Consider the following 118,690-nt stretch of genomic DNA (forward strand, 5'->3'; position numbering starts at 1 on the left):
GCCTGATATACCTGTTAATCACCTTCATCTCGTTACTACTTCTGCTGTTGTTTTGGATCCGGGGTGGTTAATCTCTTTCTAGATGGAAGATGTCCTATGCAACTGGGAGAGTATATTGCTAATGCTTCTCTTACACCACTTGTCAAGCCCGGTGGTGGTATTCGTCCTATTGTTGTGGGTACTATTTGACGGCGTCTGGTTTCGAAGGTGGGTGTCGTTATTTGGTGTTGGGGTTTCTTCGGGCGGCGAGGCAATTCTTCATGCAGTGAATCAGTTGATTGAGGACTGTGGTTCTGATATTGGTCTTTCTATGTTTTGGTTGATTTTCAAAATGCCTTCAATTTAGTTGATCGTTCGGTCATGTTACGTGAGGTTCGTCGTCGTTGTCCGGGCATTTCGCAATGGGTTGAATTCTGTTACTCTAATCCAGCCAGATTGTATTATGGGGACCAAACCTTATGGTCGTCTCAGGGGGTACAACAGGGTGATCCCCTTGGTCCTTTACTTTTTTCTTTGGTTTTACAACCCCTGGTGTGTAAAATCAGAGACACTTTTGATGTATGTCTTTAGGCTTGGTATTTTGATGACAACATTGTTATTAGGGACACGTTGGTGGTGGGGAAGGTTCTGCAGTTGATTATGGAAGAAGGGCCTCGTTCTGGGTTACATCTTAACGTGGAAAAAACTGAGTTTTCTGGCCTAAGGAAGACCCTCGAAGCAGGCTTGTAGGTGTCCTTCCACCTAATATTGCTCGACCTTTGCGTGGTGTTAAGTTGCTTGGTGGTCCCGCTAGTTCCGATTCTGGTTTTAGTGGTGAGCTGGTGATGCAAAGTGTGACCAAGACAATTGCGCTTATGGATAAGGTTGCTATGCTAAATGATCCTGAGTGTGAGCCGTTGTTACTTAGGGCATGTACCGGAGTTTCTAAACTATACTTTGCATTGCGTACTTGTCCTCCAAGTACTTTTGAGGCGGCTTAGCGTACATTCGACGGGGCTCTTCGATCTTCCTTGGAGCGTATTGTTACTGCTTCGGGGCCTGGGTTTGGTGATTGGCAGTGGCGGCTTGCCAACTTACCATTTGCTTTTGGAGGGCTTGGTGTTTATGCCGCAGGTGATGTTCGTCATTATGCTTTTCTTGCTTCTCGGTTACAGTCTGCTGGGTTGCAGACACAGCTTCTACGGCATGCTGGTATTGTTGGTCTTGGACGAGCCTTTGAGGATGTGTTGCGTTTATTTAATGGAACAGTGGAGTCTGACATCTTGAGTAATCCTAGTGAGGTCGCTGCCCCTAAACTCATGAAGAAATTGGCAGATATATATTTCACAAAGGTTACCGCTTTTGCAGAATCCGCCTATTCTTTAACTCCTCGACAATCAGCATTGTGGAAATCATAGCAGGGAGACCACACCTTTGCTTGACTTCGGGCGGTCCCTATTTCGGGGTTGGGTCAGACGATGAACGCCAAGACTTACCAATGTGTGTTGTGCTACCGGTTGGGTGTTCCATTGTTCTCTATCATGACGCCATGCTCTGCTTGTTCAAGGGTTTTTACTGGGGATATTTTCGGTGATCATACGGTGTCTTGTGTTGGTATTGTGGGCATTAAACATCGGCATAATATTGTTCGGGATACCTTTGTTGATGTTTGCTATCGATCAGGGATTTCGGCTAGAAAGGAGGTGGACATTGGGTTGTCTGGAGGGAACGACGGGGCCCTTAGACCTGCAGATGTGTTACTTTATTCTTGAAATCGTGGTCACGATATTTGTGTTGACTTGACAGGGTCTTCTCCTTTAACACAGTCTGGGCTATCTGACTTTGTTCTTGGACGAGTTGTGGCTGATGCGGCCCATCGAAAGCGAGTCAAGTACGAATCCAGTTGTCGAGCAATTGGATATGACTTCCTTTCTTTCTCTTTCTCTTCACTTGGGAAATTAGGAAGGGAGGTTGTTGCATTGCTGAAGCTAATCAAGAAGTTCTCGAAGACTCAAAACATTGGGGCACGTGCTGCTGCTCATATCTTCAGTAGGATAGATTTTGCTATAACTAGAGGAATAGGGGCCCAGATTGTATCTCGGCTTCCCACTAATTTTTTGTAGGTTGTATGACTTTGTCTATTTTTGAGATATAATAATAATAATAATAATAATAATAATAATAATAATAATAATAATAATAATAATAATAATAATAACAATAACAATAAAAGATATGGAAAATATGTGAATCACAAATATATATATTTTTATTAGGAAAGTGAATCACAATCAAATGATTTGATGAATATATATAAAGTATATTAAAAAAAAAAGGAGAAAACAGTTTCGGAGGGAAAATACAGCACCAGGAAGTGACATGTGTCATTCCTGGTGTGTGTTTTAGTATTATGTTATTATTGATTGATTGGAGAAATGATTACAAAAGGTAAACGATTGCATTAAATTACAAAACATAAAACCTTAGCAACTTATTCTGTAACACTTTCTTCTTATCAATGATAAAATTATTTCAATTATTTTGTCTATTTACCTAGTTTATTACCTTCCTTAATGCACGTGTGACAAAAATGGAGTGTTATAAATAAATAAAAATGAGGAAAGTATTTCATTTGTTTTGTATTTTGCTACGGTATTTTAAGTTGTAATGGCGGGTTTTAAAGTAGTCAACTTTTAGCTAAAGTACAGAGTATAAATTATTATTTTTAATAAGCTATATGTATAAATGCTAAACAATTAAGCCTCAATTTTCATTTTAGAGGGGCTCAAGCCTTATGATTATCAACGAAGATCTTCCTCTACTAATTTGGTTCGTTACCTTTCTTATCAACATTATATACGATCCCTTTCTCATTTTTTTTTACTCAAAAAAATATTTGTATGTGTTTATCAATTTCTATCTCTCACGATTCCTCATCACATGAACCATATAATTTGTGTGTCGCCAATCCCGTCCCTCATGCATAGATAAATTTAATTAGAACGGATGAATGGCATACTAAAATACTTTGCAAGTATCAAATTACCGCATACTATTTATTGAGTAAGGAGTTGCCAACTCAATTAACCTGATTTTTCTTGCACCAATCTCTTAAATACTTTGCCAACCCAACTCCTCGAGTGCTCCATATCACAAAACCAAAACCTTACCATTGGCATTGGATAGTTGGTCTACAAATTACAATTAGTCAACTAGTCATAAATTTTTAGAAGTATTTTACTTTTTGTCAACTCACAAAAATGTACTTTAATTTCACCGGCCTTAAATTGTTTAATTACAATATGGGTTGTTCCCAAAATATGAAATGCACATGTGACATGTGTTAACATTTTCTTTCGTACTATAATTTAGCTAAAAATAGGGTTTTTGTAGTTTTGTAGGCACGGTTAGATAATGACTTTTTTCTTGGCTAAGACCTATTGTTAGTACATGAAGTCATGAAGAGTATGTCATTACATATTCGTACTTCATAATTTGCGTTGTTTTTGTCCCTAATTTGAACCAAGTATAATCAAGCTAAGTAATAAGGCTTAATCTAATGAAAAGATTTATATCTCAAATCTCATAATCATAGGACATTGTAGGTTCAAGTCAATATTAAGAGGTTTTTTGGGATGAGAATTGAGAATTCCCTCATTAATCTCCCAATTCCTAAATGGCCGTGAACATGTCCATTAAACCTAAACGAATTGACTTGTGCAAGGTCAAAACTCGATAGGATCTTCTGATCGCTAAATTTGTAGAGAATCATAGAGTACAAATTATTTTTTTTCCCACATCATATTATTACTTAAGTAATCATTGACAATTCTTCTTTAGAATTGAAGTTTAATAAGAACTAAAACATGTAAAGATATGAAATACAGTAAAATAAATACTTGTGCTTGTGTAATACTCCCTCCGTCCCATAATATAGTTCCTACTTGTGTTTTTTCACGGTATTTAAGAAATAGGAGGAGAAAGTAAATGAAGTACATTAATAAAAGTGAAAAGTACAATTATAGACAAAAGTTAGAGAGAGAGAGTGGAAAAAAGTACAAGGCATATGCAAAATTCAAGGGTAATTTAGAAAGTACAATGAATAAAGTTAAAAAAGTGAGGGTATAATGGTCTTTACGTACTATCCAAAAATGGAAATAAAAACAACATTTTGAATCTCTTAAATAGGGAAACATAAACTATATTCTAGGACAGAGAGTGATGAGAATCGATCTCATGATTCATGCATTAAAATTAGGAGGGAAGATTTAATCAACTAATTAAGCTATATCCCTCACTCTCATAGTACGGACAAATTTTAAAAGCTACAGATTAGTAGAGAAAAATATTAAATACATATTTAGGTATGTTGACAGTTGACCTGCACAACCTTAGACTAATTTTTTAAATAAAGTAACTTTCATATTAATGTTGTACTTGTTGGTGTTGAACCTCCTTAACACCAAAATGGTAGAAGAAAGTTTTTCAAACTCTTAGAGTACGTCCTAGTGCATAGTACCTAAACTAAAGGAAACTACTTTGAAGAGTCATGCTTATTAGCATTCAAAATCAACAATGAAATTATTCATTGGAAAACTCTATGTGTTCAGATTAGATTATTATTATTTTTGTTTGGTTTTACACAATATTTAAGGTTATTTTTTCCCCCTAATTTCTACTGAGACCAAATATAATATTTCTACTGATGAAAATTATATTATCCTTATTTCAATCAATTTCTACTAATTAGACTACTTTCAATTGTGAAAATTAACAATCAGTTCACAGACACACACACACATACGTAGAATTAAGGAGTACTAATTTTACTGCAGTAATTGAAAATTTAAAAAATTGGTATTTAATAAATAAAAGTTATATTTACTGATCAGACTTATCAACCTTTATTCGAAATATCTAATATTTAAATACTGGGTAAATAAAAATAGGAAAATGCTATACATAGCCCTTAGGGCTACATAAAAACATTAAATACACACTAGAAAATTGTATAAATTTAGAAAATCATAAAACATAAACACTAATTATACTGATTTACGCGTGTTTTTGTCATAAATTCTTAATTTTATACAATTTTAAGAGTGTATTTAATGCTTATATATAGCCCTAAGGCGAACATAATACTATGAGCCTAAAAAAGTGAAACACATCATACTCAATAAATATATACTCCCTCCATTATATTAAGGGTCTATTCCGATTTACTGAAAACAACTGAACTGAACTGATTGGGGCTGAGTTGAACTGAACTGAACTGAATAGAGCTGAAATGAATTGATTATGAGAGAAGGAAATTAGGAACTGAACTAAACTGATTGGAGCTGAACAGAACTAAAATTAAACTGAACAGAACAGGCGCTTAAGTGTCTCATAGTGACATGACACGCATGTCGATGCAAAATTTTGACTAATAATATCTTTAATTATCATTAACTATAAATTATAACAATTGAATATTAATTATCTACTCATTGAGACGATTATAACAAGTACCCACAAAATTATATTTTTTCTTATGTATAATTCACAAACATTGGTCAAAGTATGTTGAGTGAATAATGCCAAAATCCCCAATGAAACACTAAAAAATAAAAAATATAAAAAATAAAAAAGGAGGGGGGGGGGGGGGGGAAGGGGGGGGGGGGTGGGAGGGGAGTACCGAGTAGATGATTTTTTTTATTGAAAATGACTTATGTAACCCAGGTATCACAGAATTGCATGGCTGTGATAAAATCTACATGCTAGTACTCCCTAGTAAAAACATATTGGATTCTTTAACAAATGGTTAACGGATGTACTCAAAAAGAATTGACAGAATGTAGTAAAAGTACAGGCGATAATTTAATTTCTCTATAATTTTAACCCTAAAGTTGGCTATCATACAACATTTATTTGTTGCAGTTAAAGTTTTGAAGGCAACGGTTCTTAGTTAAGTCAGATACATTTTAAGATTATTAACATGGGAAAGGAAATGAAAGCTAGCTTGTATTGTTAGCAAATTTAGCAATCGAATATTTTGACCACTCACACTTTTGGTCTTTCCTTGATTTTATATTGAAACTTCTCCTAAGGATAGGGATGCTCCTATATATTGCATATATAGGCTAATTTTGTCTTTTTTGGAAATGATTTTACCTTATTTAGAGTGTTTCCATGAGTGCATAACTATGTTTATACCTTAATAATGTTGAATGTAAATTATTTGTAGTGATTTAAATTGATTCTTTTCATTTTATACTCTACACGGAGTGTTATTTATTCAATGAAGTTGATTTTACACGGATTAAAATTAATATCTAATAGTATTATTGTAATTTAAACTGAATTTTACTAAATAATTTGTGAAGGTGAAGTGAACATAGCCTAAGCACTAACTACCTTAAAACATAATTCCTACCTATGTTTGGATAGAGAGAAATGGAAGGAAAAGAAGAGAAGAGAAATGCAGGGATACATCCTCCCTTGTTTGGATATCTAATGCGAGGAAAGGGGAGAGAATTGGAAGGATCAATTTTCCTTCCACTTTTAATAAATCAAATTCCTCCATTGTTGGACAGATTTGGAAGGAAAATGGAATGTCTCCTTCTCCCTCGGCTCCCCTCACCTCTCTTTCCCTTCCTTCTTTTTCCTTCCCCTTTCTCTCCCTTCACTATTATTATCCAAACATAGTGTAAGGGGATTATCAAATATGTATTTAAAACAATAGTCTTGTGCCCTTAGTTGAATTACCAAATACAACCCACATCTTAATCTTATAATAAATGCTATAAATCAACATCAAATTTAGACAATGCTATAGAAAGTGTCCACCAATTGCAGAGATTAGGGACAAAGATTTAGCCCTATATAGAAGAATGACAGGTCATATGATAAAAAGACCAACTGACCCCTCCACATTTTGGCAACACTGAAATTACTCATTAATGAGAAGGAAATTTTGAAAAGGACTTGGCTATGCAAAAAGATTATTAAAATTTGCATTTTCATTGAAAAAATGTTCAGAATAAGGACAAAAAGGGAATTTAATGTTAGTGGAATATGTTAAAGCAAAATGGCTTTAAACATGATGACAAAATGGAAAGTGATGAGCATCAAAATTTTAAAAAAGCTCAGTCATATGTAAAGAGTTTTATTCTCATATAAACCATATCCTTCTATATTGCACTCTATCGATGACAAAACAGTTAGAGCTCTATAAAGGGCACTTTGAATTGATGGATCGTTGGTAAAAACAAAATTTATTTATTTTATTTTATGTATATTTACGTTGAAGAAAAAGACTGATCAAAATACGGAGAACATTACAATTTCTTAGGCTATCATGCATATTGGGTTTGATATTTCGGAGTATTGATTAAAGATAGAGGGATTCTCACCTATAAGTCACTTTAATTTGACAAGATTCGAACTCCATACTGTGAAATTTGAGGTGGAAATTCTATCTAATGAGTTAACTTTTGTTTGGTACAGAGTATCAATTTTATTAGTATTGTGCATAAGATAACTAGGAGTATATATTAAAGAAGAAAACTAAACAAAAGTATGAATAAATATACTACGTATATAAAATCCTCAATTTTGCCATGTTTGTTTTTCAGGGTAGAGATTAATGGAAAAGTAAAATTGTGTAAAGTGTGGAAATTCTTATACTGTAGTTAAATTGTGTCATTCGATAGTTTTGTTTTCAAAATCAATTGGGAAAATTGTAGAAAATTGAGTATTACACTATTACCTCTATTAATTTTAATAATTTTGTTTCTCATTAAACTAACCAATTGTTGGAAAAATAAGTATAATAATTTACTTTTCAATATATTTGCTCATTAAACAATGAAACGCCGTGAAAACTAATTATTTCTACTTCGTATATTTTTATTTTTCTGCAGATTTTATGATAGATTTACTTCTCCATATAATTTCACACTATATTGTTTAAGCATATATAAAAAATAAAAAATAAATAAAAAGAATTTCCAAGCACAATGTTAATTTAGTTAAATATTGTCTATACTACCTCATTCTTAAAGTATTTGTACTGTACCATTTTTAATTCAAAACTTATGAAGTTTATTATTTGATTCCGTATACAAATTATACAATTTTTTTTGAGGTCCATGTCCATTCCTTAAGAGTGTTGATAATTGTCTTAATTGATAGATGAGTTGGAAGATATAGATGATCTAGCAACCTAGCCCTTTGTTGGACCACTTCTTAGAGTCTTGATTATGCATATAGTCATTTATCAAAAACCATTATATTAGTAGAAAAGTTGCTTATTTTGCTTAGATTATGATAATGATGTTCATCATACTTCTAATTATTATTTTTGTCTCGTTGTTTTCAATAAATTAATTCAATTTAAGCATGCATTCCTCAAAAACTAGATTAAACACCCTTTATTTTGATGTAAGCTCTCCCTTTTTAATAAGAGTTACATGCACAACAATATACATTAAACATATCACATATGCTAATTTTGCGTACAAGATGAAGAAGGTATAACCTATTACCTCATTATCATAGTTTGAAAGTAAGGGAGTATGTGATTGATACGAGTATTATAACTGAAGACGATACCAATAGCAACTGGTGATTTATGTTGACTCAAAGCTCAGCATAAATTGATCTACCACTAGTTCATTAAAATGCACCATTTAGCTACCTAACACTTCTTAATATATCACACGGATAAAAAAAAAATTAAAAAAAAAATACTAATGTTTAAATTCAAAGAAATTTACTCCGAAATTCAACTAAAACTTTTACAAAGTAAATTAAATCGCAAATTAGATCCTACATGCGCGTAAAACTTGTACTCATAAGAGACTTCTGTTCCAATTTACTAAAAACAATTAAACTGAATTAATTGGGGCTGAATTGAACTGAACTGAACTGAATAGAGCTGAAATAAATTGTTTATGAGAAAAGGAAATTAGGAACTGAACTGAAATTAAGCTAAATAGAATATGCCCTTTAACTTTGTGTCCTCGTGTTACAACCATGTTGAAAGTGATACGACATAAAAGAAGGCAAAGGGGCTCTCTCTGCCTACTGTATTATCATCCACCTTCTCCATCTCTCTCTCTTAAGTCTCTACTCTCTCTCTCTCTCAAAACATGGAATTTGAGCGTCCCAATGCAGCCAATACACAGTTACTACTTATGTTAATCCCTCTAAAGTAACAGAATTTTGCAAACCTTTCTTTGGATTTCCCGAAAAAAAAAAAAAAAAAAAAAAAAAAAAAACCCTTTTCTGTTAAAGTTTTACCGATAGAAAGTTTTATAAAGGAGTAAGAGAAGATGGAGAAATTGATTATGTATATTGCTCCGGTAACATGGCTTATATAGCCAAGAGTTTTACATATAATGCCACACAAGTTCACAAGTCTTTGGACTTATGTGAACATTGTGAAATCAAATCAAATAATTATAGGCATTCATATTTATCTTCTAACACTCCCCCTTGAATGCCCATACTTATTATACAGAAAGGTATTTGTTGCCTCATTAAAAACCTTGCTAGGTAAAACCCTTATGGGGTAAATACCATAGCTAGGGAAAAAGAGTACAACGATATAGTATTATATGCTTTGGTATACTGTCTCGTTAAAAACCTTGTCAGGAAAAACTCGGTGGGATAAAAACCTGATCGAAGGGAAAAAGAGTGCAGTACATATAATACTCCCCCTGATCTCAGCATAGTTCACGAAGATGTCGCATTCCGATTTTGTGAACTAACTGTTCAAATTTCTTCGAAGGAAGTGATTTGGTGAAAAGGTCGGCAAGATTTTCACAAGACTGAATTTGCTGGATATTTATTTCCTCGTCCTTTTGCAGATCATGTGTGAAGAATAGTTTTGGGGCAATATGTTTCGTTTTATCTCCCTTAATATATCCTTCAGTTACTTGAGCGATACATGTTGTATTGTCTTCAAAGATGATGGTTGGGTCTTCTGTTATTGCGTTCATTCCACACTCCTTTTGGATATTACTGATCATCGACCTCAGCCACACACATTCCCGTCCTGCTTCATAGAGGGCTATCAACTCTGCATGATTTGATGATGTCGCGGTCAATGGATGCTTTGTTGATTTCCATGATATTGCAGTGCCGCCATAAGTGAATACATATCCATTTTGTGACTTGGCATTTTGAGGATCTGATAAGTATCCAGCGTCTGCATACCCAATGAGAGCAGCATCTTGTTTTGGTTGGTAATATAAACCAAGGTCTTGTGTCCCTCGTAGGTACCGGAGTAAGTGTCGAACTCCCTTCCAATGCCTATATGTTGGTGCATTGTTGTGCCTGGCTAACAAATTCACAGAGAAAGCTATGTCGGGTCTAGTATTGTTAGCTAAGTACATTAAGGCTCCAATTGCACTTAAGTATGGTACTTCTGGACCCAGAATCTCTTCATTTTCTTCTCGGGGTCTGAATGGATCATTTTTCATATTCAAAGAACGAACAACCATTGGGAAGTTGGTTGGGGTTGCTTTTTCCATGAAGAAACGTTTCAAAACTCTTTCTGTATTGTTTGATTGATGGACAAAAATGCCATGACTCAAGTGCTCAATTTGTAGTCCAAGGCAAAATTTAGTTTTCCCAAGGTCTTTCATCTCAAATTCTTTCATCAAGTATTTTGCAGTTTTCTCGAGTTCATTTGGGGTTCCGATGATATTTAAATCATCAACATAAACTACAATGATAGCGAATCCTGATTGTGATCACTTTATGAAAACACAGGGACTAACTTGGTTGTTTTTGAATCCTTCTCTCATAAGGTATTCACTCAGACGGTTGTACATCCTTCCAGATTGTTTCAATCCATAAAGTGACCTTTTTAGTTTTATGGAAAGCAGTTGTCTAGGCTTGTGGTTTTCTGGTAGTTTTAGTCCTTCGAAGACTTTCATGTAAATGTCTGTATCGAGTGACCCATACAAATACGCAGTCACTACATCCATTAATCGCATTTGCAGTCCTTTTGTGACTGTCAAACTTACCAGAAATCTTAATGTAGTTGCATCAACCACTGGAGAATATGTTTCTTCATAATCAATCCCTGGAATTTGAGAAAATCCTTAGGCTACAAGTCTTGCCTTGTATCTAACTATTTCATTTTTCTCATTACGTTTTCTTACAAATACCCATTTGTATCCAACGGGTTTTACACCTGCTGGTGTAAGGGTTATTTTCCCAAAAACTTCTCGTTTTTCAAGTAACTTTAACTCAACCAGCATTGCCTCCTTCCACTTTGGCCAATCACTCCTACGTCAACATTCTTCTACAGTTCTTGGTTCAACATCATTTTCATCAGACACGATGTCGATTGCGATGGAATTTGCAAATGTTTCATTAACGATAACATCTTTCCTATTCCATTGAGTCTTTGTAGAGACGTAATTCATTGAAATTTCATTGTTATCGATGTTTTGAACATCTTGTCCATTCCCCGTAGGGTTGTCTTCTTGTTCGTCCCCTTTTGAATTATCATCATTTTCTTTACTTTCATCCACATTTGGTTTTTCTTGACCTTCTGACGGGGGAACATCATTAGTCTCATTTTCTATTCCATCCAATCTTTTCAATTTTCTTGGCTTAGAATCTTTTGAACCAAGTGGTCTTCCACGCTTTCTGCGTGCCTGAGATTTATTTTCTATGGCCTTATTACCAGTTGGGATTTCAATACGTGCAGGGGCATTTTCTGCTGGTATATGTGATTTTGTCACCTTCTTTGTGTCTACAAATGCATCAGGCAATTGATTTGCAACACTTTGTAAATGAACAATTTTCTTAACTTCTTGTTCACACATATTTGTTCGTGGGTCTAACATCAACAGTTGTGTTGCATTCCAAATGAGTTCAATTTCTTTCTTATGTGGGTCCACTTTCTTTCCCCCTAAGGCTAGGAATACTGTTTCATTAAAGTGACAGTCCGCAAATCTAGCCGTAAATAAGTCACCAGTCAATGGTTCAAGGTATTTAATTATAGAGGGGGATTCAAACCCGACATAAATTCCCAGCCTTCTTTGTGGACCCATTTTTGTTCGTTGGGGTGGAGCAATGGGAACATATACAGCACAACCAAAGATTTTTAGATGTGAGATACTTGGTTCTCGACCACAAACAAGTTGTAGTGGTGAGAATTTATAATAAGCTGTAGGTCTCAATCTAATTAGCGCTGCTGCATGTATTATAGCATGTCCCCAAGCAGATGATGGCAATCTTGACCTCATTAATAATGGTCTTGCAATCAATTGTAATCTCTTAATTAGTGATTCAGCTAGACCATTTTGTGTATGAACATGAGCTACTGGGTGTTCAACATCAATTCCAATTGACATACAATAATCATTAAATGTTTGGGATGTAAATTCCCCAGCATTGTCAAGTCTTATTTTCTTTATTGTATGATCTGGGAATTGTGCTCTTAATTTGATGATTTGGGCAAGTAATTTTGCTAAGGCAACATTTCTACTTGAAAATAGACTAACATGTGACCATCGTGTAGAGGCATCAATTAAAACCATGAAATATCGAAATGGTCCACATGCTGGATTAATTGGCCCACATATGTCTCCCTGAATTCTTTCCAAGAATTTTAGAGATTCAGTAGCAATTTTGTTCATAGATGGCCTTATTATTAATTTGCCAAGTGAACATGCAGAGCATGTTAATTCATCTGATCGGGGAATTTTGACATTTCTTATTGAATGTCCAACTGAATGTGCTATTATTCTTTGCATCATCCCAGTTGTTGGATGTCCCAAACGATCATGCCATAAAATAATCAAATGTTTGTCATCTAACTTCTGGTTAGATACCATATTGATTTCCACGGGTCGTATGTTTATACAATATAACCCCGAAGAGTATGCTGGCAATTTCTCATATATATGTTTCTTGCCATGTTTTTCTGCCGTGAGGCATATATACTCTTTTTGATATGTTGCCATTGTTTCTAAATGATAGCCATTTTGGCGTACATCTTTAAAACTTATGAGATTTCTTCGAGATTTACTTGAATATAAAGCATTATTGATTATTAATTTTGCCCATTTGGAAGCATTATACAAGCCTTTCCAGATCCTTCAATTAATTTAGCTGACCCGGAAATGGTGTTTACATTTGCTTGAAACAACTTTAGTTGTGAAAAATATTTTCTATCTTTTAAGATAGTATGTGTTGTTCCACTGTCCAAAAGACATTGATATTCGGAACTAACTTCAGGTAGATCTATATCTTCATAAAATAAATTTGAGATTAGTTTAGAATAATATCATACAAACTTTTATTGATGATAGAGATTTAAAGTACATGACTAGAAATTTAAAATACAGGGAACTAAGAAAATACATTAAAACATAGCATATGTTACATTAGTAGATGAGAAACCTAAGTATTGTTGTTTTCTCCAAGAATGAAATCATTTCCAATTTCAGCATTATCCATGAAATAATCAGACACATCAAGGCTGGGACAAGGAGCATTTTCCTCATTAACATAATTTGCTTCTGCATTTTTCTCTTTGCCTTTTACAGAAGCCTGGTAAAGGTCTACCAAATGTTTGGTCGTTCGACAAGTACGTCCCCAATGTCCTGTCATGCCACATCTGTAATATGTGTCTTTTCCTTTCGAAGGAGTTTGTTTGTGGCTTCCAGATGACTGCCCCTTCTGTTTTTCAAAATTTTTGAAATTACTGTTTCTTTGAAAATTATTTCTACCACGACCACGGCCGCGTCCGCGATAATTTCCACGGCCTCTTCCACGGCCATTGTAATTTCCACGTCCACCTCTTCTTGTAGCATTTGACTCGGGTGGATATGAATTTGTTGCATTTGCCTCATGATGAGTGGCCAAAGACCCAGTTGGTCTCAGGTTATGATTTTTCAACAAAAGTTCACTATTTTGTTCCGCAACAAGCAATATACTCATTAATTCATTGAACTTTTAAAAACCTCTTTCACGATACTGTTCTTGCAACAATATGTTACTTGCATGAAAGGTAGTGAGTGTTTTTTCAATCATCTGTTCATCTGTAACCGGATGATCACAGTATCTCAATATAGACACTATCTCATGTATGGTTGAATTATAAGCAATTACAGATTTGAAATCATGGAACCGTAAATTTGTCCAATCAAATAATGCCTTAGGCAGGAGCACCCTTTTGTGGTGTCCAAATCTTTCATTAAGGCAATCCCATAATTCTTTGGGATCTTCAACCATCATGTACTCAGTTTTAAGGCCTTCATGTAAATGATGCCTTAGTAACACTAAGGCTTTTGCCTTATCTTGTTCAGTGATAGGTTTTTCAACCGTCATTGCAGAAGAGGTAGCATCAGTTGTTTGACCAGAAGGACTTTTATTTTCTTTAACAGTGTGCTCCAAACCTTGAGCTTTCAAATTCATCATTGCATCCACTTTCCATTCCAGAAATTTCTTTCCAGATAAATCTAAGATGTTGAACTGTCTTTTCATAAGGTCTCCCATTTTAGCTACAACAAATTTCGTGATAATTAGATTATAATAACAAATTATATGTACAACTCACATGTTTAGTTCTTCCATATTTATAATTAAGTTAATAAGACACGTGATAATTAAATTTAATAATAATAAACCATAAATAATATAGTCTTTTCTCCCCCTTGGTTTATTATTGTGAGTAATTATATGATTAGACAAAAATCAATCATGTTAGTTGCAAAAAAAACAGCAAAACGACAACAATGACAGTAGTAACAATAATTATAATGATAACGGTAATATTATACAATGATGATTAATAACAACAAACAACATAATAAAACAAAAACAAGCTTTTAATATACTAAAACGACAAAATAAGTGAGTTTTACTTATACATAATGACAAAAATTAATATTGCTACTAATAGAACTACAAGTGCCGTAATTAGAAGGAAATATTGTTTTAACTTCCTTAAATCTTCTTCAAAAGTGAAGTTGTGGGTGTTTTGGTTGCCGTCGTCGGGGAACATATCGGAGAAGAAGGGGGTGAAAAAAAAAATTTAGGTGATTTTTGGATAAAAAGTGGGAAGAGATAAAGGATTTGTGGTGAAATTGGGGGAAAAATCCGTCTTTTATAGAGGTATGTTTATCCGTTACTATTTTGTACAACTGTAAAAATATCATATAATAGTCTAACGTATTGGCATAAAATTATGGTCCATATATATATATATTTATAATTGTAAAAGGTTATCACACTGGGAATGCAAACCACAGTGGTCCGAGAGCCCTAATATCTATAAAAGATCATGGGTTCGAAAACGGAAAGAAACACAAAAAAATATGTAAAAGTAAGAAAAATAATAAGTATAAAAAGACTGCATCTTTTTGTTAATCTAGTTAATAATAATATGCATGCAAAGCTACTACTTAGCAATTATAATAACTAAGATAAAAATTTACGTAAAATGAGTATGTAATATCAACATGGATCAAACAAAGAAACATCAACATGAATAAACAAAAGATGATAGTAGTAAATTCACAAGTAAGAGAACTTTCACCGTTGTTTTTTTGAGGTATATATAGTAAATGTTTGAGTTTCTGTTATAGAGGATCCCAAATATGGGCAACTATAGAGCATACTCCTCGAAACAGTTGGAAGTAGATAGTATTACTTTGTTATAAATTTTTATAAGTAGGTATAAATATACTTGACTGAAAACTGGTGCTGATAACGTGTTGAAGTTTTACCAATAGAAAGTTTTATAAAGGAGTAAGAGAAAATGGAGAAATTGATTATGTATATTGCTCCGGTAACATGGCTTATATAGCCAAGAGTTTTACATATAATGCCACACAAGTTCACAACTCTTTAGACTTATGTGAACATTGTGAAATCAAATCAAATAATTATAGGCATTCATATTTATCTTCTAACATTTTCCATAATTTATTCCCTTTTTATTTATAACTCCCCTTCTTCAACTTCGTCCTTCATTTCCCTCATAAACATAAAGGTCAAAAAACCTCCTTTTTTATCAACTCTAAAGAACACAAATTCCCTTCATTTTTCTTGCTTAATTCGAAGTGGGTAATCCCCAAAATTGAATATTTCTTACGAATTACCCATCAAATCATCAAATTTGTCCGAAATTATTTATGGGTTTTGCTAGAAATTTTCTATAAGATCAAACTCCCTTCAATATTCTTACTTAAATTGAAGTGGGTACTCCTAAAAATTGAATCTTTCTTACATTTAACCCATCAAATCATCAAGTTTAATCGAAATTAATGATGGGTTTTGCCAGAAGTTTTGGGTGGATTAACAGAAATTGTTGTAAAAAGCAATGCAGAAGCTTATTCTGGAGAGTAAGAGCAGCAGTTAAGAAGAGTGTTATGAGTAATAATCAAAAGAACAAGAAAAAACAGGTCACATTTCATTATGATCCTTCAAGTTATGCTCTTAATTTCGACGATGGCGTCGACAATGGCAACAGCAACAACTCCTCCATTGATGGAGTATTCAGGAGCAGAGGAGGAGCAGTGAGTATTGTTGGAGAAGAAAATGGAATTGGATATTATTACAAGCTTCAATTTTTCTTCTTTTTAGCTGCTAATTCTACTTTAGTTTATGTTTTCTTGATCAGACTTTGATAAATCAGGGTTTGTTGAATGTAGTACTAGTCTAGTACTTAGTGAATTGACTAATGTTTTCCCTGAAGTTTGCAAAAATTTGCATATAAGTTAGCAAAAATTGGCTTTTATGCTTAAATTAATCCAATTGGGGTTTCTGTCTTTGGGTTATTGGTATATTTTTCTGGATCATCTACTATTTTTATATTTTACTGTATTTTCTTATTTCCTAGATGACCCACCAAAATAAATTGGCAAATAAGAAGACACAGAAAATGTCATATGGAGTATTATTCTATCCACAAAAACAAAGTGTCATTGTACTAGTTGGTGAGGGACTAATTTAGGGGTGAGCAGAACCGGATATCGGGTTTGGTTCTATGATTCGGATCAAATATTTGAAATATGGGATAATTAAATTGGATTTCGGATCAGATAATCGGATTTGCTTGTCCTTCCTGTCCTAGTAAAAGGGCTTGGATGTGGATTTATCCTTCCTCAGTGCTGTGTTGCTGTTTCATTTGAGACTTGAGAGTGGAATTTCTACTTATTTGCAGAAAAGTGTCTACTACAGTAATTTTGTTTTACTGTTTAATTTTTACCTCATTTGGGTAAAAGTGTTGATGAAGTGACCGACTGGTAGTCTGCAACAAACACAGGTAAGTAGCTGTGAAGAAGCAGAGAAATCAGTTGGGTAGTGGGGCCCTCTATATATTCTCTTATTGAGAATTCAGTGGTTTGTTTTGTGGTGGTTTTAAGTTACTTTCAACCTTGTGCTAAAAAAGTAAAAAGCATTCATTGGGTTTTTTTTTTTGCCATTTTTTTTACCGCATAAAATCGGGTAATAATTGGACAAGTAGTACTAGAACAGCAACAGTCTCTAGTTTCTACTGTAGTAAGTATGTCTTATGATCTCATCCATCAACTAATCTACAAGGAATCCATGTTTTCTTGCTCGAATGACAGGTTTCATCATTATTTTTATGGGAACCTGGAAGTTTATCATTGCTGAATAATCATTCATCATCAACAGTGATCATTAATTCTTGGTAAAAGATACTCTCTCTCTCTTTGTCTCTAACACTCTGTAATTCTTAATTCTAATTTGAACGATGATAATCTAAAAAAAAAATTGTTAAATCTAAGAGACGGATGGAGTTATGTCAAAACATCGACAATAGGTTCCTCCTCTGGTCCAAAAAGCAAACAATAATTCTTAATAAAAGATACTCTCTCCGTCTCTAATACTCTATAGTTCTTAATTCTTATTTGAACGATGATTATCTTAAAAAAAAATGTTAAAACTAAGAGACGGATGGAGTTATTTCAAAACATCGACAATAGGTTCCTCCTTTGGTCTAATAATCTACTTTAAGGATACAACCGTACAAGTATACACCGTATTTTGTAACTACAATTCTAACAAAATTGAACGAGTGTTCCATGCCCTTGTGGCTCAGATCGTGCCCTTGGGTGCGACTTTTTGATTGGCTCAACCCAACTCATTGCCATCTACGGCATGATATTCAATGCATCACTTGATGTTGGATTTAATTGCGAGAGGTTTTTAATCTTTCCTTGTCACATAGAAAAACTCAGCCTTATTGAATAACTCAAGTTGGCAATCCAATTTGCAACTCATGATAAACTCAAAACGTCTTCAAAGTGTGAAAGCATGGGATGTATGTCGTAACAGTAATTTCCAGAAGCATGGGATGAATGTCATCAACCAGAAAGGTGATTTTACTATGGACATCAATAAGCTCCTATTTAGAAATGATAGTTGATTTAGGGAGTTATTAGAAACAAAATACATTATAAGTCCCCAAAGAAAGCCAGTATATTTCCCCAGAAGAGCAACAAAAAACTTAAAAAGCACTGACATTAATGAATTATCATCTGTGCAATGGGCAATGGCTCAAAAGTCACTGAAAAGCTTTAAAGAGAGATGGGAAAAATGGTCCTAACTATTAACAATATATCCAAGAGGAAAGACTAACTAAGTCTTTTCAGATTACAAGCTTGAATCCAAGGTACGATAAGCTTGACTTTGAGATACAAGCTAGAGGGGGATAGAGCATCAACTTGCACACCTGTTAAATGGCAGGGTCTTCTAGCTTGGCAGATGACAAATCGTTTATTCGAGGATAAGAAGCTTTTTCATCGAGTTGATTTTGAGCCCATATAAGCATTTTCAATAAGCTTGGTAGCTTGGGATCTGGTAGTGAAGACCATTGTTTGTAACAGGTATATCAAACAAACACAATGAATCAGAAATTGAAAAGAAATAACACAATGGCAGTCAAGTATCGAATTTGTAAAAACAGAGAGAGAGATAGATGAGCAAACTTGAGCATACCTTTTTCGTGACTCTGACTTGTGAGAATGGCAGCATTTACCTCACTGGCTGTCTTCAAACGTTGTGAGATGTCCAGAAGCTCCCCAACTGGGCAGTTAGAGACATCTTCAAAGGCAAGGAGTGCAACAGTTCTCTCCAACTCTTCTAGGAAGCTTTGCTGTGATACATTTCATAATTTAATTAGCACCATTAATAATGACAACACTATATATAAAGAGAAAGGATGCAGTTCTGAAATCTATAATGGATAAAAAAAAAAGACTATTTGACATATGTACAGATGACAATTTTGCTTTAAGGAGACAAAGTATTACATTTTCTTCCCCCCTCGGAGCAAGCTCTTCCTGAGCAAACTCCAAAGCCTCTTCTATCTTCCCATTCCTGATCAGTTCTATCAATCTTTGTTGTTGAAGATGGAAAAACAGTTGTGGGTTTGTATCAAGTATCTGCACAAGATATTATCAAGCAGAGAAGTCAGATCAACATACAGAATAAGGAAATGACTGAAAGTAAAGCTTGTGAGTTATGATCATATACAAATTTCAACAATTAGTCGTTTCTAACTATCATCAAACAAACAATATGGATTACTTGGAATTGGGTGTGTACAAGTCTACTACCAAACACCAACTCCGGGTTTTCTTTATGTTCGTCAGTGATCAACACCACAGTGAGGCTCCTTTGAAAGCAGAGTTCTTTGGGAAATATAACATATAGCCAAACTATCTACTGCAGCAGAGGTACTCATGATGACAACCTTGGCCAGTATGGAGTACTTTATACATGCTGAGTAATACTTAGTATATGGCATAAAACTATGTGATCTCCATTAGTCCAATATAAGCAGGCAGCGACATGCTATCTAAAACAGAAAAGTCATGGCCCAGTGACCCTAACCAAACACGTGGAGTAAACACCTAAAGCATGTCCTCCATCTACCTCTACTTTCAAGTAAAACAAGTAAAATCTTTTGAAAGCGAAGCAGCTATGAAGAAACAGAATAATAATGATAAGCTGCCCATTCCTAGAAATGTCCTGCTACTGGTATAATGGTAGTGACTTGTTAGTTATTTAGTTGAATGGATTAAGTGCTTTGGTAACGCTTACTGCTATCGAGCACTTACAGGTAAGTTTCATGGAGCAAAAGCAGTTGAATACTGATGATAAAGCTAGACTAAGATACTTGGGAGTTGGGGACAGACCTGATTAAACTTAAAACTCAAGCAAAGCTACCAACTTGGTTAAATTTCGACTCAAATCAAGCTTGACTCAAGCTCACACTCCTCCACAAGATGATTCAAGCTACCCTACCATCTACCTAATATGATCACTGATGCATGCTAAAAAGATTGTAAGTCTGGACATTTTTCATTAACTGTACGTCTGGGAACTCAAACACTGATACCTGTGGGGATTAGTCATTAGTAAAAGATTATTAGATTATTTCAAGCAAAGCAGAATATTAAGAAACATGTGCCAATCCAATGTGCCAGCCAGAACATGTGAGAGACTCCACCTAAATTCTATTATTTCTTCTATCTAAAAGACCAAATGGGCCCAGGCTCACAGTTGAAAAGGAGAATGAAGTTCTAATTTTTCTCTCTTTGATAAGCAGAAGTAATAGCTTAAATTTCATTTTAGAAAGACAACAGCAATAGACTGGAAAGTAATCATATATCCTTTTCATTTCTTCTCTTTGACCTTAAGAGGCAGTAGTATTTGAGAGTTGAAAAGCAACATCTCCACAATTTAGCCTTTAATTATCATATTTATCAACAACTCCATATATTAAAAAGGCGCTTCGCATAATGTTGCACCAAATTATACATATTGAAAACCTATCAAGATATCCAAACTGAAACTGAGGGTTCCCAAACAAAAACAAAAACAAAGGCTCATTTGGTATGCAAGGGGGGAAAAACTTTATAATAAAATCTTGCTTTGGAATGCTTACTAAGATTAGTCTTTTCTAAAACATTTGGATTCAGGCAATCCATCCAAGTTAAAGAGTCTGAAATAAGTATATAACCGATTTTATTAATAATAGACATAGTGTGGCAATCTCATTAATATATTTTTAAGCTAAAGAATTTATGGATCAAAACTTCAAGAAGGTAATACGACATTTGATGCCTGGCTCCAAAGCATCAGGAAAAAATGGCATTCTCGTGGCTAAATAGCTAGGATTTAAAAAAAAAAAAAAAATGTAATTGAAGAGGATTACATCAGTGTCATCAAATAAAACAAGGTGAGATGCTTAATACAATTTCTGACACAAAACCTAATGGAAATGAATCGCTACACGTTTGGCTATCCCCAATCACTTGCGAGGCCAACAAAGTAGTTGATTAATGGCTTATTATGGGCATCAAATGTTCCTCCCTCACTGTTTGGTTTGATACGACTGATGTAATTCTTGCTTCCATCACTTGTAAGAGTTTTTTCAATTAACACTTACATTCAGGTCTAACCTAGTTTTCTCTCCTTAAAAAAAAATATAATTATGATGTTGATGACAGCGACAAAGAAAATGAAAGCAGCAATGAACAATAATACATTTACATATAGCGGAGAGGAAGGAAAGGTCTGCCATATGAGAGAGAAGACAAACTACAAGCACATAAAATTTGGATTGGTCTTGGACCATTGAGAAGCCATTAGGGCTTAAAGTCTAACTAAGTGAGCATGCCTAGTGAAATATGTTACTCGACTATTCATTTAACCTCAACTTTAAAAGCATGGGATGTATATGCCACAACTGTATTTTTCTGAAGTATGGGATGAATATCATCAACCAAAAAGGTGATTTTTCTACGGATATCAATAAGCTCCTATGTAGAAATAATAATGGCCACCTTTATCACTAAAAATCACTTAGTATTTAGCTACTTTGTATACTACTAATAGTTTATTTAGGAAGTTATTAGAAACAAAATACATTATAGTCTCCAAAGAAAGCCAGTAAATTTCCACAGAACAGCACCAAAAAACTTAAAAGCACTGACATTAATGAATTATCATCTGTGCAATGGCTCAAAAGCCTCACTGAAAAGCTTTAAAGAGAGATTGGAAAAAATGGTCCTAACTATTAACAATATATCCAAGAGATAAGCAATAAGATTGACTCTGAGATACAAGCTAGAGGAGGATAGAACATCAACTAGCACACCTGTTAAATGGCAGGATCTTCTAGCTTGGCAGATGAAAAATCGTTTATTCAAGGATAAGCGGATTTTTCATCTAGTTGATTTTGAGCCCATATCTGACACGGTTTCGTGTTCAATTACCGACTCGGATATATTACGATAAAGTTTCATGATTTACTCTCTTTCCTACCATTTCTTACACAAACGTCACATGCTTTCATCCCTCTCCTACCATCCTTGGTTTTTTGTTGCTATGTTAACAAACAAAAAGTAAAAATGCATACAAACTAGAACTATGTTGTGCCTAATTTCCAAAATTTGAAATTAGAGCTCTAATCCCAACCATTTTCCTGATAATATTTTAACAGTAAAAAAGTTTCTCAAAGATTAAAGACAAAATTAAGTACTACATATCAGATAAGGGTTGCAGACCTGATTAATCCAAATTTTTAGATGCTGGAAATATGATTATAAGAATCATTTCATAGCAGACTCATGCTGCATATTCTGGTCTAGTGTTCACTCATAGAAAAACTTATCCCTGTCTTGATGATCACACTTTTTTATTAATAAGAACTAACATAGAGCAGCCAAACTATTGACAGGCTTTAAGCAAAATAAGTGCTAAATGATAAGGTACATGATTGCTAGGTTGCCTAGGTATTGAGCACCCAGAAATTCTTTACTCGATATTCCAGGGTCAATCTAAAGTCATTAGAGATGAGAAAAGGCTATTTCTATATTTCTATGATTATTTCTCCAGTTTCATGCTACATACTTGGTCAAAATGGCCCCAAGGGTATGAGCAAGAACTCAAACGCTTTGATAATCGCAATTTAAAAGCTGCATGAAAAATGAATTGAAAAAAGGGAAATTTTGAACAATTGAACCAAAGACACATAGCCAGTGCCTCAACTCATCCATTAATACAAGGAAAAATTTACAGAAATAATCCCACCTTTTATGGTTCTTCTCAAACTAATCCTAACTTTCGATTAACTCAATATAATTCCACCTTTGGACTTATCTTCTCATTTTAGTCCATATTTACCTGCTACCTGTTGAACAGGTTCAATTAAAGAGTTTAATATTTATCTTTTCTAAAATTTAATTTCAATCCTAAATTTAATTCTCTCTCCTCTCTCCACCCCAAATCCACTCTAAAACCACCTACCCTGCTACTCACCGCCATTAACCCACCACCACACAATCACCACCGTCGCTGCCACCACCAAGCATCATAACCACCCTCATTAGACCACCGCAGCTAACCCGACCGCTTCCACTTTCCTTCTCGCCTGTCCTCGGCTCCAATTGGGTGCTTCATTAAAATTTAAAATTAAAGATACTGCAAGTATCCACCGCCGATGTTATGTGGGTTGTTGGGGATTTTGTGGATTGTAGTGGGCGTGTCTTTATATGGAGATAGGTGTTGTGGGTTGAGGGTTGTATCGTTGGTTTGGGCTTTGGTTGTGGGCGGCTTTGTTGATGGTGGGGGTGTTTATGGTGGACTTCGATTGATGGTGGTTGTGGTGGGATGGGCTTCAGTTGGTTGTGGTGGTGAGTTTGAGGGTGGGTCTTGAGCTTGTGTGTTACACGGTGGGGATGGGTGGGTGCAATTAGGAATTTTTAAAGTAATTTTTATTTTTTATCAAGGTATAATTTATTAGTTTATTATGTGTAATAAAATACTTTGTACGTCATTTGGTTTAATAATGTAGAAAATACTTGGATTTACCTATAATTGTAGGTCACTAACAAGTAATGGACCAAAATGGGAAGATAGCCAATGAAGGTTGGATTATCTTGAGTTAATCAAAAGTTAGGATTATTTTGAGAAGAACCATAAAAGGTGGGATTATTTTTGTAAATTTTTCCTTAATACAAGTGTTCAAAGGAATTCTTTTCCATTGCAAGCCTAAGCGACAATATCAAGACCATGCTTGCCATAATGCCCTAGAACCCTCAAGAGAGTGCAAGAAGAGGAAGAAACATGTTCAAATGGCCTATGGAAGTCAGTGGGAACAACTTATATAACAGGATGATAGAAGGGCATGTTACAATAAGTAAAGACTACAAGTTAGACTTCAACAAACTAATTATATTTGCAACAACAGTGTGCTTTTACGAATACACTGATAAGACAGTACAAGACCAAATAGGTGTACCATTTACAAAAATAGTGGCAAATATGTGCAAGAAGTTCAATTTGAACTTGGTGACACACATTATAGAATAGGTGAAAACATCAAACAAAGTTGATAGAGAGCAGAGAGACCAATGAAAGGCTAGTTGATGACTTGGTGCAGCCATGCAGGTGCAAAATAGCAACAATATGTACCAGCGCGTGAGCTCATTACCCGTAGCTGACCAAGTTCTATTTTAGAGTGATACACACGTATGGGCAACAGGCCGGTGGTAGCTCACAGCTATCACACCACTCTCATAATCACTTACTTAAGACTATCAATTTTATCAATATTTAAGCTATATGAAACCACTAGGCACAAAAAATTTTAACTTAACCACATTCAGTCTCAAGGATCTCATCAAGCACGCCATCCCGAAGTAAAAACCTTGTGTAAGTCCAGAAGATGAAGGTACAGACGAACGAACAGATTTTGATAACAATATATTAAATGGACATGGGGGAAGCATCACCGCCAACTATCAAGCAAATTGACACACTGAATTGAAAAGGCAGGGTTTAAACTAAAGACATCCTTCTATTGATGAACAAAGAAATAAACAGAAATCTAAAATGATGAGCTATAACCACTATTTAGGTGCACTAACCTCCGGATTCAAATCATTAACTTTCTCAATCGCGTCCTCTACATTTCCACACTGTACAGCCTTCTTAACCGCCATTCGATCTGTGATCGTTGCAAGATCAATATCCGCTACGCATCATTAAGGATATGCAAACTAAAAAATATCATGATACAAAAAAGGAAAAAATAAATAAATAAATAAATAAACAGAACCGATACAACAACATAATGTATAAATTACAACACAAAGAAAGGATACGCTCGGTTCCAGACTCCGAACGAAACTTTTCCGCAGCATCAACATAACCCTCAGTAACAAGAAAATTCATCACTAGTTTGTTCATATCCTCCTTTCTAATCTTTACATCATTAAGTTTTCTCTCCCATTCTTCCTTTGTTATCACTTTTTTCGATGTCGCCTACACACAACATAATTTTATCAATCAAAATCAATTGACTCGATAAACCGAAAACAACAACAAAATCTTATCAATCGACATGATAGCCCGAAAACAACAACAAAATCTTATCATAATACAATTCAGACTACAATACTGGAAAAGGAGGTGAGCAGATAATTACCATGGATTCCTGGATATATGCAAGCTGACGAACAACCCAAAATATTGACATCAGTTATAATACCTTCAAATTCATCTGAAAATCAAAGAACTAATCCTACAAATTACCCTATATCATATCCAGAAAAACACTAGTATCATTGATTTTGACTCAATTGTGAGAATTAAACATGAACAATTAGGATGAACAATGATTTTGCAGAGTTTTCTAGTGTAATTAGCAGATGCATTGCGAAAAAATAATCGAGTAAAACTGAAAAACGAAACCCTAGTTCAAAGTTAAAAGATGCAAGAAGAGAGAGATACCTAAAGTGATTGATTCTAAATTTGATTTTCGGGAGATTCGGCGATTTTCTGAACGATTTCGTCGGCAAAGTTTGATAACCGGAATCGTTGATATCCTTTTCCTCTAAGGGGGGTGTTTTGTACAGGAATAGAGGGTGGGAATGGGAATTTTAGGACATGTTATTTTCAACTTACTTCATGCACTTATTATTCTTATTATTAGTTAGGGGCTGTTTGGTTCGCACAGGGAAATCGGAAATGGAATGTAGAAAGAGAATGCAAGAGAAAGGAAAGGAATTCCCCTGATTTGAGCTAGTCGTTTGGTTGTGTCCAGGAAACGGAATGAACTATTCATTGATTCCTTTTGTGGTTGCTTGGTTCAAACTAGGGAATCAAACCATGATTTTTAAATTTTCTTTTTTTTTCTTTTTCATATAATAACCTCCTTTTATATAATAAGCAAAAAAAAATAAGGAAAAAACTTATTTTTCTGTAATATGGAAAAATAGACCTGTAAAATGAAAAAATATTTTCATATTTTCCATAGTTTCCTGTAACATGAAAAAATATACTTTTATACTTTCCATACTTTCCTGTAATATTCCAAGAGAGACCTGTTTCATATCATGTTTTGTGAAAATAATACCAAAATATTGTTCATAGACCACGACAGTTTTGATCATACCAAAATACTGTTCCATAACAACAAAATTTTTAATCATACCAAAGCTAATAACACCTAATTCAAAACAAACTAGGTAACCACGACAAAAGTTATAAGCATCACCGTTTTCCCTATAAGACTCTTAACATAACTACTTTTCAAAGCGTCTGGACACTTTGAAAATATCATAAGCTTGTGTGGTTTCGAAGCTAGATCTTCAGCAACTTCAAACACTTGTTTAGGAGTGACACCCTCTAAATTGAGAGAGAGTAGTTCCTCTAGCACTTGTTCACTCTGCTGCACTAATTTTTTCTCTCTTTCATGTGTATCTTTTTCACGTTCATTAGTGTGTGCCATTACATTAGCCATAGTGGAAAGATGAACATTCATATCTTTCATGAATGTTTATAAGCTGGCCAACTCGTTTGAACTACAAGCACCATACCATTATTAGTAAATATTATATATTTGTAATCATTATTTTAATATATCTCTCACTAGAAAGTGAGCCCTTCTCACCACAGGTGAGTCCTTCCTTAGCTGAGCTAGGGTTTATGCTAAGTAACAGTGCTGGCTTTTGTTTCTTAATATCTTACTGTGAATCTCCTTCTGAGCTCGTGGATTGGTGTTTTCCTAAAGCTCCTTCTAGGTGGGATAGGGTTTTCTTTAGTTTGCTTCTGTTTGTGGTATTATCCTCCTTTCCATCTTCCAAGATTATCCCTCTTCTAAGATTTATGCTGTTACTGGGAATACTCTTCGCCTTCTATAAAAGCTACAAACCTTTCACCTCTCCTTGGTTGCAACAATTCAACTGGGCTAATATTTGGGCGGCTCAAGCAACCAATCCCCATTTAGCATTAAATGCTCCAAGCTCATAATTAGCTGTCAGTACCTATTATTAGGCTATTGTTGAGTGTTATTAGCATTGTTAATTACAATGTTCTTCCTCCCTATGCTTAAACTGGTGCGTCTACCAATACCTCTTGCTTTGCTATAAATGCAAAGTGTTCTTCATCAAAATATCTCAAACACATTTCTCTTCTCTTCTTAGTATTCCTTTCTTTATTCTGTTTTCTTCTGTCTTATTCTACTCTTTCCTCTTTCCTTTCTACCTTCTTTTCTGTCTTTTTGTAAAGTATGAGTAATCATAATCAATCTCACAACAATCATAATGAGCATAACAACCCGTATCTAAGAGGGGGACCACTCATCCCTCCTCCACCAGATTTTAATTTGACTTCTAACCATATTAACTTCAATGCTTGTGTCATTGGGTCTTTTGTTGGACCACACCCTCCATCAGAGTCGTTTGTGCAACACATTATTAACTCTCGGTGGATAAGAAGGGGTGCAATTAGGGTCCACAGGTCTGGGCCTTACTATCTATTCGAATGTTCGAATAGGGAAGATCAGGAGGGTCTTGTCCGCATCAACTCTACAATCATTGAAGGCAGAATCATCAATTTTAGAAGGCACCAATCTGACTTTGTTCCCCACCAAATGAGTTTTCACCATGACTAGGTTGTGGGTAAGAGTCTATGGACTTCCATTGGCTTACTTAACCATTGGATGGGCTCGTCAAATCTTTCGAAATTTGGGATATATAGAGGAGCTTGATCATGACGGAGAGAACCTACCTCTCCAAGCAGAATTAAGGGCTAGAATGCTCGTTGATATTCCACTCCCCCTCATACCGGGCTGCTTCATTCCCCTTGAAGGTGACCGAGTTATATGGGTTTACCTAAGGTATGAAGGGGTCTTCAAATTTTGCAAGCTATGTGGGTGTGCTGGCCACTCTACGGCTAGATGCTTGCTGCATCCTGCGACAGCTAGAAGGAGGGTCAGAAGCAGACTTGATGAAGTTGAGGCAGACGGTATAAGGGTCTTGAGGTCTTGTATGGCTCGTCTGAATATCCTTTTTATACTGATTATATTTATGGTTTGCCGGACATATACAGATTCCGCAATACTAGCGCGGATCTAAGGCGGCTAGAGGAACCGGAAGATAATACAATCTATCAAAGAGTTCCGAGTGAAAATATGGAATTTGATGATGATACATTTCACGAGAATCCACCTTACTCCCCGGACAGTGACAAGAGTGAACACTTTCACATCGGGGAGGAGGACTTTTCTGAGGATTTGGAATTAGCAGAAATGGAGAGTGCACCGGTTCAAATGGATCTCACACTCTCACCTGGGAGAAGACTTGGGCTGGGGAACGATCCATATGCAGAATTTACTTCAAATAGGGTGTCAAACCTTAATCACAGTCGGCCACAATCTCAAATGGGAGGGGCTTCTCTTCCACCCCCTACCCGTCCTAACTTCAAGGGATCCACTTATGAGGTGGGGGAATCCTCTGCTGCTCAACAGAGGCCCATGCTCGAAGGATCCACCTTTGAAATAGGCGAGGCTTGAGCAGGCCAACAAAGACAGCAACAAAGTAGAGGCCTAGGAACTCTCTTTCACACCCTAGGCATCTCTGAATGGGCTGCTTCACCTGTTGCTTTCGGCATCAACAACTCCAACTTTTTGGGTAATAGAATTCAAGCCCCACCCCCGACCTCTTTGTTGCAAGTTGGGATGTTTAATTCCTCAATAATGGCGACAAACAGGGTGGAATCTGAGCATCTTTATGACGAGGAATATGCGTGTGTGATTGAAGCAAGTACTATTCTTTATCTGGGAATCAGGAATGCAAGAAACAATGATCCACGAAGGATTGCACATGGGCCGAGAGCCTCTACTCCACCATTCCTAAGGCTCACTAATTCTGAACTTGCGTGGTTGTCGAACCTCCCTCTCACGGAGTTCGACCCCCCTAATACCCCGGTATCTCCTTTTACTTCTTTTAACTTTACCGATTTATTTAACTATGATGATAGTGCTAACGCAAGGCAGAGAATAATAGAGGCAACAAAGCACAACCTGCATTCTTGTGACGGTGACTCGGTTAGGCAAAGTGAAACGGACTATACTTGGGTGGAAAGGAGGAGACTTAGGAGGCTGCACAGATGGTCGGAGAAGGGAGGGTTCAACATTTGGTTAAGGGATAAAAATGGTAACAACAGGTTTGCTTCGAAGGCCATTTCCGACCCTAATATGGCGAGGGAATTTGAAATTGAAATTGATGAGGATCTAGCTCGGTGGGCTAAACTAAAGAGGCCACAAGAACTGTCATCTTCTTCTTCCGAATCTTGCAAGAGACAAAAGAGTGAAGAGGTTACTTCAATGCTTAGGGTAATTCAGGATGACATGGATATTGACTTACAAGTGACTATCTTTAGAATCGGTGGAAATTTCGACAAAGGGTGAGGTGGCTGCACCAGAACAGCCCCCAAGGGGTTTATGAATATCGTTGCATGGAATTGCAGGGGCTTGAATGATCCACACTCCCTTGCAACCCCATAGCTGGTGTGGATCTACCGATCGAAAGTGCCTATGTTTATGTTTGTTTCGGAAACTAAAATGGCTTATAGTAATGTCGCTTATAAATTAGATTTTCTAAGGCCAACTTCAGTTTTTGGGTATGATTCGGATGGTAGTAGTGGGGGTCTTTTAGTGTTAAGTTGGTGTAATGATGTAGTTAAATGCTTGTACTCGTCTAAAAACTTCATCCTTTGTAAAATCTCTGAGATTAATGGAAATTTTAAGTATGTGCTTTTCCTTTACGGTGAGCCTCAGGTGGAGAATAGAAGAGTAGTATAGGAATTTCTACAACTTCTATTGGACGAATAAAAAAATGTCCTTATTATTGGTGATTTCAACCAAATTGAAAGTAGGAATGATAAACTTCGAGGTAAAGGAAGTGATGCTTTTCTTGATTGGAGACTAAGTAGTGATGTCGCCGAGGTCTCGTTCTCAGGACTCGGTTTACTTGGAGTAACAAGAGAAAACATCGGGAGCTCATTCTAGAAAGACTTGACCGAGCCTATATTACCGGGGAATGGTTCAATCACACCCCGGATGGAAGAGTTGTTCATGAGTCGATCATATGCTCCGATCATGTTGCAATCACTTACTACTCCAATCCTACTTCTAAAGGTCAAACAGGCCTTACCAAATTGAAAATTGGTACCTCCGGTTTCCGGAGGTAAAAGCAATTGTTCATGATTCTTGGAAGCTAGAAGTGCAAGGTTCTTGTATGTTTCAGCTTACTAAAAAGTTAAGTATGTTGAGAACTACTCTTCAAAGTTGGTGTTTAAAAAACAAGAAGATGTGGGGAATTAACTGGAGAAATATTTCTAAGGACTTGAGTATGGTGGGTAGGGGTGTACATAAACAGGACCGGACCTGAAAACCGACCTGATCCGGACCTGTTGGGACCGGACCTGACCCGGACCTGTAGATTCAGGTCCGGTCCCGGTCCTTAAAATTCAAGGTTTCCGGTCCCGGTCCGGATCAGGTCCAAACCCGGGGTTTTCAGGTCTGGACCTGAAACCCGGTAAAAATGTATTTTAAAAAAAAAAAACTTTTTTTTTCCCAAATATCAAAACAAGAAGTCAGTTCATTTCTAACCCTAACTTAATCACTCACTCCCTAACCCACTCAGCCAACACAAGTCACACAACACACTTACAAACCCACTCCCTCACGCTGCACACTCCTCTAGCGACCACTGGATCGCGCGACTCTAGCAACCCCAGCCACTTGCGACTCTAGCAACCGCAACCACCACATGGCGCGACTCCAGCAACCACAGCCACCAAAACACGCGACTCTAGCGACCGCAACCACCAGATCGCGCGACTCCAGCGACTGCAACCACCAAAACGCGCGACACTAGAGGCCGCAACCACCAGATCGCGCGATTCCAGCGAACGCAGCCACCAGAACGCGCGATTCCAGCGAACGCAGCCACCAAAACGCGCGACTCCGGCGACCGCATCCACCAGATCGCGCGACTCCAGCGACTGCAGCCACCCAATCATACACCAATCGCCCTCTTACTCGCTTCACGATCTACCCCGACCTTCCTTTGCGACCATCTACTTTGAAGGTGGTAGATCTGGTGGTTACTGTTGTCTAGTATTTTTGGTGTTTGGGAATTGGGACTCTAGCGACCGCAGCCACCAGATCGCGCGACTCCAGCGACTGCAGCCACCAGAACGCGCGACACTAGAGGCCGCAACCACCAGATTGCGCTATTCCAGCGAACGCAGCCACCAGAACGCGCGATTCCAGCGAACGCAGCCACCAGAACGCGCGACTCCGGCGACCGCATCCACCAGATCGCGCGACTCCAGCGACTGCAGCCACCCAATCATACACCAATCGCCCTCTTACTCGCTTCACGATCTACCCCGACCTTCCTTTGCGACCATCTACTTTCAAGGTGGTAGATCTGGTGGTTACTGTTGTCTAGTATTTTTGGTGTTTGGGAATTGGGACTCTAGCGACCGCAGCCACCAGATCGCGCGACTCCAGCTACTGCAGCCACCAGAACGCGCGACACTAGAGGCCGCAACCACCAGATTGCGCTATTCCAGCGAACGCAGCCACCAGAACGCGCGATTCCAGCGAACGCAGCCACCAGAACGCGCGACTCCGGCGACCGCATCCACCAGATCGCGCGACTCCAGCGACTGCAGCCACCCAATCATACACCAATCGCCCTCTTACTCGCTTCACGATCTACCCCGACCTTCCTTTGCGACCATCTACTTTCAAGGTGGTAGATCTGGTGGTTACTGTTGTCTAGTATTTTTGGTGTTTGGGAATTGGGACTTTAGTCAATTTATACAATTTATGTAGTATTCATGATTGATAATATCAGATTTTATGTTATTATTATTTTATTTTTTAAATAAAAAATTAAAAAATAAATAAAAAAAACAGGTCTATTCAGGTCCGAACCCGGACCGGACCTGATTTTTCAGGTCTAACCCGGAACCGGACCTGTTGAATCAGGTCCGGTCTCCGGTCCTCAAATTTCCCTGATTCAGGTCCCGGTCCCAACAGGTCCGGTCCAGGTCCGGTTCGGTTTTGGACCGGTGTACAGCCCTAATGGTGGGGGATAGCATTGACTCAATACAGGAAGGGGAGTACTACATCAATCAAATTAATTCTCTTATTCCAGAGTGCAAGCTCAACTTTGAGTACTGGAAACAAAGAATGAAATCCAAGTGGATCGAGTTCAGTGATTGTCCCACTCATTTAATGTATAGGAGGGCAAAACAAAAACAACTGCACAAGGAAATCCTGACTTTAAGAAAAGATGAAGAGGTATGGGTCAAAGGGCAAGATGAAGTGGAGGAAGTGGTTCTAAATTCGGTCAAAGAAACTTTCAATCCAACCGTTGGGATCAATCATGAGGTGGACATTGATTTACTACTTCGACAATTGCATATTCAAGCAATAAGTAGGGAGGATCGTGAATGGTTAGATAGACCCTTCACTACTCAAGAAATTAGGAAAGCTATGTTTGATATGCATGGTTCGAAATCGCCGGGACCGGATGGGTTCATTGAGGACTTTTTCCATCTTTATTGGAAGGAAGTTGGCCAACTTGTCGTCGATAGTGTCCAACAGTTCCTCGGTTCTGGTAATATGCTGAAAGAGTGGAACCAATCGCTTCTTGTTCTCATCCCGAAAGTTAAGGTGCCAGAAATTGCAAATCACTTCAGACCTATAAGCCTCTGCAACACAGTCTACAAATGTATCTCATGTATCTCTAAGTGCCTGGTAAACCGTTTGAAAATGGTGCTCCCCATCATTTCTGATTACTAGCATAACTTCATCCCGGGTAGATTTGTGGAAGACAATATTCTTATGAGCCACGAGCTCATGCATCTCATAAACTTTAAAAAGAGTTCGAACTTCATAGTGGTCAAGATAGACATGTCTAAAGCCTATGACAGGGTAAAATGGGTTTTTCTTACAAAGGTTCTTCAGATGTACGGGTTCTCCAACCATTGGATAAGGTTGATCTCACAATGTGTCTCAACAGTGAGTTACAAAATAGTCATCAACAGGCACACCTCGAATCTGTTTCCCCCAAGTATGGGCTAAGACAAGGGGACCCCCTCTCCCCTTATCTTTTTCTCTTTTGTATGGATATTTTATCCAGAACGCTAACCCTGGCTGAAGATATAAACTAGATAAAGGGCTTGAAGGTTTCTAGGAGATCCCTGGCCATCTCCCAACTTTTCTTTGCTGATGATGCTATGCTTTTCTTTCAAGGCTACCGAGGAGTCTTGTTTGTGTGTGAGTGACATTCTTCACAGGTTTGGTAACGCCTCGGGGCAAAGGTTAAACCTTCAAAAATCCTTTGTTAAGTTCTCTTTGGGGGTGCTGGAGGAGGTAAGATGCTCTCTAAAAAGGATCTTGTCTATGTCTGAGAAGTCAAACGTGGGACTGCACCTGGGTGCTCCGATAGATATCCAGGGTAAGAAAAAGCTATCTTCCCAATACCTTGTTGATAAAGTGACAGGAAAAATAGTCTCTTGGGCCTCATTGCATTTATCCCAAGAGGCAAAACTGGTTCTCATCAACACAGTCTTGGTTAGTATCTCGGCTCATGTCATGAAATGCCTTAAGCTTCCCCAAAGTATAGCAAATAAAATTGATTCACTCATCACTAAAATCTGGTGGGCGAATAATGGTAATAAGGGAATGCATTGGGTTAAAAAGGAGGTAATCCAACTCCCCAAGAGTATGGGGGGGGGGGCTAGGCATTCGATGTACCTCAAAACTCAACGAAGCGTTACTCTTCAAACAAGCATCACGAATGCATCTTAACCCACAACTCCTCATCTCAAGAGTGCATACTAGCTTTCAACCATGTGGAATTTGCAACATCTCAAGGCCTATTAAGAGGGTGGGAAACCCCTCTATGGGAAGGTTAGGATTACAAAAAGTGGTTGCTTCTTTCAAGGAGGGGTTTGCTTGGAAGGTTGGCAATGGGGAAAACATAAGGGCCATTAGCATGCCTTGGGTGAGAGAGCTAACCCCAATTACAAACTCGAACCAAACACTTGGGGCATCTATGAGATGGATGGTGAGCGACTTCATATATAGGGATAATGTCTCTTGGGATCCTGGTAAGGTTAGACAATGTTTCGATTGGAATAGTTCCAAAAACATCCTCTCTATGGAACTACCGTCGGAATCGAAGGAAGATTATTCATATTGGAATTACCACCCGTCCGGGAGATACAGTGTAAAAACTGGATATTACTTTCTCTCTAAAGACCAAATGATAAACAAATATTCCTTTTCCACAAAAGATGAAGACTTTGCAAAACTCATTTGGAGATTAAACATCAAGCCAAAATGGAAGATCTTCCTGTGGAAACTCCTTTATGATGGCATAGCGGTAAAGGTAAACCTGGCTAACAGAGGCATAACAATCAATGCAACCTGTGATTTTTGTTGTTTGGATTTAGAAGATAGCCAACATTTGTTCTGTTTCTGTTCTCTAGCAAAGGCAGGGATAATAGTCTCATGACCATTTGTTGTGATATTAATGGACTCGCTTCTCTACGAAGTTGGATCCAGCACTTTATCCTACTCTTCTATAGCGAGGATGGTAGACATAGTACACGTATCACCAAGTTTATTGCAACACTGTGGGGTTTGTGGACAACACGGAATGCAAGAGTTTTTAAGGGAGTTGATGTAACCATGGCAACGGCTACAGAATTGGTTAACATAGCACTTAAGGAACACGAGGTGTTCATTGAAGGGGTAGGGGGTCTGGGCCCGAGTATGATAGAAGAAAGTACTGAGCCCACCATGCCGCGTGGCTTCAACCATGTACACTTAGGGGTACAGAAAACTAGCTTTGCTAACTTTATTTTGCAGGTTGATGGCTCTTGGGATAAGGCGTCTACGAGGGCGGGTATCGGCTGGGCTATCACTAGGCTTGACCAATCTTACACCTTCGATGGTGGAGGCAAATATGGGACGGCATCCTCGGCTTTACAGTGTGAGGTTTGGGCATGCCTAAAAGCGTTAAAATGGGTTGGAACACAAGGAAAGGAGGAAGTACTCATTCTTTCCGACTCTGCTTTATTGCTAGAAAATCTAAAAAGTGCCAGAGGAAATGAAATTTCGATTGCTTGGAAGCTTGAGGAGATTAAGACTGTGGCCATTTCAGGAAATGTTCTGCTATTAAGGTCAAGAGGGAATAGGTGCAACGGACCAATGACACTCTCTCTAATTTAGTGCATTAGTTGGGTTCTTATTAATTTGCTATTGTCAAAAAAAAAAAAAAAAGTCTCACAGTTGAGATCAAATTCCATCGGAAACTCCTTACAGCTAGAACTTTTCTTACTCTTCTCCCCATTTTATACGAATCTTGCCCACTAATCGAACTAGGTTGATCCATGATCCATATTAACTCATCCAACATTAAAATTTGATAACAATCCTATAACCAATCAGTTTCCACTTTCCGCCATATAAACACACACTTCTAAAAAAGAAAGTAGTACTATTAAAAAAATCACGTGAAAACACACTTTGACCAAAGAAAAAACCTATCATATTGGCCACACCCACGCCAGCCAATATGAACTCAACCAAACAAAAAAGACCGACTTCTCGTATATTTCGATCATTTTATCTCCCTTAATTTCCGCCTCTTTTCTTCTTTTTTTATTTTTTCCAAAATCAAAAATCAAAAATCAACGCCTAAACTTCCTTTTTTTAATTTTTCCCCACTAACCCCTAAAAATAAAAATAAAAACAAAAATAATAAAGTGTGTATATCTCTTCAAATTACCCGAAACCCCTAAGAAATTTCCCACCCAAATTCTCACACTCCGCGTTAAAATTCTTCGTCTTATTCTTATGGAAATACAATTTTGATTTCGATTAATCAATTTTGTTCATGATCATCAATTTTTGTTACTTTTTTTTGGGGATTTTTCATTGATTAATTGATCGGATTTGAGTCGGAGAATTTTGTTGTATGATTTTCCGATGATGATGGCGGCAGCAGGGCAGCAAGAGGGTTTTAATTTTGGGTTGATGAATAACAGTTTCAATGATTTCTCTCATGGCGGCGCCGGTGGTGTTGTCGGTGGTGGTGGGAATGATGATGATGATTTTGCTATTGATGCTGATGCTTTCTTTAGTATTCTTGATGAAGATGATAATTCCGATCATCTTCCTTTTCCGGTACGTTTTTTTTTTCTTTTTTCTTTTTCGAGTTTTCGGGTTTTTTGTTTGTTTGATTTGATTAATTTTGTGGGATTTGGACTCTAGAGAACTTAATTTTAGAGAATTATAGTTGTGTTTGGTTGTAATTAGAAGAAATTATGTTTTTGTTGTGTTTTTTTGCTATTAGTGTTTGATGTTGCTTGGTTTTGAGTATGAATCGAAAAAGTTTGTTTTTTTTGGAGGGTTTGATGTAGTGGGAGAATTTGTAAGAGATATAGGTATGAGAATTTTGGTGGGTGTGTTAGATTATTTGGAATGCGGTTAAGGTGAGGGTAAATGGATTTGTGGACTTTTCGTGGAACGACTAAGTATTCGTGTGGAGCATTCGCCCTGTGATATGTGATTCGGGTGAGAATACTTTATGATCTGTCATATGAGCTTCTAAAAAGGTGATATTGAGTTGATTGAATGAGAGAGCTGCTGAAGACTGGTTTGTGATCAGTGTCCATGTAAAAGTTGTGTGAATATGATTAGTGGAGGTGCAAATCGTGCAATAATCTTGGGTGATTTCAATTTGAAGTGATTGGGGGCACAAGGATCATGCCTGTTATAAAGCTTAAGCCATTTTAAGTTTCCTCTTCATCATCAGAGAAGGCGAGTGTTTCGTGGCATGATGGTTTAGAGAGGAGAAGACTTTTACTTAAGGATGTAGTAAGTGCTATGGCCTTACTGAATTTAGTAGAATAACTGGAAGATTAAGTGGGCTTATAAAAAATATCTGATGATATGCAGTAATCGATCAGTAGACTTTTACAAACTTATGATCTTTGCTGCAATCTCGATTGTACAATGTAGTGTTGTTAATTTTAGGAGAATTTAAAATCTTCTTTCTTCTCCTTTCTTCTTTAGGGGAGGGAAATAATTGTTATTCAGAAACTTTCCTTATCCAGCGAACAAGTCCTCGTCTATTCCCACAGCTAATTAAGATTACTTTCTAATTTTATTCAAGAGAAGCAATGATCATATTTTTGGTGTCGCCACATTACTTGTTTCAATAGTGATGCGAATCCAAGTGTCAAAAAGTAATTTTCATATTTCCCTGTTTCAAAATATATGTATCAGATGTTTTCAATATTATAATCACAAACATTTAGTACGGAGTAGTTTAATTTTTACATAAAAGATTGCAGGATCTTTTCTTGGTGATCCCCTTCTAGTAAATTTCTGAACAATGGCACACGCATGTCATTTTCCTGGCTACTGCCTTTCACCATTCTGCTCTCGAATATCCTTCAGATTTCTCAACTCTAGAAACAGGCTTGTTGTCACCTTCAGCATTGTGGAAGCCCCTTATGTTTGACAAGACTCTTTTATTGCCTATTTTAGCCAGTGTTTTAGCTTAAGCTGAGGAGATTATTGTAGGTACAGGGATTGATTTTACATGGCACTTTTTGGTGATATGAAAACCATGTCTTCATTTGTTGCTGGATAAATATTGTATTAATTGCAGCTACGTTATATCAATTATTATTTCTTGGGGTGACCCTTTTTGGGTATTCAATGATATATTCTTTTCCTCTTCTCATCTTTTAACTTTCATCTTCTTTGTACTCCCCTAAAGCATCATGGTCTCCACTTTTTCTCATCTCTATGTTGAAAAGTAATAACGAATATTGACTACCAATTTTAATCGATTACCAATTTTAATTGACTTATACTTAACATAGTACCACCATCAACACTCTCCTAAAACTACGGGCTTAAGTATAATGTGAAGTTATTTGTGGGGGCAATAATTCATATTGGAAGAAATTTATGCTTTCTGTGTGTGTTGGAAACCGTGTAAAACTTTAATCATTTTTTAACAAAAAGAAACAGAGAGTACGTTTTTATTTAATTTTTTTTTTTTAATAAGAAGTGAGCAAACTTTGGCAATCGAAGCAAAGTGACAACTATTTTAAAATGAAGGGAATACAAATTATTATATTTAGTGCTTCTTTAAGGATTCAACCTAGGGCTGTGTTGGAGAGTAGATAGGGAACCTTGGCCCTTTAATTATGCCTCTATGGTGTGATGTACCCTGATTGATAAGGCTTTAATATATGACCCTTTTCCTTTCAATTTGTAAAAATTTCTTAGAAAATTTCTTAGAAAATTAGATATAGATAAGCTCTAATATGTTTAAATGAATTATTAGAATTGCAGATAAGGTTACCCAAATTCAACTCACAGTATCAATAAGATTTGATACGTTCCAATTAATTTAGAATATAAGCAGATTTCTAGTTAAAGTAGAACAATGCTATTATTTCCTACCATCTGACAACAATCTATAACATGAAGTTCAACAATACTCGATGCAAATAAGTTAAGTTCAATAATAATAATTTAAGTTAAGTAAATTAAGTTAATTTTAGCCAAAATAAGTTAAGTTGAATGAACAAATATTATACTAATAACTTGACACACTTGCCAAGATTGACCATTATATAGATAATTAAGTATTAATTAAAACTATTTAAAAGTTAATAACAAAACTTTAATATAATACATATACTTGATAATATATATAGAATTTTATTTTTTATTTTTTAATTTTAATTTTAATTTTTATAAATACACTAGTTAAAAACTATAGACAAAGTTAATACATGAATAGTACAAATAATCAAATCGTGTCAATCAATTTAGAATTGAAGTAGTAATGAATCAGTGAAAATAAGTATTATGTTGTTAAAATTATTTAAGTTCGTTAGAAATGAAGTACAACAAAACAAAAATAATTGAAGTTCAACAAGTGAAGGGGGCCTTAGATGTGTTAGGCTTTTTGTCATTACATGAGATTGATTTATGCATTTGTTATGAGGTCGTAATGTGAATCAATTTGTAATTATTTAAGCATTTAGATCAGCCAAGCAGGAGGTTGAATTGACATTATTGTGGTCAGATCTAGCCACGGTGGTGATCAACTTGTCCACGAATGGCCTAAACACACAGTATAACATTTAGGCCTGGTATAGATTTTAGTCATTGATAGCAGTGCAGTCTTGTGGTGAAGGATATTAGGATATTGCATACTAGTGCTGCTGGGGAGTGTAGGATTGAGACATCGAGACAGGGAAATTAAGGTCACTCTGGAATATATTTTTTGCACTGAGGGGATTTGCTGATGGGGATTATTATTGTTTGGAATCTGATATTTTAACTTATACACTAATCAAGGAGCTGAAGAAAAAGATTTGATAGCCCTTGTTTAAAACATTATCAGATAGGTGAGTAATGATATACTTAACCTTTTTCAATCATCACTTTTGCTGATGCATAGCTTTAACCATTATAATTAGTAATTCCCAATGAATAAAGTACTGTATATGAAAGTCTGGTGTTTTGGTAGTACTTTTTGAGACCAATTTTACATTTCTTCATGATCCCTGGAGAGGAGAGTATGTGAATAATGCTGGATCAATTTTAAAAACATCAGAGGAAGTTTATGACAGGCAATTTATTACAATAAAGTACATAATAGAATTTGACATTAGTAGATTGGTATTGATATCTAATGGCTAATTTATCTGTTTATAATCAATTTCGATGTGCTACTCTAGGCTCACTTTTACCTAATGATTGTATGAAATTACTAACTAATAAACGAATAATTACTAAAGAGGAATTTTTTTTTTTGTAAAAAGTCAATTGAAACTAACTAATAAACGTATAATGCTGTCACAAGTTGCTCCGAGTTGTACTTGCAACTAATTACTTTATCCAGATTTGAATGTAACCTTTAATTTTTTTGTGGCTAATAAAGCCACACTTTGACAGTTTGGGTGGTTTGCTTTTATAGTTTAGTATTTAAAATTAGTACTATAGCTCTCTTGAAATATTGTTTCTAAAGGAACTCATAGTATATTTGCATGTTTTGCATCAATATACCATTTTTATTATTTAGTGTCAAATATAGCGAACTTTGAATTTTGGTTTGGGAGAAAATGTGTCTTAATTTTGGGCAACAGCAGTTTAAAATTTGGTGTTTTTTTTTTGGAGAATTCTAATGTTAAAAGTGTACACCTGCTTTTTCAAAACCAAAGTAGTTTCTGTTAAAGATCCCTTCATTACTCTCTCCAATTTATGTTGTTTGATATGCTATCTAGGTTAATGACAATTTTTTTTCAAGTTATTTATTTATTTATTTTTTAAATTTCTTTGGAGCAACCACCTCCTTCTGATAGACATTTAATTAAACCGCGAGCTACTATGCAGGTGGATCCATTTTACCCATCAACTGATAATACCCAGGAAAGTGGTTCAGCTATTCTTGCCAATGATCGTATGGATGTATTAACAGGTCAGTTATTCGACTTGTATGCAAATTTCTCATTTGTTTCTTTCTTTTCAAGCATGTTGTGATTAATAATCTCCACCATTTCAAAGAAGTAATGCAATGGCCCCTTTAAATGGTCAACATCTATTCTGACCAGCAGTTTTCGCAATTTTGACCCGGTGAATACTCAGATTGGATCTGGACAAATGTTCTACTTTGATTTGTCATGGCATGGATGCTTTCTTTGTTTGAAATGTTTATCTATTAAATTTATATTTCGAAAATTTCTTAGAGTATCCTTATTCAGAATCCATTTTGGATCAACCTTTTCTTTCCCTTGAACAAAAGAAATAATTTCACCAGAAGAGGCAAATAACTCCCTCCCTTCTCATTCATTTCTATGTTCCCATGACCTTTTTTTTTCCCTGTTCAAAGGAGGACATGATCAATGATTACGGGGTTACATGGTCTTTTGTATTAGGGGTGATGACTGTTAATACAAGTTTGTAAACTCTCTACTTCTCTAGTGCTGTGTAAATTGTAATCTTGTTGAAGTTGATACATTATTGCTTTACCTTTATCTTGACGTCTTTTGGTCAGACTAAGTGTGATTTAGGTTGCTATTGTGTGGTTGTTGATTATATGGCAAATGCCACAGTATTTTTAGGGATATATTTGGAAAATCTTTCTAATCAATTAATGTATTTTGACATGCATACACGCACACACACACACACACACACAAACAAATCAGCTTTCCTGTTTCTTATCTTAGGAACATCTTTCCTGTTTCTTATCTTAGGAACATACTTGTTTTTACTGTAAAAAGTTTACATGCCTAGAATTTCTCATGAAGTTCTATAATTTGTTCATTTCAAGTTATTTTACTGGAATCATGGTTTGATAGACTTTATATGCTCTAAATGCTTAGTTGTCCAGTGGAACTACTTCTTCCATCTTGCAATAGATAAAAGTACCCAGGAGATAACAGGAAATCTTAAATTGAGGAGAGTGAAAAGGGTTGTTGTGATTGGAGGTTGTGCCATTGTGGATAATCTCTATCAGGAGAGTGAAAAAATAGATGTGTTTGGAGTTGATGGATCCATATTTTAAGATTTTTTTGCAATGTATGTTGGGACAACCAAAATTGGGAAGGGTGTTATCTATTGCAGGGCATGGGTATAATTTGTGTCTCTAAATCATGGTTTGGACAGAACCACACAAAGGGTATTTATTTTTGTTCACGTCATAATTCTACCAGACAAATCGCTAAAGTAAAGTATAAGGTGGTTTGAGAATGATAATAACATTAGGTGCCTTTTACAAAATGCTAAATATATTAAGTGGTCCCCTGCAAATTTCTCTGTGTGTTTTTTGTTGTTGTTTTTGTTTTTAAGAACTGCTGGAGGATGGTAGATATTTCAAATTAAGGTTTTGACTGGTTTTATTTTGTTTTTATGTTTAATAGTGATGTAATTTCAATTAACCAATCATACTAATGAAGTTTGATTGTGTAGATTATGGTGCCGCAAGTGAAAATAGTGCTGATACAGTGGAGGCTTTGGAGCAACTTCCATATTCGTCTCCTCCTGAGATGGTACTAAGTGAAGCTAATGACACTTCATTCAGAAAAGATATTACAGTAGCTAATACTAGTCAATTGCCCACCTTTGTTGAGACAGAGAGCTTTCCTATTGCTGCACAGGATTGGTACAGCATATATAAAATGTCTTCGGGCTTCCCTGATCAGAATTCCCTTGGTGGTGTAAACTATGACATGATGTCAACAAACTTAGCAACGAGGGCTAACGTGAAGAGTGATTTAGGTGATTCTCGGTCATCACATCCATGGTCGGATACTAAAATAGCCTTAGAAGCTCAAGTTGGAGCTGGGGATGTCACCGTTTCAGAAGTCCGTATGTATGATTTTTTTGACGGCAAGGAGCCTGAATCAGTCTTCTATAGTAATCGCCCTGTTCAGCATGTTGACACCGTGAATACTTTTGATAATAGTAGTAGTAGCACGACTACTGATGAGACTTCAGCTGAGCCTTTTTATTGGAGGCAGATGGACAAGTCATGTCTGAATCAAACAGCTGTTACGAAGGATGAAGTGAACGACAAAATACTTACAAGCAATGGCTTTGAGTGCAAGCCTTCTGAAGCAAGCAAAGGTCCATCAAGTGGTTTTTCGTTTGGTTCTGGTTCTGGGAAGCTCCTCAGCTCTGCTGAAGCTCAGTACTCTGGTTTTGTAGCTGGTGATCCCGCTGTTAAATGTCACAACCTCTCTAGTGTTGGAGATATAAGGAAGCCTAGGAAGGTGCATCCTTTTGATGATCCAATGTATCATGCAGATCTATTTGCCAAAATTAACAGTTCTTATTACAACACTGGAGGAGAGGTTGCTAAGGTTTGGCCTGTCACTTTAAAGCCTAATCTATTGGAAGGCACTCTGGAGGCAAGCCAAACTTGTTTGTCAGAAGGACGAAGTGACATTGATGATGGCAATGATTTGTGCATAATTGAAAATATGAGTGAGCCAGCACGGATACACCCTTATTCTGTACATGGAAAGTCTGTCATCCCACATCCCACATCATTTACTTCACAGTGTTCAACATCCATCACACCTTTTCATCAAATAGTTCCTAGTGGAACAAAGTCGAGGGCAAGTGATGAACGGTTAATTTTTCAATCATTAGTGCAGGTAATTTCTGCCTTTTTCTGACTCTCTCCTGTTTGCTATGAGACTGATGTAATCTTCAATATGGATAGAAATTAGTGCCCCATATTGTTTACCTCAGGATGCTGATTGTTTCTTGGGTTATTGTCTGCTTTGGATTACCTCAAGATGATTATCTGTTTGGATGGATTGACGAAATCCGCATTGTTTAATTGCTTTGGTTTATTTAAGTCATGAAATCCCCAATTACATGAATTTCTAATTTGAAATCATCAATTTATTTCTTGTTGTATTAGTCTCTGTTTTTTTTTTTTTTTTTTTTTTTTAATTTTATTATTTACTTGTTTATTTATTTTGTTTTCAGTAGCCGTCGTCTGTGGATATATGTGTAAATATGGTTATTTGTTCTGTGCATAACTTTGATAGGATTTGTTAGCCTGGGCACACTTTTGCAGCAAATGAAAAGCCTGACTAAAAACAAAATTTAGATTATTGTTTCTCCCCCCCTAATGTCCACAATTGAATGCTGTTAATATACTTTGTTTGCATGCTGCTTTTCATTAATTTTGCACATCCTTGCTAAAATAGCAGGATTTGATTTTTTTTTTTTTTTTTTATTGTCTACCTTTCCCAACTTATGCCACAGGATCTCTCACAACCAAAGTCAGAGGCATCCGCTCCAGAAGGCTCTTTAGCAGTACCTCTTCTGAGACACCAGGTTAGAGTTTTCATTATGTCTTTATCGAAACTTTGAAATATGTTTAATTGTTTACATGAGTTTCAAAGGACCATCTCCTCAGCAGTTAATATATGAAAGTTTGGAAAAATTTACCATAGAGCTCTGCATGATACCTAACGACCTGAGAGATGTGTTATCTTCCCTCATTTCACTTTTGGGCTTCCTAATTCCCCTGGGTTGCAATGTTTTTCTTTTTTTTTTTTTTTTTTTTTTTTGAAAAAAAAAAACTGTCTGCACTTATTTTATTAGATTTTGTAAACTCTACATCTAACATGTGTTACATCAGCCGGGAAGGTTAAGATGTGATTGAGGTGGAATATATTTTATATTTGTTGATATGCAATAGCTTATAGATTGTGTATCTTAGCTAAAGCCTTTTTTGACTATCTGATAATACTCCCTCGGTTTTTCTTTTATCCTATCTGTTTTTTTTACACACTTTTCAATGCAATGTTGTAAAAATTATATATTTGGAAACTAAAAATTGAGACAAATCTAACACGATCCCATATGACTATTTTATAATTTTCAATTTTTTATCTCTTTTTTTTCCCTTTCAATTTTTAAAAACTAATTCAAAACAGAAACATATACAAAACAACGTATATACAAAGTATACTTCGATAAGAATGACAAAACTAATTGCAATAATATTCACTCGGCTACTATCTTGCTCTTTATCATGTTAACTTATGGTTAAGATTAGTTTTAAAAGATTTATCTGCTGCTTACGGCTTAGTTGTTTCCTACTTTAGTGGTTATCTTTCTCTTGTTTTCCCCCCTCCTTTTTTTTTTTTCCTTTTTATTTTATAATTGTTTGTAATATGGTTAATTGGTTATAATGGTGTGTTCCCCTGCAGCGAATTGCTTTGTCATGGATGGTGCAAAAAGAAACAAATAGCTTGCATTGCTCTGGAGGAATTTTGGCAGATGATCAGGTACTATTCCTTGGTTTCTATGGATGGCAGTTGAAGATAATATATGCGCCAGTTTTTTGGCAGTTATGAGCCATTTTTTTGAAAATTTATCTATATGTTAACCAGGGGCTGGGGAAAACAGTATCGACTATCGCTTTAATTCTTACAGAAAGACCTGTATCTGCTGGGACATTGAAAGTAAAGGAACAAGGTGAGCCTGAAACATTGGATTTGGATGAGGACGATGACAAGAAAAAGGGGAATAGTATAATGTCTTCTTCAGTTAAGGGGAGACCTGCTGCTGGAACCCTTGTAGTGTGTCCTACTAGTGTCCTCAGGCAGTGGGCTGAGGAGCTTGCCAATAAGGTAACTAGTAAGGCCAATCTTTCTGTGTATGTTTACCATGGGAGTAACCGGACAAAGGATCCCTATGAACTGGCCAAATATGATGTAGTTCTTACAACTTATTCAATCGTAAGCATGGAGGTCCCAAAGCAGCCTGTGGTCCTTAAGAATGGTAGTGATGGACGAAAATCAGAGGTGGAAGATGCATCCTCTCAATTTAATAGGAAGAGAAAGCAATCTTCAACATCTGATAAAAAACGCTCCAAGAGAGGAACAGACAATTCATTGGTTGAATCTGTTGTTCATCCTCTTGCAAGGGTTGGATGGTTTAGAGTTGTTCTTGACGAGGCACAGAGCATCAAGAATCACCGGACTAGAGTAGCCCAGGCCTGCTGGGGTCTTCGTGCAAAACGTCGGTGGTGCTTGTCTGGGACACCTATACAAAATGCAGTAGATGATCTCTACAGTTATTTCAGATTTCTCAAATATGATCCTTATTCTGTGTATAATTCGTTCTGCTCCATGGTTAAGTTCCAAATCAGTAAAAATCCGACAAGAGGGTACCAGAAGCTGCAGGCTGTCTTAAAGAATATAATGTTGCGCCGCACAAAAGGTTAGCCTTCATGTATATTGATTATGTTAAAAAATTTATCTTTAATTTCACTTCTGTCTTTTTTTTAATTAGAATGGAATAGGTAGTAGCTCTTTTGAATGACGGACTTCTGCCGTTTCTTTATTTGCAACATACCATTTTGGCACGAAATGTTAGAAAGAAATAAGATAAAGTAAACAGACAAATTAATTAAATTATTTTTACCACTGGTTAGAAATAAGTGTTAAGTCGTTACGTTAAAAATTTTAGATTAATTTGTCCATTTTATCTTTTTTAATCACTTCCTCAAATCATGTGCCAATAAGGTGTGTTGCTATTATTTAAAAAATGGAGGAAGTATTATTTAGTCTTTCTTCACATAGCTGCTGCCTGGTTTAGAAAGAAAGTTTGGCGTTTATGTACTCTGTATACTTTTTTATTCTACTTTCTCTTGAATATTTGTTCCTGATGCAACATTCAGTCAGTTATCTAAAGTCTGTATATGCATATTTAATAGAAATAGAATATGTGGCAATTCGGATTAATTTTATTTATGTTGAACTTGCATGTAAGAATATCGTGAAGTTATTGATTAACCACAATTTTGGGTGTGGGTGGCGGCGGGGTAATCCGTCACTCAAATGTATGACCTCTAACCTTAGATTAGAGGTGCATGTGCTGGCTGTTATCTGCCACAATAAAAAATAAGTTCTTAAGCCCAATGGGATACCGAAAGAAGAGAGAGGGGAGGGGTGGGGGGGTCAGACTGTCAATTTGTAGCAGGAGAGCTTGAGTAAATAAGTGTAATGGCTCGAAAATGCTCATCAGTCAATTTTTTCTCACTGATGTTACAATTTCCTTCATGGGAAATTTTTTCAAACTACTTGCTGCTATGTTTCTGTTTCATGATTTGTGCTGCACCTCTTTATTACCCCTCAGTTGGGCCCACCATTACCCTCTTTTGTCATCATCCACCCCAAATATTTTCTCTTTTGCTCATCACTTCCTCTCTCTTGCTTTTGTCAATTGTCATGGTCTAAGCGAAAAGAGAAATGTAACTAAAGAGGGATTATCTAATGCTGCATATCTTTTTCCTCCCCTATCTTGGCTTTTCTTTTCTTTTTTTTTTTTTTTCAAATTCTTTAAGCTACTACTTTCTTATTTCCCATGTCCTCCCTTTGTTTTCCGCTGTTGTACACTTGTACTTAGTAATCCAAAGACCAATGCAATTTAGAATAAACCAAAAATGGCAGGGTCCGTCGGTATGGTGGGGGAGTGATGGATAAAAATATAAAAGTACTTAAGATTGAGGAAAATGGTTAGTGGGTTTATGTGATCCCTCGGTGTGACGTTGGAGGGTAGAAGGAGGTTTTTTACCAAACTGTGAATTAAGTAAAAGTGAGTAGATTTTAAAAAAGGAATTACATGGAAAGTGCATAGAGTTAAAAAAAAAAGGAAATAGAAAGTGAAGATTTTTTTTTTTAAAAATGTAGCAAGAATTGAGTTAAACATTACAGGGTACTGCATTAGAAAGGATAGAGAGTATACTTCACAGCTCTGTGTGTGTGTTGAGTAATATTAATTGCGAGTATATTTCACAATTAACATGAATTTGTATCAAGGGACTAGCAAGATTCTGAATAATTACTTCCTGTACAGTTCTGATTGTACGGTTTCTATATCTTTATGACGATTCATGTTAGCCGACCCCAAATCATTTTGGGACTAAGGCTTTGTTGTTGTTACAGTTTTGATTGTAATCCTCGCTTGTGTATAGCTGAGCATCTTGTATTGTCCATTATATTCTCTAGGTACACTTCTTGATGGGAAACCAATTATAAACTTGCCACCTAAATCTGTAAAGCTGAAGAAAGTGGAATTTTCAGAAGAGGAAAGGGAATTTTATAGCAAGCTGGAGGCTGATTCTCGGGCCCAATTTCAAGTAAGCTTAATCTCAGAGCTCTACTTATGCTAATTTTTTTGTCTACTGTCTAACATATAAAAACACAAGTTTGTTGCTTTTTACCAGTTTGCTTTTGCTTAGGAAACTCTTCTTTCGCATATATAGCTTCATATGATACACCATTTCGTGTTTTTCAGTGTTACGCAAAATATAAAACTATTAAGGTATCACCTAATATTGAATTGTTCGTTTTAAGAAAACTGATTGATTTTAAAACTAAGTTGTTTTTAACCATGGAGAAATGCAGGCATGTTGGCAATCGTAGAATTATAGTAATTGTCTTTATTGTCTTGGTAAATCAGTCTAAGCTGTGAAAAATTTGGGAAAAACAGCCTTTTAAAATCTGCATTTCATAATTACCACCTTATATATATTTATTTATTTTTGGTCTAAGACCACCATATTATAAGTCTAAACTATGTTGTAATGGACTGCTTTTAAGTTTCCGTCAGATAGCTCCTTTTGTTTTCTTCCCCTGAGTTTTATTCTTGTTTCACTTTGAATTGTGATTCTACAACAAAAAAGCCTATATTGATTGAGTAGTGTGCAGCAATTTATTTAATACCAATCATATGTCGATGACAAATTTGATGTTAAATAATATTAATAAGAGGTCATGCCCTAATCTCATTCTCTCGAGATATTGAAATCCTTGGAATACCAAATAAAAAAAATTTGCTCATTAATTATTGATGAAGGACAAAGTTCAATTTTAGTTTTTGACCATTGCTCTGAGAAGAATCTAAGAGAGAGTGATAGACTATATTACTACGTAGTATTTTTGACATAAAAGTTAGATGGATTCTTTTACCAGATGATGTTAACTTTAGAAAAATATTTTACAAGGTGGTTGATTTCAAGATGTGGATTTTAAAATTTTATAAGGTGGTTAATTTTAAGAGAAAAAGGCTATGCCTTAAACTCTTAAAGGCCCTTAATTTCATTAACACTAGAATCTTTAAATGGAGCCTTGCCTCGGTCTTTTGAAGTTTGAACTTTAAACTTTATTTGTAAAGTTAATTTGACTTGGCATGGTCACAGGAATCAAGATTCTTTCCAGTTGTTGCTAGTTTCATTAGTCATAATTATGGGCATTGTGACTACTGTCCTTAAGTTTTTAGTGGTTGAATATCAGCATTGATGGTTAATAAACATCAAATAAACTCTTTAGGCTAACCTTGAGCTCTTCTTTAATATGCTGGCAAGTTTGTTATATACGAAGCAAGTTATTTTATGAATGAGAGATGTGCATTCCTAGTTTGAGCAGTGCTCTTTTGCATAGTCTTTTTGAAGCATTGCTCTTCTGAGTGTTTTCATGCTTCAAGCACTCTCTTGGATTATTATTCATCGTGTGAGCAGCACACCTTTTTGTAGTCTTGATAGAGGGAGGGCTTTTGGTTCTGATATGTTGTGGGATTATTTCTTCATGCAATGAGATAATTTTTGGACTATCTGAAAACCATTTATCTGCTCTGATTGTGTTAATTGTATTTATAGCCTTTTGCAAGCGAAGAAGTAGGGGAGGGGGGGGGGGGGAGCATACCTTCATCAAGCATTTTCCTAGAAGTAGCATAGGGCCTATTATTTTTTCTATTGCAAGTATAAAAGTGTCTTTTTTGCCTACTCGTAGTAATAGAAAATTGAAGATGTTAGTGTTATTATCAAAAAATTGTTGCTGCATATGCTTTAGCCTTTTTATCTTTGTATGTTTCAGTATTCTGCGTTGCTGTTATCCATTTTTGTAATAATGAATTTTGATTTCAGGCTTATGCTGACTCTGGAACTGTTAAACAAAATTATGTTAACATATTGTTAATGCTCTTACGGCTTCGACAAGCATGTGATCATCCCTTTCTTGTTAAGGGTTATGATTCTAGCTCCGTTTTGAAGTCTTCCATTCATACAGCAAAGAAGCTTCCTCGAGATCGACAGATGTCTCTTTTGAGTTGTTTGGAAGCGTCACAAGCAATTTGTGGCATATGCAGGGTATTTATTAACTTTTGTTGTCTATCTTTTTCTACTTGTGTAGTATGACAATTGTCAGATGATAATAGTTTGAGCGGTATTGTGAAGTCCTCAAATATCTGAGAGCACAAGCATTGGTTAGATTGCTAATTGTTCGCCTCCATTGCTTGTGTTTTCAAATTTACCGTAGCTTACCCTCCATACTGCACCCTTACTTAGATGCCTGCCCGAACCCAATTATGTGTGTGTGTGAGAGAAAGAGAGGAAGTGAGAGAGGGATTTTTACTATGCATGCCATACTTAGTGAACTTCCTCAAGTTATGTAACCCATTTTATCAGATATGAGATTGATGAGTAAGTTTTTTGCAAGGTAACAAAGAATAAACTTAAGACTGGAAATGGAAACGGGATAGGGGAGAAAGATACTAAAAGCTAAGCACATATTGGATGTATGCCTTTTTACAGACAGAAATTGATGTGCTATTTGCTCTTTATGGGCTTAGATTGATTAATACTTATTGTGTTCTTAGAGTCAAAGCTCTTTGTTGATATAAAATTTCTGTGATATGTCGTGTTATATCTTGATTTATATGGTCAATGATCAAGTTTTTTGGCATAGAAATTCGCCTATTACATATAATTTTTTAGGTGTATCTTCATTCCCAATCCTGAATACCTTTTTTAAAAAAAAACCATTTTCAATTTCAACGGTTATTTTCCAATGTAGCTGACAGATCCACTATTCTGTTTACTATTGGTTATATTAGACTAATTTAAAATGGTTTATGTAGATTTTCTGCATTTTGAATTTGTTGCGCAGTAGTTTTTCATGTTTAAATCAAGTGCTTGACAAAATTTTAGTTGTTGATGACGCCAATTATTGAAAAATCTGCAGGATCCACCTGAGGATGCTGTTGTCAGTATCTGTGGCCATGTATTCTGCAATCAGTGTATTTCTGAGCGTTTTACAGCTGATGACAACGTGTGTCCCTCTGCAAGTTGCAAATCAGAGCTCAGTGCCTCCAATGTCTTCTCTAAAGGCACACTGAACAGCTGCCTGTCTGATCAGGATTGTCAGGAAGGCTCTCATATTTGTCCTGGTGCTGAATCCTCAGAACAAAAAGAGTTGATTCAACCTGGACCACCTGGCCGATTTGAATCATCCAAAATTAAGGCAGCTTTGGAAGTTTTAAATTCACTTTCAAAACCCCATGTTTCTGTTCCTAGTGATGTTCCAAGCCAACCTGTTACTGATACCAGTCTCTTGGACAAATCCAATTCTGCACCCTTTGCCACTTATAATGAAATCTCTAGTGCTACCAATGGTTTGGGTAATTGCAATTCTGTCATAAAGGAGAAAGCAATTGTTTTCTCTCAGTGGACTAGGATGTTGGATCTGCTTGAAGATTGTCTGAAGGAATCTTCTATACAGTACAGGAGGTTAGATGGAACTATGTCTGTTGCTGCCCGTGATAAAGCTGTGCGAGATTTTAACACTCTTCCAGAGGTTTGCAACTATCTGGATCTCCTATTTTTTAAATGCTCTCTCAATTCTGTCTTTTTTGTCCATTTCAAAAATTGCAGACTTTTTAGCTTCAAATTGAAAATAAATTTCTTATAAAGTAACCGACCCAAAATTGAATTGGTTTTATGCTCTTTTAGTGCAATTGTAAGAACTTTTCCTTTTCGTCATTTGTGGAAATGAATCGTATAATCACATGTATAGTCAGTAACTCTTAATCATCAACAGTCAGCGGGACGCCGGAATCTCTCTCTACTAGATTCTGAATTATTGGGGTTGAGTTATTTCTGGGTTCAATCTGTAATATATTATTTTGTCAATATTTGCAGGTATCTGTTATGATAATGTCATTAAAGGCAGCAAGTCTTGGGCTAAATATGGTGGCAGCTTGTCATGTTATTCTTCTGGATCTTTGGTGGAATCCTACTACTGAGGACCAAGCAATTGACAGAGCGCATCGTATTGGGCAAACTCGTCCTGTTACTGTCGTGAGGCTGACTGTGAAGGATACAGTTGAAGATCGGATATTAGCCCTTCAGGTATTTTATTTTGTGTTCCAAAAGGAATCTGCACTGACATAATCGGAATGTTCAGTTTTTTTTGTTTTTAAAAAATTCTTTTACCAATTTACGGTGGATGCATTCTAAAAAGCAACTCTATTTTACTATTATAATTCATTCCTTGAAATTTTTCTGGCTGTATTTTTCTTTGTTACCTGCCCTGTCTTCTCTGTTGTCTTTTCTGGCTGTATGGTGTTTTTTCTTTGGGCAAAAGCATTTTCCTACAGTATATTTTGCTCATATGGGAACTCAATGTTACCAACAAATGTACATGTGCTAAATGATTAGATCACACATCTTCTTTCATGTGCTTTAGAAGATGAATATTGGCTTGGTGGTAAGTTTTCTTGTTTTCAGTACCTCAAGATACTTCTGGAAATGTATCTGACATAAAAAAACAAAAAATTGGTGGGTGCCATGCAATCTGGATTTGCACACTTAGCCATCTCATTCTCATTTGGAGCCTTTACATTGCCAGCCATTTGTAATTGCAAAGCAATGATCTCTTAAGAATTTTTTATTCTATCCACATTCCCTTGCTTCTCTGTGAGCAAAGGCTTGGTCACGGTGACGGTGAGTTCACTTGCATGCCATCGTCTAGTTGAAAGACTAATATTTATATGAGGTTGATTAGTTGGAGACATGCTGATTATTTGTTTATAAAATGCATCAGTGCCGTACTTAGGCTGCTAAAAGCTACGTTGCCTCCAAAATCTCTTGTGCGGGGCTGAGGATTTTTTTGCCTTTATGATTGTTACATTCTCTGCATCTATGACATGCCCGATTTTATCTAATTATAAAATTCATTAACATAGTTCTGGTAGGCGTTACAAATCTGTGGTTGACCTTCTAGTTTCAGCATTGATATTGGATTATTTGGAACAATTGATTATCTAGGCTAACATATGGATTTGATACTTGGGGGTTGGCTTCAATGTAGGGTATCTTTTTTCATCTGATCTTTATTGGGAGAAGATTTCAGTTCTATTCACTTTATTTTGCAAGATGAGTCATTGGACATGTTGAGTAAAATGCTTAAATGTTATTCCTTTATTAATGCCATAATCTTTTTTGTACAGCAAAAGAAGAGAGAGTTGGTTGCTTCTGCTTTCGGAGAAGATGAAAAGGGTAGTCGCCAAAGTCGTCTTACGGTGGAGGACTTGACATACCTTTTTATGGCATGACTTCAGTAGAGTTGTTTGGGTATTTTGTACATGTCGATCAGCTAACACCAGCGCATTCGTTTTTAGTTTCAAGAACCCCTGACAATAGATGACATCAATGAACAGAGTAGAAAGTTGGCTCCTTGAAGAATATAGGGTATAGTACAGGATAGAAATGATTCTTTTTTCAGTTGATTGGTCAAATGACCATGCTTTCGTGAGCATGCGATAGACTTGCCTTGTATAGCAGCATAGTTTAGCATGTTTAGTTTCGGACCACAGGGATAGTTTGGAGTTACATTTAATGAAATCTATTTTTTGTCTATTACTACATTATATTCCTCTTTGTTAGAAGTTGCATTCTTTCATTGCCATGGACCCATGGTTATTTCAGGATTCCGGTTTCGTGCTATTGTTTATATAGAGTTGTTGCTGTTTCAAGACTGAAGGTTGTGGTTCGTTGGGAGTATTGGATTACCTGTCCTTTGTTACAAATCAATAAAAGCTTCCTAGTTTCTTGGTTTTGTGGATTTATAGTATGTTGGCATCTTGATTTCTACTAATTGCAACAATGATGCGGTTCATGATATTATTTCAAATTTATACTCCGTTTATAATTATTATGATAAGAGCCGGGGCATGTGCTCCTGTGGTAATGGCTGAACTAGGGTTGTAAACGATCCGAGTCAAGCCGAGTTTCAGTCTGTTCGAGCTAAACTTGATAAGAATTATTCGTGTTCGAACTATCTCGAGCTTGAACGAACTTTTAAAAATCTTGTTCGAGTTGGGCTCGTTAAGAATTTGGCTTGATCAAGCTTTGTTCACGAACGTACTCGTTTGCATTTCGAGTTTAAGTTCGAGCTTGAACGGGATTAAATCGGGCTTGACTTAATAAACGAGCCCTATTTGTTATTAAAAAAAAGTTTTCTTTCAAATTTTAACACAACAGAGTTTTCATACAAAGTCTAGAATAAACCGGGTACACAATATCTTATTGTGCACCCAATCATTTAGTGTATCATTTGAAATGTGATTATATCATACGAAATGTGATTATATCATTTGAAAAGTGATTACATCATCCGGATACTGATTATGTAAATGTATCATTCAAAAAGTAAACTTATCATTAAAAAACAAAGTATCAAACAGTAATTATATCATTCGAAAGATAATTATATCATCGGACTAAATTGTTTAAAATACGACTATATCATTCAAAATATGACTCACAACAAGATAATTACATCATCTAAAAAAGTGATTAAATTATCCAGAATATGACTATATTATTTGAGAGTGTCAAATTATTGGGTCTACAATAATTTATTGTAGACCCGGTCCATACAAAACTTGCTGGAGTTTTCATGCCTTTACATGATGAAATAATTAGTACTTTTTATAAATATGTATGAATAAAAGATATATAAATTGTCCGAGTTTTAATCGGACATTAAAAAAACTTATAAATGGATTTAAACGAGTTGTTCATAAACATTACTGAGTCGAACATGATGTTGTTCGAGCTTAAGATTTTTGTTCCAGCTTGTTTGTTAGCTTAACAAACGAGTTTTGATCAAGCTTTAACCGAGTTTGTTCGCGAGTAGTTTACGAACGTATCAGCTCATTTACACCCCTAGGCAGAAGCATTGGCAGCAAGGTTGGGGTCTCTTCTTGCCCAACGATTTGGTTATCAGTGTGTCGAGCTTGAGTGCATGCTCTAGAGCTAGTGTGGGGGGGGGGGGGGAGGGGAGGGGGTTTGAGTCTTTTTCTTGTAATCACGTTAAGAGGTACGGTGGCACACTTAGTGGCTAGACTAGTTCCTATCTATACATGGGGTAGAAGTGTAGAACCAGTGTTCTTGAACTCTTTTCCGCAAGGTGTTTAGAGAGTCACAAGAGTGGGGTGAGAATCGATCCTAGAATTTCCTAAAATCGGGAGGAAAGCTCTAACCACTTTAGCTATTCCTCTCTCTTTTTTGCAAGGTGTTTCTATGACCACGATGTTTAATTTCCTTGCAAAGTTATTAATTTCCCCTTTCTCTAGAATATAAAAAAAGGAAAATGCTATATATAGCCCTTAAGGCTACATATAAGAATTAAATACGCAGTGGAAAATCGTAAAAATTTAGGAAATCGTTAAAATATAAACACTAATTGCACTGATTTACACGTGTTTTTGTCATGAATTGCTAATTTTATACAATTTTCAAAGAGTGTATTTAATGCTTATATGTAGCCCTACCCTAAAAAAAAGGGTAATGTTATATATAGTCCGAAGGGTTATATACAAGCATTAAATATACTCTTGAAAATTGTATAAAATTAGAAATTCATGATAAAAACACGTGTAAATTAGTGCAATTATTGTTTATATTTTAATGATTTCCTAAATTTTTATGAGACAATAAGCTTACATAACTAAACTTACATTTTTTTGACGAGACAATAAGCTTACATAACTAAACCATTTTTATCCTAATTAAAGTTGAAATAAGATATCATTTTACATTGAATTTCAGATTGGATCCAATTCGGATAGGATTCGAGAAAATTCAAACCGGATTTGACTCAACAACTCAAAACTGAATTTAAAGTCAAATTGTATTTAGCTTGACTCAAATTCAAATTAAACGCCAAATAGACACCCGCCGAATATTCTAGAATGTCGTGAAACAAAATACGTTTTCTCCATTTTGCCCTTTGTATGTTCCCAGATGATTCACATTTATAAATTACTGTCAGGCCGAAATCTTCTTTTCTCTATATAAACAAACCAAACCTCCTCTCCTTGAGTGTGTTTTCTTTTCTCTCTCTGAGAATTGAGATGGCTCTCCAAATTCAACCTGAACCTCTCAGGTATAATTGGATCTCACTTACTACAATAATTTAATCCAAATTATTGATCTTAATTTTGATTCTTTATTGATACAATAATTCCATGTTCTTGATTTCGGAAACCCTAATTCTGTCCCCTTCTTATGTTTTTTTTTTTTTTCTTGATCATATTTTTGAATTTTTATATTTCAATAATGTATTTCAATTGGAACTGATATAAGTAGAAATTGAACCTGTAAAGCTTGATTTTTGATGCAATTAAACCATTGTGATGAAGAAACATATTTCCCTAATTTGATTTCAGAGAAAGATGGAATGAAAATGGAAAGATTGAATGTAGCTTTTTTTGTGCTTGGATTTTCAAGAACTAAACTTATAAAATTATAAGGTTTTGGAAAATGATCTTCAAATGTATGCATTGATGAATAAGTTTCTTGTTTATGGTGTTTGGAATCTTAGAATGACCACCTTTTCAAGCGAAAAAAAGATCAACGAGTATGAATTGTGTAAAGACTCGTTTTTCATGCAACAATTTTTAGCATAATTAGTGTACATATAACCCATTAAAATCGAATTGTGACGTTTTTGTATAAATGTCGTAATGTAGTACACTTATGTACTTACACTTTGCATATGTACAATTATGGAGTATTAACATTGAATTTTCTCTGTGATGTCAAATGATAATAGTCTGGTATTAGCAAATGTACCATGATTTATGGAGTAATGCCACAAAAAAAGGTCATTTACCTTTTTTCTTTTTTGGTAGTAACATCATTACTTTATGGAGAATAGTATGTACGAAGTATATACACAATGTTATAGGCATTGACATAAGTGCTTTTGTTGGAAGGATCAAGCAATGTAAGGTGGCCGAGGAGCCAAGTTCGTGTGCACATCCTGGTTTTTTTAAGGATATGTGCATAGAATGTGGGAAATTGGTTGGTGATGGAGATGGAGATAGTATTCCGTTTAGATATATTCATAAGGTATGTGTAGGTTCTCGTCTTTTATGTAGTTATCATGTGCTAATTTCGGCTTGTAATATGTTCAGTATGCTTTATGTCATTAATTAAACTCAATTGTGCTCAAACTCTTCTTGTTTAGCTCAATAAAAGATAGAACTAGACTGAAGCTTATTAGTTATCGAGTTGTCAACCTCGAGGATTTTACAACTATTTGCTGCATAACTGGCTAGCTTGTTTCTTCAAATCACCCGTGGTTGATTGAGACTTGAGAGTGGGCTGAAGGGGTCTGCATCTTGTGATAGTTTTTAACTGTCACTGTTGTTGTGTTATTCAATTGATAATTTGCTATATCTTCATTGTGATGTTAGTGCAGTTGCAAAGCTTGTTCAGTCAAATTCTCTTTTCGAAGGACTGATAAGATTTTGGTATAATTTCCAATTGCAATTTACAGGATTTGAGGCTTGGCAGCAGAGAAATTTCTCGATTACGTAATGCTGAAGCAGGAAATGTCCTACGTCAGAAAAAATTGTTCCTGGTTCTCGATTTGGACCAGACATTGCTGCATACAGCTAATCTCGATTCTCTCAGTCCGGAAGAGGCATATCTAATGAATCAAACATGTTCCATTAAAGGTTGCTCTATTCAAATTCCTACATGATTAATTACCTGCTTTGCTGCTTCTGATTAATTTTTCAAACTTAATTTTGTGAACAATTTTCATTGTATATCACTCTATCATTTAGACTATATTGGTTGTGGAATAAAATGATACAGTACAACTTGACTTTGTGTTTCTATTTCATTTGAACTTAAAGTTCTACGGTTTACAATGTCGTTAAAATTATTTATGGTAGAAACTCGAATTTGTGTTCCTTGTTTTGTGAATTTGTGACGTCATTCTTGTTTTAACGATGAATTAATTGATCTTGGGTTTTGCTTGATACCACTCATCAAATTGCTGTTTCTCTAATTTTTTTTGTTTGTTTGTCTCATCTATAGCAAGTATATTTTAATTCTTCTATACTTTATGAATTATGATTGAATTTGTCATCTGGTGTTTAAGCCAAAGGTGTAAAATTAGTGGAGTCCAGATTTATTCTAGTTTGTATTGCTTTATGTTTTAAGTATGTACTAAGCTCTCCCGACTCTTAACCATCAGGGTTTGTATACTTTCTATTCTTCCTTGCACTAATATTTAGCAATAACAGATACTTCAAATGGAAGCTTATTTCAATTTGATACGAGGCCTATGATAACCAAGTTGAGGCCTTTTGTCCGTGAATTTCTGCAAGAAGCAAGCAAGATGTTTGAGATGTACATTTACACCATGGGAGAGCCAGCTTACGGTCGCGAAATGGCAAAGCTTCTTGATCCCAGAAATCTCTATTTTGATTCAAAAGTTATCTCCAGAGCTGATTGCACAAACAGAAACCAGAAAGGACTAGACATGGTACTGGGGTTTGAGAGTGCTGTTCTGTTACTTGATGACACAGAATCTGTAAGTAAACTCTCTGGTGATTAGAATTTATTCTGAGATTTCTTTACTCAATTGGTAACTGATACTGCATATATTTTGTCTAATCCTTTTTAAGTTTCTAAATTGTAACAGTATATAAGTATATACTCCGTATTAGATGTTCATACAAGTGTTTTTCTCGAACACTTTTTTTAAAATATATTTTTTTTTATATTCATGTGTTTCTCGTACATTTGACCATTTAGGTGGTTCTTATTCAATGTAAAGGAAGGATCATAATTATATACAATTAGAGATCTCATTTTTGTTTAAACATGGAAGCAATTGTACTGCCTATTTTTTTTCTTATCAGGACTGAAGTAGTAAATAATTTTTGAAATTGGAAAAGTTCAGCCATATTTATGGGAAATGAACACATTGGTTATTCTTGCCTGTAATGTCTACTTTTTAGTCTAAATTGTGCCAAGGCACATAAAAAACCATCATCTTATTTACAATCATGTATGCTCGCACTTGATCATTAGAAAGTTGTTGTGTCTGCCTTTTTCATTTGTGCTCAATCCATCCACTTTCTGAGGTTGTGGACCTTGTTTTGAGAGTTGGAATTCTTGGAAATCATAAATTAATGGAAAAGGCAATTTCTCTTCAGGTTGATCATAATGTCAAAAAGGTCACAAATGGTATTCCATGTTGATGGACAGATGAGTAATGATGACAGTCTTTCCTCACTGTATAACTTCTGTATTGAGATAGCACTAAGATTTCGTGACAATGGAGTTTTTCCTGATATTATATTTACATCTACTAAATCCTTCCATTTCATTGCGAGAATGTACTACTAAATTCTGAAGTTGGATATGTCTGCATTTTTGTATCATTCTAGGTCTGGGAGAGGCACAAGGACAATTTGATATTGATGGAAAGATACCACTTCTTTTCATATACTTGTCGTCAATTAGGCAACAATTACAAGTCTCTTGCTGAGTTAAAGCTTGACGAGAACAAGTCTGATGGAGCACTTGCAGCAATTCTGAGAGTCCTTAAGAGTATACACTACAAGTTCTTTGATCCTGTTAGTTAATTTCCAATCTTTGCTTCAGAAAATGTATAAAATACTTAATAATGGTATTGCTGTCGTTTCAAATGCTGTTATTCACCTCAATCTTAGATATCTAGCCTGACTCTTTATTTCATGGCTATAATACTAGTGCCTTGTTTGTTCTGCTTTCGTATTGACTCGTGCTCCCCTGATAGGAGCATGGAGATGACTATGCTTCCAGAGATGTGAGGGAGGTTAGGTCCTGCTATCTTTGCATTTGTGTGTTTGATATCTGTTTTAATCAGACAAATAGACAAACATACTAATTGTATCAAATTGGTCATGCAGTTACTGAGAATAATTCGGAAGGAAGTCCTCAAAGATTGCAAGATAGTGTTCAGCTGGGTGCTTGAGAAAAAAACGCAAGCTGCTGACCAGCCATTATGGAGGATGGCAGAACAGTTGGGAGCTACCTGCTCAACTGAACTGGACTCCAGCATAACACATGTGTGTCAAAAGATGCCACAACAGAGAAGTCTCGTAGGGCAGTCAAAGAGGGCAAGTTTCTAGTTAATCCTTGGTGGATTGAAGCTGCCAACTTTTTGTGGAAAAGGCAATCAGAAGACCAGTTCCCAGTAGTAGCATCAACAGCAGCTTGATATGAAGCTCGTTGAGGTGGGATTTGGGGAGGTTCAAAAATACGCAACCTTATTTTGAAATCAGTTAAAAAACTAGTTTGTGTGATTCTAGCCAATGCTATGGGAATTGATATATTAATGATTCTTTGTATCAGCTAATTGGTGCCTATATTGTGAAGATTTATTTGAGAGAATAAAGGACTTTTCTCATATATTTTCTCCCCACCTAGTTATTTACAAATGTATACTTTTTTTCAATAGTTTTAAATTTCTTTTATTTAAAAAATATAAAAACGATAATATTGTGAATTAGCTTCCTATCATACAGTTACAAAGATACTTGTAATATAAAGTTGTACATTCAGAGAAGCAAGTTTTCAATATTTTAAATCAATAATAATATTCTGGTCCTATGGTCTAGTGGTCAGGACATTGGACTCTGAATCCAGTAACCCGAGTCCAAATCTCGGTAGTACCTTTTTTTTCGTTATTTGGTTTTTTCGTTTGGCCTTGATGTAAAGCGTCTAATGCTTCTTCGGCTACATCCTGCAGAATTGTTGAGCTAACATCCAATTATTTAATAGAGGAATCTGGTTTCAAAAAATTTAATAGAGGAATCTGGAATCTCGTGACCAACAATTTGTAATTTTTTATTAGTAATAACAAGTTCGCATTAGATTAGCTAAGTTCAAATCAAGTTTAGATGTGTTAAGGATTTGTTTTTTGACATAGAGATGTGTTAAGTTTAGGGTAATAAAAGCAATTCGAATTCAATGAAATACATGAAATTTAGATGAGTATAATTTAGGGCCAATAAGGATGAGTTGGTTTAAGTATGAAGGCAATGCCACAATGCGTTTGAAGAAGTTAAATTAAAGGACAAAGGTTATAAACTTATGATAAATTAATATAATATTACATTCTAATAAGTTTAATTCAAATTAATTGCGAATCATCAAAACTATATCCATAAGAGATACTATAAGCTATATGCCATAAGCTAGCTAGGCATACTTTGTATATCATTACAATCATTTAAGATGAATAATCATGTGCAAATATAAGTCCATATCAAATAAGATAACACATCAACCTAAGTACCTAACTATACATAGTTGCATACTTTCTGTACAGCTAACATACTCGTCTTTGATAATTTTTATATCATTATTATTTATTATTGCACATGTAAGGAAAAACATGTGAGATGTTAAATTCATAATCAATGTACTTTGTTCTAAATCTAATTTTAAGGTTATACAAGTACATACTAAAAATGTCATGCTAAAGTATCAAGGGACATGGGTGATTGAATATATATAATAGGGAAAAGGCATATGTTAGTTGACGAAATGAATAAATTATTTTCTTTGTTAATAATTAGCAATTCGGTCCTATGGTCTAGCGGTTAGGACATTGGACTCTGAATCCAGTAACCCGAGTTCAAATCTCGGTAGGACCTATTTTTCGCTCTTTTACTTTTTAAATTTATATGTTATAAACAATTTGGAACTTTAATACTTTATATTAATAAGTTGGTCCTATGGTCTAGCGGTTAGGACATTGGACTCTGAATCCAGTAACCCGAGTTCAAATCTCGGTAGGACCTTTTTTTTGTTATAAAAAAAAAGAATTTTTTATATTTTTATTTGACAACAGTATATTATATATATATAAAAAAAAAAAAAAAGAATTGTTTTACATACTGCAGAATAAAAAAAATTAATGCCCAGCTCTAGTAATATACAAGAAACCAATACTGTTTGTCATAGCCTATAATGCCCAGCAGACAAAAATAATCAGGAAACATGTTAACATGAGATTCAGAAAATTTCACAAATCATTCCAAATTCTTTCTTTAATCCATCATCAAACTTAACACATTACACATATCACATTGTACCTCAATTTTAATGTAACTACAGTTCAATTTTGCTACATTCACAAACCAATTACTTTTAAAAAACAATGTTCTAATAACGTCAACGGTTCAACCTCATCAATCTTCCCTTTTGCATCTATCATTCAACCAACACAAAATATCATTCCTAACAATCTCCACATTTTCATCAGTCTCCCCAAACAACATAGAATGCACCATCCCTTCATAAATCTTGATGGTCTTATCCTCACTCGCGGCCGCCTCGTAAAGAGCCCGGCTCACATCCGGATCAGTCACAACATCAGCCTGTCCATGTAGAACAATAAAAGGTATTGTAACATCTTTCAGTTTTCGACTCAAGTAATCTGTAACCCTTAATAATTCAATGACAGTCCCTAATCTCGGCTTCCCGTTATACCTTAAAGGGTTCATCATTGCAATTTCTTTCTTCTCAGGAACTTTGACAGACTTATGTAACAAATCAGGTGAAGGTACAATTGCCAAAGTTGGTACAAATTTACCAATAAATGTCAGAATTTCAGGAATTGGCCATCTGGGTCTGACATTATTAGAGATTTTACACATGGGTGCGATCAAAACAGCGCCACTGAAACCCATGTTAGGGTACATGATACTGATCAACAAGCATATCGCCCCGCCCATCGATTCTCCAAAGAGAAAAGCGGGCAGATTACGCATCGAACGGGTTTCCAACACAGACTCAAAAAAAGAGGTACAACAACTTATGACCAAATTGATGTCAGGAACATAGGCTTTAAGGCCATCAGATTTACCATGACCAGGTAAATCAAGGGCAAAACAGGAAAACCCATTTTGAGCAAGGAAAATAGGGGAGGATTGGAAGGTCCAGCTGATGTCATTGCCATAGCCATGGACCATACATATGATTCCACGTGGAGGAGAGAGAGAAAGTGGGTGCCATGATCTGGTGAAGAGGGTTAGACCAGAAGGTGTGGTGAAGTAAGATTGGGTTGATTTGATGCCTTGTTGAGTGTAGTAGTCTTCTTCTGGGGTTGTGCCCCAGAAATGGGGGAGTGGGTTTTTGGGTTGGATCTGCTCTTCTTCTTTCATTGCTATTGATGGAAATGGAAAGATATGAAAGAAAGATTCAAGGGTTTTTTTTTGCAACTCTTTTTTTTTCTTTCTTTCTTTTTTTTTTTTTTCTTTTTTTTTGCTTCTTTTTTTTTTTTTTTGTGGGTGGAATTGGAGGTTTGGATGGTTGGTTGAATTTTAGTTTTGGTTTATTGATGATGATGTTGGTATAATGGTATTGTTAAGGAGTATTCGAGAATGTGGACCAAAGTTTTGTTGACAATTTTATGAATAATATATATTTTACTCCATGTTTGGCACACCCTTTGTAGATTAGTGCATCAATTGCTTAATTTGTTTGTTTTCTGAGTATATTATATAGATCCGTTTTTAAATGACGCGAAGTACTATATTCGTTAAGATTAATTGACATGTTCTCTTCGATGTTTTCTAAAAAATGTTGAATGAGAATTGTAAGGTGACTTGTATAATATAAAGTTAATAAATTTATTATATGTTGTGAGCCAATGGGACATATTACTGATATGAAATAGAAAAGTAAGTGGGTCGTGAGACAAAAATGATTCTTCCAGAGTTCCAATAATGCCTATTAATTTGAAGTTGTTGAAAAAAGAAGGGATTTGTTAAACATCGCCCGCGTTTTTCTACATAAAGCCCACATTTTTTAAAAATGTTGACATTATTGCCCTTGTTTTAATTTTTACCGAAAATAAAATTTTTCACTCATAAAAAATGTGGAGCAGGACTGGATCGCCGAGTGAAACCGAAGAGCCCTCAACGTCGGGTAGATGCACCGGAGAGACGCCGTTGACGCCGGAAAAGGAGGTACGAAGCCATCTAAAACCACGAATTGGCGGCTGGCGTCCTGCCGGGACGCCGTGACCGTAGTGGTGGCGCCTAGCCAGGACGCCGCCACCGTAACTCTGGCGCCTGGCCAGGACGCCGCCACCGTGGCCGTGGCGTCTGGCCAAGACGCCGCCGCCACGGTGGCGGCGTCCTGGCCAGGCGCCACCGCCACGGTGGCGGCGTCCTGGCTAGACGCCACCGCCACGGTGGCGGCGTCCTGGCTAGGCGCCACCACTATTTTTTTTTTTTTTTTAATTTAATTTAAAATTTGTTTATTTTTTTTTTTTTGTGTTACAATTTTTTTCTTTTTTTTTTGTTTTTTTTTTTGTTTTGTTTTTAATTGTTTTAATTTGTTTTTGTTTTTAATTTATTTATTTTTTATTTTTTTTGTACAATTTTTTTCGTTTTATGTTTTTTTTTGTTTTTTTTTTTTGGTTTATTTTTATTTATTTAATCTAAAGTTTTGTTTATGTTTTTTATTTTTGTGTTTTGTTTTTTTTTTTTTTTTGAATACTTTTTGTTTATTTCTTTGTTTGTTGTTTATAATTTATTATTGTTTTTGCTTTTGTGCTAATGTTGTGTCAAATGTATTAATTTAATCTACTCTTATGTGATTATATTTATATGTTATTGTTGCAGGATTATGGTGGAGACGGAAATGATTATAGTGGGATTTTTGTACACGATGGTCTGTTCGAAGATGCTCAACAAGCGGTTGATTGGGCGAAACAGGTTGCAATTAGATCAGGTTTTTGTTTAGTAGTAGCAACTCATAAATCTCAACGGGATGGTAGAATGGATCGCATTTTGAGATGCGACCGTTATCGCAAAAGGGAGGAACGAGATTTCAGTCAAGCGATTCGGTTTGATACAAAGCGGAAAGGTTGTGGGTGTCAGTTCAGAGTAAAGGTTCGACAACAGCAAAGGGGTGACGGTTGGGAAGTGAAGAGTTACGGTAAATGGGGGTATCACAACCATGAGATGATCGCATATGAAGTGGGTCATCGACAGTTAAGTGGCCTAAGTCCTGCTGCGAAACTAATTGTAAAAGAAATGAGTGATGCTCAAGTGAAGCCTGCTAAAATATTAGCATCTGTGTTGGAGAAATTTCCTGAAGACCAGCCAAACCGAAGACACATCTACAACGTCAGACATAAATTGAGGTTTGAACGGTCAGAGGGAAGGAACCCTATACAGCAGCTTCTACACCAGGCACAAGCACGTGGTTACCTGTACTGGTTTGAATCTGATGAAGACACATCGGAGGTGACTCATTTGTTCCTTGTGCATCCTGATTGTGCTGATATGATTTCGTCTTGGCCATCTGTGATTCTGATCGATTCAACGTACAAGACAAACAAGTATAAGTTTCCACTGGTTGAGATGGTTGGGATGACTCCAACGAACCAGAACTTTTTGATTGGTTATGCAGTTATGAAGGATGAGACGGTTGCGAGTTACCGTTGGGTTTTGGAGAAGTTGAGAAATTACATCGGCCCAAGTGTTCAGCCCGGTGAATATGCCCGGCACCGGTACGGTACTTTAGTTTAATTTACTTTTTAGAGTGTTTGTCAAGTTTTCTGCTGACTTGTTAATTGTGTTTTTTGATGTGTGCAACAGGCAGAATGGACATTGAACATTTTCCATATAAAGACAGGATCCCTAACATCATGATGCCGTTCCTGGACGGGTGGAATGATGTGGTTGCAGATGGTAACTGTGGATTTCGGGTTGTGGCTGATGTGTTTCAGATGGGTGAAGACAACTACGGTTTAGTGCGTCAGTTGATGTACAGTGAAATCGCCTCAAACCGAGCTGTTTATCGCCACGTGTACGGACAGGACTTGGATAGGTCTCTGCAGCGTATCCGGTGGGGAGGAGGACGTTGCGGTCAAAATCATTGGTTCGACGCGCCCCTTGATCTCTTCGCCGTTGCAAACATCTACAAGTGTGCAGTGATGCATTTCGGCCTTGGTTTGCATGCTCGAGCTTACTATCCGTGTACCACGGTTCTGCCTTGGTGTTCGCGTGAGACCGTCACCAGACCGGTAAGAGAGGTTGCTATTGGATTTCTGGGGCCGTCATACAGACATTTCATCCGACTGGACCTGTCACCCGATTTTCCGGTCCCACCGATTATACCAACGTGGTACACCATTCGTACAGCAAGCGTAGAGGGCTGGGATGCGTTATATCATGACCGGGTGCAGCAGTGGAACAATCTAGTTGCCTTTTCTATGTGACCTAATATTGCTATTGCTATGTTTTTCCCATTTATTTAATTTTCGGATTCTAATTTTCGTATTTAGTTTTCCCATTTAAATGTGAACCTGTATTTAGTTTTCGTATGCCCACTAATTACAACTTAAAATAAAAGTTATAAAAACTAAAAATATAATGTCAAATTCTAAGAACTTAAAATAATAATTATAAGAACAGATAATGTTAACTTTTACAAACAACTAGGAAAATGTTTTATAAATGCACTGCCGACATATCAATAATCTCTCTGTGACGCCCACTGCCACTGCTCAAGGGCCCGTTCCAGTTCATCAATAACAGCTCTGCCTGTTGCAGTCGTCATGTTGTCCCTCTCCTCAAAAAGTCTGTGTCCCAACTGCGTCATCTTTCCCATCCACTACACATAACAAAACACATAAAATTCAATAACGACGTATTATGAGACGTATTATATGGAAAAAAACACAACTACAAATGTCTTATGAGACGTACCGCATCCACGGCAGTGGGCGGTGGCACATCATCATCATCGGCGTCGTCGCCGTGGTGGACGTCTCTGATCAACCTCGGGTGCGAGTGCCGGTTGTACCACTCCATGTAGTGCTGGTCACACATGGCAGCCACCCCAGTTGGCGGCCGCTGCAGCTGCTCAATCCATATGCGGGCAACCATCGGAAACTGCTCCCACGTGCCAATCATGCTTGCCGGCCATTGGACGACGTACTCCTTCGACGACGCAGATCGGATGGCCTTACTGGGCCATGCTGGTGGAGGAGGAACAACTTGGACATATCCAAGCTGGCGAAGACAGCGCTGCGGCATGTACGCCTCTACGATCTCACGATACTGAATCAGTCCCGTGTAGAGGGTCCTGGGTACCCTATTACTAGGGTTCTGGCCGAAAGGCATCCAGTTCACCTGCACATTTTTTAAAATTAGTAAGATTCATACAATAAACACATCAAACTATAAAAGTAGAAATAATTTAAACACTTTACCTCTAATGGGGACATCCTGTCAAGCAATAACCGTATCGATCGCAGGCGGTCAATGGACTTCTTCTCGACACGCGGACTCCACGCACAGGCACGTGGCTGGCCATCCCCAATAGGAACCGGGTCGCGGTGTGGTCGAAACGCCGGGAAATACTCGTATATCCACGTCTGTAACAACGTCATACATCCAGTGATACCTGCCGCATCAGCCCGGCTCGAGAATCCTAACTGGCGATACATGTACGCTAATGTAGCCGACCCCCAAGAAAACTGGCCTACTCTGTCGGGCTCACACGCGTCAACTATGTCGCGTGGCCTGAGCTTGTTTCCGCTCTTATCCGGAAACAAGGTACACCCGAGAAGAAGAAAAACATATGCAGCCAGCTGTGTGTCCTGCGTCCTACGTGAAGTGGGGTGCAAACATCGCTGCAAAACTGCTGCGATCTTAACACCGCCGTGATCCCACACACCAAGTGCCGCTGTGTACAGCGCAGCCCTATCCACCGCCAACAGCTCCGCCAATAAATCTGCCTGATCCGCATCTGTGACAACAGATGCTCGGTTTCCCTCTACGGGAATCCCAAGGATGGCCTCGACGTCATGCAACATGATCGTCATCTCACCGAACGGAAGGTGGAAAGAGTTCGTGTCCGGCTGCCATCGCTCAACGAAAGCCGTGATCAGCGTCGAGTCAATCCTCTCATGCATGGTGGCAGGAAGGTGGCTCACTCTAGTGGCCCTCAATCGGCCGACCATCTCGCTCTCCTCCGGCCAAGCCTCAGCCCAACTACACAAGAAGTTACAAGTCCTCTCCCGGGTTTGGCATTTCAAAATGCCGCTATCCAAAGCCCGCTCTTGGTCCTCCCAAATACGGGTAGCGATGTGTCCTAGAAAGCTAGGAATCACACTCCCGTCTATAGGTCCCCCAGCCACCTCGCCCCTCACCACCCAAGAATCATTAACGGCCCTCGACCGTTTTCTGCTAACCGCAGACACAGTGGACGCAGATGATGTGCCAGATCTACTAACAAATCTACCATCTCTACCCTTACGCACGTCTACCCTACGCGTCTCATACACATCATCAAGCCTCTGACTGAATGGACCGTAATCATCATATGGTCCACTCTGATCGTCCACATCCTCATCTGCATCCTCCTCCTCCTCCTCCTCATCACCATCATCATCTTCATCATCCTCAGAATAGTGCACCCGTTCTCTACGAGCCGAGGCCGAAATACCACGGGATCTAACGTGTCTGGGCCCCGAGCTCTCCATTGAGTTCATCGTACTTCTCATAATGTCCATACTCTTCCCAGCCCCAGAACGAAAATACGATGCCTAACACAAAATAACAAAACATGTAATATGCAATATAAACATGTAATATAAACATAAAAAAAGTAATTAAAATAAATAAATAAAACAATATACATATGATGGAAAATAAATTAAAAACATTACAAAATATTAACAACCTAAAAATAAAAAAATTAATAACCTAATAAATAAATAAATAAAAAATTGGAAAAAACAAAGAAAAAAAAAAAATTACCCAAAAAAAACAAATTGGAAAAAACAAAGTGAAAAATATAAAATTATAAAAACTTAAAAAAAGAAGAACATCAAAATTTTAAAAAAAATTTATAAAAAAAAAAAGGGAACATAAAATTTTTTTTAAGTAAAAAAACTAATTCAAAAAAAAAAAAACAAAAACAATAAACAAGAACACAAAATTAAAAATTAAAAAAAAAAAAGAGGAACATAAAATTTAAAATTAAAAAAAAGAAAAACAAATTTAAAAAAAAATCAAAAAAAAATTAATTATTTTCGAAAATTAAATTTCAAATTTAAAACCAAAAAAAAAAAAAAAAAAAAAATAAAAAGGCGGCGGCGCCTAGGCCAGACGCCGGTGCCGTGGTTCTGGCGCCTGGGCCAGACGCCACCGCCACCGTCACGGCGTCTGGCCTAGGCGCCGCCGCCGTGGTGGTGGCGTCTGGCCTAGGCGCCTCCGCCGTGGTGGTGGCGTCTGGCCTAGGCGCCGCCACCGCCTCCGACCTTTTTTTTTTAATTTTTAAACACAAAATTAATAAAAAATACCTTCTCGCCGGAAAACCGCTGTCCACCCGCCGCCTGTGCCGCCACTTCCTTGCCGGGCCGCCTCGACATCGCTCGGAAAGTTTTTTAGAGAGAGAAAGTGGAAGTAGAGAATAGAGAGAAGAAATTGTGTTTTTTACTTTGAGGGCAAAAGTGACATTTCACTCTAATTTTGTGGGCTTTATGTGGAGATTCGCGGGCGATGTTTAGCAATTCAGAAAAAGAAGTGTATAAACAAAGCGAGTAAAATAAGCCACCAATCGCTAGAAAAAAGTGGTGTATTTTATCTCCATTTTATTGTTAGAAGCTAGAAAACTATTAGTAATAGTATGGAGTAGTAACTAGTAAAATGTGCTTAGCTAGGCTTGACAATTGGGTAGTTTGGATCATGTCATTTCAGGTCAACTATTTGAAGAGGTTTGGGCCGAGTCAATTTGGGATTGTTTAGATTAATATATTTTCGGGTCGAGTTGGGTTTCGGGTTAAGGCTTCGAGTCATGTTCGATCAAGTCAATTTAAATCAGTTAGAGTTTCAAGCCAAGATTAAAGGTCAAGTTCAGATCGAGTCATTTTGGGTTGGGTTCGACCTCACTCTTAGCCTTCGTTCGTTTAGCCTTTTTTAATCTTGTGGCAGCGAGGATCCCCGATTTTGTAGTATGTCTAGCAGTTGTTGGTTTTCACCAAGCTGTTATAACTCAATGGAGAAGAGGGGAGGAAGAAGAGAAATACTCCAAATATGTAATTTTCTTATATAAAATTGGCCCAGTTTATTTTGAGTTATTTCATATTCGGGTTTGTTTGAATCAATTAATCTCGGCTGAAATTGTTTGGATCATTTTGAGTATCAGACAATTTCCATTCGGGTTAGATTGAGTATCACGAATATTTAGATTAATTAATTGGGATAAAAATTTGTTTGGATCAATTTAAATGCCGGGTAACTTTTGATAAAGATAAACATTGGGTATCAGGTCAAAAACTGGTCAACTTTGATCCACTTCTAAGCGGGTCGGTTTCGATTTAAGTCAGTTCCTATTTCGGGCTAAGTTCCGGGCCCTTGTAAGACTAGAAACTGTAATATAATGATGTTTGTTGTTTCTTTTCTCATACTTTCATTATGGACTGATTTCATCTAAAACAGTAGATTATGTTCAAGTTTCGCCTCCATAATATGATACAATGAATATTTGCTAATTGCCATGTGCCTAGAGATTAATGGTGATCCATTAAGGCCCAGCTCCCTAAAGGGCTAAAGTAACTTTCTTTTCTTTTCTTTTTTTCTTCCTCTGACATTGATTGCGGATAATTAAATTATTTATCAGGTCTTGTGTGTGGCTGGCCACGCGGTGTGGCCGGCTAATACACGGCCTAGTAACTCTGATCGAGTAACCCCTCCGACTTAATAACCCCTGATTGACCGAACTAGTAAGAGTAACCCCTAACCGATCGAGTAATCTTTGACCGAACTAGTAAGAATAACCCCTAACCGACCGAGTAACCCTGACCGACTTAGTAACCTCTTACCAACCAACCAATTCCACTGCTAAAGCAGCCACCAACCACCACAACAATCAAAACCCTAAAAATTGGGCAAAATTCAACGAAACAGAAAATCTGCTCTTCTTTTTCATATATAATTCATGCAAACTCGTCCTCTTGATTGGGGTTCCATTTCCACCAGATTGTGAGCATTTCACTCTGTTCAAATTCAAACCCAGAAATTCAGATCAAGTAAGATCGGAAGAGATGAATTACAATCATAGAAAAAGAGAGAGAACTTACAGAAAAGGGAAAGATGGGGTGCGATTGGTAGGTAGAGACAATCGAGATGATGAAAATCTGGATGTGATGAAATCAATCATAAAACATCGTTGAGTAGTTGAAGATCTGCTATTCAATTTTGATGATGATGAAGATGATGCTGTACTGGGTTTAGAGAGAGAAAGTTAGAAAGAGAAAATGAGAGGAGAGGAGAGGAGAGGAGAGAGAGAATTAAAAAATATATAAAAAAAATTGTTTTCATATGAAAGTTTTTCTTTTTTTTTTCTGAACAAATTAAATTAATGGTTATTTTTAAGATTATTGGATCTTGTATACACCTTGAGTCACCTTCCACAGTTCCACACTTCCACTATGTATCTTTGAGAACGGATGAATCTGAAATATAATTTCAACGTTATGATTGGTTTCTGCAGGCGCAAATTAAGCTAAGTCATCAATTTTGCAACCCTTAAAATCTAAATTGAGAGTCCAACGACTCAATAATATCCCATTTTATCTTAATAAGGAATATAATTATGTAGACAAAGTTACATATTATCAAAGCTTGTCCAATTAAAATAATGCAAGTAATTTGGACTAGTAAAATTTAAAAAAAAAAAACTCTAATAATAATTTTTTTACTACGTATTTTATTTTTTATTTTTTAATTCAATTTCAATGTAACAATGCCTCACTATGTCCATGTTTGGTAAATGACTTTTCGGTGGCTTTTTGGTTAGCTTTTGGTTTTTGGCTTTTTCATGTGGTTAAATAACCAAAAAAAGTGTTTGATAATTGACTTTTCATTTAGCGAAAAAGCTGCTATAAGTAGCTTTTTTTTGTTGGCTTTTTACTTGTTGGCCCACAAATTATCTAATAAAAGCTGCTATAAGCAAGATGTCTGATATCTCAATAGGAAGAAATATACTTACTTTTCCCTTCTCTGAATCCCAATACTTAAGTAGCTTTATCCAATTTTGACTACTAATCCCATGCGGTGGTGTAGTGCTACACATCTCTTCTAAAGTTTTCTCTTTTGGTTTGTAGTAATCCTTCTTAAGATTAAACTTATATTGCCTCCAACTTTTATTAACATGCTTGAGGGCTGCTTTGTTATATAGTTCATCTATGGGAATCACAAAGCGGTCCTTATACATGAAAAACAAGTAACTTCAGTAAGAGTATTTATAGGTTAGTAAAAATAAATAAATTCATGAATGAAAAAGGGAGTTTCTTATGAGAAGTAATAAAAAAAAAGGTGATACATACTCTCATCACATTAATTATCTTCTTTTTAAAATGCTCATCAATAGCATGCCAATCCTCTTCTCCAAGTGGACAATACGTCTCTATCTTCGCAATGTTACAAATCCATGGTGGAAGATTGTAAGGAATTAAAACCACCGGCCATGTACTGTAATTACTATTCATTAGACGATATGGATTAAAACCATCACTAGCTAATCCCAATCTAACACTACGAGGGTTGGCGGAAAATTCCTTATATTTTTCATCAAATTTTTTCCAAGCAACACCATCTGCAGGGTGCCTTAGGATCTTATCATCCTCACGGTTGAAATGCCATCTCATATCCTCTGCTGTTTTAGAACACATGTAAAGCCTCTTTAATCTAGGTATGAGAGGAAAATATCGCATAACTTTAGCTGGCTCACCTTTCTTAACTGATTTATTCCCTTTCTCAATTGTGTCACCCTCCTTCCCTTTCATAGTTTTCCACCTTGATGTATGACAAATATGACACCCAATTTCATCGGCAAATTCCCCCCAATATAACATGCAATCATTTGGACATACATGGATTTTTTCATATCCTAATCCCAAGTCTTTGATTATTTTCATCCCTTCATAGTAAGATGATGGAAACTCTTTAATATGAGGGAATGCGTCATTTAGAAGTTCAATCAATTTATTAAATGACTCGGCAGACCAATGAAACATACACTTAAAGTGAAACAGATGTAAGAGAAATGATAACTTTGAGAAAGTAGTACAACCCTCATATAGACCCTCGTTAGAAGCTTCCATGAGACGTTTATACTTTTCCATTTCTTCATTAGTGTTAGTTGAAGGCATTTCATCATCTACCTCACAATGAAAATCAAACTCTAGCTTCATGCATGTCATATGAACCTTCCTCGTCAAAGTTCGTTTCATTGGATGATGGGGCTTGGAATTCATTAGTGGATTGTGGACTGCAAACCCCGAAAGCCGCTCTTAGCAGCCCATCCATATCATCTCGATCTACTTCCTTCCCATGATCACCAGCGAGCTTTAAGGTATTACTCCCTTCACCCTCACAATGGAAAATCCATTTTCTATAATTCTTATAAAAACCGTTTAATAAAATATGGCTTCCTACTTCTTCTAAAAGATGCCATTTATTTAACTTGCACTTATTACATGGGCATTTGGTTTTTCCATCTATAAGAGTCTCCTTAGCAATCTCTAAGAATTTCATGCAACCCTCATAATAGGCAGATTTTCCTTTTGGTAAATCAATCCAACTAGTATCCATATCTACAATGAAATTCATAATAAAATTTAATATTTAATAATTATTAATGAGTATCAATAATAAGCTAACAATAATTTGGTAATAAATATTATAAATGTTATAGTTTAAGAAGAGTGTAACAACATATTCCATCACTTAGGTTATTTTTAGCACTGTTAGGTTTCCCCTTCTATAGCTTTTATATGATGTTATCATTGTGGTTGGAGACAAGATACAAATAAAGTGATCAAACATAATAATACATGGAAGCATTCACAAAAAAATAGATACATACATGTATTAATTTAATATAATTAATAAGCACATAGATAAGACCTAATGAATTATATATAATATACTACCTCACTACAAATCTACAACTTAATTACTTACATTTTTATTCATATATGATCAATATCGTAAATTATGTAAAACTATTTTGGGAGGGCTATCTACCATACATATGACACGAAAATATAATATACAATTATATGTCATATAAAATTATTTAGGAATTTGGGTAGTTACCTCGGCCAACTCGCTAAGTGCAGCAACTATCACAATCTAGAACAATTTTTAGACAAGCTCCTCCTCTGTCACCTATTAAACACAAAAACACCACTTCAAATTTTAAGATATGTCATAAATATTAGCCTATTGGCTTAAGATTTATATATATTTATTACATAAGTCAAACTTGTACGATTTTTAGTAATCAATGTTACAAATATATTCTTTGGCATACAAATTTGATACTCTCAATCATTAGGTTTATTTATAAGATATTCTCTTGGCATCCATTTGTGTAGGTACGGAGTATATATTTACACTAGGCGTGACCAAAAAGACTACACATTTGATTAACATTTGCGGAGTATTTCAAGTTTGATGCAATATGAATGGAAATCCTTATAAAAAATACGGTTAAAAAAACCTAGAATAAGTACTTTACCCATAAATAATAAAAAGTTATGTATAATAATCTAACGTCTTAAAAAGTTTGTAGCTATGATTCTTGGCTTGGAATCACTAAAGTATGATAAAGAACTCTAAGCAACGTTAAGTTTACTTGATTTTATTAAAACTAAACTGAAAGTAATTACATTAACACAAATCACAAGCAGAAGGCCGCAAACAGCAGGCAGAACACCAACAACATACAACAAGAAGCATCACAAACAACAAGCAGAGGATAGCAGCAACCATCAAAGAGAAAAGGCAGCAGGCAGAACACCATGAACAACAAGCAGCAGCACAAACAACAAGCAGAAGGCAGCACATTGAGTATCTGTTGGAGGATATGGAAAAGCTTGGATCTGTGCCGGACATATAAGCATACAATATATATTTACATTTGTTGTGCCAGGAAAATAAAATAGACTCGGCTTTAAGATTATTACGGGATATGATGCAGAAGGGCAGACAACCAGATGCTGTAACTTTTACTATTATATACTTATTAGTAGATTGTGTAAAGTAGGGCAATTTGACAATGCTGTTGAGATTTGGCATACTATGATAAAGATTGGATTGAATCCAGATGACAAAGCTCGTAGAGCTTTGGTTCTTGGTTTATGTGGTGGTGGTAAAGTTGATTTAGCTTACGAGCTTATAGTAGATATGATGAAATGCGGAGCACCTACAAGTATACTGGTTATAATGCCCTTATTAGTGGGTTTTGTAAGGTTAACCAGATCAGTAAAGCACTCACCATCAAATCATACATGATGAGGAATGGATGTGAGCCAGATCAAGTCACATATAATATACTGTTGGGTTATAGTTGTGATCAGCTTATGCTAATGGAGGCTGAGAAACTGATGGAAAAGAATGGACATGAACCTGATATATACAGCTACAACCAATTTCTGAAGGGTCTTTGTAAAGCTAAGCGCCTGGACAAGGCGTATTTGTTGCTTGATGTCATGGAAGTGAAAGGATTATGTGATATTGTCTCTTATAATACTGTTATCGAGGGACTATGCAGTGGCCAACACACGAAAAAGTCTTACACTGGGCTGTGTAAAGTTTCTAGAATGAACGAGGCTATGAGTTCGTATCACAATATAAAAGGCAGGACCCTGTCTTAATGAGGTCACGTTTAAATTGTTAATTACAGGGCTGATACAGAAGAACAAAAATTCGGTGGCTTGTAGCTTGTTGTTATCGATGAAGGTGATAAATCAATTAAGAGTATGATTTCACAAAATTAACCTAGAAACCCCAAATAAAATTAAAATTTCACAAAATTAATACAAAAAATCTACAATTCAAGAAACATAATCAAGCAAAACAAATACCAATCAATAATTAAAAGTATTATATAAAAAAGTATCTAATTAATTAGACCATGCCCTGCGTGATATATATTCTTGACTTCTCTGCGTCGGTCGTTTCGAAATCCCATTAGCAAAAAGAATTCCCATAACATGCAATGAATAAACAAAGATTCAGCATAAGCAACATAATTTGAGTGAATAATATATCAACCAAAACCTGCGAAATTGATGCCTATAACAAGGAGATTACGAAAATTGATGACAAGAGCGAGGAGATTACCGAAAATTGAAGATAATACTGAAGAAAGGAACGAAAATTCAACAATTTCAAGTGATGAGATCAGATGAGATCGATCTTCAGCGAGCAAGTTACGGTTTATGGCGTGTAGTTTGGGTTTTTTTTATTTCTTCAGTCTAAAACTTTTGGTATACTCACTGTATATGGGAGTTTTTTTTAATTTTTTTGATTTAGCTAGCTTAGCCCGCTTTTTTTTTTTTCCAAAATTTTAAAGTCCCGGGATATGGGTTGTAGTCACGTGCACTAAGGTTTTATATGTGGAGACCAATTGTGACGCTTAAAAGCGTCGAAAAAACACGGAAATTAATTTTCTTGCTAACGCTTGTTATCTGGCGTCGAGGAAAAAGCGTCTAGAAACTAAGGGATTTGTAGTAGTGGGCTTGTTAGAAATCTTGTGACTTGGTACTCTATTATCAATGAGCAAACATAATTAAAATGAGCAAACTATATATGAAAAGTAATATAGTGAAATAAAATGAGCGAACAAAAATAAAATGAGCAAAAAGAATTAAAATGAGCAACAATTATTTGCTCATTTATCAAATGAGCGACAATTATTTGCTCATTTATCAAATGAGCAAACAGTTCTTTGCTAATTTATCAAATGAGCAAACATTTCTTTGCTCATTTATCAAATGAGCACCTAATTCTTTGCTCATTTATCAAATGAGCAACAATTCATCGCTCATTTATCTAATGAGCAACAAGCTGGATTAAGGGATGCCATGATTGACCAAATTAGTGGCTGAATCTCCATCATCTCTAAGGCAACTTATAATCAATGAATGTGGGAGACTGAGAGACATAACGGGTGCATTACAGCGTCTCTCTTCACTTGAGGATTTGAAGCTTTGTCACTGTGAAAAAGTAAATTTGTGGGATGTCAAGAATGATGATGATGCCTTAGCTCCTTGAGCTTGTATTCAATCTCAAAACTAAAATCTGTTCCTAGGAGCCTATGCTATGTCACAAGTCTTCAAGAAACTTACATTGATGAGCTCTTTGAATTAAGGGGCCAACTAGAATGGTTTGGCAATGTAACCCAGCTAGGATATATTCCATTTTTAGGTGTACATCAAGGTTTTCCTTAATAATTAGTTGTAGTTTTGTAATTTACATGCTATGGGGCTTGGGGAGTTATTTGATAGAGGTTTGGAAAAGAGTTGATAGAATGTTACTGCAAATTACAATTATTACTTATGTTTGTGTTGGTGTGTGTAATGTTGGGGCTTGGGGGACTATAATGTTGGTGTTGACTGTTGAGTATGATTGGCTTCAAAGCGTAATTTAATTTGACATTTGGAAGAGAATTCTATAATGCTTCATCTCAATGTGGGTGAATTTGACTTTTCAAGGCTTTTGCTGAAGTTGCTATGTTTTTTTTTTGAAGTGTTGCATGGTAGCAAATGGGTTCTTTTTCATGAATTTTGATCATATGATAAACCTATTAGCTCAATTGGTAGAGCGCTATGCAAATGCATATGGGATGTAGGTTCAATTCCTACATAGGTTATCTCTATAAACAAATTTAATGTAAAAAAAAAAATCAAATTCGTACTAAATTATATGAGCAAAAAAATGGTTTGAAATGATTTATAACTATATAAACTTTGTCACAATTAAACACTCATACAAACTTATGTCTCCACATTACATAAATGAACCTACGTGGGATTCGAACCCACATCTTTTGTGCATTTGCACAATGCTCTACCCTTGAGCTAGTAGGCTAACGTATTTAAAACATTCAAACACACTCACAAATGAGCATTAATTTGAAAAAATAAGCAAGAATCATTTTCTCATTTGAATAATGAAAATTAAATAGTTTGCTCATTTGACAAAGGAGCATTGAATTTTTTTGCTCATTTGACAAATTAATGCTTTGATGAAGCTAGATAGGCTCTGGTGATCAAAATTGTTTAGTTTGTGCTGATGCAAATGAGACTCAATCTTAGGTAGTTGAACAAATGAGAAAAAAAGTATTTGCTCATTTGATAAATGAGCAAAAAATAATTTGCACATTTTTGCTCATTTGATAAATGAGCAAAAAATTATTTGCACATTTGTCAAATGAGCAAATAGTTAGTTGCTCATTGTCAAATGAGCAAACATTTCTTTAGTCATTCATTACATCAACAAGTATTTCTTTGCTCATTTGTGAAATGAGCAATCAATTATTTGCTCATTTGACAAATGAACAAATATTTCTTTACTCATTTATGAAGATGTTACATGTTCTGTGTCTGCAGCACTCATACAAATGAAATATCAATTTCCCTATTTCTTCTCTTAAATATTGATCAACAACTTCAAAAAGCAAAAGCAACTCAACTAATAAGATGACTCAAAGCACGTTTCAGAACAACATGATCTCTGAAAAAGGGAAGCTCTGCCTGATCAGTATTCTCTAATTGGAACTCTGCCAAATCACCAATAAGAAAGACACATTTTCAGAACAAGGGTACTTGCCACTGTTATCCATGAATGAATTTGGTACTCTGAATCTCACTTCTTGATCACTATTTTTGAGTTATTTCTCACTTTTACTTCATTCACCTTTCCTTTGAAATTGGGTTGGTAAGGCTGAACATCTTAATATAATCTTTTATCAATCCAATGCAATGAAACCATGCAAAACATAAAGCAAATTAATCTCAACATTGGTAAAGTTGAACATCTTAATTCTACATTAAAACGGATATTATATATAGGACATATAAATGAAACTACCACTAATCCATAATTCCTTACAACTTTTAATATTAAAAGCACAGTAAGACTATAAGTAAACCGGTAATACTCAATTTGAAACTCCAAAAACTGAGTAAATACTACCATTAGAGCAACTCATCATACACCTAGCTGTAAAATGTTGCCTGAACCAACTACGATTATTTCCGGGCAAGAGTACACACAAAAGACTAGACTCGTCTAGTCATACTTATTCAAGAACAGTTGAAACCAAACTCATCTTGCAATCCCAAGCGCTAACAACATGACCATCAAAACGAGTACCTCCTTGATATTGTCTATAAAAACTTTTACTCGGATCAAGTAATGCAAGCAGTTTACCATTTAATACCAACCATTTACCAGTCTTAGAAATACACAATAAACACATATCATTGCAATTGAGATCATACATATTCGTCCAAGTCAAGTCATCTTTGTTCAAACTCCAAACTTTACGATGACAAAATGTATACTGTAAACCATTGGTAAACACTTTCCGACCATAATTATCAGTCAAAACATACTAAATATGTACCTAGAAAATGTCACAACACCTAGAACCTAGAAGCCGAGACTTAATACAATCTTGGGGAATATTAAATAAGAAGACCATCAATTAAATATGTACTACATTTGAAATTGATAAAATAATAGGATTCATTGGAATATTGTCAAACACTTAGTGTGCATCAATATTTTAGCACAAATTAGGGAAATACAAGTACCAAAATTGACAAAATCAATCTCTATAACCATTCAAAACCTCAGAAATTATAAATAAAAGTTCAAATTACACTATAAGGAACCCTAAATTAACAAATGAAGCAAAATTAAAACTAAAATCAACTAATAAGTACTCAAATAGAAATCGAACAGAAATCGCCCGGAAAAAAAAATCGAACGGATATTGAACCGAAAATCGCCAAAAATCGCAAAAAAATTGACAAAAACCTTAAGTAATCAAACTAAAATCAACGAAAATCAAACTAAAATCAACGTAAATTACCTTGACAAATAATCAATGAAGTTAGAAGCAGAATTGATGAAGAATCAAAGCAAAGGAAGAGAGCAGTAAGAAGGGAGCAGAGAAATTGAAGGAGGAGAGAGAAAAATGGCACGTCGAATGAAGGAGGAGAGAGAAAACGCTGGAATATTGTATTTGAAATTACATTTGATTGGGATAAATTGTAGCCATTTGATGCAATTAATCCAACGGTTGTAATATGTCCTCACATATGATAGGGTTCTCACATAAGGGGGGTGGTCTCATATGATCATATATATATATATATATATATATATATATATATATATATATATATGTATTACCCTAAGATATGGATACGAAATACATCATCACAAGATTGAACGATTTGTATCAAATCCCCCCTATCCCCCTAAACATAGTGAAAGATCAAGATAGTTTCAAATAGAGATGTTTCATAATGTTTTTAGTTGGCAAATTTTATACCTTGGTGTGGCCAGCCATTATATAAAAATTTGTGTATACCTATATCTATCGGTCTTATTATCTAGGTACATTTTTCACATGCATAACATAAACAACTTCTCCAAGTAGTTGGAGACGAAGGACATATAGTGATTGACAAAGGGACATCCAATTCCACCCATTCAATGGTGTGATGATATCAATCTCAATATTTCATAGTACAACTTGCGCAAGGTTTAGATTCTATGTCATTATTCAACAACTCAATTGGCCAATTATCTTTTTGTCACGTTTTCAATATATAAAGATTTTAATACCATGATATCAGAATTTATCAATCACTTGTAAGGTTCGCCACAAAAGAAACTAATTTCTGTTATTCCATCATAAGATTCTATCTTATAAATGACCTCTTTTCTTAGGGGACAATGAAAGCAGTACGAAATAATATATGGTGAGAATATATACCTATACATTTTCTGTTATTGATTTGACTAGCATAAACTATAGCATCAGTCAATTTACACAGGGAACTCGATCGATAATACTAATATTTTGTTCATGTACTAGCAAAAAAAAAAAAAAAAAAAAAAAAAAAGATGAAATTGCTATTAGGATGGTGTGCGGCATGATTATTGTTATGCACACATACTTATATTTTGGACCGATACATTTTGAAAAATTCTTAACTAAGTTTTTTTTTAAAAATTATTTAGAAAAATACTTATATTTTGGCCTGATACATTTTGAAAAATACTTAACTAGGTTTTGTTCATGTACTAGCAAAAAGAAAGATGAAATTGCTAATAGGAAGGTGTGCGGTGTGCCGCATAATTATTGTTATGCGCACATACTTATATTTTGGCCCGATACATTTTGAAAAATACTTAACTAGGTTTTTTAAAAATTATTTTTCGTCTATAAAACTTCTTCCTATATAAAAAAAAATAAAAAATAAAAAAATAAATAAATAAATAAGTGGAAGGATGATCACCGTCACAACACCACACAATTGTATATATTTGCAAGTTGGCTACTTCTATCACCATTTGATTTTAGAAAGAAACAACTGGTAAGTGGTATAACTCTCCTTTCATACTCGTATGATGTATCAGGTGCGATCCACTATGTTTTATTTCACGAATTGTTATTGTGACACTTATTCGTTAAATTAGTCATTCCTACTACCTTTGAAAAGAGTAATAAAGTAATGATATACCGAAAACATACCAAAGTTTACTGTTACATTCTCAAAGGGTTAAGGGATTTTATCGATACATTTTACAAAATAATATGTTCGTAAGGTGTAACATAGTTGCAAGGGTGCTCAATAATCATCCATTACTCGAACTCTAGAAGATTGATGTGTTCATGATCAAGACAAAGAGACAATCATAAAGGGGCATTATGGTTTATTGATGGAGAAGCAATCATGAATTTGCTGAAATTTGAGTTTAAATGTTGGTACAATTTAATAATGGTGAAAGACATAAATACCAACCCGATGGCGGTGTTCCTCCCACCGCGTGATTGGTGTAACTTACGGCGGATGTTACACCAATCACGGCGGTTATAACCGTTAGATATGCTACTATTGCCGCCGCTTTGATCGACATTAGTCTATCTCCCGCGGCTATTTTCCTCCGGTTTAGTTTTTGTATGGTTTATGTGGTTGGTTAAGATTAATTTGAGTGAAGCTTAGTGTTAAAATATTGGGGAAAATATTTCTCAGTATTTTCTCATTGTATTTTTCTATTGTATTTTTCCCATTTAAAATATTCGATCATATTACAATAGGAATATCTAATCATAATATTTCTAATTATCTTAACTTCCTAAAGCTATCACAATATATCACATATATCTTTTCACAATAATATCTCATATGATATTATTCACAATATACGTTACTATCTCAATACTAATCGTTGTAGGATGGTTGTAGAGTAGGAGTAGTATATTTGGAAATTGGTAAGAAAGGGAAAGGACGTGGGGGATGACCACTGGTGCACTTTGGCATGTGACTTGGGAGATGAGTGTGCTCGTTCCGTTCTTTCTTGTTTGTTTTTTAAGGACTTGATTATTGGTACTCCGTATGTGACTTGGAGACGACTGTACTCACTCTTTTTTTTTTTTTTAAGGGAATTTGATTATTGGTATTGTTAATTGTTATAATTGATTGATCCATGAGTGAAAATTGAGCAAATAGGACAATTATATTCTTCCTATAAGGTATATACGTACAATTGGTTGTATTATGAAAATGTTGCAAAATCTAGAGGTATTGAAATTAGAATTTGAAGGAGTTAAACTAGCATAACTAACATCACTCACAACACAGTTTTCAATTATTCTACCTCAACCAAGAAGAAAATTAAACTAATTTAACATGCATAATTAACACTTCTCTATTATCAAAGACTAAAAAATTTCAAATATGATTATATAATAGAAGAAGTGAAGAACACAATATAATAATTATACGTTTTGGGCACATTGTCCTTGAAAGATCCACTTGCTCATGGATGATATTAAGAAGCTACTTCTATAGGATATAGTTTGAATTATCCTAGGCCAAGCACGACTTTTGAGACGCAAACAACACAGATGATTACATCGTATTATTATACTTCGTATTGATATTGAAAGAACTAAACTCCTAAAGATGCTTAGTAGTTAATCACTTAGGAAGTGGAATAGCTTGAAGTGGCTCAACTTTTTGCAATGTAAGCCCAAACTTTTCTTCAATGTCGATAGCTTTTGGACTTGCCGCATTCCAATTAAACGAATGGATAAGAGTGGCTAACATCAAATGCACCATTCTATTTGCCAGTGGCATCGCAGGACACATCCTTCTTCCTGACCCAAAGGGTATGAGTTTAAAATCTTGTCCTTTTATATCAATGTTTCTCTCTATAAATCTTTCGGGAGAAAACATATTTGGATTTGGCCAAACACTTGGATCTCGACCAATAGACCATATGTTAACCCAAATAATTGAGTCTTTAGGTATCCAATAGCCACATAACAACACTTTCTCTTCAGCCTTGCGAGGTACCAAGAATGGTCCCACTGGGTGCAACCTCATTGTTTCTTTCATTATTGCATCAATGTATGGTAAATTTGTGATATCAGACTCTTGCAAGATTGATCCATCTTTGCCCAACACTTGGTCCAATTCAATTTGAGCCTTTTTCATTATTTCGGGATTGCGCAATAACTCTGTCATCGCCCACTCTAGTGCGTTTGATGTTGTATCTGTTCCCGCTATAAACAAGTCCTAGGCCGCACACAAGTAAATTACTAAATGAGAATACACTATAATAACAAACCTTCAACTAATAATATTGGAAATTATGTGAGAAACTACCTAATAAAACCTAAATTTTGCGAAAAACTATCTAATTAAAAAAATGTTGTAAGAAACTACCTAATAAAAGGTAAAATGTTGTAAGATACTACCTTTAACCGAATTCCCACTGTTGACTTAATTTCACGACATTGATCCACCTCAAAACACCGTGAAACCATCGTGAGGGTTGGATTTCAAGGTGGCTGAAAAGTCCGAAAACCACAATAAATTTTACATTTTATTAGGTAATTTTAATTTCTTACAACATTTTACCTTATTAGGTAATTTCTTATAACATTTTTTTTTATTAGGTAGTTTATCACAAAATATGAGCTTTATTAGGTAGTTTCTGACAAAAAATCCAATAATATTTCAAGGCAAGCAACTTGCTATATTTTTGAAAGGATTAGTCAAACAAACATACCACGAGCATATGTCTAATGTCGTCAACGCTCATTTCTTGATCCTTAACAAGCTTAAGTAGAGTACCTAGAACATCATCCTTAACATCTGTTGGATCTTTCAATCTTTCAACGATTATTTCCTCAAAAATTCCGAGCAATTTCTTGAAGTAACCACTTGTTCTCTTCAATGCTCCTTGCAAATCCAACTTCTTAAGTAACGGGAACAAATCCGATAAATTAGCCCTTCCACACTCTTCTAATATACTCCAAATAAGATCCTTAAACTCTTGTGTATTTGAAGAAACATGGCTAGCTAAATCGACCGAGAACAATGTGTTAGACAACAAATTTAGCGAAGTTGTGAACGCGGCCTTACCAATATTAACAGGCAGACCCTTTTCGGAACATTGTTGTACGTACTCAACTAGCTCTTTCACCTTCTTTTGCCGTATGTCTTGACTCATATTAAGTTGTCGACTGGTGAACAGTTGGATAGTTGCGATCTTTCTAAGGTTTGTTCGTTTGGGGCTTGCTGATGGAAGCCAAATCATGGAAAATTTATCGTGGTTTTCGGCCTTTTCAGCCTCTGGGACAAACTTACTAGAAAGGGCTAAGTCATGGTTAAGGAACATTTCTTTGGCTACCTCCGGGGATGATATAACTATTGTAGTTTTGCTCCCTAGCTTGAGAGACATTATTGGACCGTAAATTTTTACAAGCTCGGCAACAGCAAGATGAGGATTGTCGCCGAGCTTGAGAATGTTGCCTATGATAGGCCATGGTTTTGGTCCTGGGGGTAGTTTGGATTTACCAAACAATATTTTTGAGCATTGGATGGTGGTGATGAGGATGGCGAGGAGTAGTAGTAAAGTGGTGTAATATTCCATTTTGTGATAGGCTTATAATTCCGAAGATACAACAAACTCGTATTTATAAGATAATTGATCGAATACATACTCTATAATAATTAGAGCCGTACGAGGTGCGACACACTAATTAATACGAAGCATACTATTGTGATATATATTTGAGTAATGTCCTGTTCTTTACTGTGAGGAACAAGTTTTGTTTCTCATGGGGTATGTGTCAAGAGTAGAGAGGTGCACCCAAAATTGACAGACAGTCCCCACTAGTGAAAAACATCACATTATTTTCCAAAATGCCATTATGAGGAACAAAAGTGTTCCCTATGATGAGGAACTGAGGCTCCCTCTATTTACCATTGAAGGATAGTACTACGTATATTATTGTAATACTATGTAGAAGATATTGAGATATGAGATATGAGTAGTAGTGGAGTTATGGAATAATTACCGACCGAATAATCTGCTCGTATGAGTTATTGATTTTTTTTTAATTAAATATTAAACATGCTATAAATGAGTATACTGTGGAAGTGATTTCTGTAGAACTTTTTATTTGATAAAAGCAAGTCCCAAGATTCAATTGAGAAGAAGTCAAAACTGGTGTGCGGAAATCACCAGATTTGCTGGAGAGAAAATACAACTTTCTCACGTCATTTCGCGTGGAAAAGAATGGGGTGTTTTTGTCCATCAAGAATTTTGGATGGAAACGTTAAATTGCAATGTTTGATGGCGTTAATTGGATGGTATTAACTCTGTTAAAGTCTGAAGCTACCTAAATCACTCCAAGTTCGAGCTTACCTAATTAAATCAAGAGAAGGGAAACTAACAAGCAAACGACAAAATACCTACCCTTTGGGATTCACCATATCATTAATTTATATATTTTTCTTAGAGTTTTTTCGTTAAAAATCAGCGGCGAAGCCGTCGAAAATGTTGTTGTTAGGATTGGGGGTTTGTTGTGGTGTTGGTATTGGTGTGGATGGTGCTTGTTTTGTGGTGTTTAGCGGAATCCGCCATTGTTGTTTGTTGAGGAAGGAAGAAGAAGGAAGGGAAGAAGGAGAGAACAAGCTCACGGAGTTAATTAACTGTGCATAAATTACATCTACTTTCTCACATACAGTCAGCAAAGGGGTCCACTGTAATGTCTAAATAATTGCAAAACTACCATTTCAGGAACAGCCACCGTTTCTTAATTGAGAAACCGGGGCTTCCTCTTTACTGGAGGTATGAAATATTGAATTGATTAAAAGGGTTTTTGAACGTCACAAATTTATATATGTGGCTGGCCACACCATGCGACAGAGATTACTTGAGTTACTCGGTTAAGGGTTATTTGAGTTACTCGGTCAGGGGGTTATTCCAGGGGTTACTCGGTCAAGGGTTACTCGAGGGATTATTTGAGGGGTTACTCGGTCAGGGGTTACTTGCATGAGGGGTTTGGTCAGAGGTTATTCGAGGGGTTACTCGGTTAGGGGCTACTTGAGGGGTTTGGTCAGGGCACTACTACATTTTTAATCTAATACAACGGTACAAAATTAGCTAATACAACGGCTAATTTCATACCGTTGTCGTCTAATACAACGGTTTATACTAAAATCGGTCTAATACAACGGTTTATACTAACCGTTGTATTGGATAAACTCATCCGTTGAGGAGTCTAATACAACGGATTAAAGAAATCGTTGTATTAGACCCTCTTGGGCCTTTTAATTTATTCGCTCATTCTCTCATTCACTTTCATTTTCATTTCACACTCTCTCTAAACCTCTCTGTCTCCCCTCATTCTCTCTCTCTCTCCTCAACTCTCATTCTCATTTCACTCTCTCGCCTCTCATTCTCTATCTCTCCTCAACTCTCTCGTCTACCCTCTCTCTCTCTCCTCAACTCCTTCATTCTGGGTTTTTTTTCGTTTTCTTGATTCTTCATTCGTTTTATTCATTTTTTTGCTGGTTTGTTTGAATTCTTGTTTTTTTTTTTGTTTTTCTGGGTTTTTATTAGGGTTTTTTCTGGGTGTTTCTTGTTTTTTTTTTTTCCTTTTTCTGGGTTTTTATATTTTTATTTGGGTTTTTTGGGTTTTTTCTTGATTTTTTTCCTGGGTTTTTTTGGGTTTTTTTTTTCTGGGTTTATATACATTTTTTTTTCTTGATTTTTTCCGTTTTTTTCGTTTTCAGATCTATGTTATCGTTTTGTTGTTTCGTTTTCAGATCTATATTTTCCAGAATTTGTTTCGTTTATAAGGTATTATCTGTTGTTTTTTTTGTTTTTCAGATCGTTTGCAAATCTTGTTTTCGTCTTTGTTTTTCTTGTTTTCAGATCGTTTTTAGTTTTTTAATCGTTTTTCAGATCGGTTTTTTTCTTTTCGTTTTTCAAATCTTGTTTTCGTCTTCGTTTTTTCGTTTTTTTGTTCTTGTTTTTTCAGATCGTTTTTTTGTTCGATTTCTGGGTTCGATTTCGTTTTTTCTGGGTTATTTTTATTTTTTTTTATTTCTGGGTCTGATTTCGATTTCAATTTTTTCGATTTCGATTTTGTTTTTTTTCCGATTTCGATTTCAATTTTTTCGATTTTGTTTTTTCTGGGTTTGTTTTTTTGTTCGTTTTTTCTGGGTTCGATTTTGTTTTTTTATTTGTTCGATTTCTGGGTTTTTTTTTTTTCTTCAGATTTTCAATTTTTCGGATATTCGTTTTCAGACTTTTCAATTTTTCGTTCTTCGTTTTTCGTTTTTCAATTTTTCATATCTTAGTTTTTCAGATTTTCAAATTCTAATCATCCAGAGATGCAATACCAAAATTAAGATGCAAAGTTGCAAACTAAGAAGTATTGATCAGTAAGATCAATAATCTGGACAGGACTTGGACAATATAATAATAATAATAATAATAACAATAATAATAACAATAACAATAATAAAAATAATAAGAAAGACCTAATACAAACGGATTGGGGAGCAATCCGTTGTATTAGGTTCAGTTATTCCAAAAAAAGACGAAAGGAACCTAATCCAACGGATTGGGCAATCCGTTGGATTAGGTAGATGGGTTTCTTTTACCGTTGTATTAGACCTAATCCAACCCTAGCAAATGTGACGGTTGCTAGCCGTTGTATTAGGTCTAATACAACGGTTTTTAACACCTAATACAACGGAAATAGGGGTTGGATTAGCTCTCAAATGTAGTAGTGGGGGTTACTCGGTCAGGAGTAACCTGAGTAACCCCTGACCGAGTAACTTGAGTAACCCCGGTCACACGATGTGACCAACCACACAGAAAATCCCCCTTTAAACATTGACTCCCGTGTAATATTAACCGTGGCTGTTGAAACCTTTAATTTGATTTAAAATAATAATACATTAATATGGAGTAGTTGATTATTATAAGGAGTATACATTTTCATGCATTTTAATTTAAAATTCCAAGCATTTGAAAAAAAAAAAAAAAAAAACAAAAAAAAAAAAAAAAAAAAAACCTAAAATCTACTATTTTCGGTTTCTTTTAAATACAACATGTATTTTTAGCACACATTTTGAGGTAGAAAATACGGAGTAAGCAATATAAATGACCAAATTATTTAAAATAAATTATACGATGTATAGTACCTAACTCTTCTCTAATCTAGTTGCTTAAATTATTTTGATAAAGTTGTGCGTTTGTTTACTCTAATCAACTCCTAAAAATTGTGCCAAAAATAAAGGGAGTGATAATTAAAAGAAAACAGAGAAAGTATATTTTAATACGGAGTATCATAAGGAACATATCTCTTGTTTCATGGTCTCTACTCAAATATACTTTTTTTTTTCCACTCATCATATCCCTCACTTTTCAATAAAATATTAACTCTACTATCTTTCTTAATGTTTTTTAACACCCCAATTAACTACCCCACTTATATCTTATTATTTTAAGTCTATTGAATCACCTAAAACTATGTGTCGGTCATAATGTAACAATTAAAAAATCAGAGGGATTAATAAAATACTAAAGTCAATAATTATGCCAACTATGTTCCAGCCAAATCGTGTCAACTAAATAGAAACGAAGGGAGTATAAATTAGTGGGGATGTTGGCCCGGGTTCCCGCTAGTCTTCCTATGTTACCCTCTTGAGGAATTTGGACATGTTCTTTAATGTATATTTCAATCCGAGCCATCCGGCTATAGTAGTGAAGTTGATAGAATATAAAAACATATTCCTGGGCTTTAACTATCAGCTTAAACTTTTGGTTAAGATGGTCCTCTAACATGGTATCACAGCTTAGGTTTTCAATCTAACTTCCGCAATTTTTCTTATTTTTTATTTTTTGTTACAACGGGTGCTCCTTCCTCACGAGTCACTGCCAATTACCTCCACTACAATTGCAGCTTCCTTCATCCTTGTTTGTTTACACCCATTAATTTCCAAACAACTTGCAGACTTACTTTTCGTTAAATTTGCATTTTTTTTTTATTTTTTTATTTTTATATCGCCTAAACTATGGCAAAGGACGATAATCAACACACTCCTCCACCTCCACACTTCTTTTCAAAGTAGAATATTTCGTGCTGGGTAAGCAGAGAGTCCATACTGTATCCACATTTAAAGCCCAAATGACTCTCATGTGAGGGAGCGTGATAAAGTATAAAACATATTGCTGGGTCTCAACCATTAGCTTAAAGTTTTAGTTGAGTTGGTCCTTTAACATGGTATCGGAGCCAGCGTGACACAAAGGTCACAGGTTCAAATTTTATTCACCCCCCACTTTCAAGTGGAATATTAAGCGTCAAGTATGAGGAGGGCCCATGCTGCATCCACACTTCAAACCCAATAGACTCTCGTGTGAGAGGGCATGGCAATTTGTCTAAGTTGCACCCTTGTGCAGCTAACCCACAAGCCTATTTTCAAACACGCCCCATTAAAAAAAGGCCTAGACCAAAACGAGCCCATCCAAAAAACTGAACTTATTTTTAAAATGTAGCCCACCCAATTGTCATTTATACAAACTGTCACTTCCAATAGCTATTTTTTTTAAAAAAATATAATTTAAAAAAAAATCGTCACTCTCAAACTTAAATTTCTGAAATTTATTACTCCTCTCTTTGATTTTCTCTCTCTTACAATCAAACACAATTCACTCTCTCTCCTCCAAAACAACCATGGATATTTGAGATGAGATGAAAATCAAACGGATTCACCCCAAAAAAGGTAATTTTATGTAAATTTTACTTAATTTTGTTTGAATTTATATGAATATCACTTAATTTTGTTTGAATATTATTCGACACTCTGTTGTTCGAAATTTTTATTGGAATTGTTAAATCATTTAGTGAAATCAAATGGATACATTATGTTCATTAAATGTTTTGAAATGTTCATAATATTATTATTTGTTGTTCATATGATAAATATTCTTAATGTTCATAAAATGTTCTCATTTTGTTTGTTTTGTCTGTTTATACTTGTGTTCATATTTTGAATGCTTATGTTTACTTTCTGAAATGCATATGTTCATATTTTTTATGCATATATTCACTTTCGTTCTTGAATGCTTATGTTCATATTTTGAATCCTTTTGTAAACTTTTTGAAATGCTTATGTAAACTTTCTGAAATGCATATGTTCACTTTCTGAATCCATATGTTCATATATTTTTATGTATATGTTCACCTTCTAAAATGCTTAATTATGTTCATACACATTCGAAAAATGAACCAATGCATATATTCATATTTTGTGCGTATGTTCATTATCTAAAATGCATATATTCATATTTTTAGTGCATATGTTCATATTTTTAATACTTATAATGCGTATGTTTCATAATCATTTTATTTTTTATTTCTTCAATTTTCTTATGTTCATAATTAAAGGCCGTAAATTCAATTCATATGAATTGCATGTTCACAAACCTAATCAAATTGATCAAAATTCATTACAAAATCACCATAAATTTTTTTTTGAAATTCATACATAGATCAAATTGATAGAAATTAAACAAAATACGTACAATTACAGAGGAGAGAGAAAATGAAGAACGAAAGAGGAAAAAACAGAGGAAAATAAAATTTTGATGAAAATTATGATCGAAATTTTGATGAAAATTTTGATTAAAATTATTATAAGAAAGAAAAGTGAAGAGAAAAGTACTACAATCAATTTATGTTCATCACCTATTACAAATTGGCAAATTATCCAAAAATTAAATATGAAATATTAATCACAAATTCAGAAAATATAACCAATTAAACCAAATTACAAATCAATAACATAAACTAACTTGTATCAACAATCTCTTCAAGATTCCAATTAAATCCATCACGAATCAACGAAAATACAAAAAATGGAGGTGAGAGAAAATCTTAAAAGAAGAAGATGATGCCAAATACAGTGGAGAGAGAAAATTTCAACCAATTAAACCAAATTACAAATCAATAACATAAAATAACTTATATTAACAATCTCTTCAAGATTCCAATTAAATCCATCACGAATCAACGAAAATACAAAAAATGGAGGAGAGAGAAAATCTTAAAAGGAGAAGATGATGGCAAACACAGTGGAGAGAGAAAATTTCAACCAATTAAACCAAATTACAATAAACTAACTTATATCAACAATCTCTTCAAGATTCCAATTAAATCCATCACGAGTCAATGAAAATACAAAAAATGGAGGAGAGAGAAAATTTTAAAAGAAGAAGATGATGCCAAACACAGTGGAGAGAGAAAACTTCAACCAAAATTAAGAATTAAGTAAAGAATTTGGAAAAAAGAGAAAAATTTATGTAAAAATTAAGAAATAAGGAAAGAAATAAAATATGAAAAAAATTGAAGGAAGGAGATGAAGTAATATATATACCAATACTCCAGTAGTACATAGTATATATGTGTGTTTGGGGTATAAAAGGGGGTATTTGATAAGTGGTGCAGCCAGCTTAGATGCACATGGGTGCATCTAAGAATATGTCAGGGCGTGATAGAGTATAAAAATATATTCTTAGGCCTTAACCATCAACTTAAGCTTTTGGTTGAGATGGTCCTCTAACAGAAATTGCTATCTCTAGTCTTAGCCTCTTGTATATAGGGTTTAATTTTGTGGGTTATAACGTTAGAACTTTCAACTGAGTTGCGAGATTCCAAACGAACCTTGTAGTATTGCTAGCCGTTCTAGCACTGTCAAAAACCGAACCGAACTGGTTCAAACCGATCCGAATGAGAACCGAACCGATTAAAAACCGACTATTTGAAACTGAAATCCGACCCGAACCGTATTTTAGTAAACTCGAAACCGAACCGATCCGAGTAACATTAAACCGTTTAAGAACCGAACCAAAAATGAACCGAACCGTTTGAACTGGCATAAAAACCGTTTACACCGAACCGATAACAAACCGCAACCCGTTTGCACCGAACCGTTTATAAACCGAACTAATAATAAAGCGAACCGTTTATGAACCATACTTACCGTAACCCACCCCACCCCACTCCACCACCCACCATAAATAAAAAAAACCCAGACCCAAACCCCACCCCACCCACCACCGTCACCATAAAAATAAAATTAAAAAAAAAAAAAAAAACCAGACCCAACCCCAACCACACCTACCACCGTCACCATAACACACCCCACCCCACCCCACGAAAAAATCGAAAAAAAACCCAAACCCACCGTAACCCTACCCCACCCACCCCCACGAAACCCACCATCCTCGAAACCCCCCAAACTCACTCTAACTGCTCACCCACCATAAAACTCCCTCCCTCCCTCGAAAAATCCTCCCTTCCCACCCACCCTAACCACCGCCGCAGCCACCCTAATTCGACTCGCTCCGTCGCCTACAACATGAAAAAAATTAAAAAAAAACAGAAAATAAAAAAGGAAGAACAAAAACACCTTATATATTAATCCCGAATTTGGTTTTAAAAGGCCAAATTCAATCATGAAACATCTAGTTCTAGAGTTTCGTGGTCGAATTTGACCATAAAAACCGTCGGGCGTGGTGCCGGTGGACGGAGACGGAGAAACGAGATGGAAGAAAGGAGAACATAGGCGGAAGAAGGGAGAAGAAGGAAGAAGAAGAAAGGAATAAGGAAAAGGAGATGAGAGAGAAAACGAGAGAGCATTGAGCATATTAGCAGCCATGGCTTCAAAAAATTGACAATATTACAGAAGAAGAGAGAGAAAATGAGAGAGAAATCAGAAAGAGTACTAAAGAGACGATGGTAAGAGTGATTTGATTGGTGGAAAAGAAAACACACGGATCGTGAATTGGAATGTGTGCGATGATAGGCCGTTAGATCACATGCAAATAAATGACTAATATTTAATTTAAGACGGTGACACGGATCGTGGGATGATGGATTAGGATACTGTGTTTTTTTTTATTCATAGCTACGTACTAATAAAAACACTACTGTATTCTTAGAAAATGATTAACTTTATGTAGCTTATAAATTGTACGAAACGCAAATGTTTGGAAATTGGAATTGATTCAATACGACACATTTGATGTATATTAGTTATTTGTATATCAATATATATAATAAATAATAATGTATGGTATGATTGGTACCATAGTATCATTGGTATGTATAGTTAATCGATAAATGTATCTGATTATTAAAACTTAAAAATTGAAGACCGTATGATAATATAATGACCGTATGATAATAATAATGCATGGTATGATTATATTTATATCAATTTAGTTGTGCCTGTAAGCAATACACTTGTAATCGTGTAAACTTATAAATGATAGAATTGACTGGTAGATTAGTACATAAATACAAATTACTTAATTAGATGTGACTACATGAGTGATTAACTAATATGACTATATGAGCAATTGTCAATTTAGCATAGTTGCATAACAGATTAACAGTGTATTAGACTATCCTACTTGGTAATATACTAATAGCATTTCAGTATTTGATCTATTAGACTCAAGTTAAAAGTTACTCTTTCTTATTAACTTGTTAGTCTAATCAAGTAATTACTAATTACTAATTAGTGACTTAAGTCTTAGGGGTAAACCAGTAAAGGATAATACAGAAATATAATATTGATTGAAGAATCAATATTACCTTCTTATTTATTAATGTTTTCTTTCATTATACAAATCAAACTATTTTGTAATATCTTCATATATAACTTTATGCAAATATATAATGATAAACGAGTCTTAATTATCACTCTTGTTGACTAATTAAGTATCGAATACCAAATTGCAAATTTCGATGTCACAACAACTCATCAAATCATAATTATGTCACTATTAATTAAATGATCAAATAATAAGCAGATAATAATTTGATAGTAAAACAATAATACATTAATGCACTAAACTTTTATAATCCACTTCGTAATAAACTAGTAAGATCAGTATGGCTAAACTTGAAACATAACATGATATGTATTTATAAAATTAATGAGAATTTGCATATGATATGATGTCTCAATATGAAGTGATGAAGTCTCGGCTTGATATAAAACTTGTTAACCAGCAAAAAGTTAGAAAGTAGTATCAAATTTCAAACCAAAACCATTTGAACCAAAAAAGAACTGAACAGTTTCTACCCCGAAACCGTTTGAACTGTGATAAAAACCGTTTACATCGAACTGTTAACAAACCACAACCCGTCTGCACCGAACCGTTTACTACACGGACCGTTTACAACCCAAACCGAATTTAAACCGGGATAAAAAACCGTTTACATCGAACCGTTAACAAACCGCAAGCCGTCTGCACCGAACCGTTTACTACCCAGACCGTTTACAACCCGAACCGAATTTAAACCGTTAAAGAATAAACCGAAACCGAATTCGAACCGATAATTATTTAAGTCGAACTGAAACCAACCTGATTTTAAATCGAATCGATTTCAAACCAAACTGTCAAACCGTTTTGACAGTACTAGCCGTGTCACATTTGTCCATTGTCGATGATGTATGTGTTGTTTATTTTGGACTCCATAACTGGCTATAGCTAGATACCAAAAACAATGAAGAGTTGTCTGAATGATCAATCAACTTGGAATCTTTAGTCTCTATCCGCTGCCGTGTCAAACATGAAACATGTGATATGTAGAATTTGGAAATTGTACATTTTTATGTACGTAGTTCCATTTCCCTAAAACCAAAATAAAAGTTGCTTTAAAAAAACAAACCAAAATAAAAGTAGTATGGTACGAAGTACATATTTAATTTACTATTTACTTATTTAGTTCAGTGTTTTGTACACAATTAAAATACGAATCTTTATTCCATTAGTTAGCTCTAAACATTTCTATCAACTTTACTATGGTACATACGCCTCATGGCCCTCATGATATAATAAATGATGTCAAAAAAATGGCATTGTCACAAAATTTAAGTGGATGAGCATTTTTAGGACACTTTTGCAATGACTACACAAAGGACTCATTTGGTTGCAATGTGAATTAACTTTTCATGGTAATTTCCAATTCATGGGACATTATTTCCCTCAAATTCCTAGGAAGTTGCTTTAGTTTGTTTGGTTAGCATTAGGGAAGTCACAATTCCTAGGAAATTTGAATGACCTAGGGGGAGCTAGGTAAATGAATTCCCACATTATGTGAGAAATTGGAATTCCTAGGAATTTCTATTTCCTCCATTTTGCAATTTTTTGGTTAACCAAACAACACTCTATCAATGTATTTCCTAGGAATTTTAAGTGCCTACATAATATTGATGCAACCAACAAGACCTTAATATTGTAGCCACTATATTATTCTGATCCAAACCGTTAATCATTATTATTAAATCTACACCCCTCATCTTTATTTTTTTTTTTTTTTTTGAGGGAAAATCTATACCCTTTATCTTATTGACTAGACTATTTTATTTTTAATTAATGGAGAATACTTAATGACCCCTTCGATCTCCTTCCCCTTCTTCTTCAATTACTTAATGACCAGTGAGTTCATTTAATCTTTGGAGATTTTTTTTCCTATTCATGTGATTATGTAATTATTGCAATTTGCAAATGTCATGAATCCCGAATACTAATTGGATTCGATGGTTTGTTGATTAAGATTGTTGAATATGGAACCATGAGTATGACAAAGTTGCGGTTTGTACTCGTAGTTTTTTCAATTAAATCATGCCATCAGTGGATCAGCCCATCTCCAAAAATTGAGATTTTTTTTCCATTCCCCATCGTTAATCAATTTGTGATTTAATTTTTCCCATTCCCATCACTAATCAGATTGTAATTTTATTTTACAGATAAAGGATTGGAAAAAAAAACTGTAAAAAAAAGTGATGGGCTGATGGCATGATCAATTTAGTTTGACCACTAATGGTCAAATAAATCAACAGACAAGCTAAGGTTATCTGTTTAAAATTCAAGGTTTTAGATTTATTAAAGTTACAATGGCTACAAAATTTGTGTAGCTATTGAATAGTCTTCCGCTTTTTGAAGCGTCATTCCAAACTTTTCTTCCATATCTAAATCTTCAAGATGTTCTCCGTCACCATACCAGTTGAATGAATGTATTAGAGTAGCCAACATTAGATGCAACATCATGTAAGCTAATGGTATTCCGGGGACACATCCTTCTTCCCGCTCTAAAGGGTATGAACTCGAAGGCTTATCCCTTAGCATAAATTTTTTTCTCTAAAAACCTTTCAGGTGAAAACCATTAAGGGTTTGACCATATACTTGGATCGTGACTTAATTATCCACCATATATTAACCCACAACGTTGAATTTTACAGAACTAAATAGTCACATAGTTGTACATCTCTTACAACCTTATGAGGTATTGATAGAGGGACCGATGGATGCAATTTTAATGTTTCTTTCAATACGGCTTGAATATATGGTAAATTTGAAATATATGATTCTTGCATTGATCCTTTCTTGCCAAGTACTTCATCCAGCTCACTTTTAGCCTTTTCCATCTTTGTCAGATTTCGCATCTGTCATTGGCTCATTGCCCACTCTAATGTGATAAAGGTTGTATCTGTTCCAGCTATAAATAAATTTTGAACATACATTGATATATATTTATATACAAGTATATGATAACCAATTCATTTTGTTAATTTGAATTTCAATTGACAAAGATTAATGCTTATTTCAAAATATAATTCGTTACACCGTTATAAATAGTAATGGAGTTATGGAGTGATCACATACACCCTAACATCAATCATCATTAAATTCACAAATTCTTAGCTATACTTGTGTAGCTAAGCTAGCTGCACCACTACACCCATATATATAAAAATATAGTACTTTAAAAATGAACGTACATTAATTTTCTCCTTCCTTATATCTTAACTCACTCTCTTCTTCTTTCTTACCTCTATTAATTTTCTCTCTCCTCAGTTATCTTCTCAATATGAAATTTTCTCTTTCCTTTTTTTTTTTTTTTTTTTTTTTAATAAGTTAATTTTACTTTCTTACCTCACTTTCCTTCAATCTTTGTACTTCTACTTCGGATATTCTCCAATTTGTCACCATTGTAGCATTCTGCACCATCATCATCATCATTTTCGCCGCGATTGTAAAACTTGAGGTAATTTTGAGTTTTTTTTTTTTTTTTTTTTTTTTAAATTTTTTTTTTTTTTTTTTAGTAAATAAGTGAACGTTATAAAATTGTTGATTTTTATCAATTTTGCATTTGTGATTCCTACTCTATCATGTCATAGATCGATAATTATTGTCTTTATGATGAACCAAGATTAGATTTAAAGTGGATATTCAAATAATTACAATCGAACTTGTGTTCTATAAAAAATAAAAATGAACATGCAGTACTTTAAAATTGAACATTTAGTACACTAAAAATGAACATTAGTATATAAAAAATGAATTTATTTTAACGATATATTTTATATTTATTTTTTGTTAATAATTATATACAATGAATTTGAACCTATATGAATATATGAAAATCATGTTCATTTTTAATATACTAACTGTTCATATAATTTTTGTAAACGTGTTCATTTGCTTACGTGTTTATTTTTTTTTATAATAAATGTTCATTTTATTTAATGTGTTCATATATTTATATGAAATGTCCATTTTATTATGTGTGGTCCAACTATTCTATGATTGTATGATAAATGTTTATTTTTAATATACTAAATATTCATATTTTTTGACGTGTTCACTTTTTATTACTAAATGTTTATTTTTTAACTTGTTCGTTTTTTTTATAACTGAATGATCATTTTTTTCGCGTGTTCATAATTTTATGTTCATTTTTAAGGTCGTGGTCCATCAATTTTATGATTATATGATAATCATGTTCACTTTTAATATACTAAATAATCAGTTTTTTTTTACACATGTTCACTTTTAAATACTAAATGTTCATTTTTTTACGTGTTCATTTTTTATTACTAAATGTTCAATTTTTTTATTACATGTTCATATTTTTTTACTAAATGTTCATTTTATAAGGTGTGGTGCAGCTAACAGAGTGCACCTAAGACTTATTGTATTAAATTGTCATTAAACCAATCCATATGGGCTTATTACCCGCCCACTAACTTGGTTAGCCTTGCCTGCTAATCGGACTGGGCTAGTAAAATCACAAAACTTTCAAATATTCAATTGAAGAAACATTTTGTAAGATAGACAGAACTTACCACAAGCATATGTTTGACTTCATCAAGGCTTAATTCATTCTTCTTAACAAGCTTGAGTAGAGTGCCTAGAACATCATCCTTAACATCCATTGAATCTTTCAATCTTTCATCAATAATTTTCTCAAAAATCCTCATCAACTTTCTGTTAGGAAATAAGGGTGTAGTTGTGTTTGATTAATGCAGAAATAAGAACGAGAAAAATAAACAAAGAACACAAGGATTTACGTGGTTCGGTCAAATTAGACTTACATTCACGGGTGGGAGATTCGAGAGCTTCTTCAATATAATGGAGAAAGAACGAGAGAATATTACAAGGAGTCCTAAATCTAACGGCTCAAAAGGTATGATTTAATTTATCAACTAAAGGGTCCTTCTATAACACAAGGAAACCTTAATAAAACCCTAAATTGTTTCCCAAGTATACTCAAATAGCCGTCGTCATAGAAAAGATATAATTTTAGGAAATTATCCCTTAAACAATAATTAAGCTAAAACCGGACCAAAATTCTGAAATTTCCGACTAGGCACGAGTGTGCTTGGTCGCGTACTTCGTTAACATATTTCCAGCATCGTCAGTTCTTCGTAAAACAGTCATAACTTTCTAGTTTCTTATCGAAATTGCGCATATGACCTACAGTTCGGAGTGTTGAGCCCATGAGAAAAACCACATGTGAGTGTAAGTGGTCGTCCCACAGTAGTCGAGTGCATAAGTGAAGGTTTGTATTGGGATGTGTATCCCACATTAAAGAAAGTAGAAAATTGTGTTTACTTTATAAGGCTAAGGGGCTACTCCCTTTATTGCCATATGGTTTTGGGATGGAACTTTTTTTGGTCTTGTAAAGTAGACTGTCTCTCTTGGTTTGCGGGTGATGCCCAGAATCGTATTTAACATGGTATCAAAGCCAGGTTGGGTTGTGTTGTGATCTGTGCCAGTGTTATGGACAACTCACATGTGAGGGGGAGTGTTGAGCCCATGAGAAACACATATGAGTGTAAGAGGTTGTCCCACATTAATCGAGTGCATAAGTGAAGTTTTGTATTGGGATGTGTATCCCATATTGAAGAAAGTAGAAAATTGTGTCCACTTTATAAGGCTAAGGGGCTACTCCCCTCATTGCCATATGGTTTTGGGATGGAACCTCCTTTGGTCTTGTGAAGTGGACTCTCTTTCTTGATTTGCGGGTACGGCCCAAACCTGTATTTAACAGAATGAGTGTGAGCAAAGTTCATGCTTGAATAAAAAATAAAATAAAATTTGAGTACTATTTTGATGCTTTGCATTTAGGGATGTCAATGGGGCGGGGCGGATGTTGGCCTTCCCATCCCCATCCCCATCTAAAATTTTCATCCCCATCCCCATCCCCATCCCCGCGGCGGGTCTAAAATTCATCCCCATCCCCGCCCCGGCGGGTACAATTCCAAAACCATCCCCGCCCCAACCCCCACTTGGATATCCACCCCTACTTAATCCCCACCTAAGACCCGCTTAATCCCCGCCTCCCAAATACACAATCCTTCATAATTAATAAAGATTGCAAAAAGAAAAAAATTATTGTTAATATTACACATTTTTTTGTTTATAATATAAGTGTATTACAAAGTATTATATTTACTATTTTATTTTACATAATTTTTTCATAAAATAGTATAAAAGTATATAATTTTATTTTTAAAAATATATGGATGTGGGGTAGGTGGGGATGGGGCGGGTACGAAATGGGGCGGGTGGGGATGGGGTGGGTACGAAGTGGGGCGGGTGGGGCGGGGAGGGGATGGGGCGGGTACAACCTAAAATCCACCCCCGCCCCATCACCTATGGCGGGTATGGTTTTTATCCCCATCCCCGCCCCATCACCCACCAAACCAAGACCCATCCCCGCCCCGTTGGGGCGGGGATGGGGCGGGTCTCCTACTTGACCCGCCCCATTTACATCCCTATTTGCATTAATTTAATAATTGTTCTTTTTTGTTTGTTTGCTAAGAACGTCATCACTTCACCTAATTTAATTAATGGAGAATTTCCCACTAATTAAATTTTAAATGGCGAAGAACTTAAAAGGAAAAAAAAAGTTTATGTGCGTGGGTAATCTTGTCAATGTTGGCCAACACAAACGTTGTGAGTGAAGTTCTTTGAATTGGATAAAATGAAATCATTGAAAAAATAGAATTTAAATGGTCATCAATAAGTATAATACTCCATATCTATTCTTTCACTTTTTCGATTTATAATCCGTGAGTCTAATATATATGATCTCACGATGGAGTAACTCACATGATTTATGACTTTTCCGTTCTATAAATTAAAGATACATTTGTGTCCTGAATAATTCACATGATCGATTTTATATAACCTTGTATGATTATAGCTTTAATAATTTTGTAAGTTTAGTACAAGAGTAATCATATTATAATTACACGTTGTAATATAATAAGATATTTATTAAATACACATATTAAGAAGTCTTTTTTAAGCGAAACTCACCTTATATATATATATATATCTATATCTTTCGTTCTCCTTTGTTATTGTCAAAAAAAAAAAAAAAAAAAAAAAACTATATCTTTCATACCCTAAGATATGGATACGAAATACATCATCACAAGATTGAACAATTTGTATCAAATCTCCCCTATCCTTAACATAGTGAAGGATCAAGATAGTTTAATTTCAAATAGGGATGTTTCATAATGTTTTTAGTTGGAAAATTTTATACCTTTATCTATCGGTCTTATTGTCTAGGTAGGTACTTACAATTTCTCCAAGTTGTAGCCTAAATTCACTTACTCAACCAATTTTTTTCTCTCTACTTTTTCGATTTTCTTAAAACAAGTAGTTCGAGACGAAGGACATATAGTGATTGACAAAGGGACATCCAATTCCATCCAATCAATGGTATGATGATAGATATCAATCTCAACATTTCATAGTTCAACTTGCGCAAGGTTTAGATTCCATGTCATTATTCAACAACCCAATTGACCAATTATCTTTTTGTCACTTTTTCAATATATAAAGATTTTAATACCATGATTTCAGAATGTATCAATCACTTGTAAGGTTCGCCACAAAAGAAACTAATTTCTGTTATTCCATCATAAAATTCTATCTTATAAATGACCTCTTTTCTTAGGGGGCAATTAAAGCAGTACGAAATAATATATGGTGAGAATATATACCTATACATTTTCTGTTATTGATTTGACTAGCATAAACTATAGCATCAGTCAACTTACACAGGGAACTCGATCGATAATACTAGTATTTTATTCATGTACTAGCCAACAAGAAAGATGAAATTGCTAATAGGATGGTGTGCGGCATGATTAATGTTATGCACACGGCCCGATGCATTTTGAAAAAAATACTTAACTAGGTTTTTTTTTAAAAAATTATTTCTCCTCTATAAAAATTCTTTCCATATATAAAAAAATAAGTGGAAGGATGACCACCATCACGAAACCACACAATTGTATATATGTACAAGTTGTCTACATTTATCACCATTTGATTTTAGAAAGAAACAACTGGTAAGTGGTACAACTCTCCTTTCATACTCGTATGATGTATTAGGTGTGATCCAGTATGTTTTGTTTCACGAATTGTTGTTGTGACACTTATTCGTTAGATTAGTCATTTTTACTACCTCTGAAAAGAGTAATAAAGTAATGATATACCGAAAACATACCAAAGTTATTGTTACATTCTCAAAGGGTTAAGGGATTTTATCGATACATTTTACAAAATAATATGTTCGTAAGGTGTAACATAGTTGCAAGGGTGCTCAATGAGGGAGTCACCAATATATGTAGTGTGCGTCATAATCATCCATTACTCGAACTCTAGAAGATTGATGTGTTCATTATCAAGACAAAGAGACAATCATAAAGGGGCATTATGGTTTATTGATGGAGAAGCAATCATGAATTTGCGGAAATTTGAGTTTAAATGTTGGTACAATTTAATAATGGTGAAAGACATAATTACCGTGCTTCTTAACTTGGGGACATTTAAAAATTAAGACTTTAGCATTATACTTTTAAAATATATGTAGGAAATAATCATTATGGATTTATGGGTGTTTCCGAGTGGATAAAACCGTCCTATCACATGAGCTAAAGCAATTGAGAGTTTTCCCGATGCTCTAGCACCATCAAGTCCCATATGTATGAGATGAATCAATTCCCTGTCTTGGTGCAGTTTAGTGCCATCATGTATTATTTCTTCGCTTATATAGAGATATAATTATATATAATGCTTATTGCGTATAAAGATGGTTGTGGGTCATGTCGTGTTATATTTTGTAAATTTATAATGCTTCTCCCAGCCGGTCAAAGGTGGGCTAGGCTCAACCTATTCCCCAACACACATGGTAACATGATGTTCCAAGCCAAAACTATGCTTGTGCCATGTCATGGCTTTTTCATATTAGGTCATGTAGTGCCTCAGGTTGACCCAATCCAATATTATCTTTAGTTGTGCATGTGAGGAAGACTGACATGGGTCAAGTCTTGTATTGAATGGATAGGTAGATTTATTTTTTGTATATGGAGTATTAATTAAAATAAAGGAATATATAATATGAAACATGCGTTAACTAATATGAATATAGGACAATCTATTATGATTTATGAACAATATGCAAAGAAAAAGGAAACAATATTTTAGGGATAGATGAGTGCTACACATTACAATAATGAATGAATTTGGATCATAGAGATATGTCGATATGAGTAGTAATTACAAGACAAAAACAATAGGAAAGATGAAATCCATCCTAGATCTCAAAATGTTGCACCAATAATTGCTATTTGTAGGTTGTATTTTGTCCTCTACAATATTATCTTTTTCTGCCTCAAATTTGTCTTTATTCATTTAATTTTCTACAATATATACCTTATTGGAAATTAATGAAAATGGAACATCCACTTACCATGCCTATAAACCTACATAATGCAAGGGACCCTTGATATAATAATCCATGTCAGAAATTCACCAACCCTATATGGCAAAAATGGACCCATTTTTCTTTGCAAACCCCACATTTTGAATTTTTTTTAGTGCAAAAATTATCACTATAAATAGCCCAAGTGGTTCTTCATCATCTCCTCACATTGTAGTCAAACTCAAAGTGTCCCTAAACAATATAGTAGAGTGGTGCTCTAACAAGGATTTTGGAATGAGAGCATTATTATTTATGGTCCTTAACTTGGTTCTTTTTGCTATATTATTTTGTATAGAGCCTGTACAAGGTTCTAGGCATAGAGTAAGGCCTTATAGTAATGACAAGGAGGAAACGCTCTTGGAAAACAACCATCTTGTGACTAATCTTCCCGGCCAACCGGAGGTCGATTTTCGACACTATGCCGGTTATATAACGGTTGATGAAAAAAAAGAGAGGGCGTTGTTCTATTGGTTCTATGAGGCCTCATCTCAACCTGATGAGAAGCCGTTGGTATTGTGGTTGAATGGAGGTAAGCATGTGTCAAAGTGAGTCGTCATTTCAATCTATTTATTACTTTGTATTAGTTTTATAGACTAATACTCCTAATTAAATATGGAGAATAATATTTGTAGCGCGAACCTAGCTATTAGTGTCTCACATTTGATGCTCGTCTTTGTTAGTTAAATTATTAACTATTTACTTGTATGTAATATGCTCATACAAGTTACAAGTAGAGTATTAAAAAAACGTACCACACATTATGACCTAATATGAGGCAGCTATCAAGGATGATGATGCAAAATAACAGAATATTACCAAACACACTTTGACTAATTAAATTGTTTAATCCTTTTGTGGAATAATAAAGAATGTGGGATAATATCATTACCTATTACACCATGCTGCTAAGATGGTAGCATGACCACATAATTAATTAAAAAAAAATAATACTTTTATTGGAGAAAAGTTAAACATTTTTATAATTAGTGGAGAAATTAAATATTATATTCACCTCAACACACAGACAAATATATGAAGTGGTAGCAAAAGGGCAAGCATATATTCCAACTAAAAGTAAAAATACTTTTTTTGTTGCCTTGTGTTTAGAAAATTCCACTAATCCTGCCATTAAGTATAAGTTAATGTTAATAATCAATTTTACATTGATAAACCTTATTTTTATATCAAAGTATTTTTAATTTTATATTATTTTATTTAAATTTATATTATTTCTATTTTGGTCTCAGGTCCAGGGTGTTCCTCTGTTGGTTATGGAGCAACACAAGAAATTGGTCCTTTCTTAGTGGACACCGATGGTGGTGGTCTTAAATTTAACCCTTTTGCTTGGAATAAAGGTAAGTGCTTATTTCATAATAAACATGTTTCTTTATGCTTATTTGAAGAAATTAATTTAAATTTAAGTTTTCCTAAAGTGTCTCTAAATAAAAGTCGCATTTCTCACATAACATAAGGTGTTGATTGTCGTTCACTATTTTTTGTTAGCTCATTTAACTTAGCAAATTAGTCTAACCTCACTATATATATATATTCTGTTTGTTCCTCTAAAAACAATAAAATATATATCTCTTGTCTTTTTTTTTTTTTTTTTTTTTTTTTTTTTTTTTTTTTTTTTTTTTTTTTTAAATCTACTCCGTAGAATTCAACTTTAATCAGCAATTATTACAACTCCTCTCCTATTATCCCGTAGCAGAAGAAATGAGGTTTTTAATTAGGGACAAATGTAGTGTACGAATACAATGTAATTTAATTCCATAAGAATAATATGTTAACTTTTTATTATGCACATAATCTTGCAGAAGCCAACATGTTGTTCCTAGAATCTCCTGCTGGAGTTGGTTTCTCCTATACGCATACCACTAGTGATTTTGATAATCTTGGGGATGTATTTACTGGTATAATTTTTTTATCTTCTTTTTTTTTTTTTTTTTTTTTTTTTTGTTATGTCAAAGCTTTTTTTCTAAGGGTACGTCACCCTGTAATCTAGAGCCTATTTGACTTCGTCATCTGACTAGTTCGGATTGGAGCTGGGTCAATTAAGCTCCAAACGGCTTTAAGTTTCTATATACATTCTAACACTATCAATTAATCTCTTTACTTCTTTCGTTGAACAGCGAATGATTCTTATGAATTTCTCCAAAAGTGGTTCCTCAAGTTTCCAACATATAGAAATCGTTCATTTTACATTGCAGGGGAGAGCTACGCAGGTAGTCCGAATTTCTTGTCGTTTTTTAGTAAACATGATTATGGTTCTGTACTTTCATACAAAAATTATTACAAAGTCTAGATATCCTATTTTTTTATGTAATCTTTTGAGGTTATATCCAATATTAAGCAGAGTCTTGAGTTGATTTAAAACTCATCTAAAATTAAAAAGTTGTTACCATATAAATTCTACTCCGCACTTTAATAAACTTATTATCAGTATTATTATAATTTGTATAATATAACTTTTTAAATAAATTTCAAGATTGGTCAATGAGCCTCTCGAGTCAAACTAAGCTTAGCTTAAGAATATCTTGAGCTAAACTTGAGTATAGTAGTTTGTGAGTTGTCTTGTCTTTGATTTACTCATAGCATATATCTATAAATGTGCTTTGCTTTATTTTTGTAATGTTGGTGACTAAATGGCAGGTAAATATGTCCCAGAGTTGGCCGAGCTCATTCATGACAGAAACAATAATGACTCTTCCATTTACATTGACCTAAAGGGCATCTTGGTATATATATTGTCCTAACCATAAACTTTTATTTTCATAGGATATGATTTAATAGTTAAAGTGATGATAATGAAATTTGAACTAAAAACGTGACAACTAAAAATGAAAAATATGCAGATGGGAAATCCTGAAACATCGGATCCTGATGATTGGAGAGGGTTAGTGGACTATGCTTGGAGCCACGCCGTCGTGTCTGATGAAACACACAAAATCATACGAGAGACTTGTGATTTTAACAGCGAAAACACGTGGAGCAACCCCGATTGTAGCCAAGGTGTCGACGAGGTCCTAAAACAGTACAAAGAGATCGATATTTACAGCTTGTACACAGCAGTTTGCATTGCAAAATCCACCAAAAATAGTTCAGGGTCAATGGAAGTCATGTTCAAAGCTAGCTCCAAAATGGTAAGAATGAAATAAAAATTTGCCTAAACGTTACAAGAATGAATATTTTCAAGTTAAAACTTTACCCCATCTATTATTCCAAAATAATCTTCATGTACTCCCTCCGTGTTTTAATAAGTGTTACAAACTTACTAAATGCGGCCGCGTTTAAATAAGTGTTACACTTCCTTTTTCGCAAAAAACTATATTTTAATATTATATCTATCTCTCCTCTCATGGTCCCCATCTAAACCCATTACTACTTTTTTTTATAATTTGTCTCCTCTCACGTTCATTACTTTTCAATAAACTATTAACCCTACTATTTTTCTTTTACCATTTTTTAATACTTCAACTACCCCATTTACCTCTTATTCTATTTAAGTCAATTAAATTGCCTAAAACTATGTGCCGGTCAAAGTGTAACACTTATTAAAACATGGAGGGAGTAATTTTTTTGGGATATTACAAAGAGATTTTCCTATAACTCAAAAAGAGAAAAAAAAAAAAAAATCCCCTTCTGTAGAGGTGACAAAGAGGTCGAGTGGTCATTTTGTTTTGGGTATTAATAGTTTAGGTCAATTTTGATTTTCTCATTTTGATTTGGTTAAGGTTTTTTATAAGTCGAGTTAATTAGGCCACGTATAGTCGTACCTTTCCCTAACGTATCCAAAGATTATTTTGGAACGAAAGAGATTACTTCGTATTATAATTTTAAGATTATTTTGGAACGAAAGAGAGAACTTCGTATTATAATTTTATTTAAAGCATACTCATGATCATGGTGTAAACACTTGCAGATGCCGAGAATCATGGGTGGTTATGATCCTTGCTTGGATGATTATGCAAAAAGTTACTATAATAGACCAGATGTTCAAAAGGCTCTTCATGTTAGTGATGGTATTCAGCTAAAGAACTGGAGTATATGCAAGTAATTATGAAACTTATTTATCTTATAATACAAATAATCACTCTTATTAAGTACACATTAATTTACCAATAAATGAGGAGCTTATTATACAAGTATGAAATATCTTGACATAATTTCTAATGTTTGGTGCAGCTTAACAATATTTAGTAATTGGGCAGATTCAAAGCCGTCAGTACTTCCCATTTACAAGAAACTAATTTCTGCTGGGCTTAGAATATGGGTCTATAGGTAAATAAATATTTTATGTATTATACTACTTCGTTCTCATATTACTTGCCTCATTTACACGAAAACACAAATTTAGTCATTTGTCGGATTTATCAGTGGAGATACAGATGGAAGAGTTCCTGTGTTGTCTACAAGATACAGCTTAAATGCTCTTGGATTACCCATCACTAAACCTTGGAGGCCATGGTACCATGAAAAACAGGTAACGTTAGTATTGTACTCCGTAATAGTTTTATTTCTTTGTAATGTTAGTATGATAGCAATTTTCTTTAAAGATTAAATTTCTCTACAAATGATTGCCTTCCCTAATAAAATGCTTACTTTGATCTTGTTGTTTACAGGTGAGCGGATGGTATCAAGAATATACGGGACTTACGTTCGCTACATTCAGAGGAGCTGGCCATGCTGTGCCTATATTCAAACCGAGCAGCTCACTCGCGTTGTTTACACATTTTCTTCAAGCAGAATCCCTTCCATCGGCCCGCTAAATATAATGCAAGACATTACAATGAATAATACTGGTATAAGTTGAATAAGCCAATTTTGTAACAAAAGTTTTGCGGTCTAATATTGCCAAAAGGCCTTTAATTTGATCTAACTAGTTTGTATGTAGCTTATAAGGTGGGATTTGTCTAAGATATATCCCAAGTGTTTAAGGATATACTATAACACATGTTTATTAGTCTTTTTTCGTAGCAAATATACTTGACGCTTAAAGTCTAATAGCATTATTGTTTTGTACTTCGTATAATAATGCAAATCATAAACTTTAATTACGTTGTAAGACCATGTATTACATGAACTGTTTGGCAAGTTGATTGTAGTATTCGGTGTAAATTTCTAAGTACAAATGACCCCAAAAGCATATGCAACGATAATATTAAAAAAAATAAAATTAGATGTTGTTTGGGTCCAATTTAGTCCAATTGGGCCTAGGCATTAAATGATCCAATTAAAAGCCCAAGGTCAAGGTTCATCTCTCCAATTGTGCTACAGTCAAAGATCAACCCTCAAGGCAAGCCAATTGGGCTAAGGCTCAACTTCTCCATGTATGAAGAGGTATAAAAGCCATCAATATTACATTCTCATATATTCTCATATATTCTCATTAATTCAAGCAAAGCCTCAAGCAACAAACTCTCTTGCATAGTGTTCTCTTTCAACACATTGTACTGACTTTAGCATCGGAGGGGCCTTCCTCGGCAACACCCCCGAGGCTAGTTTATGTGTGTTTACTGTGCAGGAAACCTTCGGCCCAACATTACTTGGACCGAATCTAGTCTTCTCCGTTTCATCGGACCTTCGGCAAGGTCCCATTGTTTTCACCCGAAACAATTTGGCGCCGTCTGTGGGGAAGACTTTCAAAAATCTTTTAGCCAAATTTCTAACCAAGATCATCTTGCAATTATCTTAGTAGCAATGGCTAAGAACCGCAAGAGCAAAGGCCTCCGTCAAGGAGCGGGCGAAAAGCCTAAAACCCCTACACCATCACCCTCGCCGGACCGGAACTCTCCCAAGGGTGCCAGCTCGGGGGGAGGATCATACAAGGAGGATTCCCTTTCTCCCGTAATTCATGACTCTCATCATAGGTCGAGTCACTCTCGGTCTAGCAAGGGTGAGTCCGATCATAGGACACATGCAGTGCCCCAAAGCCAACCATCGAATGTGCCTCCTCATTCCCATACTCGGCCGAGGACCCCTTTGACGGGGCCCAGCTCGGAGGAGGTGGCAAGAGCGCTGGCAGTTCTCATGGAGGCGATGAGGGCACAAAATATGCCACCACCTCGTGATCGAACTCCTCCGCATACCCGGCATCAGCGGAGGAAGCTAGACCATGATGGTGGGAAGCTTCCTTCCTTCCGGGAACTGGAAGAGTGGGAAGAGGATACCTGGAAAAATGAAAAAGAGAGGAAAAATAACCCTCAATTTTTAAAAGGATCCTCATCCTCCCGACCAGAGACGCATAAGAGCAGCAACTCAGCTTCTCGGCCAGAATCTACACACCGAGAACCTGAGACTGTTCGCCGAAGCGTCCTCGACCGACTCGGCGGCAAGGAACCGAGCGTGCGCAGTCGCCTCTCGTTCCCTGCAGCCGAGGCCCAGACTTCCCAGCCAGGGACGAAAACCACTCCTACCTCTCTAAGAGGGCGGAGCGCGGTCCCTTCGGCTAGGAACAAGGGCAAGGCCGTTATGCTACCCGCCAGTTCACCATTCGAGCAATGGATTCTGGAAGAGCGCGTGCCCACGGTTAAAATACCGTCGCACATCACATATGACGGGACCTCGGATCCGGAGGATCACGTGGCCTCGTATGAGACTCATATGCATCTTTGCCCCAGATCCGAAGCGACTTGGTGCAAATATTTCCCAACCACTCTCAAGGGGGTCGCGCAAGCGTGGATCTCCAAGGGAGTAAAGCAAGGCTCCATAACAGGGTGGGATGATCTGTCCTCCAAATTTAGGAGCAAGTTTTCCACGGCAAACCGCCGAGAGAAGACTACTGCAGAACTCATGAGTCTGCAACAGGGGGAAACCGAAAGCCTCCGAGACTATCTGACCCGTTTCAGTAACGAGTCATCCAGCGTCTCTCAGCTGGACCAGGGGCTAGCCGTTTTTGCAATGCAGAATGGCCTTCAGCCCGGGAAGTTCCTAGACTTCATGGTCATGCATACCCCGCAGACCTTAGAGGAAGCTCTGAATGCCTCGGATAAGTTCATCCAAGCCGAAGAATGGAACAAAGCGAAAACCCAACCTCAATTTGGGGGAGGGAAACAAAGACAAATACCCTTGTCTGAAGGCCAAGGCCATAAGGCAAAGGAAAAGTCAAAGGCCTCGGAGCAATCTTCGGCCAGCGACCCAAAGAAGGAAAAATCTGCCTCATACACAGGCAGATACGAATCCTACACTCCGCTCTCTCTTCCACGCGCCAAAATTTACAGCGTGACGAAGGAGGAGCAGAGTTACCGAAAGCCGAGACCACTCCCAGAGTGGTATCAGCGAAGAAATAAAAATCAGTGGTGCGAGTTCCACGAGTCTCCGGGACACAACACTGAGGAGTGTATCCAACTGAAGGATCAGATAGAGGACATGGTCCGGAAGGGATTCTTGAAAAAATACATCGCGGATCACCGCGAGAAAAAAGAATCCGAGAAGTCAGCAAAGGACTCTCGGCAAGACCTCGACTTCCCTCGGAAGAACAGTAAAAAGCCGGAGGGGAAATTCCCTCCGATCAATGTTATCTCGGGAGGAATATACTCTCGGAGGGAGCACAAGCGACACCTTAGAGCTTTGACTCACCAGGTGAACAACGCTGACATTCAATCTCCCCAGTCGCCGGTGCCGAACATGACTTTCACAGCCGCCGACTGCCGGGGATAACGTTCCCTCACGAGGATCCGTTGGTGATCATCGCCACGGTGGCCAACCACGACGTCAGTAAGGTCCTTGTTGACGGTGGCAGCGGAGCAAACATTCTGTTCCGAAAGGCCTACAATCAAATTAAGCTGAAACCCAAGCACCTTACGCCGGTACCCTACCCGGTATCCGGGTTCAACGGGGCTTCAACTTATCCAGATGGGAAGGTGACACTTCCTATCACCATCGGCTGCGATGAGGCAGCCAGGAACGTCATGATTGAATTTTTGGTCATTGACGCTCCTTCAGTGTACAACGTGATTTTGGGGAGACCCATAATTCATGAGATCCAAGGGGTCGTCTCAACTTATCAGCAGCTGATGATTTACGTCTCAGACGCCGGCTTCCCCGAAAGGATACAGGGCAACCAAAAGGACGCCCGAAGGTGCAACTACCTCAAGCCATCCACTAGTCGCCCAGATGACGACAAGGATGGGGGGGAGAAAGAAAAAGAAAGAGAGCCGAGCACCAAAAAGCCGAAAGGCCTAAGTGCTTCGGCTCAAGGATCTGAACCCAGAGGTAAAGGGCCCAAAAGGGAAAAGGCTAGCTCTTCAGCTGAACAGCAAGACTCAGAGAGCCAGCCGAAGAACAAAAAGACTGGGACACCTGCTGACATAGGCAGCAGGCCAGATTATGAAGAGTCCAGTCCATCAGCAATGGACATGGACCAACAGACTGAAACAGTTGAGTTGGCCGAAGGAGACGTTGAGAAATGTGTAACAATCGGGATGGACCTTGATCCGAACACCCGTTGTGAACTTATTCAGCTCCTTCGGGACAACAGAGATGTGTTTTCTTTCTCAGCAGCTGATATGCCCGAGATAAGTTCAGACCTCATCTCCCATAAGCTTAATGTTGACCCAACGTGTCGACCAATTAAGCAAAAGAAGCGGAATTACTCCGCTAATAAGAACCGAGACATCGCAGTCGAGGTCAAAAAATTGCTGGAGGGAGGCTTCATCGAGCCTTGCCAATATCCAGAATGGCTGGCAAATGTGGTGATGGTTCAGAAGGCAAATGGTACCTGGAGGATGTGGGTTAACTTCACGGACCTAAATAAGGCTTGTCCGAAGGATTTCTATCCTTTGCCGAGGATCGATCAGCTAGTCGATTCGACAAGTGGCCATGCCTTGCTTAGTTTCATGGACGCATTCTCGGGGTATCATCAGATCTTCATGCACCCCGACGATCGAGCAAAGACAGCATTCGTCACGAACGCTGGGGTGTACAATTACAAAATGATTCCCTTCGGATTGAAAAATGCGGGGGCAACCTATCAAAGGCTGGTGGATCAAGTTTTTGCCGATCAAAAGGGCCGAAACATGGAAGTCTATGTCGACGATTCGATCGTCAAAAGCAAAAAACCTGAGGACCATGTTAAGGACCTGGCTGAAACTTTCGCCACCTTAAGAAAGCATTAAATGAAGCTGAATCCGAAGAAGTGTGTCTTCGGCGTGAAGTCAGGGAAATTCCTTGGGTTCATAGTCAGCAAAAGGGGGATTGATGCCAATCCCTCCAAAGTCAAAGCGGCGCTCGACCTTCTTGAGCCGAAAACAAAGCGGGATGTTCAGCGGCTCACCGGAAGAATGGCAGCCCTCTCGAGGTTCATTTCTAGAGCTTCGGATAAGGGGTTACCTTTCTTCAAAGCCCTGAAACTCTCGAAAACAAAAGAGCTCGTTTGGGAGGAAGAGCAAAAAGACGCCTTCAAACAGCTTCGTGAGCATCTGGCTCAACTCCCAACGCTGGCTAGCCCAGCTGAAGGAGAAACTTTGTACCTGTATGTGGCCATTAGCCCAGCCACCATCAGCGCAGTACTGCTGAAGGAAGAAAGTAAAAGTCAGCAACGGATCTACTTTGTCAGTCATACACTGACGGATGCCGAGACTCGCTACCCTCTACTCGAGAAAGTCGCTTTCGCGGTAGTAGTAGCTGCTCGGAAGCTGAGGCCCTATTTTGATTGCCATCAGATAGTGGTCTTAACTGATCAGCCGTTGGAAAAAGTTCTCGGCAAGGTTGAAAAATCTGGTAGGCTAGCCAAGTGGGCTTTTGAGCTCACCGAATTCAGCATCAGCTACCGTCCGAGGGCTGCCATTAAGGCTCAAGCTCTAGCGGATTTCTTGGCCGAATGCTCATACCAAGAAGCGTTAGACAGTGAAAAGAAAGTCTGGACCGTGTTTACGGATGGATCTTCCACCGAAAACGGTTCGGGGGCAGGAGTAGTGATAACTTCTCCCGAAGGCGAATCCTTTGAGTATGCACTAAAATTTTCTTTTAAGGCCTCGAACAATGAAGCCGAATATGAGGCAGCAATCGCCGGCCTAGAATTGTGCATCTCCCTGGAAGCCGATCATGTCTGCCTGAAAACAGACTCTCATCTAGTTGCATATCAGATCAGCGGCAGCTACGAGGCCAAAGAGCCCTCCATGATAGCTTATCTTGCCAAGATCAAGTCAGTCATTGCAGAGCTGAAAACTTTTGAGGTTCAGCTGATCCCAAGGGGTCAGAATACTCAAGCCGATGCACTCTCCAAACTTGCCAGTTCATCTCTTACCGAGCTGAACAGATCTGTATATGTAGAAGTGCGTCGAGAGAGAAGTGTCGACGAAGCACCTGAAGTGTGCTGCGCTGACCCAGTGCCTAGTTGGATGGACCCCATCCTAGCTTTCAAGCTTCGGGGAGAAACTCCCAAAGATAAAGCTTTGGCCTCCAAGATGAAGAGAACCAGCTCAAGGTTCATTGTCTTCAGGGGGGAACTTCTGAAAAAGTCCTTCTCAGCCCCGTTGCTGAAATGCGTGGGACCAACAGATGCAGATTATATCCTACGGGAGATTCACCTCGGCATTTGTGGGAACCACATTGGGGAAGGACCTTAGCCCACAAGGCATTGAGGGCTGGATATTACTGGCCCACCATGATCGTAGATGCTAATGAGCTGGTTCGGAAATGCGAAAAATGTCAAAAATACGCTCCAGTTATCCATCAGCCAGCAAGGGATCTTCAGCCGATCCTTAATCCACTCCCGTTTGCCCAATGAGGACTGGATATACTGGGACCATTTCCAGAGGCTGTGTACCAGAAAAAATGGCTGATAGTTGGAGTTGACTACTTCAGTAAATGGATCGAGGCCGAAGCAGCCTCGAACATTACAGAGCAAACTGTCAGAAAATTTATCTGGCAGAATATCATCACTCGCTTTGGCATCCCGAGAGTATTTTTCTTCGATCATGGGAGGCAATTTAATAACTTACCGCTGAAGCGGTATACAGATCAGTTCGGCATCAAACTGGCATATTCAGCGGTATGCCACCCGCAAAGTAACGGACAAGCCGAAGCTGCAAATAAACAGATCTTAAATGCCCTCAAGAAGAGGGTGGAAGATAAAAATTCCAAGTGGCTGGAGGAGCTCCCTGGAACCCTTTAGTCCCTTCGGACAACTGAAAAAGAGGCAACGGGCTATTCACCTTTTGAACTGGTGTATGGTGCTGAAGCCATCCTTCCAGTGGAAATTGGCTCTGAGAGCCTACGAGTGCACCACTTCTCGGCTGAGAATGAGCGACTGATGAGGGAATCTCTCGATTTCCTCGACGAAGTAAGAAACTCAGCCCGAGACAGAATGGCCGCTTATAAGCAGAGAATCAACAAATTTTATAACCGAAGGGTCCATGCAAGGCCTCTTAGAATTGGAGACCTTGTCCTTCGGAATGCTGCTGCAGTTCAGAAAGGCCGAATCCATGGGAAACTCTCAGCTGCATGGGAAGGACCTTATGAAATCTGTGATGAGCTTCAGCCTGGGACATACCGACTTCGGCAGTTGGATGGAACTGAGTTGAAAAATCACTGGAACGCTGATGTACTGAAAAAATATCATGTGTAAACCCTTCGGGGCAGAACAATCTTTGTAAGTACATTTTGAACTAATGAAAGGCCTTGGAGCCGCCATTTATATAAATGTTTACAACTTTTTATCCTTTTAAAGTTTTCTCGGTTCTATCTACTCTTTAAGGGTTTTTTATTCAGCCTCGTCTGAAACCTTCGCCTTCGGGTAACTGGGTTTCAGATTGCTGACAAAACTCGTCTTTTTAAAGAACACTGGTCTTTCAGCTGAAGTCAAACTTCAGTAAGACTTGTTCTCCAAAGACATGAGTCCATGGACAATTCTGGGATATTGCCTTAACTGAGCCTTGTATCCCAGAAAGCCATTATCCGAAACATTGCCTTCAGTTGGCCCTGTGTTTCAGATATTCATTTTTAAAAGATAGACAGAAAATCAAGGATAACAGCAACAGTTGAAAATTGTTTATTCAGCCTCGTCTGAAACCTTCGCCTTCGGGTAACTGGGTTTCAGATTGTTGACAAAACTCGTCTTTTTAAAGAACACTGGTCTTTCAGCTGAAGTCCAACTTCAGTAAGACTTGTTCTCCAAAGACATGAGTCCATGGACAATTCTGAGATATTGCCTTAACTGAGCCTTGTATCCCAGAAAGCCATTATCCGAAACATTGCCTTCAGTTGGCCCTGTGTTTCGGATATCCGTCTTTTTAAAGAACACTGGTCTTTCAGCTGAAGTCCAACTTCAGTAAGACTTGTTCTCCAAAGACATGAGTCCATGGACAATTCTGGGATATTGCCTTAACTGAGCCTTGTATCCCAGAAAGCTATTATCCGAAACATTGCCTTTAGTTGGCCCTGTGTTTCGGATATCCATTTTTTAAAGAACTCTAGTCTTTCAGCTGAAGTCAAGCTTCAGTAAGATTTGTTCTCCAAAGGCGTTATCCGAAGCATTGCCTTCAGTTGGCCCTGTGTTTCGAATACCCATTTTGAAGAAATAAAGAAATTGTTTATTCAGCTGAAGCCATACTTCAATTTCTGGGGGGGCAAGAAGCACTACCAGTGCAAGTTTATGTTCAGCAGAATTGAAGAAACAGTAAAGCATTCAAAAACAAAGCAGTTGAAGAAAAGAACATCAAATTAATAATTTATGCTTAGAAATTGAGCTACAAGTTCAAATAAACTGTATCGGCAGCCGCCCACAAGCGGAAAATAACAGCTGCCGAAATACGTACAGAAGCAAAAAATTAAACTGTTTTGTACGACAAGGCAAGCTGAAGCAAAAAACAAGGCAAAAAATTCAGAAAGCGGCAAGTCTAAAGTTGAGCGCATGATGAACTGCAAGATTCTGAAGACGACTGCCCGAGTTCCTATGCTTCAGCCCGAGGATCAGACTGGTCAGCATTGTTGAGCCCCATGGTGGTCTCGGCCCCAGCAGCAGAAGAGGCAGGCTTTGCACTCTGCCGAGCCTCCCTTTCCCTCTGTTCAGCCTCCAACTCCATTCTCTCAGCTTCTTCTTCGGCTTCCTCAGCCTTAAGAATTTCAGCTTCGACTGGAGTTGCATACTTCATATGAGGGTCTTCGGGATTCTGGACCCATTCAACACATTTGGACCAGTCTAGCTTCGGCTCAGCATGAAGGCAGACTCTTCGGCACACTCTGAACCCGTTTCTGAAACCCATTTCATATTCTTCCTGGGTATAGACACGGACTTTGAGTAGAGCCTCAGCATCAGCCAACTTCTTCTGGGTCTCCTCCAAGTCTTCCTTGGATTTCTTCAACTCATCGGCGAGCTAGGAGGAGGAACCTTTCAGCTCATTCAGCTCCTGCTGAACTTGGGAAGCCTCTGTCTGAGCCTGGGCCGCTTCTTCCTCTTTGGCCATCAGCTGATCCTCAGCCTCTTGGAGCTTAGCTCTCTGAGCTTCAGCAGCAGCAGCAACCTCTGAGAGTTAGACATCTCTGGCTTGGAGAAGCTCTTCAGCAGCCATTCTGCTGGCTTCAAGAGCTTCTAGCCGTTACTGCACTTCAGCTTGTGCAGCAGCTCCTTCCTGGATTCGGCTCTCAATGGCAGCCTTGAACTTGGAGACGTCCACTCCCATGTGCTCTTGGAGGAATTTTTCCCCTTCCATCAGTGGAGGAAAAACTTCCTTCTCCATAGCGTCGCAGAAGGTTCTGAAGGCTTCAGCAGCCTTTTTCTCGTATTCCTCACCCTTCTGCTGCTTCTCTTCAGCTGCTGCTTGCTTCAGCTTAGCAAGCTTTAACTCCTCTTCGGCTACCTTCTTGTCGTGCTCGGCAGCATCTACCCTATCTTGTAGGGTATCTATCAGCTCTACAGTGAGAGTCTGATTGTGCACGAACTGAAAACAGGAGCCCAAGTTAAAAAAAATAATAAAAATAGAGCTGAATTTTAGAGGAAATAAATGCAAGGAAAATCACCTGCATCATCAGCAGTTGGTTAGACCTGGCTGGGTCAGGAACTGATCTGCTGGATTCGCCCATCCCAGCAGTGGCCTTCAGCGACCAGATTCTTGCCCTATCTACTTCGGACATGCCAGCAAAATCGCCGAAGTAGGCTGCAACACCTTCTCGGTTCTGACCCCATATGAGGTCCCAGATGTGATCTGGGATTGGAATTCGGGGGGCCGAGAAACCCATTTCTCCAGATTGCAGAGTCTGGAAGGAAGGAAAGGATGACGACGGAGCTTCTTTAGCTTTCGATGGCTCAGCATCATCCTTCTCAGAAGAGTCAATTATTATGACCTCTTCTTCTTCAGGGGTGAGGACGAAAGCCTCAACCTCTCTTGCAATGTCTGCCGTGAAACCCTTAGCACTGGGCATCACGGCATCCTTATTCTTGTGCTCAGCAGCACTCTCCTGAACTTCTTCTTGGACCCCTCCCTTAGACTCGGGAGTTTTCTGATCCACCTCCATCTCAGGAGGTGGCGGAGGGGTCTTTTGAGGTGATTGAGGTTGTGGCCGGGGAACCCTCGGCGATCCATTGCCTTCCTCGGGTTCCCTTATTTCAACGCCGATGGTCATCGGCCTCCGCTGAAAGTCATGCGGGCCGATGATGGCCATTCTTCGGCGCCTTTTCTGAAGCGGCTGCTCGTCCATGTCTGAGTCTGAAGACTCTTCTTGTATCTGGTCTTCGGGACGAACAGGGGCTTTCCCTTCTCTGTGTCTGTTACTCTCTTCAGACTGTAACAGACAGGGGGAGGAAGAATGTGAGTACAAAAAAAAAAAAAAAAAAAAAAACAGAAACAAACAAAGTTAAGTCTGAAAGCTCACCGAGGTCTTCAGCAAAGCCTCGTCTTCTTCAGCTGCCCTAGCTGCAACTTCTTCTTCAGCAGCCCTGGAGGACCCTTCTATTCCTTCGCAAGCTTCGATAACCCGTGCAACCTCTTCGGCCGTACGGGCAACTTCAGCTTCTTCGTCAAGCAGCTGAAACCAGGGATCTCTCTTCTTCCACCAAGGCTTCTGCCTCTGATACAGAGCAACAACCTCAATTTAGAAGTGGGAAGAGTCTAGATGAACTTCCCTATGCCTCGGTTCAGTGATAGAAGGGGCCCGATCAGTTACAA

General features: G+C 36.3%; 9 protein-coding genes, 1 long non-coding RNA gene, 3 other non-coding genes and 2 pseudogenes across 16 annotated transcripts; 9 read left to right on the plus strand and 6 right to left on the minus strand.

Annotated features, from left to right (window-relative positions):
* Positions 1–13,947: 13,947 nt before the first annotated feature.
* LOC110706754 lies at positions 13,948–14,490 on the minus strand. The gene has a single exon (XM_021884710.1). The coding sequence runs from the start codon at positions 14,488–14,490 to the stop codon at positions 13,948–13,950; it is 543 nt and encodes a 180-aa protein (XP_021740402.1).
* Positions 14,491–18,391: 3,901 nt separating this feature from the next.
* Positions 18,392–25,930, minus strand: LOC110706839 (glucose-induced degradation protein 8 homolog). Of its 4 annotated transcripts, none has more exons than XM_021884811.1 (7): positions 25,771–25,930; positions 25,466–25,489; positions 25,143–25,302; positions 24,906–25,012; positions 19,278–19,409; positions 18,964–19,120; positions 18,392–18,822 (listed from the first exon to the last, which is right to left on the minus strand). In XM_021884811.1, the coding sequence occupies exons 2-7, from the start codon at positions 25,466–25,468 to the stop codon at positions 18,701–18,703; spliced, it is 681 nt and encodes a 226-aa protein (XP_021740503.1). In that variant the 5' UTR covers positions 25,469–25,489; positions 25,771–25,930; the 3' UTR covers positions 18,392–18,700. The 4 variants fall into 4 exon arrangements, with proteins under 4 accessions (XP_021740503.1, XP_021740501.1, XP_021740500.1 ...); XM_021884809.1 differs by having other exon boundaries at positions 25,466–25,540; XM_021884808.1 differs by having other exon boundaries at positions 25,466–25,555.
* A 1,996-nt stretch (positions 25,931–27,926) lies between these two features.
* LOC110706756 lies at positions 27,927–28,834 on the plus strand. Its single transcript, XM_021884711.1, has 2 exons — positions 27,927–28,303; positions 28,372–28,834. Exons 1-2 carry the CDS (start codon positions 27,927–27,929, stop codon positions 28,832–28,834), a joined length of 840 nt encoding a protein of 279 aa, XP_021740403.1.
* Positions 28,835–35,392: 6,558 nt separating this feature from the next.
* Positions 35,393–53,820, plus strand: LOC110706841 (helicase-like transcription factor CHR28). Its single transcript, XM_021884812.1, has 11 exons — positions 35,393–36,541; positions 40,784–40,868; positions 42,362–43,551; positions 44,174–44,245; positions 45,127–45,204; positions 45,310–46,141; positions 47,932–48,062; positions 49,848–50,069; positions 50,944–51,555; positions 51,900–52,109; positions 53,210–53,820. The coding sequence occupies exons 1-11, from the start codon at positions 36,344–36,346 to the stop codon at positions 53,312–53,314; spliced, it is 3,735 nt and encodes a 1,244-aa protein (XP_021740504.1). The 5' UTR covers positions 35,393–36,343; the 3' UTR covers positions 53,315–53,820.
* A 2,106-nt stretch (positions 53,821–55,926) lies between these two features.
* Positions 55,927–60,583, plus strand: LOC110706842 (annotated as a pseudogene).
* Positions 60,584–60,658: 75 nt separating this feature from the next.
* TRNAQ-CUG lies at positions 60,659–60,730 on the plus strand. Its single transcript has one exon. It is a non-coding gene; the product is annotated as a tRNA-Gln (tRNA).
* Positions 60,731–61,642: 912 nt separating this feature from the next.
* TRNAQ-CUG lies at positions 61,643–61,714 on the plus strand. The gene has a single exon. It is a non-coding gene; the product is annotated as a tRNA-Gln (tRNA).
* A 75-nt stretch (positions 61,715–61,789) lies between these two features.
* On the plus strand, positions 61,790–61,861 carry TRNAQ-CUG. The gene has a single exon. It is a non-coding gene; the product is annotated as a tRNA-Gln (tRNA).
* Positions 61,862–62,083: 222 nt separating this feature from the next.
* LOC110706843 (caffeoylshikimate esterase-like) lies at positions 62,084–63,734 on the minus strand. Its single transcript, XM_021884813.1, has one exon. The coding sequence runs from the start codon at positions 63,224–63,226 to the stop codon at positions 62,252–62,254; it is 975 nt and encodes a 324-aa protein (XP_021740505.1). The 5' UTR covers positions 63,227–63,734; the 3' UTR covers positions 62,084–62,251.
* A 1,661-nt stretch (positions 63,735–65,395) lies between these two features.
* LOC110706845 lies at positions 65,396–66,358 on the plus strand. Its single transcript, XM_021884815.1, has 2 exons — positions 65,396–65,586; positions 65,675–66,358. Exons 1-2 carry the CDS (start codon positions 65,574–65,576, stop codon positions 66,295–66,297), a joined length of 636 nt encoding a protein of 211 aa, XP_021740507.1. The 5' UTR covers positions 65,396–65,573; the 3' UTR covers positions 66,298–66,358.
* A 91-nt stretch (positions 66,359–66,449) lies between these two features.
* Positions 66,450–69,508, minus strand: LOC110706844 (protein MAIN-LIKE 1-like). The gene is made up of 4 exons (XM_021884814.1): positions 69,391–69,508; positions 67,294–68,631; positions 66,788–67,213; positions 66,450–66,692 (listed from the first exon to the last, which is right to left on the minus strand). The coding sequence occupies exons 1-4, from the start codon at positions 69,457–69,459 to the stop codon at positions 66,552–66,554; spliced, it is 1,974 nt and encodes a 657-aa protein (XP_021740506.1). The 5' UTR covers positions 69,460–69,508; the 3' UTR covers positions 66,450–66,551.
* Positions 69,509–71,043: 1,535 nt separating this feature from the next.
* On the minus strand, positions 71,044–71,694 carry LOC110706720. Its single transcript, XR_002508387.1, has 2 exons — positions 71,170–71,694; positions 71,044–71,085 (listed from the first exon to the last, which is right to left on the minus strand). It is a non-coding gene; the product is annotated as an uncharacterized LOC110706720 (long non-coding RNA).
* A 2,864-nt stretch (positions 71,695–74,558) lies between these two features.
* Positions 74,559–75,753, plus strand: LOC110706757 (annotated as a pseudogene).
* Positions 75,754–82,855: 7,102 nt separating this feature from the next.
* On the minus strand, positions 82,856–85,141 carry LOC110706846 (cytochrome P450 76AD1-like). Its single transcript, XM_021884816.1, has 2 exons — positions 84,203–85,141; positions 82,856–83,706 (listed from the first exon to the last, which is right to left on the minus strand). The coding sequence occupies exons 1-2, from the start codon at positions 85,067–85,069 to the stop codon at positions 83,107–83,109; spliced, it is 1,467 nt and encodes a 488-aa protein (XP_021740508.1). The 5' UTR covers positions 85,070–85,141; the 3' UTR covers positions 82,856–83,106.
* Positions 85,142–103,759: 18,618 nt separating this feature from the next.
* Positions 103,760–108,549, plus strand: LOC110706847 (serine carboxypeptidase-like 31). The gene is made up of 10 exons (XM_021884818.1): positions 103,760–104,115; positions 104,834–104,941; positions 105,404–105,499; positions 105,719–105,811; positions 106,239–106,324; positions 106,442–106,729; positions 107,509–107,639; positions 107,772–107,867; positions 107,964–108,069; positions 108,209–108,549. Exons 1-10 carry the CDS (start codon positions 103,821–103,823, stop codon positions 108,353–108,355), a joined length of 1,446 nt encoding a protein of 481 aa, XP_021740510.1. The 5' UTR covers positions 103,760–103,820; the 3' UTR covers positions 108,356–108,549.
* The last annotated feature ends 10,141 nt before the right edge of the window (positions 108,550–118,690 follow it).

This window comes from Chenopodium quinoa, unplaced genomic scaffold (genome assembly GCF_001683475.1).
Source record: "Chenopodium quinoa cultivar QQ74 unplaced genomic scaffold, ASM168347v1, whole genome shotgun sequence".
Taxonomy (NCBI): Eukaryota; Viridiplantae; Streptophyta; class Magnoliopsida; order Caryophyllales; family Amaranthaceae; genus Chenopodium; species Chenopodium quinoa.

Excerpts from the sequence above, each read along its gene's own strand:
- LOC110706754 (XM_021884710.1), bottom strand. The coding sequence starts at position 14,490 with ATGGGAGACCTTATGAAAAGACAGTTCAACATCTTAGATTTATCTGGA.
- LOC110706839 (XM_021884809.1), bottom strand. The coding sequence starts at position 25,516 with ATGTCAATATTTTGGGTTGTTCGTCAGCTTGCATATATCCAGGAATCC. Across the intron at positions 25,013-25,142 it reads TTCGGAGTCTGGAACCGAGC|CGGATATTGATCTTGCAACG; the intron begins GTATCCTTTCTT and ends AATGATGCGTAG. Across the intron at positions 19,410-24,905 it reads TTAATGATTTGAATCCGGAG|ATACTTGATACAAACCCACA; the intron begins GTTAGTGCACCT and ends TATCTTGTGCAG.
- LOC110706756 (XM_021884711.1), top strand. The coding sequence starts at position 27,927 with ATGACTAGGTTGTGGGTAAGAGTCTATGGACTTCCATTGGCTTACTTA. Across the intron at positions 28,304-28,371 it reads GACGGTATAAGGGTCTTGAG|ATTCCGCAATACTAGCGCGG; the intron begins GTCTTGTATGGC and ends GGACATATACAG.
- LOC110706841 (XM_021884812.1), top strand. The coding sequence starts at position 36,344 with ATGATGATGGCGGCAGCAGGGCAGCAAGAGGGTTTTAATTTTGGGTTG. Across the intron at positions 36,542-40,783 it reads CCGATCATCTTCCTTTTCCG|GTGGATCCATTTTACCCATC; the intron begins GTACGTTTTTTT and ends GCTACTATGCAG. Across the intron at positions 52,110-53,209 it reads ATCGGATATTAGCCCTTCAG|CAAAAGAAGAGAGAGTTGGT; the intron begins GTATTTTATTTT and ends TTTTTTGTACAG.
- LOC110706843 (XM_021884813.1), bottom strand. The coding sequence starts at position 63,226 with ATGAAAGAAGAAGAGCAGATCCAACCCAAAAACCCACTCCCCCATTTC.
- LOC110706844 (XM_021884814.1), bottom strand. The coding sequence starts at position 69,459 with ATGTCGAGGCGGCCCGGCAAGGAAGTGGCGGCACAGGCGGCGGGTGGA. Across the intron at positions 68,632-69,390 it reads AGCGGTTTTCCGGCGAGAAG|GCATCGTATTTTCGTTCTGG; the intron begins GTATTTTTTATT and ends ATTTTGTGTTAG. Across the intron at positions 67,214-67,293 it reads ACAGGATGTCCCCATTAGAG|GTGAACTGGATGCCTTTCGG; the intron begins GTAAAGTGTTTA and ends AAAAATGTGCAG.
- LOC110706846 (XM_021884816.1), bottom strand. The coding sequence starts at position 85,069 with ATGGAATATTACACCACTTTACTACTACTCCTCGCCATCCTCATCACC. Across the intron at positions 83,707-84,202 it reads ACATTAGACATATGCTCGTG|GACTTGTTTATAGCGGGAAC; the intron begins GTATGTTTGTTT and ends TGTGCGGCCTAG.
- LOC110706847 (XM_021884818.1), top strand. The coding sequence starts at position 103,821 with ATGAGAGCATTATTATTTATGGTCCTTAACTTGGTTCTTTTTGCTATA. Across the intron at positions 105,812-106,238 it reads TGCAGGGGAGAGCTACGCAG|GTAAATATGTCCCAGAGTTG; the intron begins GTAGTCCGAATT and ends ACTAAATGGCAG. Across the intron at positions 107,640-107,771 it reads AAGAACTGGAGTATATGCAA|CTTAACAATATTTAGTAATT; the intron begins GTAATTATGAAA and ends TGTTTGGTGCAG.